The sequence below is a fragment of the Malus domestica genome, chromosome 07, assembly GCF_042453785.1.
Source record: "Malus domestica chromosome 07, GDT2T_hap1".
In the NCBI taxonomy this organism is placed as follows: Eukaryota; Viridiplantae; Streptophyta; class Magnoliopsida; order Rosales; family Rosaceae; genus Malus; species Malus domestica.
The window spans coordinates 21,838,721-21,958,616 of NC_091667.1; the positions used below are offsets into that span (position 1 = coordinate 21,838,721).

The window sequence follows — 119,896 nt, forward strand, 5'->3', positions numbered from 1 at the left end:
AAATCTGGACCATTTACATGGATCTGAGAATCTCAGGAATATTTCAAGCAACCATAAAAAGGAAAGTTCCTCTGGTCGAGATACTCAAAGTGGGGGGATGCATGGCTCCATTAATGTTCCCTCCCAGCATGCTAGTTATTCTTTAGAAAGCACCTCTGGTATCAGTAGTGTATCTACAGTAACTCATTCTCAAACTCAAAGGATTCATGGGAACACAAACCTCACTAGGGCCTCTGATATGACTAGAAAGGAAACGAATTCCGACCTGGGTGCACACATTGATAAAGGTCAAAGAAGTGCTAAACCTGATAACTTGGTGAATGACTTACAAGGGAGGTTTCTTTTTGCAAGGACACACTCTAGTCCTGAGCTTACTGATACATATGGTGAAGTTTCCACTCAAAGTAGGCGCTACAGAGCCCCAGAGAGTGGGAAAGGCCAAACTTCAACAAGGTTGGATAATAGCACGAGGAAAAACCTGGATTCTGATAGTGTGGCAAGCCACAGAAATAGATCTTCAACTGATGATCCTTCATCTGCTAGATCCATCTCATCCCGCCAAAGCCCTGATGCTGCTGTTGATTCAAATAACTACCATGATGAGTCAGGCATGAGTGCCGTTGCTGACGATTATGCTTCTATTTCGGCGGCACAAGGGATGCACCAGGAGGAGCAAGATCTTGTTAACATGATGGCATCTTCTGCAGCTCATGGTTTTAATGGGCAGGTTCATCTTCCACTCAATTTGGGTCCCGGTCACCTACCGCTTCCAATCCCACCTTCCATTCTTGCTTCTATGGGATATGCCCAGAGAAATATGGGTGGAATGGTTCCTACAAATTTCCCCTTGATGGAGACTCCTTGGGGAACAAATATGCAATTTCCGCAAGGTGTTGTGCCACCGTCGCTAGCCCCTTATTTCCCTGGCATGGGGTTGACCTCAAATCCTGAAGATTCAGTGGAACCTGGTAATGAAAATTTTGGATCTGTGGAAATGAACTCAGGCGAAACGGAGCTTGATTTCTGGCATCAGCAAGAGAGGGGATCTACTGGTGGGTTTGATCTGGATAATGGAAGTTATGAAATGCTTCAGGAAGATGACAAGCAACAGTCAACCTCAGCTGGTTATAACTTTCATCCATCATCTCGTGTAGGCACCTCAGGAAATTCTATGCAAGCTCAACCAAAGTCTACCAAAGAAAACCAAGAGTCGATGAGGGGGGAAGAGCGTGTGGATAATTTTCAATACCAAGATAACAGAGGTAATGAGGTTTACTTTGATGATCGAACTGTGAGTTCTAGATCTGCCACATATGCAAGTTCAGTGAGAAGTAAGACCTCCTCTGAGAGTTCTTGGGAAGGATCATCAGCAAGGGTCTCAAAGTCAACAAGGGAAAAACGTGGTAGGCGAAATGCTCATTCAGCAGCGCCATCTGCTGCATATGGGAAAGGTAAGAGTGTGTCCGAACATTCATCTACCCAGGCAGATGATGACAACAGAGATTGGAATTCACCTACAGCTTTAGGTGCCGAAACGGTAGAACAGAGCACAGGACCTCAACCTGTTGCTCCCTTGCATTTTCCAAGGCATCAAATGACCGGTTTTGAACAAACTCAGACAAGTGGATCAGATTCGATGATTCCTTTTGCTCCAGTGTTCTTAGGTCACGGCTCAAGACAGAGAGCTACAAATGATTCTGGAATGCTTACATTTTATCCTACGGGCCCTCCAGTTCCATTTGTTACAATGCTTCCTTATAATTATTTCTCGTCAGAAACAGGAACTTCAGATGTATCAACAAGCCAATTTAGCAGAGAAGAGGGAGCAGATAATAGTGATTCTGGTCAGAATTTTGATTCGTCTGAGGGAGCTGATCAACCTGAGGTGTTAAGTACTTCTAGCTCTATGGGAAGGGTAGCTCCTATTGCGCCGTCAGAGCATAAATCTGACATTCTTCACAGTGACTTCTCTAGCCATTGGCAGAATCTGCAATATGGACGGTTTTGCCAAACTTCACGGCACCCTTCACCTGTCGTTTATCCTTCACCAGTTATGGTGCCCCCTGCTTACTTACAAGGAAGATTTCCGTGGGATGGTCCCGGGAGACCTCTTTCAGCCAACGTCAATCTCTTCACTCAGCTTATGGGTTATGGACCTCGACTGGTCCCTGTTGCTCCTCTCCAGTCTGTTCCTAACAGGCCTGCTGGTGGTTATCAACGTTATGCAGATGAGATTCCAAGATATCGTGCTGGGACTGGGACCTACCTGCCAAATCCTGTAAGATAACATAAACCTGTTCTTTTCTTAATTATTATTTTAGATTTCTTTTTAATTAAGCATGTTGCACCTACCAATCTTGTTTTTTTGGACCTGTTTATGGTTTCTGGAAAGTGAAGTCTTTGGTTAAACATAATATAGAATCAATTTTCCTAGATTTATTATAACTTAGAACCTGCTGCCGGATTATTTCTCTTACCTCCCTTAATTACTTCAGAAGGTTTCTGTACGGGACCGGCCTTCAAATACGAGAAGGGGGAATTACAATTATGATAGAAATGACCACCACGGTGATAGAGAAGGGAACTGGAATACCAATTCAAAGTCACGAGCTTCTGGGCGCAACCACAGTCGCGGTCAAGCTGAGAAGCAAAATTCAAGAGTAGACCGTTTGGCAGCTAGTGAGAGCAGAGCTGAAAGGTCATGGAGTTCAAATAGGCAGGACTCATTACCGTCATATCAATCTCAAAATGGTCCTATCCGTGCAAACACTGCACAGAGTGGTTCGACCAATGTTGCATATGGCATGTATCCGGTACCAGCCATGAACCCTGGTGGGGTATCATCAAATGGCCCTTCCATGCCACCTGTTGTCATGCTGTATCCTTATGATCATAATGCTGGCTACGGGCCACCTACAGATCAACTTGAGTTTGGTTCTCTTGGACCAGTGGGATTCTCGGGTTTGAATGAAGCACAGCTAAATGAAGGGAGCCGGATGAATGGGGTATTTGATGAACAAAGGTTTCATGGTGGCTCTACTCAACGATCTTCACCTGATCAGCCTTCTTCACCCCACCTCCAAAGGTAGTTGGTTCAAGTATACCTTTTTCTGTTTAGGGAGGGAGGAGATCATTCAGGGTACCATGCCAGTGTCTCGTGGCCAATTTTTCTGAAGATTTTATTCGGAGTGATTTCCTTTTCATTTTGTTGTTCACGATCTTTCACATCACTGGGATTGTATTGTGATGCTTTCCATTATCTTAACAGGGGAGTTTGATCATTTTGCCAGATCAGTGGCCCAGGGGAACTATCAGATGATACATGAGGAGTTTCCGCCTCAAACAGCGAGGGGATGATGGTGGAAGAAACTACAATGACTGTCCCTCCCAGCACCGAGCGTTGCTGCTCTTGCCCCATTCTCAAGAGGGGAAGAAATTAGACTTTTTCATTCCATGATTTCTTGGTATCTTCCTGATCACATCATGCCTGCTTGGAGTTCTTATGTACATTAGAAAGTAATTTACTTACTCCATTTTCGTCAAGAACAAGATCGGTGGTAAAATGATGGTGATGTGATGGTGAGGGGGAAGGCGGGACTCGGCGACTTTATTGCCCGTTTTAGGGTTAGGCACTTTGTAACTCGACTGAAGTAGAAAACTTGGGTTTAGGTTCAGAGTTTAGGATTTTACTGTTAGAACACTGTTCGACCAGGAATCGCTTGCACACAATGTATTAGGGTTTTTTCGATCAGAATATGTGTACCATCTCTTTTATGTATTCTTTGTCCAAGATTTTCAACAGTGTAGCAATTAACACCACCATAGATGAAATTGGAACATTTTCGGTTTTACTGACAATCCTTTCGTTCTTTTAATTTTTCTTTTACAGTGGATGCATTATTTTTCTGGAGAAATTTGTTCAGGTTCCCAAAACACCTGTGGGCGGGGAACACGAGCTGGCAATCTTGAGCTGGTATTTCGAGAACCTGGAAAATTTTCTCCATGCTTAGGCATCAAAGCATGATCTCTGATTTTGTTTTCCTTTGCAGAAATGCGAAAGCTTGCTAAGTGCATCTGCAATCTGAAATATATAAACAAAGTAGTTCATCGTTAGTTAAATGACACTGTAGGATGTGGGTTTGGGTTATACATAGACAGGAACCCTAAACCGGTAGGGTCTCAGTTCAAGCGTATGTCCTCAGTCCAGCCACATGTTTTGTTATCTCAATCATCTTATAATAAAATATAAATGACAATATAAGATGAATGAGAAAATAAGATAATAGCAGTGATATGATTGTTTACGTACGATGAGGGATGGGTATGGATGAAATATCTTTGGACTAGGGTTTGTTTAGGACAGCATTATAATTAAGGTTGGTTATATACTTACCCTATGAGTTATTTCCTTTTTTCTTTGGTCAATACTTGCCCTACAAGTTACTCCACTCCTTTATGTGCCTGTTCTGTTCTCTCCCAAATCTATCGCAGTAGAGATGTCGTTTCACAAGTACCAGCAGGCGCTGGAAGCAAGGATGTTCAGGTGTTGGTAACCATGTCGCTTCTCAAGTACCAAGCTGGCGCCGAGGCAAGGATTTTCCCGCTGTAGCTAGTGGCAACGGAGACAGTCACGAGAACTGCTTCTGGCGTTTCAGTTATTACTATATCGGACAGACAGCCCTAAGTCTTTGGAGAAGGACGTCAAGTTTGTATATGAGCACGGTGGCTTGCAGGAGGGGATTTTTACAAGCTTCTATCAACTTGGGTTAGGGTTGAGGACACAACTAGGGAGTATAACGTGGAGAAACCTCGTGTTGAGCATGCACGACTCCTACATTCTCAAATGGAATCCAATGAACGGGCTATCGGCTCTTGTAAGGAGCTTCGTTGCACAATGACCTCTCTAGAGCTGAAGCGGTTGAGAGAGAGATCGCTCTTTTCAGGTCGCGATTTGAGGCGAAACTCAAAGAGATCAAGGAAGGAAAATGTAATGATCTCGATTGTGCGAGTAAGAAGCTGGAAATGTTGGGACGTCGGACTGTTTTAGATCAAGGACTTGGGTAAAGCTGGAGCACAATAGCTGATGGAGCGGAGCAAGTATTAAGGGATAATTTGTTTTAAGTCACAAAATATGCTAGAAAATGAAATCACAATCGACTTCTGTCGAAATATGAAATTATTTATTAACCCAAGTTTAGTTTTCTATTACTTTTCGGCATAGAAATAGAATCATTTTCTGCCGAAAGAGGAATGCTAGCTATATTCTTCCACATTTATTTTTCCTTTCTTATCTTCCCCACTCATTATTTGACACGCAAACTCGCTTGTACAACAAACTAAATACTTACTTAGAGCTTTAGAAATACAAACTTCAACTTTCCACATGTACCCTACAAAAATTTTGAACAACCATAGTTTGTGCTTAAGTCTGTGTTGTCTGTGTCGCATCGCATAGCAGCATACGTTGTTCAACTTCAACTACAAAATCTCTAACATTAAATTTAAGTTTTTCAATTGTTAACTAGTAATCGGGACAACCTAATCAGCTGACTAAGTTGGCTGCTAGCGAAGCTACTTGGAACGCAATCCAGGGACATTCTTAAGCCCCATCTTGCCAAGAACGAGCTTGGGAATGGCCGGAGGGTTGTCCAGCCCCATGCTTCGGCTAAACTCATTAGCAAGCTCCACAAGCCTATGCTTATCGCGCCCCACTTTCTTGTTTGAATTGTAATACCCCAGCCATGCTTGGTACGCTGCTTCTTTGTTCTTCATCTCCACCTTGGACAGTGCTCGTTCCACCTGTTAGATACTATTCCAACATTAATACATAAAACTATATGTTTCAAGGAAAAAAGGGAAGAAACAAGTGAGAAAGAGAGGGAGAAAAACCCACCTTCTTCGTAGTATCTGGATCGACTGACGGTGCAGCAGCCTTGGATATTGGCAAATCCTTAATATTGGACAAGAAGAACTCCTCCCAAGGAGCCAGTAGCAATATCCCTTGCCCCACTTTGCCTTTACGACCAGTTCTTCCAAGTCGATGTATATACTGTTGTCTATCGGCTGGCACGCCCACCTATATTTGCAAAAAAAGGGCAAGGGGTCAATGATAAGGGAACTTAGTTTCAAATCTACAGCAGCTGAAGTTGCAAAATAATGTACTGAAACTGTTTATGATGCTTAAACAAGGTAAAGCAACTTAGCTAAAAGATTTTGAAAGACATGGAACTCAGTTAACTGAAAGCCACAATATAAATATTGCATGCTGAATAAATGGCAAAGGAACTTCTATTTAAATCTTGCATACTACCTGTATGACTAGGGAAACATCTGGATAATCAACCCCACGTGCAGATACATCAGAAGTCACAAGAATAAGACCCTTTGATTTCCGAAATTCATCAGAAACCCTGGTTCTATAACTCTGTGGCTTTCTAGAATGGATCTCTCTGACATTCAAGTTCAGCTCACCAAGAAGGTCTGCAACCAGTCGTGTTACCATAGCGGTAGTGCAGAATACAAGAACCTGCACATAATATGAGAATCACATGTTACATAAGATAGCAATAAAGGTGATGCAGCTCACATATGTTATATAAGATCGCAAAATGGTGGGCAACACAAACCATGCTTCCTAAGAAAAATATCTATGGTATTAAATCAATACTAATGAATACACCTGAAAGTCTGGTGGATGAATTGAACAAGCCAAGGCTTTGGGTAATACAATACCTACCTTATAGTCAACATCATCTGCAATATGCTCTTTAAGAAGACTATATACCAAGGAAAAATGCCTGTCCAATGGAGCGACCAAATGCGTCTGTGCGACCTGAAATCATCCATACAAAAATCAAACATAAATATTAATCACCAAATTGTCAAAATTAAATATCATATCAATACAGACACACACACACATACACGTACATACATGTCAGAAAAAAGCAAACCTGTGCATGTGTCTCTTCACTGCCTTCTTCAACTGTATTGATATATTCGTGATCTCTTTTCAAAGCAATATGACAGATTTGACGGACCTACAATTAGGAAGAAACCAGTGTTCATCTACAATGTATTTAAATGTATGTTTTTTCGCATTTACTGAAAATCCACATTACCACAAAAAATAGTAGTGAAAGAAACCTCTTCCGGAACAGTGGCGGAAAACAAAAGTGTCTGCCGTTGTTTGGGAACAGCTGATATAATCCTTTCAATATCTTTACGGAATCCCATATCCAGTAAATGATCAGCTTCATCAAGTACAAGGACTTTGACACCCATCAGCCTAGTTGCAAAACCTGCGGTATTCTCAATGTGATCTTTGAGCCTTCCAGGTGTAGCGACAAGAATCTGTATGTTTTATAAGTGTTACATTGCATATAAACAGTGCCAATTAAACACAGATCAAACTATGTTGATAGAAATTTTCATCTGTGTCCTTAGTTGGTATCATATCAGTAATAAAAGAGCCAGTATCAAGTAATGGAATCTAATGCGAACCTTCATCTCAATTAAACCTTGTCAACTTTATATAAGCCTATAAACTAACTTGATTCGGTAATTCACCTATTAGACTAGCTCATGAAATTTTAGAGCTATGTCAATGTACAATCAATCATTAGCTCAGTTTATATTTAGCTAGTGAAGTTAATGAAACAGGGTGATGCAGTAAATGACAAAGTTCTCCAGCAATAAAAAACTTACCTGGCAAGGGTTGGCTTGGATACGTTTCTGTTCTAAAGCAAGTCGTGTACCACCAATCACAACTTGGACACCAATAGAGGGATGATATTTCAACAACTTATTGGCTTCAGTAGCAGCTTGACTTGCCAACTCCCTGGTTGGGCATATAACAAGTACAAAAATTGGTGGTCGCTTGTTATCACGGGTAATAGGAGGCGAATTTACAACAACTTCAATTGATGGAAGCTGAAACAAATAAACTCAATGTCAAGTAGGATGAAAAGTCCCCTGCAATTGCATAAATTGATGATACAGATCCAATGCCTCAAATGAACTAAAGTAGCATGGAATTTATCATACATGTTGCATCTTTTTTTAACATGAGAACATTCATTCGCACAGAGAAACAAATGAGATTCCATACCAAGAACGCCACAGTTTTTCCAGTGCCTGTTCTAGCCTTGGCCAGCACATCCTTGCCTACAAAACACAACAAAGTAGAATAAGCAGTTCCATAACATGAACACGCAAAGATATCAATCAAATCTTCGTAAAGAGGACACAGTAGTTACTTGATCTTATTTATATTATAGGCAATCCTGATTAAACAAAGCTTCTGTTTCTTTCAGTATCCTCATGAAGAGGCATTGTTCAAAACAAGATGCCCCCACCCCCCTTTTTTCAATCCTAAAGTCGGTGCACGATTTTGTAAAGAAACAAACCTTTCAATATTACTGGAAGAGTAGCTTCTTGCACTACAGTCATCTTTTCATATCCTGCGTCCTTGATTCCTTTCAAGGACAGTGGAGAGACCGAACATTGATCAAACCTGCAAACATTCAAAATAAGTTAAGACAAGATACTTGTCAGCAATCCATTATGAAAATGTTGATGTTGAACATACCGCGATTCACTCAAATAAGAGTCAGAGCTTCCAGCTGAACTTTTCGGCAGAACCCTTTTGCTCGCTTCATCATCTGAACCACGAAGCAAAGAAGCTGCACTTTTTTCTCTTAATACTCCAAAACCATCTTCATCAGAAGCAGCAGTGTCACTCTCTTCCTCACTAAGAAAACCCCCAATACCACCAAATGGTTTTACCTCCTCCTCTTCAGTATCATCCATTACTCGCAATTCTTTACCCGAATCTCTTCCACCTCTATTCCTGGTAAATGATTCCCCTTTCACCTTTGAACTCGAACTCCCTTTTGAAAACGAATTCGAGGCCCCACGATTGTTTCTATGGGGAAATCTGTCTTCCTTGTCATCATCACTCCGAAATTTGTTATCAAAGCGATTGCTTGTCCCTGCATTTCTCGAAAAGGAATCATTTTGGGCCGGAAATCTTCGCCTACTCAAATCTCCAAAATCGCCATTTGAATTCGGATTCCCACGATTGTTTCTGGGTGGAAATGCTCTCTCTTTCCTATCACCCTCAGATTTATTATCAAATCGCTTACTCATCCCCGAATTTCTCGAAAAAGTCTGATTCGGTGATCGAAATTCTCGCCTTTTAGAATCACCAAAATCTCCAGAATCACCATCTCTCCTGCTCCTCTTCATCGGATAAGACTGCCTATCGGTACCCCTATCTCCAACCGTCCCCCTACGGCCCTCCGATTCGCCACGCGAGTCACTCTTTAACTCGCTGACCCAGTCACTGAGCTCAGCCTCGTCCTCAATCAGACTCTTCGAAGCTCCACCCGCTCTTCTCTCGTAGGCACGTGGCAACTCGGACCCCGACCCGGTCCTGGAGCCCCGGAACGCCCGACTTGAAAATGCTCGCTCAGTCTGCAGAGAGCGACGAAGCCCTAACCCTACGTACCTAAGCCTCAAGGGGAAGACCCGCGACAAAATGGGTACGGCCTGAGAGGACGAAATGGAAGGCGCGAATTTCATGGGCGGGTAACGGGTCGCCGGAACAGAGGTACTGAGGAGTCGGAGTTGGGGTAAGAGTCTGACGGGCATGAAAGTTGCCGAAAGCGACGTCGCTTTCATGGAGGTTTGTGTGGTGCAGAAGTGTGAGGAATCCCCAGAATGGGGATTTAGGTTTAGGGTTTAACGAAATGTGAGCGTTCGTATTTATAGTTTTAGGAGAGAATAGGGCAGAGGCTTCAAAGCAAAACGACACCGTTTCAGGGCAGATATGCAGAGCACCCCGGTGATCTTTATCTTTTGGGCCTAACTGTGTCATGGGCCAGCTGCCATTTTTGAGACACCAAGCATTTCATACTGTCATAAAATTCTAAATTGAACTATTTTTCTCAAAAACATTATAACGACAAACTAGTTTTCAATCTAATGATATTTAGAGATGTGTATGTATATAGAGTTGCCATTGTTTTCCTTGTCGAATAGAGTTGTCATTGTTGGAAAGAGGTACTAATTAAAGACAAAATCTATCTAATCAAGAGCGCTGATACGTGGCGGAACAATCATACCATACTAAGAGCTGGTTTGGTATTACTGTGCTTTGAAAAAAAAACTACTGTGAGAATAAGCGGCTGTGCTGTGAGAATAAGCGGTTGTGAAATAAATCAGCAGAGTGTTTGGTAAACTTTTTTGTAAAAGTGCTTTTGGAAAAGAAAAAAAGCAGTTTGATAGTAGGTCTTTTCATTAAAGGAGCACTGTAACTTCGTGTGCTTTAAAAAAAAACCAGTTTTTCAAAGTTGCAAATAGCAGTTTCAGCTTTTTCCTTTGATTTCAGCTTATTCTCACAGCAGCTTCCAAAATAAGCCTTTTTTTTTCAGTTTACCAAACATCTAAAACCCTCACAGCTTTTTTTCATGGGTATTTTTTTTTAAGCACCTCACTCCCAAACCACCCCTAATAATGACAATTAGTGTTGAGAAATATTAGAAGCAATCATCAATGTCTAATAGTCGTTGATCAAGGCCACTCAATATTACGGTCTGATGGTATTCCTCTTTACCTGAAAGTGAGAGATCTTAGGTTCAAATTTTGTGGATGACGAAAAAAAAAAATAATTCGTTATAACTCAACTTCTTCCCAAACTCATAAGGACTGTGGTTTGCTCCCTTATTTTATAGACTAACACAACCGTTGAGTGGTTAATAAAAATTACCAAGAACATAGACAAAAGTGTGAAGAAGATGAAATATCGAAGTGGTCCTTCCTTCCCTACAATAATTTCTTGATGGTTATGAGCAACCTTGGGACCCCTAATATTGGGTAAAAACACACCAAAACAGTTCATCCACGTTTACGACGTGTACATGTTTTTTCTTCTACTTTCTTTATTTTTGGACTGAAAACGCCTATAAACTTTTTCCATACCCAATAAATTTGCTTATAATTTTCACTGAAAAGAAATTTAGATTTGGACGTCTTGATACAACGGGACATAATTTATCTGCCAACATTTTTACTATTTTAGTACTTTCAACGTGGAAATATGAATCAATCTGATGCTGCCATGTTGTTGCTGATGAAACAGACTTTTGAGCAAGCAAGGCAAAAGACAAAGAAAAGTGTTTCTCTTCTGCTTTCCTTCTCACAATCATTCACGTGTACAGTTTGCGTACGCTTTTCAGTCTCATCTTAAATCGATTCAGAACTCTAAAGAAGGATAAAGTAACGGTCAATGAAATCTAACGATTCGCTAATGGATATTTGCATGCCAACAAAGGCTAACAGTTCATGCAATCGAAACCCGAATTTGAAAAGGTTAACTCGTTGAGAGACAAACAGTAAAATCTAAACCCTAATGTGAAAAAGCTACGAGCGCTGTTGATGTACAAAACCGAAGGGATCTTGGAACAACGTAAATCCGACCGTGAATTTCCAAGAAAGTAAAGAACACAGATGTATCGTGGTTCACCTCAATATTTGGACTACGTCCACACTGATGTTGATATTGTTTCATTTTGAATGATGAATATACAAGAAGGCTAGAGGCAGTGTGCTCTCTAGCCTATTTTCTCTCTTCCCATGGCCTAAGCCTTGACCTCCTTAATGAGGAGAGTGATGAGTCATTTTATAGAATAATGGCTCCTTACTTATTACATATTTGCCCCCTTCATTTATTACATAATTACATTTGAGTCCCCTTAGTATTTATACGAGGTTAAATACGAAGGCCCTAAGTATGGTACAAAAAGTAATCCCCTAAGTCTTTTATCAAGAAAGTCTTTTGGTTGGAAACTTGAAATTCAGTCCATGTGTGGGCCGAAGTAACTAGATGTCGTCTAGAACTAATACTCGATATGAAGCAATGCTCAATGTGAAATGATGCTCAACTAGAAATAGCATATGTTGCGAGGATGCTCAACTAGACACATGCTGCCTTCTTTATACATCAGTATAACTATATAATAATTGCTCCAGTATGCAGAAGACAACTTAATAAAATATTCATCAATGACAATGGGTATGGGTGTGCCATGCTACCCACTTCCTCCTCGGCTTTTCTCCATCTCTAGACATCTTTTCCTTTTTCATTATTTTCCTCCATTTTTCTACTTTTGCTTTCTGCTTTGGCTTTACTGGTGGTCAATGCCCATAGAATATGAGGAGATTGCATTAGATGCTTGCAATGATCTCCCACACTTGCATTGCCAGCTCATTGGCTTTCTACTTTTTCTTTCTCAGAAAAGTGGGTTTCTTCGCAGTTGTGCTGGGGGTGAAGCTGAGCTGGTTGATGATTTTTTTGCTTGTCCTACCTCACATGGTGAAACTGAGTGGAGCTTTGGTTCGAGGAGAGCCCGGGGCCTGAGTGTCGGGAAGGGTTTCGACCTCAATGGTGCCATTGCTCAGGATAAGACAGTTAGGCCTAATCGCTCGTCCATCATGGACGGCATCTGACACAGGTGTTTGCGCGCGTGGTTTGATAAGAAACCCGTCCTAAAGCAAGCACGATGTCTTCATTCTGCCTTGTAAGGGACGTTGCTTACAGACCTTCCGCTGCTGAAAAAAAAAAAAAAGTTGGCAGAGTTCTTTACTCCCTCACTTTCACAACAATGGTAGTCATCACCGCAATATGCATCCATCTCCCCATTTTCAAGTGCATCCGTTGCGGCAGAAACGGCAAGGACAAACTCGAGGGGAATTTCTCAAGACACCCTACTCCCCCTGCACAGGAAAGCCATGGCGAACAGAGATGGTGGTCAGGTCGAGTCCGAACATTGGGGCCTTCATTCTCAACCCTAGGTGGGGAATCCTCTCAGAGAGCTCAAATGCCACCTTGGCATTCATTGTGGGACCCAGGAGCGTCAGGGAGCCCAAATGCCAATTCACAAATTAATCAAAACCCATCTCATTTAGTGATTGGAGAACCGGTGTTGAGCACGCTCTGTCCTCTCACAAGCCCCTCAGTCTCATCCATAACAATGATCATGACCATGTTCTCACCCAAGTGCTGAGCCACTTCGAGCACCAACTAGGTCGAGTTGTCTAGCATCTCAAGCGCGGTCAAGATCGGGGGAAGCCCCTCCTCGAACCTCACATCGACAACGGCAGCCAAGTCCTTGTGCGTCTGCGGCAATAACTTCTTGTACGACTAAATGTAGAGGAACAGAACCAGATCACGCACATCGGTTCTGGCCTCATCAATCCCGTCTGGCTTGGCTTTAATGAGCGGGTCAGACTCCGAGTGCAGAACCGAGGCTAGGGTATCGAGGACGAGCTTTGCCTGATCAATGGAAATTTGAAGCGTCTCGGAGATCGCGGACGAGTCGACCCGATGACTCGACGACTTCTCGATCAGCTTCTGCTTGAGCGGAATTAGGGTTTGGGTCGGGTCGGTGAAGATGGGCTTGGGGATGGGCAGTAGCCCGTGCTCAAACGGTTCGCAGCACGGGTGAATCAGGAGGGCCGGATCCTTAGCCGAAGACGACGTCGTTGCGGGCTCAATTAAGTCGTTCATGGCTTCTTTGCCCATGAAGCAGCAAAACGCAAAGTTTTTGTGTACACACAGATTTGTGAGTTGCAGATCTTCCAAAAATGAAAAGAGAGAAAGAGAAAAAAAAAGGTTTTTGGATGGTTTTTTAAACTGCACAGATTCTGTGAAGGTTTTCTGGAAAAGCTCAAAGAGTGAGGTTTTCTGGGTTTTTTGGTTTCTGCAGATTCACGGTGGTGAGATAAAAAAATGAAAGAGAACCGACATAGTTTTTCTTGTTGTTTCCTACAGACGGTGCCAAATGTTGATGCATAAAACCAGAGGGGTCTTGAAACAACGTAAATCCGGCCGTGAATTTCCAAGAAAGTAAAGAACACAGATGTATCGTGGTTCACCTCAATGTTTTGGGCTACGTCTACACTGATGTTGATATTGTTTCACTCTAAATGGTGAATATACAGGAAGGCTAGAGGTAGTGTGCTCTCTAGCCTATTTTCTCTCTTCCCATGGCCTAAGCCTTGACCTCTTTAATGAGGAGAGTGAGGAGTCCTTTTATAGAATAAGGGATCCTCACTTATTACATATTTGTCCCTTCATTTATTACATAATTACATTTGAGTCCCCCGAGTATTTATATGAGGTCTAAATACGGAGACCCTAAGTATGGTACAAACAAGCGCGTTTACTAATCCGTAATCAAATTGATGAGGAATTGGATTGAGGGGGAATTGAAATGAGGTGGAATCAGAATCAGATTCCTGTTGAAGAAGTTTACTAAACTGTCTGGAATCAGATTGAGAATGATGCAGATTCCATAATAGCTGTTTACTAATTTACCTGAATCGGAATCAAAAGCAAGTTGATTACTAAAATACCCTTGTATATAAACAAAATTTTAATTTTATTCAATTATTTTGTATATATAAAACTAATACAATTATTTACCCTAAAAAATTAAGAAATATTTATTAATTAAACTACTCAAACTTGTGTGCCTCACACCGCATACTATTTACCATAAAAGAAAATGAATATAAATTGTTCTCTAGCAAAACGAATAACATGAGGGCTTTGGGCTTTTGCTTCACATATCTTGCGATTTCTGTGATTTCATCATGAATCTTTGCTTCCTTTTCAATATTTTAGGTATTCTCTCTCAAATTCTATGCGGAATCTGCATCTCATTCATCTTCTCAGGTGCGACCTGAAGTTTTTGCTCCAAATTCATTTCCATCAAACCCTAACTCTGCTTCAATAAACATTGGCAACATGGTGCAGATCAAACTGAAGCGCGAAAATTACCTATCGTGGAAGTCTTGCTAGTCGGAATCTGGTTCGACGACGATCCCGGTCTGTGATGGCAGTGGCGTTGGGGAAGTTTTGCTGGTCCAAGATCAGAAATAGAGGGACTGAAGCAGGTTGAAAGAGGAGAAGATAAGGGTGTTTTGGGTAGAAAAACCTGATTCCGGATGAAGCATTTGTCTCGGAATCCGAATACTAGCTATTGTTCAGTAGTCTGATTCCGGGAATATCAGGAATTGGATTGCTGATTTTGAGTGGACTCCGCATAGATTTTTATTCCCAAATGGATGGTAAACACTGGAATCCTTCCAGTCATGAATGATTCCCTTTCATTTCATTCCAACCCTGGTTGGTAAACACGCTATACATGTTGTATGTGCAATATGAATTGAAACAATACGTTCATATATTTTGCTTAAATATGTAACATCGTCTCAAAACTACTCATACTAAAACACAGATTTCTATCCGAAGACAAGAGAACTAGGGGATCATTTGATAATCATTAATTTCGTTTCTAATTGTTTTAGTTTTCATTATAGTTGTACTAGAGATGGAGGAAAGAGAGAACGTAAGAATGAGAATGATGACCTCGGAATGATGGGGGAAGAAATGTACAGGGAATAATGAAAGCTAAATATTGAAAGCATTTAAAAGTTGTTTTCACTTATCAAGTTTCAAGTTTTACTTTCATATATATAGCGAGTTTCAAGTTTTACTTTCATATATATATATCGTACGTTTAGAAGTGTATTTTAAAATGACTGAAATAGCTTTTGATAAAAATGTATTTTCAAGATTTACTTGCATTTTTACTAAAGAATTGATTCTAAAAACACTTTCATCAAAAACGTTTTTCAGTCATTTTAAAAAACTTCAAACAAGCCCATAATCTTCTTCATTTCTCTCTCATTCGTCCCACCACCTTCCCTTCATCATTTTTACATTCCTAAGTTCTCTTACGAATTTTTTATACCAGCTTTTATGTGGAAGGTCATGTCAATTTTATTCGTCCATAGTTGATCCGATTCTAAATTTATTTATTTCTGACAATTAAAACATTGTCGCATATGGAACTTTACGCCAGTGGCGGAAGACAATCATGCATATGCACTCTGGTATGGGTTCGTCTCTTACCTATCCCCCTTCCTCTCTAACAAATAATTATTTAGCCCACTAACATCATTGCTCTACTAAAAAATAAAAACAATGTGTCATTATGCACTACATTTGGTTGATGTACCTAAAATTTCAAAAATATTTTTGTTTCTCGATCTGTTACAAGAAAATTATTTAAAGTAGTTAATATATGCGTAACACTAAAAGAGAAAAAAATTAAAATTAATTATGGTTCTAATGCGGCCAGAAATGAGGTGGGGGAATATGCATTAGAGTTGTTGCTAAATTTATGTGGTTTTGATTTGGTAGGTAAATGGAGTTCATATCTTTGTTGGTCGGCCATATAGAAATGTTGGCTTTTTGTAAGTTGAGAGGAGCATGATATTGATACATACGCTATTATTGTTGCTTTCTTTGTTGCGATGCGATGTGATGAGACTCGTACGTCTTATGACTCGAGGGAAGACAAAGATCAGACTTTACTGGAGAAAACTGATTCCCAAGTACCAAAACCATCATTCAATCTCACATGGTTTTAGACCAAACTGCCTCCAGACATATCATCCTTTCATTTAAAAGTTTCAAAGTTGACAACCCTAATTAGATAGCTCTACTGTTCTTAACTCACATACGTGTTTAGTTATACAACACTTATTGTGTTCAATCTAACTACTACTCTTTTAGAAAAAGTTTGGCGATTGTCACATTCATATCTGTGGTGTTACGTAATATATATGAGTAAACTAGGAGTTTATATAGTTTAGAGTTTTGTATTTTTAAAGGTTAGTTTGAAAATAATTTTCTAAAAAAACATTTATAGATGCTCATAAATAAGCGCTTTTATTTTATTAGAAACACATAAAATATAATTTAATAATTTTTTTTATAAAGATCTTCCCGGTGCTTTTCTTGCATATATATAAGCACTTTTAACTTTTTTTTAACCGCTATCAGATACGTTTTTTTATTAACTTAAAGCATTTTTTGCTATATTCTAAGTACACTTTCAAATAAAGTATGTGGAATAACACGTGGATTAATAACGTTGTACGATGAGTAGGGTTGGTCTTGAAAATTTGGAGGCACCCAGGCAACGTTAAAAATGTGCCCTAATTTCATATAAGAAAAACTATATGTTTTCACACGTAAGATCTCTATAAAATTATACTTAGAAAAACATTTCAAACTTAATAATTTAGAAACGCAGAAAAACTAATTTACTTTTGTATTGAGAGAATGGAACCAAAAGTGACACACCCTGACCCAAAATATCCACTAGGACTCCGAATCAAGTTGTGCTAGCCGACACCTGGAAAGTCACGAAGCCATAAAGTTGATGATGTGGGAAAAAAATGTGAATAAATTTAAACCTAAGAGTTCCTAAATACCAGAGTGCGCTGGTGAGCAGGAATGAACCCACTTCACACATGGCGTCAAAGCGTAAGTAAAGTACAGTAGAGTGGATTGAAAATCATACCATCGAAGGTAATCTTCAACACTAAATTTGCCACGAATCCTTGTCAATATGAAAGCTCTATTACTAGACCTGGAGGGGTAAAAACACGAGTGAGTGGCCAGAAAATGAAACTTTAGTAGAAACCTTCTAAATGATATAATCCATCACCGTAACGCCCGTTTAGTTTCCAAAAAATCATACTACGGAAAAACGTGAGATCAAAAGTATACTAACATTAAATCCAAAAGTATACCACATCATAGTATCTCATTAGCAATATAAACAATCAATTGCTTAATAACTCATACTAGCACGCCAATCGGAGTCACCAATTGTGACCTGTACGACTACAACCATATTTCATCAATACATGTTAACTCATAAGTCGGAGTCACTTATAGTAACCTGTACGACTCACCCATATCTTATCATATATGCTAGCTCATCACATTTTTCATCACATATGCTAGCTCATCACATATTTCATCATATATGCTAGCTCATCACATTTTTCATCACATAGGCTAGCTCATCACATATTTCATCATATATCCATAGCTCAATAAGTATACATGCACACGAGTCGGAACCACCTAAAGTGGTCTGTACAACAGGACTGGGTGTAAATAAGTACGCTCAAGTGCTACGATCACGTGAAGACTGTGCGAATAATAGTGGGTCTCCTACGAGTCGGAACCACCTAAAGTGGTCTGTATGACAGGCCTATACACCTACCTTGGATCCAAGGTGAGCGTAAGGTGTGGAAGGTGAACATCATGTGAAGGACTATGCCCTGGCCACGGGCATGAGCACTAACACCGTGATGCAGGTTTATGAGCTCTAAATGCATCTCATGTGACATAAACAATTCATAGGCAACTTGTACGACAATGTCGGAGTTGCCTAAAACATAATGTGATCATGCCATAACTCAATCATTTCAACTAATACCATAACTCACATGAACTTACCTATGTGTTCCGCATTCATCTTTGCACTTCAAAGCATTCGTAGTAATTTGGTGCAGGTAGTATACACATGGATATGCCACAATGCAAATCTAAAACTCAATCATATCACAGTATTTTTCTAATATATACATATATATATATATATATATAATGTGGCGTAAAATGCACAATCTATAACGTCCTACTCCCGAATTATTTATTTTAGGAATATATTTATCGAGGATAGGTCCAACTAAACACTAGTTTAATTAACTATCATTACTTACGTTTCCTTATTTCAGTTTCTTGATTTCTTCTACATTGATTTATGACCAACATCCAATCACTAAAAACATAAGGTCAAATATCATATTTTCACCAATTTCCTTCATATTACTCAATTCCCAAACAAGGTTTTTATTTCAATTATTGTATGGCTGCATCTAACGTCTCGTTAAACTGCATACGTACCCTATACAGGGATCAAGTCATTCGTAGTTCACATAAGTACTTCAAAGTATTCATAGTAGTTATATGCAATAATCAATTTATAAACGTTTGTGGAATTGTCAATCATATATATATATATATATATATATATATATTAAAAAGGAAAAGATCCACTCACCTGGAGTCTGTGCTACAATTTCCTAGCACAACCATCGAGGCGTCCAAACGATCAGCACCTAGGACAATTATCAAACCACATCTCAGAATTCTTATCAATAGATCATGTAATTTACGTAAAACACATCCCTAAAACGTTTTAGAGTGATTTAAGCCCCATTGACCAAAAGTCGATCGTCAGTCAACGATCGACGGTAGGGTCCACAACCCTACGTAATTCAATCCAGAAGATCCGTTCCTCAGATTTTCAATCCGTAACTTCCAAAGATACACATTATGATTATAAAACTGTAGACATCGAAATTTAGGAATTTTCCGTGTTCACAAAAACATTATCCTAAAATTTCATTATGATCCATTTCAGGAAGATCCGTAAATCGGATTCCCAATTAGTAAGTTCCTATGGTCCTCAAATATTATGTACTATAACATACTAAAGTTTGGTGACGATCCAACGGTCGGATCGTCGATTCATATCTTTACCAAGTAACGTATCCTAATGAGTTTAGGTCCAAACGATCAACCTACGATATACAATTGCCAAAACTGAACTCAAGACATCTAATTTAGCCTAAGGATAGCATCTACGGTCCCCTGACCATGCGCCGTCGTGGGTGGCGATCGGCCGTCCCGACTCGCCGAAAAATCCAACTATTTCAAAAAATTACCAAAATTTACAGGAATGAAGATCTCAATGAGTAGAGTAACTTTCATACCTATGACCAAGGACAAATAGGCCAGGAAGAGCTTCAATTTCATCAAAACCCGTCAGAAACCCTATACTTAAGTGTGCTCGATTCGACCTCCAAGCTTGCTCTGACGCCTCCACCACTGCCTGGACTTTGTTCATGGGTTCTAAGGGAGTGTTTTGGTGGTGCTAATTGCAGGGATTAGCTTCAGGATTTGAGGATTTATCACACGAACCCGTCGCATCCATCGACGGTTCATCACCAAATTACAACCAAATTTCTCCTAAATTTGGTTGGGAATGAAAAGGGAAGGGTTAGATGATGATTGCAGGTGTTGGAGAGTTATGGTTCACTGGAATTAATGGCGAATATAGTTAGAAATGGCTCGGGGAGGTCCGACCTCTCTCCTCGGGTCAAACGGATCACAGGGATGAAGGGCACAGGTTTGGTGCTTCTCACTTCCCTCCTTTCCCTCTCGGATCTCCCTCTCTGGTTGGTCAATCTCATTCCTTCTTCTCCCCATTCGCCTACCCTCCCTCTCTCATCTTTCTGATTGGGCAGTAGCCCTTTCCTTTTTCTTCTTTCTCTCGTTTTTTTTTTCCCGCTTCTTCTCCTCTTCTTCCCCTTAAAAAAATAACTAAATGATAAAATTATACACATTATAAAAATTAACAAAAATGTAAACTTTGGGACGGTATGTCACAAAAAGACCTCGAACTAATTTATTAATTTTAAACTACAAAAATCATTGCTTCTTATTAAACTTCTAACTTATACTCTTATGAAAAGAAATTCATAAAAACTGGAGAGTAAAAAAACACATATAGCGTTTCAAACCCAGGACCTTCTCATTAGTTTTAAACAACATAAACCACAATTTCTGGTTAAACTTTGTGATCACTTTACTAAATTTTATGACAGTACTTTTATGAAAAGAAATTTGTAAAAGTTGCAAAGTAAATAAACAAACATAATGTTTCGAATTCGAGACCTCCTCACTAATTTTAAACCAAAAAAACCACTAGTTATAGTTGAACTTGTTAGTCCTTTAACCAAAATTTATAAATTTGTACTCTTATACCAACATATATAAATATACCACCCTAATATTTTTGGCGCTCCTAATTTCTTTTTGGCCCCGAACAGTCGCCCAGCCTGCACTAGGCCAGGGCCAGCTCTGATGATGAGTTGCAGTGACACTAGGAGATAGTATTACATAAGAATAATTTATTCTCATTAAACAAAAAAAAAAAGTGATTCCCAACTTTTGCATTTTTCTCATAAAAACTTCTATCTGATTTCCAGTTGCTTTATAATATGCAGAATAAATTGTCATGAATTAGTCTGTATAGTGATTGTGTGATATGTACTCTTCAAGACACTTTAAAAACTCTTCATGGTTTTTGTTTCTTTCTCTTGTACAATTTTGTGAATCAAAACTCCTCATCGTTCTTCTCTCTTTTTGGTACAATGTTAAGCTTGAAGGCTCGAAGTTCTCTGAGCTTGAGCTAACACCTCAACTATGATGTCTCGATCCATAAGAGTGTTAGATTAAATGTAGAATTATGGAGAATAATCCGAATAATGACTTTGAGGTACGACTTGAATCGTTTTCTTAAAGTGTTATTTTCGTTATGGATAACAAATCTGATAACATGGCTTTAAAGATTATCAATCAAGATGTCTATAAGTTAGACAAATTTGATGGATCAAATTTCATCCGATGGAAGGACAAGATGCGTTTCATGCTTACTGTTCTAAATGTCATATATGTGTTGGACCCGAAATTGGAGCCTATTCGTGAACCAAGTGACAAAGACTCGGACAATATAGTTGCCGATCGAAAGAAACGTGAAAAAGATGAATTGGTATGTCGAGGACACATCTTGGGCACATTATCTGATCATTTATATGACCTGTATGCACACATTCAATCTCCAAAGGAAATTTAGGAAGCACTTGAACACAAGTACACAACGGAAAAAAGAGGTACCGATAAATTTTTAATGTTCAAATATTATGAATTCACTATGTTTGATAACAAACCCATCCTAGACCAAGTTCATGAATTATTGGTCTTGGTCTCAAAGCTTCGTGAACTTAAAATAGTTATTTCGGATCCTATGATAGTTGGGGCTATTATGGCAAAATTACCCCAAACATGGAATAGCTATAGAAAGAAACTTCTACACATGGTGGAAGATATTAGTTTAGAGAATTTGCAAAAGGGTATTCAAATTGAAGAGGAAACTCGAAATCGTGATAAGAATTTTGCAAATCAAGATTTCTTTAAAGTTCACATTGTCGAAGGAAACAAATATAAAAAGAACTTCAAAGTCAAAATTGACAAAGGGAAGTTTAAGAAGACCAATTCCAACAACAATCAAAAGAATGCAAATGGTGTATGCTACCATTGTGGAAAGAAAGGTTATTACATTCGTGATTGTAGACACAGAAAAGCAAGTGAGGAATATGCCAATAAGACCAATAGCGCAAATATGGTGGAAAACTCTGGAATTGATAACATTGTTGCAATGGTATCAATGATGCATATTGGCATGATTACCGAACTGAATATGGCAGCGGTAATAAAATCCTCCGATTGGTGGCTCGACTTAGGGGCTACTATACATGTGTGCAATGACAAGGCACAATTCAAGACATATGAAGCATCAACGGACAATCAAGAAGTGTTAATGGGGAATCATAATTCCGCCAAAGTTCTAGGAAAGGGAACCGTTAAACTTCAATTTACTTCTGGGAAGAAATTGACGTTGCTTAATGTTCTCCATGTTCCAGAAATTAGAAAGAATCTTGTGTCTGCAAATTTATTATGTAAGAACGGTATAAAGACTGTTCTAGAGTCCGACAAGTTAATAATGTCGAAAAATGGGATGTTTGTTGGGAAGGGGTATTCTTGTGATGAGATGTTCAAACTAAGTATTAATAATAAAGTGAATTCTTCTGCTTATATTGTTGAGTCTTCCTCTCATTTATGGCATTTACGTTTAGCACATATAAATTTTAGATCTTTAAAATACATGCGCACACTTGGTTTTATTGCTTGCAATGATGATTATAATGATAAATGTGAAACATGTATTCAAGCGAAAATGATTAAGAAACCTTTTCCAACTACCGAAATAAATACAAATTTATTAGACTTAATACATTCTGACATATGTGAATTTAATGGTGTTTTAACAAGAGGAGGAAAAAGATATTTTATCACATTTATAGATGATTGTTCTAAATTTACTTATGTTTATTTATTGTCTAATAAAGATGAAGTTTTTGAGTGCTTTAAGCGCTATAAGGCTGAAGTTGAAAACCAAAAGGGAAGGAAAATTAAATGCCTTCGTAGTGATAGAGGTGGTGAATATTTTTCACATGAATTTGATGTTTTTTGTGAAGAGCATGGTGTTGTAAATCAAAGAATTGCACCATATACACCACAACAAAATGGTTTGGCAGAAAGAAAAAATAAAACACTCACTGAAATGATTAATTCTATGATGATTAATGCTAATACTCCAAAATATTTATGGGGTGAAGCATTGTTTACTGCATGCCATATACACAAATCATTCAGAAATTTGTTGTCTACATAATTTCTTTGCTCTCTTTTCTCTCTTCATCACATTCATACAATTTCTTTCTAGTTATTTATAAGGGAATATAATTCGGTTTTGCTAATCGAATATTCCATACTTTGTTGTATCCTGAAAGTGATTTGCCAAGAACCCTTTAACAAACTCATTCGAGTGGGGGCAAATAACACTTTAAGGAAACGATTCAAGTCGTACCTCAAAGTCATTATTCGGATTATTCTCCATAATTCTACATTTAATCTAACAAAGAGTAAATAAATTCACCATATAAAACCTAATAATATTAATCGAAAGGCTTAACGAGACAACTATAAATGTAAGAAATAAACCAAATGGAGTTTTGCAGTGACTCACGAGTTTTAGTAAGAGTTGGAGATTTCCTCGAGTTGGGATCCAGAATCTACATACGACCAAAATGTCAAAGTCTTCTTCAAACCTCCATAATCCACTACAAAGGTGGTCCTGTCGTCTCATTTGCAGAATAATATCTTGAAACATATATTTACAAATTTACAATGGAGAAATCAGCTAGATGGACTATGAGATTTTTTGCATGGTTGGACCACAGTTTTATAATTGGCACCTCCCTTTTTATTAAATAAAATTACACAAAAAATCCACGTCAGATTTATAAATAATACGTATCAAAACTTATTCTAGGCATAGATCTCGTAAGAAAATTACAAAACCAAATACAAGGATGATTATATTTATGTCCTAAGTTTGCAAAGCGTATGTTATCAAATTTACGTACTTTGGATATCAGACGTTTGTCTTGAACAAAAATAAAAGGCCTAATAGGATAAATGGTCATAAGGTATTCGGAAGATAGCCCATGTGATAAAAAAATTCAGATTTAAACCACTGTGGTCAAAGCCTATTAGCATTTATGCCCGAAATTAGAACTTCTATCATTCATCCGTTAGTAGCTTGCAGGTGGGTCTCATGAGTAAGACTAAGATGGTCATTTCATCATTTCCATTTCATCCCTTCCATTGATCTCGTTTCAGAACGATGAAACGGTCATTCCATTTCATCATTTCCAAACGCGCCATGAAAACAGTTCCATAGACGACGACGGCTAATCGATGTTGCCGGAGGAGATGAGGGGAGGTATAATCAAAGCGTTATTGAAGTATCTAAGTGAGCACAACACTCGCCTTGTTCGCAAAGGAAAAAGGCTCGGTCGAATCGCCAGGAACAAATTCTGGTTCTAGGCTTTTCTCTTTGCAACCTTTTTTTATTTTTTTTATTTACTTGCTGCTCGTCGGCTTCAAAATGCATCCTCCTGGTATGTGCAAATTTATAGCAAAAACTTAACTTTTGTTAATTTGATTACTTAATTTTTAAATTTCATCATCTTGGTATTAATACTATATTAATTACGAATGTGGGTTTTGATCAATGCAACTAAACTAGAAGGTAGTGGGGTAGTGGTAGTGGTATTAGTATTTCGGTTCATCCAGAAATTTTGCCGTCTGGTGCTAGAAAACCACCCAGAAGCAAGCATCGTGCCAAGTGTAAGTGTTGATATATATTGATCCCTTGAATTTTTGTTGTACTTTTTTTTAAAGGGATGAAATGGAATGACCATGTCATCGTTTTTATTGTTCTGAAAGGAGATCAACAATGGAAGGCATGAAATGGAAAGGATGAAACGACCATCTTAGTCTTATCCGTGAGACCCACTTGCAAGCTACTAATGGATGAATGACAGAAGTTCTAATTTCGGGTATAAATCCTAATAGACTTGGACCACAGGGGTTTAAATCTGAATTTTTTTACCACATGAGCTATATTCCGAATACCTTATGACCACGAGAATCATTTATCCTATTAGGCCAAAATAAAAATATAATATGTTAATTAAATAATTATTATGCACCATGCTGTGTAGCGCATGTGTATTCAGAAAAAAAATGAGTGAAACAAACAACAATCAACAACTTGGATTTGCTTGCATGCATTATTACAAGCGCTCTTGTCATTTCCTTATATCTTCTTTAATTATTAAGATGGTCGCTTTTTTCTTTCTTATAGAGATCGGTCCACAAGTCCACACCGCAAATCTCATATTTTTTTGTTCTTTTTCGATACTAGTATATGCCCACAAATAAAATGTAGGAGAACGTGGGAATGGAGAGAAAGGGAGAGATGTTTGTTTTTTATTTTTCTTTTTAAATTAGAGATGATAAAATCACTTATAAGTGAGGTTTAAAAAAAAAACAGCAAAATTTTATTTTATAAAATTATGTTACTGTCCTTAACTTATTTGTTGTGATAAAAAAAAATATATATATATCTTTCATCTTTTTTAGTTAACAAAGAATATTTCATTAATACACAGTTTAAATTATGCATTGCCTTTTGAATACAGTTTTAAATGATGCATGGCCACACTCCCACGATGTCTTTCTACTTTTGTTCGTTTCTTTCGAATGTATTTTCTATTAAGTTGTTTGCTTGATCGGTCTTATATCGGAATGCTTGGGAGAGTAGGATTCTCTTTCCTCCTATTTTTATCTCCTTCTTTTCCCTCCTCTCACATATTATTTTTTATTTTATTATCTCTATACAAAAATCAATATAAAATGTTGAGATGGGCTAAACCATAACCGTTCAAATAGGAGGGGAGAAAAGATGAGAGAGATTAAGATGGAAGAGAATCCTCCTCCTTAAAGTGGGTCTCTGTGTGTGGTTGGATTCAGGTCCTCTCCATGGTTGATGATTCATTAGTTAGCTAAGACTTATCTGATTATTTGACTATTAATCTGATGTCTTTGGCATGTGTGGCTCTTTTTCCTTTTTTCTTGTCCGGAGTTTTTTCGTATAATTTATTCAAAATTTTTTTAGTTACCTTTTGTGCATGCATGCATATGATCATTGTATTTCAGGTTTGATTAATGAAGCTCTTTTTTTATACCTCTTTCTCAGGAAAGAGTATATGAGTTTTACGTGTTATTTGATTACGAGAATAGAATTAGAAGAATGACAACGAGGAACCGTGGACTAGAAATGATTTTTGGTTGAAAGTTGATTAAGTATGAATTCTAGTGATTAGGACCTAGGTTTAGAACTAGGGTTTCTGGGATCTGCTTTGATATTCAAGCTTGAGTTTCACATCTACAAATGCTCGCTCTGGAATTATATGTGTGAACATGCAGATACCCTAAACACACTAAACACTAAACTCTAACATGCAGTAACTTTCGAGAAATGTTAACATGTGTGGGTAGTTGTACAACTTATTCAATAAGACGTTGGATAGGAGGAGCAGATGTGTTTTAGTTGTAAACGTGCCAAATTTTCAATGGATCAATATCACTAGTCTCGATGATGCTACGGTGCTGACTAATAGTTCATCTCGATATTCAGCTTACACAATGATATGTTTACTTACCATAAATATATATACAAAGTATATGTATTATTTTTATTCCTCACACATCACTCGTTTCATACACACAAAAATTAAAATGTAAATAAGCCTCACATTGAATATTTTAGTTTTGTCACACTCAATTTTAACCAAATATCATTGCCAGAAGGTTTGTCAATTCCATTCATAAACACCATTACATTAAAAAATAAAATAAAATAAAAATAAATAAAAACAAGCAGCCAAGAGCACTACATAATTAAATGAGAAACAAAATAACAAAAAGAATATATTGACAAAAAAAAAAAATTCAATTCAATTTCAAAGAAAGAAAAATTAAATTTTAGTAAATAAAAGAAGATATGGGAAAACAAAGGGTGCTCTCGTGAGCCATGACAAGTGCCTGCACCACAGAGGCCTCGTGAGTCGTGAATAGTGACGCATTACCATTTATGTGGCTCCATTTACTCTTTTTATTTACACAACTAAATAAAAGAGATATTTATATTTTTTGTGGAAAATAAATAATAGATAAATAGTTAGTTAGTACAACGATCAAATGTTATTTTTCGAATCCGGATTCTCTTTGTGAGGATCTTGGAAATCTGTGAATCGTGTCCGTTCATTGTATATCATGCGGTTAGAAATCATTTTAAATATTTTTATTTAAAATTAAACATAAACAGTACCTACCAAAAATCACACGATGTACAATAAACAGATACGATTCACGAATCTTCAAGATCCTCACCAAAGAAATCCAAAGAGGATCCTATTGGTTATTTTTCTTTGTTTATAAGTACGACGCATCTTGAATTTCTTGATAACAATTTTAATATTAATTTATTTTCTTCTCTCAATATTGCAAATTTATCGTTGTAAATAATAGAAAATAAAGTCCGTGCAATTGTGAAGAGCCCGTGGCCCAAGCCTATAAACACCTAAATAAATAAAGAAACCTTCTTTGTTTTACATTTTCAGTTATTCTTCTTCTTCAGAAATGTTTCACAATGGTTCGGACTCAGTCTACTTTTTGGTTAACCATTTAAAGATCATATATATAAAAGAATTTGCTAAACTAGAAGTCATTAGATAACCTAAGAGCATCTTTAAATGAAATGTCAAAATCATATGTGGAATGTTATTGTGTATATTTGATATCAAAAGTCTCTCAAACTGAAATGTTATTTGCAAACGGATTTGAAGGCCTTATACTTTGGAGTCAAATTTCTTTTTAATTCATTTTAATAATGGGTCACTTATTCTACTAAAATTTCAACCAATAAAAATTTTGTATCAACTTTTTTTCAATAATTACAAAACTTTAAAGCTCTATTTAAATAATAAAATAACATTTGATAATTTGATTATACAAGTACAAAATTTTAAATAAGACATTAGATTGCCACATCAACCATCAATTGAATTTAACTCTTATAATTTAACATTTTCTTTAGAGATGGTCTGATAAATAGACAAATTATGTTTCTCACATAAAACTAAAATTTTGAAAACATTAATTAAACTAGTAAATAATTTCTTATTTAATTGATTTTCTCTATAACTTATCTTTAAAGGATGATCAAGAAATTAGACAGCTTTTCTTTTCTTAAAAAGGAAAATAACTAGTGGTAAGCCACGATTATCCATATTTTCCGAGGGTCAAAAATACTTACAGAAGTATTTCATCATTCTCCTGATCACAAGATGATACACAAAGGAAATAAAGTAAAACGAGATTTTCCGAGTAAAAAGTTACTAGTGTCTCCCAATAATATTTTACTTAGCTTGATAATTTATATTTTATTCATTTAAACATTTATATTTCAAGAAAATTTCACTTTCTCGCCTAAATTTCGAGGAAAAATAAGTTTGAAAATAGAAAGCCCGATAGTATAAAAGCCAAAACCCAAATATCATCTCAAATCTGGTGTGATTTTTCTTCTTCTCCTTCTTTTTGTTTTTTTTCAATAGTCTCTCTCATGCTACACCTTCCAATAATGCCATAGCTATCTTACCGCAACCTTTCAACTCCCCACTCCTTCTTCCTCCTCCTCTATTTTTTTATTATTTAAATATAATGGAAGTAATCTCGAACTAATACCAGACACGTAGAAGCCATAGTCTGTAATTTGAGCTTCCAAGTCTGTTTCTTTTTGTACTTGCTGAAGCTTTTTCGAGAGAGAGAGAGAGAGAGGTATCTGTTCGATGTTTGTTGACTCTTCAGCTTGAAAAGGGGACTGGGTTTTCTTAATTCGTCGAAATAAAGTGTCTTTGCTGTTTTCTGGGAGATTCTGGAACTGGGTTCCCTTAATTTGTCGAAATAAAGTGTGTCGGTTCTGTTTTCTTGGAGATTTTGTAACTGGGATTTTAAGGTAGTATGGTTTATTTTATGCTAGATCTTCACTTTCTATTTCCTTTTTCTATTGAATCTTTTTGAATTTATTTTATTCTCTGTCTATGTCTTTCTGTCTCTAATTTTTTTAATGGTTTATTAAGTTGAATTATATGATTAAATTGGTTTATTTTAATGGTTAAGCTTGTATGTAATATGTAAAGGTGGCAAATTGGCTAAAAGGTTTGGACTTGACTGAGATCTGATTGAAACTAATTGGTTTTGAAAATCTTGGTTTTCCTGAGATCTTGAAGGATGCACATAATTTCTGTATTTTCAATTATTTATGATTTCTGTAGAGTTTTTTCAGTTACTTAGGGTGTAAAATTCTTGCATAAATATTAAAGATTAGGCATTTTGTGGTGAAAAAAAAAAAAGCTGCATTTCTTTGCTATCTAAAGAGTATGGCAAAAACAGAAAATTCCATGTAAGCTTTTGATTTTTGTTGCTCAAAAGTGAAAACACCAAAGATTTCGAAAGAACTTGTATGAACTGGAAATATATCTATATTAGTTTTCGATGTTTTTAGCGGGACAATAAGTGCCTTATAATGGTAGAATATAGGCACCTTGAGAAATGACTTGTTACATGCACTTGTTGTGTATTTGAAGGATCATACTCGCGGATTTTCCGAACCAAAGTAGATAAAGCACAACACAAGGACTACCAATTTTAGTTAATGCTTTGCTCTGAGTCGTTGGAGGAAGACTTTAAATGCGTGTTTCGAATTTAAAAAATCCATCTTTGCTCGTTTATTCCCGTAGAAACTTATAAACTAAATGCTTAAGTCTGGAATATGTATTAAATTTTGTTGTTGGATTTATGTGTTTTCACCCTGAAATGTTCACTACTTATTGGTCTAGTATTAAGTCGATAAGCTTGTGGTTTTTGTCATTCATCTTTCATTCCAGGTGAAAACAGCCTTAATTATTGGTGTTGTTTATAAGTGTGAAAGTATTGGTATCAGCAAAGACAACCTTTAGCTTGGAGAATACCAGAGCCATACTGAAGACATGTGTTCCACCTGCACTCAGATGAAATGAAGAACTTACAGGTACCACTTCATAATTCTTCACATTGTTAGCGTGTCATACCTGGTTGTTTGCACATCTCTCTTTCGACTAACGAGAAAGTCCTATTTTCGGATTCACAGAGCACGCAAGAAAATCAATCATCAACTCAAGTTTTACATGATTCACAAGGTGACCAAGTGAAAAACCAAAGTAATGAGGCTCCTGCAACAGATTCAGCTTCAGCATCCACTTCAGGCAATGATAACAAGAAAGTATCACGCCAAGATATTGAACTTGTGAGGATATATTACTTTTTTTTGGCAATCTTTTCTTTCCTTTTCTACATTTTCTATTATGTTCCGTACGTCTTACTTTGTTTCCTTTTCTGAATAATGTTTGTGGAGTAGCTTGACTAATCTGTTTCTCATCTGTGCTATGATACATTCTGTTAAATGAATGTTTTAGGTCCAGAATCTAATAGAGCGGTGTTTACAATTATATATGAATAGAGATGAGGTAGTTAAAACGCTCTTGACTCGGGCAAGGATAGATCCTGGATTTACAACTTTGGGTAGGCAACTCGAAACCTATTTTAAGTATTTGTACTGTCGTTACTGCCATTACATTTACTTCAGTATTTATATTGTAAATTTGTTTATTTCTAAAATGAGAATCCTGATATAGTTGTTTTCGGTATCTATTGTTTGTTTCAATTTTTAACTCTTACTGCCTTTGTTTGGGCATAGGGATCCATGACTCCATGAAGGGGAATTGTACATATTATGATTTATAACTAGATATTTTGCTACTGCTATACATAATCGTCTCTTCTCTTATATTGAGGGATCAATGGATTAAATATGTAACCCCGATAAGCTACATGTTTATCTTTTTAGTTGTGATCATGAGTTGGGAGAAGATGCTAACTTTCTTTATTTTGATTTGTTGATACAGTATGGCAGAAGTTGGAAGAAGAAAATGCTGACTTTTTCAGGGCCTATTACATAAGGCTAAAATTGAAAAAACAAATCCTCCTTTTCAATCATTTACTGGAACATCACTATCATCTGTCGAAATATAATCCCATGCCTCCGAAGGTTCCTTTGGCCCCTATACAAAATGGGATCCATCCTATGCCTGGTAAGTTTTCAGCTTGCAGCAACATGGTGGGATTAAGTTAAACGCATGAATTGATTCTGTTAGCTCTACTTTATGTCCATCTCTTTTGGTGGATGCATAGGGATCATAATTTGGTTCCTCAATGCTAACAGAGCTATGCTTCCATTTTTAAGAACTCTGGATGAACTCTCGTTACTTTTAAAGTTTCAATGTTATTCTGTAAGTTATATGGGGTATAAGTATCTATATATGCCTGTCAGTTTGTGGCAATCTGTGGTAAGATATTTTTATGTGATAGTCTTTAGTATTCATTGCCACTTGTTTGCAGTGCAGTTAACAACTTACCTATGGGATACCCCGTCCTTCAGCAACCTCCAATGCCAGCAGCAGGTCAGCCCCATGTCGATTCCATGGGATGTGCAATATCCAACTGTCATGTAGTTAATGGAGTACCTGCACCAAGCAACTTTCATCCCATGCGGATGAATTCTGGGAATGAGTGAGAAATTTTTCTCTTTGATTACTCATTTAATATGACAAATAATTTGTTACCTAAACCTTAGAGACGCTTTTTGTTCCTCTGATACCCCCCCCCCCCCTTCCCATTCTTTTAGGAATTACATTGGTTCAAACAGTTTCTTTTCCTTATGGAACAAGTGTATTGGATGACATTGTCTTGTCTCATGCACCTGTATCCTGTTTCGGTAGATAAAAGTTTTTCTAATGGCCGCTATTTTTTGTTTATCTATTCTTTTTGAAGTATTATGATGGACTGCAGTGGTGCTGATGTGGTTCCTGTCATTCCACCAAACAGTGCCATGTCATCCATATCGGAGATGCCTGTAAGTCCTACATCAGTTGCATCGAGTGGTCACTTCCCATTCTCTGCTTCAGAAATATCTGGAATTGGAGTAGACACAGCACTTGATACACAGTTTACATCTGATGTGGCAAGTTCTGTTGGATTGCAACTTGCACCTGATGGTGGAGCTGGAAATTCTCGGGATTCTCTGAGATCGCTGGACCAAATTCAGTGGAATTTCAGTTTATCAGATCTTACAGCAGATTTGTCAAACTTGGGAGGTAATTTGTAGTGTTGAGCAATTGGCAGATTTACATTATATTTTTGAAATTGAAGGTTATTTGGATCACTTATGGCGGTCATTAAGTGTTAATACTTTTTTCGGCCATAAAGCATTTGAAGTACCTAGCATAGAGTATGATTTTCTGCTATTGTAGAGATCTCTGTATAAAATTTTGATACATTGGTAGAACTGTGTCTATTGTTAGTTGCAATTTCCATCTAGACACGCTAGAGTTATCTCCAAAATATAGCAGAAGCATGCATATTCGAAGTCCCAATATCTGATACAAGCATTTCATATCTTTCTCCGAGAGTATAACAGGAACATAACATTCTGTAGTCATCGGAACATAATTTTTAACATTCCTTTTTCTACTAGCTTTTAAATTACGCAAGGGTTTTCTGAGTAAACATGAAACTGCAGGTTTTGTTGCAGCAAATATTTTGGTACATTTAAAGCTGTTTGAAAGGCTTACACCATTTCAGTCTTACATGTGTAGGCACGTAAAGTAACATGTCGGATCCAAGCATGAATACCGAAATGAAGCTGCTTTTGCATAATGCTTATATCTAACGGTTTAGTTATTTCATTGCCTTGATTTTCTGTACAGATTTAGGAGCCTTAGGGAACTATCCCGGTTCCCCATTTCTACCGTCTGATTCCGAAATCTTACTCGACTCTCCAGAGCCAGAGGATATAGGTAATTGGAGTTGCATCAGTTATTCTACTTTTTATTTTATTTTATATATAGTTTTTACAGCTTTACCTTGCATCAGTGGAGGAGTTCTTTGTTGATTCTGTACCCGGACCGCCATGCTCTCAGTCAGATGAGGAGAAACCCTAGAGAAAGTTGAGGAAAGTCGCCCTTTTCGCTTTAAATTGTTAGGGAAGGACTGAACAGAATATTTCCGGTTAGCTAGTTTGATCTGTATTAGCATACAGATAGGAAATTTGTTATATCACTAGCTAGTCTAGCGTTGTAATTTTCTTTTCCCCGAAAAACTTAATTATCCGAGAACGTTCAGTACTGTAATTTGGGTAAACCGGCATGATTATCGCCATTTTTAGTCATAATCATCTGCCTTTTCCGTAGTTCTGTATATCTTGCTATTTTTCTGTCATGGGAGCTTAATAAGATCCCAAGGAAAGTTGAACAATTCCATTCCTTGTCATGTTAATTGCAGCAAATAAATTGCCACATATTTGAGCAAATTATATTATTTGAGCAAATTATATTCAGCCTTTGTGCATGGCTTTTTACATTCCGGATACGGGATTTAATTTCGAATAATATTCTAATCTAGTCTAAATTACGGAAGGATGTTTCCAACTTGAGGAGGGCTCTAGGCAAAAACTTGGGTGCGCACTTAGGTGTACTTTCAATTTACAAGATTAGAATCTTCTTTTGTTTATATTTTTATATTTAAATGATCACTGCATAATTGGTGCAAATTTGCCTAACTTCCGCCCTGCGACTCCGAAGACTGAAAAATACGATATGTAATTTTTTATTACTTTTGAGAAAATTTTATTCGAATTCATAACTTTTTTTTGCCAAATGTAGATACTCGAACTCCGACTAGCTTAATTTAGACCTATTTTTCCATGCCCCTTGGTTCATCCAAATTTCGATAATACCATATTCTAAAAAGAAGACTGTAGCAATGATTCCTCAACTTTAACCTAATTGGAGTAATGGTCACTCAACTAAAAATTCATAACCGTTTGGTCTCTAACTCATCAAAACGACTATGATCTTTTTCGTCAACTCAGTCAGAATTCCTTCAAAATGAGTCATGTTGGAAGGATCATTGCTACAATTGGGTTAAAGTTGAGGGATCAATGCTCCAATTGGGTTAAAGTTAAGGGACTATTTCTCCAATTAGGTTAAAGTTGAGGGACCATCGCTACAATTTTTCTGATTTTGTTTTCTATATTTACCCATTGATTCAGCCTCACATGTGTGACACGTGACTCATTTTGACAGAAGTTCAAACGGAGTTGACAAAAAGGACCATAGCTGCACGTTCGAAAAATTTAAGGGACAAATGATCATGAATTTTTAGTTGAATGACCGTTACTTTAATTAAATTAAAATTGAGTAACCATGGGTACAATTTCTTCTATTCTAAATCCAACTGAGATTAATACAAGCCTCCTAGTCCTAATTTCACTTATTTGACTATTAGTTAAAGCAAGTGCACAAAGAAGACATTTTCAAATAAAAAAGCAATGAACTCTTTCTACGTATGACGTGCTAAACAAAGTCTTCAACTATTAATTTGGATTCATGCTACGTACTATTTTCGTATCCAAACGAAGGCTCCCTTTTCCCTGTTTTATTGGGTCAATGGTTGGTGGGATTACAATGTTAATCTTACAAGTACATTAGATTATGTCACAAGTTTCTAATCCTTCAATTTTCTCAAGTCATCGATTATCTCTTCATCCTTCAATTTTGATCATTTTATGATGATCGGATATACCATTTGTGGTGGTATTTAACAATATACGAACGTTGTCTTCTCATTCAGCAAATTTCATGACGAATCGAGGAGATCAAAAGTAAAGTTGTAGACGACGTGCGGTGCATTGTATGTAAACCAATCGAACTAACTGCTTTCAACTTGTTTTGGCAACACTTTCTCAATTAAGCTCCCCTAACAGGCAAGATAGTTTAGTCGAGATAGTGAACTCCAAATTATACATCGTGTGATAATAAGTATGGTTGGAAAAACAAAAATCCAGAAAAGCAACAAGTTTCAAAGAAAAAGAGGTGCAAAACGCAATTAAGAGGAGTGATTTTGGTATGGGATTATGTTGATGGGGTTGAGGATGTTTTTCGGTTTGGGTAATGCCATGGAGATTAAATTTGTAAACAAAATTTTGTAAATTAAATGACATGAAAGTTAATGATTAGATTATTATTTAAACGTTGATAAACATGCTCATTCATGTTAATGACACATCATTTAATTTGTAATTTTTATCTATAAATTTAGTATTACCCGTCAAAGAAGTATGTAAGGTGAAATAATTGAGAAGGTTTGGTTCTGGGGTCCCTCCCTTTAAACGAAAGACGAGTCGTTTTTGTCGTCAACTGCCAAAGATCATACACACGTGAAATTGATTAGGGTAGTATATTTACTCAAAATTAAATCTTCTTCCTTAGAATCATCTCGAATATCTACAGTATGTTTGGTATTCAACTTAAACACAAATTTTTTAACTCAAAAATATAATTTGAGTCTCAAGTCAATAATCCTCATTTCGTCAGACTGTTAAAAGTGGACTCAAAACCAACTTGAAAAACTAGTCTACTTGTGGGAAAAACACAAAAAGTCGGTTTTAAATTTTTTTTTACTCATCTCTCTCACTCATATTCTCTTTTTATTTGATCTCTTCCTATTTTGAATATCATACCAAACAAGATTTTAGGTCTTATAAAAAAATGTTCTTAAGAAATATTTTTGAAAATGAATTTTTTTAATTAAGATACCAAACATGCCCTAAATTATCTATTAATAAAAAAAAATTGTTAACAAAAAAAGTTGAAAATATTAAATTAACCCTATTAACGAAACTAAACAAAATAGTCAAAATAAAAATTATGAACAGTATAGTAAATTAAACGCAAAATAATTTTACTATTTTTTTCAAAGCTTCACAACCAAGTATCCATATCAGTTGTCCTCATTTTGTCTTTCAAGTCTTTCTCCCAAATAAAATAAACTTTGAATGACAAAACAATTATCCATAAATAGTTGCTAAATATATGACAACGACGAAAAAATCGTTTCAAGATCGTCACCAAAAAGCTTGAAGGGCCATTTCTTTTTGTAAAATTTATTTTCAAAACTTTAATAAGCACATGCATACAATTGCTGGTATAGTATTGTAAAACGTAATAATTAACATGATAGAAGTAAACGGACGTGGGTTAGGGAAAGGGATCCTCGCCGGATGCTTTTCTCAGGGATCTTAGGTTCCAGCAATCGTGTCCGTTCATCGTACATTATGCGGTCAGTTTTCTTTAGGTACTATTTATATTTGAATTTTAAATTTTAAATTTTAAATAATTTCTAACCGTATAATGTACGATAAACGGATACGATTGCGGGATCCCTAAGAAAAGGATCAGATGAGAATCGTTTTATGTGGGTTAGGACAATTAACTAGAGGTATTTGAAGTCCCAATAAGTTATGAGAGATTTTTCTTACGTAATTACACTTTAGCCTCAATATCATCAACGTCCAATAAACGCTTGCAATGTGTTCAAAACACGTAGTAAACTGATGACCCCGAAAGATATATAAAAGGCATGGTGGTAAGTGGGCCCTAGCCATGTAGCCCAGACAATATATAAAATAGTAAAATCATGGAAAATAGTTTTTACCATCCTCGATCAGTTTCTTGGAGGTTCACTGGGCTTGACTTGGACTCTTCACACGCGTGGACTCTCTCTCTGTCTTGTGTTTTTATTCCCTCCCGCTATTATTTCTCTCTTAAAACTCACTCTGCAAAACTTATTTTGCTTTTTCACAAATGAAATCTCCCTACAAGTTGTAACATATTCTTTTTTTTCCTCGATTTCTTCATCATCAAGTTCTGTGGCCTTTGATTTTTTGTTTGGGGTCCGAGAAAATAAGGTGAGAAAATAAGAGAAAATACTCATAACTTTGAGAATATCAGAAAAGAAGAAGCTTCATCTTTGTTGGGTCTAGGTCTGATGCATGAGTCTTGCTTTTTCTGACATGGGTTTTCATTCTGTGGGAAAATAACGTATACCAATATATATAAGCACAGAAGTGTTGAAAGTTGAAGTTTTCTTTTCTCAGCAACCAAACAGAAGGTTAACTTGTATGAGGGGACAAAGGAGCGTTATATAGTTTGTTCTTTTTGAATGTTTGTTAGGGTTTTCTCTGGTTTAGTGTTCATCGGGTTTAACTATGGATGATTTTCAATTGCCATGTTTTCATCCTGTTTCTACTTTTTTGGTAATATTCTTTCTTTGATTCAGACTTTTGTGTCAATGCCTTTACAATGATTAACTCAGCTTAGAAGAAAATAATCACTGAATAGTTGTTTTGTTTCGAGTGTGAAAACGTGGATTTTCCAGACTGATTATTCTATTGGAAAATTGCTGCTATAAATTTATGATCATGTCTATCACTCTTACTTAAGAGGTTAATGACATTATCAATAATTCTGTTCTTATTAGGTCTGTTATATCGTGCGCCTCTTCGAGTTTTAGCGAAGTAGATTTCAATATCAAAGAGCAGTTAATAAGAGGAATCCAATATCAGAATTATGAACTCCAAGGAGCACAAATTTGTAAGGTTAGTTTGTCCAATGCTGCTGCTATTACTTTCGGTACCTACTATACTTTCGCACAATTGTTTGTGCACTTGTATTATGTTACTAATTCACATGACTAAAGCAAAATATCAAAAGCAATCACCATATTTTGTAGGGGACTGAAATATTGTAAAAACCCTAGTGCAGCAGTCCAGTTACATTTACTTAAATACCACCATTTATATGCAGTTAGAGATGGCCAACGGTTGTGGCGGGCGGGTAACCGCGGTTATTTACCCATAACCGTTTACCCATTGGGTAATTGCCTAAACGGTTAACCATACTCATTTAATCGTAACCGTTTAATATCCGTTTACCTATTTACCGTTTTCAGCCCGTTTATCTTTTCTTTATTTTTTTTTATTTTTTATTTTTACTATTACCCATTTTTCACCCGTCTACATGTTTTTTAACAACTTGAAAATTAAAAAAAAAATTGTCATAATTTTTTTTTAACAATTAAACACTGTTATAAGTACATTCATCATACATTTCTGTATTTTAATTTTTTAAGTCCTTATACCATTCCAATAATTGAAATAATAGTTTACGGACGATATTTTTAACTGTTACCAATTAAGGTAATATAATATTTGCCAAGTATTCTTAGGCTACGAAAACTGTTTAGAAGATAATATTCTTGGGTTATTTAACCCATAATGTAAAGTATTAACATAATATATATATAACGACCCACATTATATTATAATTAACTATATAAACCATGCACTATAGTCAATAGCATTGATCTAAATTTTGTCTGATAGAGAACATGGTTTGTGTTAATTTTACATATATAAAATAAAGGGTAAATGGTTATCCGTTTATAACTGCGGTTAATACCCATAATCACCCATTTAAATTTCATGGGTAAACGGTTATACCCATAACCGTTTATATATCTAAACGATTACCCATAACCGTAACCGTGAAGTTTAAATATTTTGCCCATCCCTAGCAGTAACTAACTCGATTGAGAGAAGATCGGTGCTTGTGATACTAATGTTGAATAAAACACTGAATTCATAATCAGGAACATTTTGGTGCAGTTGATCCTTGATTTAGTTGTCTGCCTTATCTAATTAGTTTCTTCTCTGGTGCTTGCTACGTTTGCTGTTCTATCCAGGTTTGAAGATTGGCATTTGGAGAGACCTCGAAGTTCTGAAAACGAAGCTTCTTCTGATGATGAACGAAATCCAAGAAGAGCGATACCATCTGTGAATGCAGTTTTGTGGAGTATTCGGAGCGGACTGGAGAGAGGTTCTGACAGGTTTAGAAGCTTGAAAAAACCATCAAGTTCCACTTCTGTAGGTCACCGGCTAACAAATGAGTCAGGCTCCAGGAGGAGAATTCTTCACCCTCAGGGGCCATTTCTTCAGAATTGGAATAGGATATTTGTGCTCTCTTGTGTCATAGCTGTGTCCTTGGACCCGCTGTTTTTTTATACCGCGGTGGTTGATGGCAAAAAGAAATGCCTCAATTTGCACAAGACATTGCAGATCATTGTTTGTGTTCTTCGATCATGTACCGACATCTTTCATGTATTTCACATCATCCTTCAGTTCCGCACGGGGTTTATTGCCCCATCTTCTCGCGTATTTGGGAGGGGTGAGCTAATTGATGATCCCGTGGCCATTGCGAAAAGATACTTGTCCTCATACTTCATCATTGACATTCTAGCCATTCTTCCCCTGCCACAGGTACAGTCAGGAGTTTGACAAATTGTTCGATCATATCAATTTCAGAAAACTAAGTTCTTTGTTTAATATCCGAGAGCTACAGGAAGTTTGTACATGCTTTTGTTATTGAAACGGAGTGATCTCCATCGACCATATCTCTGATTGGAACTTATGTCTGTGACTCAAGACTCTGACGTTTTTTTTTTTTGGATTTGCTAAATCTGTTCAGGTTGTAGTTTTTGTTATAATCCCTACAATCTCGGGTCCGGTTCCACTGGTTGCAAAGGACTTGTTGAAGTTTATAATCGTTGCGCAATATGTGCCGAGATTTTGGAGGATCTATCCACTCTACCAAGAAGTAACGAGAACTTCTGGTTTCATGACTGAAACAGCGTGGGCCGGGGCTGCTGTCAATCTTCTGCTCTTCATGCTTGCCAGTCATGTAAGTTTGGTTTGATCTTTTGATAGTTTTCGAGTCCTAAAAAATATCTGAGAAAATCATGTGGCATTTCTGATCCGATAGCAAATGTGTTATACCAGATAGTTGGAGCCTTTTGGTACTTGCTCTCCGTGGAACGTGAGTACAGGTGCTGGCGCGATCAGTGCAATGGGAACGTTGATTGTAAGAAATTCCTGTACTGTGTTCCTAACCATGACAATGATGCAAGCTTTGTTGCAAAGATGAACGCTTCTTGCCCTTTCAGTGACCCGGGCAACATTAAAAATTCATCAGCGTTCAACTTTGGAATATATAATGATGCTCTTGCGTCTGGTGTGACGGAGACCAAAGATTTTCCAAAGAAATTCTTGTTCTGCTTCTGGTGGGGTCTGCGCAACCTTAGGTGCGTAATCGTGATCCTTTAACTCCGTACCTAATAGAATTGTGACGTGTAGCATCTAAAACTCTGAAGTTTTGCAGTTCACTTGGCCAAAACCTCCAAACAAGCACATATGTTTGGGAGATAATATTTGCAGTCGCCATATCAATCTTCGGATTAGTTCTGTTTTCGTTGCTCATTGGAAATATGCAGGTAATAGTCGATTTGGCGATTTTACTCTTGTCCTGGATTGAATGATCAAAAGTCGAAGATACTGACCTTTTTTGTGATGTTGTAGAAGTATCTGCAGTCCACAACTGTGAGGGTTGAAGAAATGAGAGTGAAAAGGCGCGATGCAGAACAGTGGATGTCACACCGAATGCTCCCAGAGAAATTGAGGGAAAGGATTCGACGGTATGATCAGTACAAATGGCAAGAAACAAGAGGTGTTGAGGAAGACAATCTTGTTCGTAACCTTCCTAAAGACCTACGAAAGGACATAAAGCGCCATCTTTGCTTGGCTCTTCTCAAGAGAGTGAGTGTTTTCATTTTTAACTTCTGCATACTTGCTTTATCCAAAATTTAGCAGTTGTGTTAATCAGCTCAATTTGTTGTAGGTGCCAATGTTCGAAAAAATGGATGAACAACTGATGGATGCCATGTGCGATCGCCTCAAGCCAGTTCTGTATACGGACAAGAGCTTCATAACCCGAGAAGGTGATCCAGTAGATGAGATGCTCTTTATTATGCGCGGAAATTTAGCAACTATGACTACGAATGGTGGAAGAACAGGCTTCTTTAACACAGCTGATCTTAAGGCTGGTGACTTCTGTGGAGAAGAGCTTCTTACATGGGCCTTGGTTCCAAACTCCTCCACCAATCTCCCCACCTCAACTAGGACAGTGGAAGCTAAAACTGAGGTTGAAGCGTTTGCGCTCATGGCTGATGATTTGAAGTTTGTCGCCTCCCAGTTTCGGCGCCTGCACAGCAAGCAGCTCCGACATACTTTCAGGCAAGGCTCTAATTATAGTAATTCTGATGACTTGAAGGAAATTTGTGGTATGAAAAAGCAAAGAATTAAACCGATATATGGACTACGGTTAGTAGTCTTGATTGTTTTGGTCTTTGGTATGTAGTTATCTTATGCTGCAAGCTACAATTGTTACTGTTCAGGTTCTACTCCCTGCAGTGGAGAACACGGTCAGCCTGTTTCATACAAGCAGCTTGGCGCCGGCACTGGAAGAGAAAGCTCGAAAAGTCCTTACGCGAAGAAGAAGACAGGCTGCAAGATGCAGGAACCTTACCAAGCCTCCTTGCCGCTGTATATGCATCAAAGTTTGCAGCCAACGCGCTGCGAGGGTTGCGACAAAAGGTTAAGCGCGACACTAGGCCTTCACCGACATTGCTGCCATTGCTGCATCAGAAGCCCGCTGAGCCCGATTTTACTGCAGAACATCACTAGATACATACAATTACACTCAGAGAGATTTATGTGTGCAATTTATTGCTCTCAGTGATTTTCTGATTTCGTTGAGGGTTCCATTTGTTTTACGAGCCATTTACAACCGTCATCACGCTGGATGGTATTCTATGTATAAAAGGGAAGAGGGGAAGATACCAATCTGGATGCTCAATGTGCCTTTTCGTTTCTGTATTAAATAACATGGGCAAATTGTGCAAACTTGACGGCATCCTCTTCGTCACTGTCACCATACATATGAGCTGCTGCAGTTTTACAATAGCATAACCACTCATTCAACAGCAATTAACGCGGTGGTAATGCTCACCACCACTCAAGAGAAAACGCTCTCATATCATTGTCAAGTCATTCAATAATAATAATACGAGTCACCTAAACTTTATTTTTAGGATCATTTGATATAAGTAGACCTCAGAGCTTAAAATCACATTGTAGAAAAATGGGTAACACTATTTGTCTAAGAACATGTTCTCTTGAAAGGGATTCCATTCCTCTGTTACCTGATTTATAGCCTATCTACCAAAAACTTTTTCATCATCCGCTGCACCATAAACTTGTTGCGTTCACATCTTATTTTGTTTCTTTTTTTCCTTGATTTTCTTTTCCAGAATTCTAAGTCTCTGCTTGAGAATTGAAGTCCGCGATATTCTCGTGTCTGTGGCCTTTGTTTGCTCTGAGTATAACGAAGGTTCTGATTCAACGGTAGTATCTTGTTCAATTGCCGAAGACATAAAGGAATGAGGCTTGGATGCAGTAGGAGGAGGTGGCACGGGAATTACTGGAAGGCGAAGGTAACTCTTCACCTCTGGGCGCCTAATTACTGCAGGAAGACAACAAAGTCTGTCAGCGCAAAATATGAGAGAAACCAGTTAAGCTTAAACATGTTCAAGAGGTGAAAAGAATCACCAGATTCTGTTAAAAGGGAACTGGTCCATCTAATGGGTTATATTTTACTATTTTTCTAACATGCTCGAAAAAATGTGATTTTAGTGTTGACAAACTGGGATCGGGAGACCGACGTTAATATGCTGAATCGCATTTTAGCATCTGATTAAAGCAACTTCAATTCAAAGTATAGTTATGAAGCATTTACATACAAATTGCAGTTCATGATTTGCAGGAAGAACTCACCTAATCCATATGCAAGGGAGAACATGTTTGAGGTCAGCCAATAACAGAAGAGCGCCTGGAAAGACATGGGAACAAAGCTCAGTACAGGATCATGCACATACCCTACACCTGATACGCATTCAATTCAGTAAATTCACAAACCTTAGGGAAACTCATCATCACAGGAATTGAAATGGCAGCAAGGATTCTAGAATAGTTTTTCATAGTTTGGGCAATAGGATTCCCTTCCAGACCCTCCTGCATATTGCACTAAAAAAACATATGGAAATCACATATTTGCTCGCCCTTCGAAAGCATTACAGTAATAAAACAAGGCAGAAAGCATCTGATAGAAATATAAAAAACCAAATGCTCATAAAAAATCCAAGTAAACAAAGCCTACCTCTACTGTAATCAGGAATGTCAAAGATGTTAGAACTGGAAGGATGAGAAGACTATCGGGAGTAGCGAGATTAGTAAACCAAAGAGCCCCACCACTTTCAAAAGAAGGAACCTTCTCGGCCATGTTTCTAATCTACATTACAAGAGTAAGAAAATGAAATGTAACTTGAAATTTGGAAAGTCGTGACAACAATCGGATATTAAACAAATAGTTCGATGTCACGACTCGGATATTTAACGAATAGTTCGAACAAAATTCTATAAAACTGAGGGGCTCTGATATCTTACAGCTAAGAAAAAACAGACGAAGATGGGACCTTGAATGAATAGTCCTTTCAATTGAGAAAACGGAGTGACTCCATATCTGCATAAACTCGCGCAAGTTTCCCATAGTTAGAAGCACGCACATGCCAACACAAGAAAGCTGCATGAGAAACAATGATAAAGAAATCGAGAAGTAAAAGGACACACTGTGTATGTACTCCTTTAATCTGAAAATAATGAAAATCTACAGGAAAAATGGTTGTCAAATCCTCATGTGAGAAGGCTACCCCAGGAAAATTCAGGAAGAAGACTTTCTGACTTTATATTTAGGTCTCTTCTAAATAATATTGTAGTTTGTCTTTAATAGTGAATTATCCCCCATTTTTCATTTTGTTGATAAACCAATCAGTATTAAGCACTTGTTGCAATTAGAAGTGGCCCTAAGGTTCTTAACTTTTCAATTGGTTATCTTCAGATAAAAACATTTTTGTATCATAGTGAAAGAAAGACTTGCATGTATTTAAACTCAAAGTTTGAAATAAACACAATATAGAAAACAACATCTATTGAAAGAAAGATTTGCATGTATTTAAACTCAAAGTTCATGTATGACTGACAAGCTAGCATCTATAAAAGGAAAATAGTTAAACATCAGAAGTGATTACATCAGACAGTGACAAATTACTTACTCGTTGAACAATGCCTTCATTCGTCTCTGACCCTCTTGCATAACATTTGGATCTGTTGCCTAACAAATAAAATGTATCAAAACCCTGCAAATGAAGCTTTCTGAAAACTGTATGCCGTGCACAATATCAAATGAGGAAAGTACCAAGGTTAATATGAGATAGACAATATAGGATGTTGTCCAAATTCGCTTCTTATGATGAATTTTGATGAGAATCTCAGCATACTAGATTATCATGATTCCAGTTTGTCTACCGTCCCCCACCCCCCAAAGAAGAAAGAAATGCATACCATATTTTGCATCTGTTGTCTTAACTCCTCTAAGCGCGGCCTCATTAACTGTAACACAGTAGAAAAAAAAATCTCAAATAAACAAATTAAGATACTAACAGAATGTTCTATTGTTCAATAACAAATCTGCACGTGCACACGCACACAGACACACACACAAATCCATTAAGCTTAAGGGAATGAACAACTAACATTAAGTTGTGTAGTGGCCCTGAGTTGATCTATAAGAAGTGGAACTGTAGCCCCTCGAATCAGAATAGTTGTTAAAGCTATTGATGCCCACCTGGAAAATCAATTAATCAATTTCAAGAATTCATAGAAAAGCGCTTGAAGATAAAACTTGTGACTTTAAAATCATACACAATAGGAAACATAAACATCAGAGATAAAAAGTAAGAGAATTCTCTAAAATCAATTCCGTTACCAATTCAATCCGGTAAAAGAATGGATGCCATCGATCAAGTACTGCAGGGCAGCAACTGGGGGGAAGGAATCCGCTGCTGCAACAGCCACTTCACTCACAGCAGGGGCTTGGGAGGTTACTACTTCCAATGTTTTATCCGTAATAACCTCAGCAAAATAGCCAGTGTCATTAATCTTATCAGACCCATCACCAATTACAGAAGACATATACCGACAAGAGAAGGAGCCAAGTCCCATTTTCCAAGCCAGTGATGAGCCTGTCCTCTCTCTACATTGAGAACCAAAACAAAATCGAGTGATTGAGTTGTGTGCACTTGGCAAAATACTCTTGATCACAGATGGAGTTGAACTTGAATTTGGTGAAGTTGGTTTAGTATCTTCATTGTTATCATGAAGAATGTGACTAAATGACGGGTTGAAACGTCGAGCGACAAAGGTCACTGTCGTGGAGACACTTCGTCTACAAGCCATTTATGCCAGCTAACTTCTGCTAAAAAAGAAGCAGATATCTAAACATTACAAGAAAATGAAACAAAAAGGTGAAAAGAAAAGAAAATCTTACATTCCTAAGTTCTGTGTTGTATGAACTCTTACTGGGTTGCACTATATAGAAATATTTGGATCCAAAGATCACATCTTTATACAATACCTCAAATTTATCAATTCAAATAACTACTCAAGAAGCATTGTCATAGGTTCCATATATACATATCAAATGTGAATCAGTATCTAAGCACCCATGAAAAGAACCCAAAACAGACTGCTCATATTATGAATTAAAGTACCCAATATTTTTTGAGGGCTTGAATTTGAGGAACCCAGCTGGGATTTACACGAAAGCTGAAAAGAATGAGAGCGGTGACTGTATTATAGCAAGAGTTGTTAAAATCAACAAAATATAAGATTTTGCGTCGGTGCAGTATATTTTCTCGGGATCCAAACAGAAAATAAGAAAACAGAAAGAGAACTGTTGAAAAGCAATTACCTTTCTGAATCTTCTCAGTTCTCTTCTAGAGGCGAGGAAACAGAAACTCCATTAGCAGCAAAAATGCTTCATTTTTCACGGATTCCCAACACAGTAGGTCTGGAAAGAAAAGAAAAACAAACATGTTGAAACGGCGTGCCGTTGTAATTGAAGTCTTGGTAAGCGCTATGTCGTGCAATTCGCACCATGCCGTATTTTAAACGTCATGTCGTATGTAGACAATTATTGGTTTTGTAGATGATGTTTTTTTTTCTTTTCGTTTTTTCCAAGTAATACGAACTTACAAGGATTTGAGATCAAATCCTATTGGGATTATACTTTTAATTTATACAATCACATTTTTAATTAATAATTATATTCAGAACATTATTTTGAATGTAGTCGCATCATGTCTTTTTGATTAGGAGATGACAGTTGTTGTCAATTCTCAATAGGTACAATAGTTGCTGACACGAGTCTCATAGTAGGGACTAGGGGCAGATGTATATGGACCCAGGTGGCCCCAGAACCACTCGGAAGTTCGAAGAAGCGCTTGCGAGACCTCCAAGAACCACCTAACAGTCTGGACTGGTAGTGGAAGAGAGAAAACCACCATGATTGTGCATATGTTGTGCAACATAAGCTTTAAACCGAGAAGAAATGTCTAATTCAGATGAAGAAGAACGTAGAGAAAACCATTATGGCTCTTGGACTTTGGTTCAACGAAGAATAAAGACTTTCTCTCTCAATTTCCCATGTGAACAAACTCCACATTTTTTAATTAATGTAGAATGAAGTTGTGTCAACTAACATTTTAATTAATAAAAGGTGATGTATTACTTAACAAATACTTTTTATAGCATATGTTGACACCGTTACTTAACAAGTGTGACTCTAAGCTGCGACTTCTGTAATTTAGGGTTTTGGAATCCCTTCATTTGTTCTTTTTCGATATACCCACACTTATTCATCAACATAAAAGAAATGCATATAGCATAGAACAATAATCATAATATACATGGCATAAAATAAATTAAAATTAAACAGACTAGGGCTAATGATTACTTGGATGTTGATGAAGATGGTAAAAAAACTTTTGCGGGGTTTCCTTCATAATCCTCTCTTCTCGTGAGACACGTTGTGCTGATAACGTGCTGTGAAACTAATTTTAAAAGTGGGAGGGAGAGAGAGGACAAAGACAAAAGGGCTCAAGTGTATGAGAATTGTGTCCTCAGCTCGTGGCCTTGTACTTTTATTTATGCTAATCATGATGAATTTTCTCATCTTACAAGTAATATTAACTCATGAAGATTTGATCTCCAAATCCTATTGAGATTCTATTTAAGTTTACACAATGACATTCTTAATTAATAATTCTATTCACAACAAAATGATGAAAAGAAAAAAAAAATCTTAATCAAATTTAAGGATTCTAGGCGTGTTATAATATATGTGTTCCATAATGTTGAGGGACTTGAGTGACTCATCCTAATCAAAAAGCGGGAGAGGAGGAAGAAACTCGATTGGTTACTAGAGACAAGAACGGGCTAGGGACGCACTAGACGATTTCTGTAATTCAATATACCCTTCATTAGATATTTCTTTTGAAGGTAATATTTATTGATATGACATTGTTGTTTGCTTTTAATCACTTTAACAATTGAAATTTGTAAAATCCTCATTTCAACAATTTAAAAACAATAATAATGAAAAACAGATTAAGGACAGAATATATCGGTAATTTATAATTTATAGCTTGTTCTCATACAAGTGGCATTATTAGTAATGCTCAGATAGTACATTCATGTGGTACAATTTATTTATAAGATCACTTTGCATGATAAAACATTCAGCCCTGCATGAAAAAATAATGAAGATAAATCAGTAACTCAAATGAAGAAACTTAATTAGAAAGATAAGTGTTAATGTAATATTTCAAGTCTAGAATAATCGTATTTCCTGACCGCATTAGTTGTTATGATGTGACAATAAATTAACCGTTAATCATAATATATAACTAACGTAGCAAGTACACATCAATGTCACATGATGAGCTAAAGTGATCAGAAATGTGATACCTTTAGCGATTTGAAGTGTATGAATTACTTTGTGCAGTCGGTGTCTTTGTCAATTGCAGGGAGGTCGAGGGAGATGCCACACTTCTTGGGAAGCGCAGAGATTTGAGAGGGATTATAGGTTCCAATGGTAGACAACGCTTGCTTGAGGCACAAGCAAACTGCTTCCTTGTCTGCCTTGTTAGCGGCATTCACGCTCAGGTTCTTGACACCTTTGCAACACTCCCCCGATGGCTTTGCGTCGGCTCCACCTTTCACGAAAGTGACGCACGGGGCCACCTCCTGTTTCACCGTAGGGCATGAAGGCGCCGAGTGTGCAGTGATCGAAAGGAGCAGGAGAACGGCTAAGAATCCGATTAGGCGAGACATGGCTGCTGCTAACTCTTAAGATGATCGCTTAGCTAGTTCTCAAGTTTTAATTGTAGCTGAGAGATGTCTTTGCAACACACCAAGGTATTCTATTTATACGTGCAAGCTTGAGTGTGAGTTTTCAAGTTTTCAAGTTCTTCAGCTGTTTTTATGATCATGCAAGATTCATGTCAGTGATGATTTTTGAAGAGAGTTGAGATTCCTTCATAAAATCAATCGGTAATATGGAAAGTTGTCCAACCTCCGAAAGCCCTTACATGGTTTAGTCCCTCACCGATGCGGGACTTGTTCTCACATTCTCACACACCCCCTCACGTGTGGCAAATTTTCAAGTCTAACACATGGACAACACCAACGGGGTGATGTGGAGCACATGTCAGTTAGGCTTCGCATGTGAGCCAACCTACTCTGATATGACCTAGAAAGTTGAGGTTTCACCATAAAATCAATTGGCAATATGTGGAGTAGCTCAACTTCTTATAAGCCTTTGCATGGTTTGGTTCCTCACTAATGTCCATTGGTTGGTCCCTCATTGATGTGAAACTTTGTCCTCACATTCTTACAGTTTTATTTCTATAACAAATAAACTAGTGACGTTTCATGCGTTCGTTTTCATTCAAGCAATATTCAATTCAAACTTCAATGCAAAAAAAAAAAAAAAAATGCACATTACTCTAGCCAGCTTGGTTACACTATGTGTGAGATATTCAAATCCAAACTTCGATGCAATTTAGGAGAACATATTACTCTAGTTATGCAAAGACTAGTCATGTTAAATAGCCATGCAAGGAATCAGCAAAAATTGAGGAAACGTCCCTTCTCGTGTGTTCGCAAATTGATGCCATGCATTCCATATGCTTGTTGAGACAAAATGATACGTTTATCCAACTCCTGTGTCCCTGTCTTAATGATTTTAAAAGATGGGCAAAATAGTCACGGTCATTCGCTCATATAAATTTGGTGGATACGGCTATGGGTATCCGTTTATTAAAATAAGTTTCGTAAGCTTTTTTTTCTTTTTTAAGAATCTGAAATTCAACAAGTATTGCAGAAAATAAAACATCAATCCTTTGCTCTAGTACTATGAATACTTCAGTAGAGTATCACAATACACTAAAAATTATGCTTTTAACTGCACAAGACTAAACTATGGTGTTCCTATATACATGTCGGTGTATGATGCGTATTCGATATCTATGTCATGGAAGCGATGAGTTTTGGAACTCAGACTTGGAGTCGGTACTGCGTCTCGAGTACAAAGAGCCTACACCTGAGACTTCAGCATGTGAAGACGACACTACTGCGGAAAGGGGCTGGAAGTTTGTGTTCCCAACAAACCAATACAGAGCCCATTTCAAATTGCAGAGGGTGTACTTGAGAGCTTTGGTCCAATTCTCCTGCTTATTGAAGCTTTGAGTGATCGAATAGGTTTCCACTTTGTCATTCTCAATCCTGCACATCAATAAGTCCAAGACGGATAATGGAATCACGACCGAAGTCTATCCTCTTTCCTAATAGAAAAGAATAATTATACACAGTAATAAGTATGTGGATAACAATGCAGATGAAAAACTCGTCAGACCATTTACAACTTATGCCAGTGTTGTATACGTCATATGCTTTAAAATGGTTGAAGGGGTAAACAAGATAAAAGTTATGGTCATAGATGCAAAAATTGCATCATTTATGAAAAATGAAATATGAAGGAGAGACGAAAAAAGCTTGTACATGATATAACATATTACCGATACATATTGCATAACTTACTTGTAGGGCAATTTAAAGCGTTTTTCAGGTGGTATGTTGTTTTCTTGGTCCTTGGAATTCGCAAATTCAGCAAAGTCCTTGAGGCATGTCAAGAACAATGTCATTGCTTTGTCATATCGAGTGCTCCAGAACAAGTTCACCGGACCAAACCTAATAAATACTCAAGTTAAACAAAACATCCAACAAAATGGAGAGCGTATCTTGATAGTCTAAATTTCAGTACATATGTACTTACAGAGATTCTTCCCCCGACTAGACATCTACATTTCTACATTAGAAACAGATACAAACATTGGCTATGCATTTATGATCACCTAACCAAGCGACTCGACATTTGGGTGATTCCAATTAAATAGTACATTGAAATCTCTACTTCATGCACCATATACTGCTATACCAGGGGGATCTAATAAGTTTGTTTATTACAATACTGAGATTAGATGAAATTAAAATAAGGCAGCGTTCCAAAAAAGTCATCAACCTCGGAGCACTTTTATCCCTTGTATTTTTATCTGTTTGGAATGCAGGATCACTTTTTGGAGTGCTAATAACAGTTCCTTAAAATAAGAAGACAATAAAATAGTGAAAAAATTTATAGGCACAGTCTATACTTACAGCTCATAAGTATTGTTATTGTTGTCCATAATCCGAGGGTAGCTGCCCATAGGAAGTATTTTTATTCGATACTGAAACTTTGGCCGGAAATACTGACACATTGTATGGAGAAGAAGGCAGGCTTGACCCCATGCAGCATTTATCTCATCCCACTCAACCTAGATGTTTTCACAACATGGTAAACATCAATATCAGAGCCTATTTTCTGTCTCAAGGGTGGAAGTGAAAATTCAATTAACTGGTCCTAAGACAAACTCAAAAGAGAAGGAAATGCATGTTTGGCTTTCTAACCGGAATTTTAGGAAGTCGTCCAAGTCGAAAATTGTTAATGGTACCAAATTCTCCATCATGCCAAATAGGAAAGGCATCATTGAGCACATTAGTTCGTTTCAACAACTCCAAGTGTGCTTGTGAAACTTCTATCTTGGCCAAAATTGCATCTCTTTCTTCCTGTTAACCAAAAATAAATTTCATAGACACAAACGACAATATATCCACAGGGCACCAAGGGAACAATGTTTTCTTCCAACTTGCTTACACTTTATCCCAAGAAAATTATGAAAAGAGGTATCATCAATCCATATAAAGTGGGGAAAAAGATGACTCATAAATGATATATCCGATTAGGGGTTCACCACATTAAATTTAAATGATTCCAGAGCATGATTGTTTTACTTCTACGAACATATCTATTCACAAGTTAGATATCAAGCAGAATACATGTGCACTATGTATGCAACTCTTTTCTTTTATAAGTAAGACAAAAACTAATGGCGATGAACCTATATAGAATTAACATAAGCTACATTACGAAGAGTTGAAGACAAACAACAGCCAGACATATCGACACAAAGTCAGAAATACAGAGCAAATGTACTTCCTAAAAGTTTGTAATGCAAAAGCTGGAGAAGCAGAGGAAGTAATTGAGAAGAAGTCGCACACCTGATTTGAAATTAATTGAAACTGAAAATTATTGAACTCGTGCCAGTACCTGACACATGTTAAGAATAAGCAATCAGCATTTCCCAGGTTTACATATAGAAGGTGAGTATAATAGATAAAATCTGATACGCACTGATGCACACTTGATATTTTATCAGGAAGTATACCAACAAAATCAACAAACAGCATGAGGATAAGAAATTTACCGCTCCTCCAACTCCTTAAATCTGCTAGATTTTAACTCAAGTTCCTTCAGTTCATTATTTACTTCTGCATTCTGTTTCTCCATCTCTTCAATTGCCGCTTCAAGTTTTCTCTCTTCTTCCTCAATCTTAAATAGCATAAAAAGATGATCAGTGAGCATTAGACTTCACTTTGGACAATTATGATACAAAATAAGCTGATATGAAACCAAACATATTTTTGAAGGTTTTTTTTTTTTTTTTTTTTTTTTTTTTAATAAAAAAAGAAAGTTTTGATATCGGTCAATTGCTGCAGGATTGTAGGCAAGCTAATATCCTGGCCTTAAATTAAACATAAATAAATAAAAACCTTCACAAATATGTAAAGTTCCAATTAGTATAAACCATTGCAAGCCTAAGATTGTTCCAGCTTAAAGGCTAGTCCTATATATTTGTGCCATTTTTTGATCAAACTGCATACTCTAAACAGCAAAGTAAATATCCTATCAGCAAGATATAACCACCTTTCCCCACTCATCCAACAACAACAACAAAGCCTTTTCCCACTAAGTGGGGTCGGCTATATGAATCCTAGAACGCCATTGCGCTCGGTTTTGTGTCATGTCCTCCGTTAGATCCAAGTACTCTAAGTCTTTTCTTAGAGTCTCTTCCAAAGTTTTCCTAGGTCTTCCTCTACCCCTTCGGCCCTGAACCTCTGTCCCGTAGTCACATCTTCGAACCGGAGCGTCAGTCGGCCTTCTTTGCCCATGTCCAAATCACCGAAACCGATTTTCTCTCATCTTTCCTTCAATTTCGGCTACTCCTACTTTACCTCGGATATCCTCATGCCCAATCTTATCCTTTCTCGTGTGCCCACACATCCCACGAAGCATCCTCATCTCCGCTACACCCATTTTGTGTACGTGTTGATGCTTCACCGTCCAACATTCTGTGCCATACAACATCATTGGCCTTATTGTCGTCCTATGAAATTTTCCCTTGAGCTTCAGTGGCCTACGACGGTCACATAACACGCCGGATGCACTCTTACACTTCATCCATCCAGCTCGTATTCTATGGTTGAGATCTCCATCTAATTCTCCGTTCTCTTGCAAGATAGATCCTAGGCAGCAAAAACGGTCGCTTTTTGTGATCTTCGCTAGATTGCTCCGGTCATTAGTGTGGATAAGTATATAAATGAATAGAGATAGGAAAGCAAACACAAGATGTACGTGGTTCACCCAGATTGGCTACGTCCACGGAATAGAAGAGTTCTCATTAATTGTGAAGAGTTTACACAAATACATAGGTTCAAGCTCTCCTTTAGTGAGTACAAGTGAATGATTTAGTACAAATGACATTAGGAAATATTGTGAGAGAATGATCTCGTAATCACGAAACTTCTAAGTATCGGAGTGTGGTATCGTCTTGACTTGCCTTATCTGTCTCATAGGTAGATGTGGCATCTTCTCTGGAAGTACTCTTCCTCCATCCAGGGGTGGTATCTTTAACTGGTGGAGATGCACAAGGTAATGTATCAATTTCACTTGAAGCTTACTTGTAGTTTCAGGCTTGGTCAAGCGCAATACAAACCATGTAGTAGGAGTCCCCTAAGTCGCCGAGCTAGGGGATCTGCTGAAAGAGGTGACAGACAAGGTAAGCAATCAGAGCTCCGGCTGATTGTTCACCTTCTCCCCATCTTGCAGCAGCATGAAGGATAAAGATAAGAAAAATGAGAAGAGATGATATGGGATACTTTTGCTTTTGAAGAAGTAACTTTCCACAGGCTTATTCTTGAACTGAGCTGGAGGGTTTTCTGGTTTCCTCCAGAGCCGACTGAAGAATTTGAGGGTCAAAACAAGTCCATCAAATCTAGAGTACGTTCGACCCTGCTGATATGGGATACTTTTGCTTTTGACAGAGTAATGGATGTATCGGCACGTGTGCTGTTACGCTTGTCTCCACATGCTTCCTTGTATCCTTCGCACTTGCCCTATCTGTTCCTCAAGCAGATGCGGTATCTTCCCTGGAAACATAAGATGTTGAAGATGAGTACTCGAGAGCAATGCCAGGTAAGTAATCAGGTAAGGGGTTCCAGGCAGTCAGTTCCTGGCTGGAAGCTTGATGCCAAGTGCTGACTGATTGCTCTCTTTCTCCTTGTCTTGCAGGTAAAAACAAGGCCAAAGGAAAAGACAGGGAAAAAGCATGATATGGGATACTCTTGCTTTTAACCCTGATGATATGAGATATTCTTGCTCTAGTATAGCTTGTTTGCAGAGGTATTATCGGGGGGAAAGAAAGCTGAATATTTCGAAAGGCTTCGTGGGGAGTGCCCTCTCAGATATGAGGAAGGGTTGAGCATTTTTGCAGGTCTGCCTGTCCGTTGGGGATGAAGGTCGACATATATAGGAGTCTCCCTAACAAGTAGTAATGCTATTCCTTTACCCTGCTTGGTCATAGCACAGTAGTGGGAGCTGCCAGCTTCACATGTTTTAACACTGTCAGAGCACTTTGAAAAAGTGGTCTGTGGTATCTGGCTCTCGAGAAGTCTTCGACAGAATGCCCATAATTTCCGCAAAGCTGAGTGTGCGTGTGACAGGTGCTGACAAGGCTAGAAAAGTAGGTGCCTCTTCGATTTCTGAGATCGGCCCTCGTGGTCTCTAAACAGCCCAGCTTTTGAGAAAGCGAGCGTCTCTTCGATTGATTCGGAGAACGATGCATCTTCGATTTTTAAGAAAGCAATCATGCTGGGGGTCTGGCTCTCGAGATTCGGGGAGCAGTGTCACTTCGATTTTTGAGAAAGTAATCATGTTGGGAGTCTGGCTCTCGAGATTCGGAGGGCGGTGCCTCTTCGATTTTGGAGCAAGCAATCTTGTTGGGAGTGTTTTCTCGAATGTGAGTAAAGGTTGGGCATGTTTGCTAGTCTACCTTGCCACGAAGCACAGAGGTTGACACACAGAGATTTTCCAATTATCCAGCAATGGTACTGTTCCTTTACCCTCTCTTCGATTTTTGAGAAAGTAGTCATGTTGGGAGTCTAGCTCTCGAGATTCGGAGGACGGTGCCTCTTCGATTTTGGAGCAAGCAATCTTATTGGTAGTGTTTTCTCGAGTGTGAGTAAAGGTTGGGCATGTTTGCTAGTCTACCTTGCCACGAAGCACAGAGGTTGACACACAGGGACTTTCCAATTATCCAGCAGTGGTACTGTTCCTTTACCCTTGTGGGTAATAATATGGTAGCTAGACCTTCAAAATTTATGGGTCTAAACTTTGTTAGTGCTGTTTCTTTGCTATTCTTTTACCTTTCTTGGTCAGAGCGATGTAGTGGGAGCTGCAAGCTTTACGTGCTCAATTTTGGCAGAGAACTTTGGCAAAGTTATCTGTGATACCCATGAGCTATTGTTGCGTGTGGGAAGTGGGTGATTGAACAGTAAGATTCATGTGTTTTCTACTTCCTCAGAAGTCTTCGACAGAATGCCCATAATTTCCGCAAAGCTGAGTGTGCGTGTGACAGGTGCTGACAAGGCTGGAAAAGTAGGTGCCTCTTCGATTTCTGAGATCGGCCCTCGTGGTCTCTGAGGAGCCCAGCTTTTGAGAAAGCGAGCGCCTCTTCGATTTCTGAGATTGACCTTCGTGGTCTTTGAGCAACCTAACTTTTGAGAAAGCAAACGCCTCTTCGATTTCTGAGATCAACCTTCGTGGTCTCTAAGCAGCCCAGCTTTTGAGAAAGCAAACGCCTCTTCGATTTCTGAGCAGGTGCCTCTTCGATTTCTGAAGCTCCGTCGAGTGCAGATTTTTATAGGGGCTGGCATTAAGTTCCGAAGCACACTTGAATCTCCACCAGTAGAAGCTCCATTCTTGCCCTTCTAAGATCTTGATTTGTCCAACCTCTTCTCTCTTCAACACCTTTGAAAATGTCTGGCCCCTCCGACCGTCGTTTTGACTTGAACCTTGTTGAAGAGGCAGCCCCGCCTTCTCCAGACAACATATGGCGCCCATCCTTCGTCTCCCCTACTGGTCCTCTTACCGTTGGGGATTCCGTGATGAAGAATGATATGACTGCTGCGGTGGTGGCCAGGAACCTTCTCACGCCCAAAGATAACAGACTACTTTCCAAACGGTCTGATGAGTTAGTTGTTAAGGATTCGCTGGCTCTCAGTGTTCAGTGTGCAGGTTCTGTGTCTAATATGGCCCAACGCCTATTTGCTCGAACCCGCCAAGTTGAATCATTGGCGGCTGAGGTGATGAGTCTCAAACAGGAGATTAGAGGGCTCAAGCATGAGAATAAACAGTTGCACCGGCTCGCACATGACTATGCTACAAACATGAAGAGGAAGCTTGACCAAATGAAGGAAACTGATGGTCAGGTTTTACTTGATCATCAGAGATTTGTGAGTTTGTTCCAAAGGCATTTATTGCCTTCGTCTTCTGGGGCTGTACCGCGTAATGAAGCTCCAAATGATCAACCTCTGATGCCTCCTCCTTCTAGGGTTCTGTCCAGTACTGAGGCTCCGAAAGATCCCCCTCCGGTGCCTTTTCTTTCTGGGGCTCTACCGACTGCTGAGACTTCTCCTAAGCAACCCTTGTGAAGGCTCCCTCTTGTTTGTTTATTACTCATGTATATGTACATATTTGTAGTTTATCGAGGATATCAATAAATAAGTTTTCCTTCATTTCAATGTATTGTGTTAAATTACACCAAAACCTTCTTCGCTAAGTTCTTTGAATTTTCTTTTGTTGAAGCTTGTATGTTGAAGCTTTCTGAGTGGAGCATGTAGGTTGGGGTAGTGTTCCCTTAATTTCCCGAGTGAGGAAAACTTCTCGGTTGGAGACTTGGAAAATCCAAGTCACTGAGTGGGATCGGCTATATGAATCTTAAAACGCCATTGTGCTCGGTCCTGTGTCATGTCCTTCGTTAGATCCAAGTACTCTAAGTCTTTTCTTAGAGTCTCTTCCAAAGTTTTCCTAGGTCTTCCTCTACCCCTTCGGCCCTGAACCTCTGTCCCATAGTCGCATCTTCTAATCGGAGCGTCAGTAGGCCTTCGTTGCACATGTCCAAACCACCGTAACCGATTTTCTCTCATCTTGCCTTCAATTTCGGCTACTCCTACTTTACCCCGGATATCCTCATTCTTAATCTTATCCTTTCTCGTGTGCCCACACATCCAACGAAGCATCCTCATCTCCGCTACACCCATTTTGTGTATGTGTTGATGCTTCACCGCCCAACATTCTGTGCCATACAGCATCGCTGGCCTTATTACCGTCCTATAAAATTTTCCCTTGAGCTTCAGTGGCATACGGTGGTCACACAACACGCCGGATGCACTCTTCCACTTCATCCATCCAGCTTGTATTCTATGGTTGAGATCTCCATCTAATTCTCCGTTCTTTTGCAAGATAGATCATAGGTAACGAAAACGGTCGCTCTTTGGTATTTCTTGATCTCCGATCCTCATCCCTAACTCGTTTTGGCCTCCATTTGCACTGAACTTGCACTCCATATATTCTGTCTTTGATCGGCTTAGGCGAAGACCTTTAGATTCCAGCACTTCTCTCCAAAGGTTAAGCTTTGCATTTACCCCTTCCTGAGTTTCATCTATCAACACTATATCGTCTGCGAAAAGCATACACCAAGGAATATCATCTTGAATATGTCCTGTTAACTCATCCATTACCAACGCAAAAAGGTAAGGGCTTAAGGATGAGCCTTGATGTAATCCTACAGTTATGGGAAAGCTTTCGGTTTGTCCTTCATGAGTTCTTACGGCAGTCTTTGCTCCTTCATACATATCCTTTATAGCTTGGATATATGCTACTCGTACTCCTTTCTTCTCTAAAATCCTCCAAAGAATGTCTCTTGGGACCCTATCATACGCTTTTTCCAAATCTATAAAGACCATGTGTAAATCCTTTTTCCCATCTCTATATCTTTCCATCAATCTTCGTAAGAGATAGATTGCCTCCATGGTTGAGCGCCCTGGCATGAACCCGAATTGGTTGTCCGAAACCCGTGTCTCTTGCCTCAATCTATGCTCAATGACTCTCTCCCAGAGCTTCATTGTATGACTCATTAGCTTAATACCCCTATAGTTCATGCAATTTTGTACGTCGCCCTTATTCTTGTAGATAGGCACCAAAGTGCTCGTTCGCCACTCATTTGGCATCTTCTTCGTTTTCAAAATCCTATTGAAAAGGTCAGTGAGCCATGTTATACCTGTCTCTCCCAAAACTTTCCACACTTCGATTGGTATATCGTCTGGGCCTACTGCTTTTCTATGCTTCATCTTCTTCAAAGCTACAACCACTTCTTCCTTCCGGATTCTACGATAAAAAGAGTAGTTTCTACACTCTTCTGAGTTACTCAACTCCCCTAAAGAAGCACTCCTTTCATGTCCTTCATTGAAAAGATTATGAAAATAACCTTTCCATCTGTCTTTAACCGCGTTCTCTGTAGCAAGAACCTTTCCATCCTCATCCTTGATGCACCTCACTTGGTTTAGGTCCTTTGTCTTCTTTTCCCTTGCTCTAGCTAATTTATAGATATCCAACTCTCCTTCTTTGGTATCTAGTCGCTTATACATATCGTCATAAGCCGCTAACTTAGCTTCTCTCACAGCTTTCTTCGCTTCTTGCTTCGCTTTTCTATACCTTTCACCATTTTCATCGGTCCTATCCTTGTATAAGGCTTTACAACATTCCTTCTTAGCCTTCACCTTTGTTTGTACCTCCTCATTCCACCACCAAGATTCCTTTTGGTGTGGGGCAAAACCTTTGGACTCTCCTAATACCTCTTTTGCTACTTTTCGAATACAACTAGCCATGGAATCCCACATTTGGCTAGCTTCCCTCTCTCTATCCCACACACTGGGTGATTACTTTCTCTTTGAAAATGGCTTGTTTTTCTTCTTTTAGATTCCACCATCTAGTCCTTGGGCACTTCCAAGTCTTGTTCTTTTGTCTCACTCTTTTGATATGTACATCCATCACCAACAAGCGATGTTGATTAGCCACGCTCTCTCCTGGTATAACTTTGCAATCCTTACAAGTTATACGATCCCCTTTCCTCATTAGGAGAAAATCTATTTGTGTTTTTGACGACCCACTCTTGTAGGTGATCACATGTTCTTCTCTCTTCTTAAAGAAGGTGTTGGCTAAGAAGAGATCGTATGCCATTGCAAAATCCAAGATAGCTTCCCCATCCTCGTTTCTCTCCCCAAAACCATGGCCACCATGGAAACCTCCATAGTTGCATGTCTCCCTGCCCACGTGTCCATTTAAATCTCCTCCTATAAATAACTTCTCCGTCTGAGCAATTCCTTGCACCAAGTCTCCAAGGTCTTCCCAAAATTTCTCCTTCGAACTCGCATCCAACCCTACTTGAGGTGCGTACGCACTAATCACATTGATAAGTTCTTGTCCTATTACAATCTTGATTGCCATGATTCTATCTCCTACCCTCTTGACATCTACAACATCTTGTGTCAATGTCTTGTCCACGATGATGCCAACACCGTTTCTCGTTCTATTTGTGCCCGAATACCAAAGTTTAAACCCTGAGTTTTCTAGATCCTTTGCCTTACTACCAACCCACTTAGTTTCTTGTAGGCACATAATATTTATCCTTCTCCTCACCATAACTCCGCCTATGTATCTTACATTGCCGGTCCCAAGCCCGGATAAAGGAGGAGGGGGAGGGCGTCAGGTAGTCGACAACCGGCACTCCATGATCACGTCGAATCCTTATGAAAATGAATCCAGAACAAAATCGCGCTAAAGCTAGGGCGTCACCCGTAAGTGGCGCGCTGTGTGGCCCGAGCACAGTGATAAATGAGCAAGGGTCGCTGTATCTCCATCGGCACCCGGATGCAGTGTTAAATGAGCAAGGGGGCCATAGAAACTTCTTTTCGAGCGACTCCACTCAAAGTTGTTTGGGGGTAATCAATAAGGGGTAATCAGAGCGATTCATGGAATACTTCCCACAAAAAGGGGTAATCAATAAGGATAAGAGGTTCAGTTATGACCAACAAAACAAAGAAAAAGAACATAACACTTGAATGTAGGATGAGAGCTCAAATGTATTTATATTAATGCAGTGCATCCTACTGGCCACGCAATCTCCAAAAGTGCCACCTAAACGGAGGTAGGCAATTGATGTGTGACATTTGGGGTTGACATTTGCGACATTGCTCGGAATGAAGGCATAATGGCAATAAAACAACCTTTTTTTTCACTATCCATAGACAGATCACATAGATATTATTGCATTAGACAATATTTGAAATAGGCACCTTTAGTTTTTCCTTGAGAAAATCAGTCTCGCTAAGCACTTCCCTTGTCTCACCCTCCAAGCGTTTAAGACAGGCTTCATATGCTTTAATGTCCCTATTGACATCTTCTACCTCCTTGTCAAGTTTATCAGACAATACCCTCATGCATTCAACGCATAAAGGTTGCTCGACCTGGACATGTTAGCAGAAGCCTATAGATCATAACCTACTTAAAAAACAATAACCAGCACCAACATACCATAAAACGTCAACTTCTTTTGCATTCTGATGCATACCTGTGTTTGGGTGCTCGCAATTTCAAATGCCCGTTTCAGGAGAGATATAGTAGAGTGAAAGCCAGAATTGTTAGGCTGCAAAGGACCATTGGGTCCTCCATCAGGTGACGGCAAATGAGCCCCACCACCATCCGCTGAGGACTCAGATTTATTAACAACCACAAAGGACTCATCCATTGCGTTTCCAGAATGGCCTGTATTGACTGCTCCACCACGGGGACGTGGAGGGACTCCTTGTGCTCTTTGCTGCGGTAATACAACAAAAGAATTGTCCATCCGCATTGATGATAACACACTGGTCGCCCCATGCATTGAAGAGCCCTGCATACCTGCATGTGTTCATCACCAAAACACTCACTGATTACAAACAACGAACCATTTCCAGCACACATCACTGCACCGGGCCATAAAAAAACCCTTAACTCCATGTAAATCACAAACTCAAATGTGCACAAAATATACAACTCAGGAAATCTTATATTTTAGTCAGCACTATGCGATTCTAGTCAGATATACGCTTATTTCGATCGATTAGTCCAACATGGCTCTCATTCTAGCAAAGGTTCCACAAAGAAAGAGTTCCAACTTAGCTCTTCACAACAAGGGGCACCCAGCAACAAGTCCCAAATCTATCTCAAACTATTTGCTCAACAAATTAACACTCCATGGCAAAATTTAACGCCTAAACCAGCATAATTGAAGTTTTCGAGCAGCAATTGAAATTCAAAAAGTTCAAAAAGAACAAAACTTTAGCTTTACTAAATCAAACCCCTACCCATTTTAAAATTTTAATTATAAATTTGCCCATCCATGAAAACCATTTCGCAATCTCACCCATGTGAAACTTCAATTGAAAGCCCCCAGAGAGTAATTGGGATTCTATAATCCGATTCGCAGAACACAAATTTGGGCGATTACATGCACACATAATACGGATTAAGCAAAATTAATACAAGGATTAAAGAAAACGAACCGGAGCGAGAGAAATCGTGGAAGAACTTTTCGGCGTAGGAATCGGCGCCGACGACGCAGAGAGAGTTGCGGCAGTTCTGGCAGACATATCTGGGGACGTTCGGATCCACCGTGAAGCTCCGACCCCTTTCGCCCATTAAATCCTTATGGGAGTGGAAGGCTCTTGGATTCGTATGAGAGGAGACAAAGTTTATTTCTCTTTGTTTCTTGGCTGAAGAGAGATCATAACAGTCGTGGTCTGGTTTGTTTGTTTCTTTGTGATTTTGATTCATTTTTATCCTTTTTTTATATACGAAAATGTTTCTTTACAAAAATTACTCATTTTTAATAAATTTTCTACTAAACATGTTATGAGATTGTATTCAATTGAGAATTTGAAGGATTTTAATTATTTTAATGAATTTATGGATATTCAATCATAATTTTAAATGATTCTTTGAAATTAAAATGTGTATTTAATCGGGATTTTAAGATAGTTAATAAATCCGAGGGTATTCAATTATGATTTCAAAGAAATTTATAACATTTTAGATGTATTTATTAGAAATTTCTTTTAAATAATATTAAAAAGTTGAGGAATTTGAGGAAAATTGAGTGATTTCGTAGTGCAATTTAAACATTCACAAATCTCACATCTCCTCCTAAGTTTTCGAGGGATCGAATAAAATTTTTACATGAAATGTCTACTAATCAATTAAACTTCCTTAAAATCCATTAGAATCTCTTAAATTCTCAATTCTATTTATAAATCCATTATAAATTCCCCACAAAATTGACTTTTTTTCCTTTCATTTTCTTTTGAAAACTCGATGGTATATTACATGCAAGGTCTAAAATATCGATATTATCCTGATATTTTCATCGAAATTTCCGTGTTTTTGGACTACCGATATTTCCGATATCATCGATATTTTAGACCTTGATAGGAACTCTATGTGGTACTAAGTCATTCATATATCTTACTATGCAATGTATAAAGTGTAAAATATTGTACTAATTCATTATATATAAATGATTATGGTGTGTTTAAACTTCTTTCATTAATTACTACATATTTTCTACACTCACAATGTTTGCCAGCTCTCTATATAATCAACTTAAATCAGTTAAATTTATCATGCAATACATTTCCTTTTTTTTTTGTGATAAACTAATAGATAATTGACTAAATAAACATCCTGCAAAGTTTCAATAAAAATTTCCAAGTTTTTCTTACAATTTCCGTGGTTTTTATTCAATTTTTATGGATATCGATAATATCCCGAAATTTTCATGTTTTTGGACTACCGATATTTCTGATATCATCAATATTTTATACCTTGGTTACATGATGTATTTAATTGAGATTTTGAGGAATCTTAAAAGGTATTTAATTGGAATTTTAAGATAAAGTATTAATATCCTTAGAAATCCGAGAGTATTTAATTTGGAATTTGAAAAAGTTTATAACATTACAAATGTATTCAATTCTAAATTGATTTTAAAGAATTTGAAAAAGTTGAGAAATTAGATGAAATTGGAGAGATTTCGTACTGTATCCACAAATCTCACATCTTCCCATAAGATTTTGAAGAAATTAAATTAAAAATGCATATGAAATCTCTATAAATTAATTAACTCTATAAAAATCCATTACAACCCAAGTATTAAATCAGGCTTTTATCTTTCAGTTTTCTTCTATATTTTGGGCTTATGTATTTAGGAGTTGCGAATTTTATTGCTTATGTCCTTATTATTAGTTATTCTATTCATAATACTTTTATTAATTAGAGGATTAAACTGGTAATTTCAAAGGATTTTGATTAACAGTAAGTGTGTTATTAATTAATAGAGAGTATTTTATTTTTTAAAATTATTTTTTAGAAAGTACAAAATCATCTTAGCCGAAAAGGAAATAAAGACCCGACCCGGGATGTGATCCCGGATTGGTTACTGGTAAACACGGAAACTCGCGAACCGCATAAATATCCAATCCCCAGAACAAACCACCTTTCCCTTTTCTCCTTCGACTCGATCGCCATCAATCTTTCGTCCTTCGAAACCCTAACTTCTCCCCTCAATTTTCATCAATGGCGGAATCCACCGTCACCAAATCCAGCACCTACAACTTATTCGTGAAACTTTTGGAGGGCAAAACCCTAACCCTAAAATTCACAACCCCGAAGATCCCCGCCACTTCCATCAAGCACCTCTTATACAAAATCACCAAAATACCCCTCCATCACCAGCGCCTCGTCACCGGGACTCGCCAACTCAAGGATGATTCCGTCATCTCGTGTTCCTCCTCCGACGCGCCGTACTTCCCAACGGTGCATCTTCTGCTCCGGCTCGTCGGTGGAAAGGGCGGGTTCGGGTCGCTGCTGCGTGGGGCTGCGACGAAGGCCGGGCAGAAGAAGACGAGTAATTTCGACGCGTGTCGTGATATGAGTGGTCGGAGGCTGCGGCATGTTAATGCGGAGAAGAAGCTTGAGGAGTGGAGGGCTGAGGAAGAAGAGAGGATGCTCGAAAAGATGGCGGAGGATTATTTGAAGCGTATTGCGAAGAAGGGGAAAGTGGGAACTGGAGACGATAAGGCTGAGAAGTATGTGGCCAAGTATAGGGAGCAATCGGAACGCTGTGTTTCGGAGGTTTTGGATTCGGTTAAGGAGGCTGTTAAGGGAAAGCGTAGGGGGGCGGCCAAGGAACCAGTGGCAGATTCGAAAAGGCTGAAAATTTGGTAAGGATTTGTGTTGGGTTTTAATGGGTTCTGTTTATTTATGTTTGCTATGTTGATTTTGTGCTTGGAAATTGGAAATGATGAATTCGGAGGAATGCTTTTAGGAGAATGAAATAAAGTAATGCAATGGGGAAGTGATATGGTGGTTTGAGATAAATGGTTTATTTCTTTTATGAGTTGAAATGAATATTAGAATTTGGACGTGTTAGTTATTGGTATAGAGGTTAGTATGAAAATTGAAGTCGAAAACTCACACGATATACATAATTTGGTTAACAAAGCCATGTTCTTTGCTTTTGATTTACGGGGGTCAATCGGATGATAGAGTGAAGGAAGGGAACCCATTAAGTTCATTTAGGATAGACAAGGTTTAGCCAGAAGGTTGCTTAGAGCAATGTCTGGTTTTTTATATATATTTTTTCATTTTATAATCTTGATTTCTGGCGAAACCTTGTTTCGGAAATCCTACATTTTTTTATTTCAGAAAGTTTTTGCAGAAACACTGTATCTTCCTGCCATTTCTCTTTAATATTGTTGTATAAGATGATTGTCATTGGTATTGATGTCTGATTTGTTGTTTTTGTAAGGATGGGCAAGAGGAAAATGGGCGAAAGTGATTCAGAGGATGACGACAGTGATAATGAAGATAAAAATGAGAAATCCATTGTATTAAATAATGGGAATAACTCAGATTCAAGTAAAGAAACTGAGAGAAGTTTGGATTCTGTGACTGGTAGGAAACAAGATGGTGAGATCTCAGGTGGGGGCTCAAGTGAGAGTGGCTCGGAGGAAGAGAAAGAGATGGTTGTGCAGGGAGCACAACCTTTTGGTGGAGGCCCTGGTCAAGAATCTCTTGATAACGAGAAGAATGAGATGGTTGAACCAGTGATTCCTGAAGAGAAGATGGTTAGTAGTGCAAGTGTTACTTGTTCAGAGCTTGATACGGTTTCGGGAGTTGAAGCAGATCAAGATGGAAAGATAGGTTGCAGTGGACCTGAGATGGGAAATCTGAATGAAGTAGTTGGTCAATCCCAGAAGGTTCCTAGTTCAGGGCATGGGCAAGAAATTGAAAGTGCATCAGTCATTGCTGAAGCCAATGATTCAGGAGTTCAGGAGGAAACAGTTGCGAGTGGAAACACTCTAGAGATAGAGAAGCCACTGAATTTTGATGAGTACGGTTCAGCAGCTGAAATGGAGGTATGCTTCTAAGTTTTTAATCATATTAATAATCTTTTTATTTAAATTTATGTTACTGCTAAAGCGATTTAGGGTTTTTGCGGCCTCCATTACTCTTCCAATTAAATGTTTTAGGGCGTTGGTTAAGTTCTTGAAGCTGAATTTTTCGCTTTCCCCTGTTTGTTGATTATGTATAATACAGTCCGCCTTGTGAACATGACTAGGCATGTCCACGTTGAAAGCTAAATTAATGCCCATATTAATTATTACATCCCTGCCTCGTTGCTTTTGTCTCACACCTTGCACCTTCATCTTGCCCACCATGGTCATTTTAGTTGGGGAGGGCTCTGACTTCAAATCGTTAGTAAGCAGAATCAACATGACTTTCCACCTTTCTATTGTAGGTTCTTGGCCGGGAAAGGTTAAAGTCTGAACTGCAAACTCGTGGGCTAAAGTGCGGGGGTACTCTGCAGGAGCAAGCTGCGAGGCTTTTCATGCTAAAAGCTACCCCGATCGAGAAGATTCCAAAGAAGCTCCTTGCAAAGAAATGACAACATTATGTACTTCATTTAACTTTATACTTTCTAGAAGAAGAAAAAATCTCATCAATGTATGAATATCGGGGTTTCGATGTGTATATTTCTATCTCTGCCCGTTTGTCGGACTAATTTTGTACTTGTGTACCATGATGCTTTGACTGATGCAATAATATATGTGCAACTTTCGTTTTGTGAAATTCACTGTCGTCCCATAATTTAGTCTTGTTTTTCCACAAAACTACATGTTCTATTGTCGGCATCCACAAAATGTGAGCATGTACAATGAAAAACACAAAAAGGAGAGAAATTTCAGACATTGTTTGAGTCAACGTGAGCCGGAGACGTTGAGTTGACGTGAGCCGGGGACGTTGAGTTGACATGAGCCGGGGACGGGTTGTTCCGGCAAACTGGGCATGAACTGTTCAGTTTCAGCCACTCATCAATACAATCAGCATGGAAGCAGTGTTTGCATTCTGGTATGCATCTCACCGTCTCTTTGGTGAGATACTCCGACAAGCATATAGCGCAGGTGGTATCGTTGTGTCCCGGAAGGCGCTTACTCTCCCCAAGAACTAGCATCTGGTAGGATTCAATGGTTGTCTGATCCAAACCAACTGTTACAACGGCGGGGGGTTGTGGTGGCGATTCTGCATTAACCGCGGTGGACCTTCGCTGTGCAGCATTACCCCTGCCACTGATACAAGCAAAGCAGCCAATCACAACTGCGCATGCGGTGGCTGGTACCGTGATGGACAAGCAAATGATCCTGAAAACATATAAACCATAGCTTGATCCTCCTAGAATTTGAAGCCATTTGTTAGTGCTGGAAAACGAGCTCTTGACCTGTCGTTGTTTGAATCTGAAATGCAGTAGGCTAAAGAAAATGGCCCTATCTATCCACCACTTAATTTTTTTAATTTTTTTTTATATCCTAGTGATGTTTTTATATTACAAAGAATTACTATTATTAATTTTTTTCCCTTAATAATATTATCTATTCTCCTCCATTTCTTATTCTTTAAAAAAAAATAAAAAAACAGATTGGAATTTGACTTTTGGCCCCGGCCCCTGCAAGATAACGTGTTGAACCTTTTTAAATCGATAAGAAGGCGTACCGTGTGCCATATTACAAGGGCAAGATGAACTTTTCTTCGTTGCTGATTCTTTATTTAGTAGACATTTTATGCTTTTAAAAACATATTTGAAATTGCTTTTATTAATAATACTTCTAATAATAATCTAGTGTAAACAAATACTGTAATGCGTAATGAAATAACTTCTAACATTGAGAAAAGAAGTATCGCTCTAAAATAATAGATGGTCGGTCAAATTGTGTAAGTTTTAGTTTCTACTCTTCCTCTTAAGTTTTATCATGATTAACTACAAAACTACAACTTGCAAAGGTAAGTGACTTTCAACCCCATCTTACTTATCTTGAATAAATCAAAAGAGAATTGAGGAACGAAAACAAGACCAAAAACGGTGCAAAAGAAGAAAACGAGAGTATGAAACCCTTTATGAACTTTCAATGGAAAATTGCAATCATGCAAATATGTGAATTAGAAAAGGAGAAATTAGGTTCTCATCCTTACTTTTGCTACTTCATTGATTAAAACCTTATTCTTTTTCAATTTTTGATCATGGTCCTTGGTATTAATAACATCATTAGTTATTTCAATAATAAAATATTTTTTATTTCTAAATATATTCATTTAATGTTAAAAATGTTACCATTAGTATATTTTTATCATATATTTTTATTTTTAGTTTGTACCCATTTTTAATTTGTACCAATTTTCTTTTTAGTTTTAATTTGTACCCATATATTAATTTCTTTTTATGCCCATATTTTTTAAAGTTTTATTTGTATTTGTACCCATATTTTTTTATTTATTTGTACCCATTTTTATTTTTGCTAAATGTACCCATGCTAATTATATGTACCCATTCATGTAATTTTTTCAAATTTTTAATCTTAAAATGTACTCATTCTTAAATATACCAATTTGTTATATGTAAAATGTACCACTTTTTTATATATAAAATCTATTCAATTTTTTTCTAATCCATTTTTAAACATATATGGGTACATTCTTTTTTCTTTGATTTGAGAATGTATCCATGTTAAGTTTAATCGAAAAAATTTACTAATATTATTAAGCCTAATATCTCTTTCTTTCTTTTTTTGTGATTTTGAAGAATGTACTCATGTTTTGATACAATAATTTTTTAGTTAATTTTGATGAATGTACCCATGTTTATATACACACACACAATAGTATATTTATATTTTAATATTTTTAATCCCACAAATTATGGTTTTTTTATTTAAAATCTCATTAATATAAACAAATATAAATATAAATTTTTAATTTAAAAAATATTGTAACGTACATAGAAATAAATTATCATATTAATTTCAGGAACTTTGATAAAAAATTGAAAACCAATAAGGTTTTAGTCGAAAAATATTCATAGTTAGGGACCGCAACCAAATCTCCCATTAGAAAATTACCTGCTGTTGAATTGAAGGTGCAACCGAGTTCTTGGGTGGTGTTGCTGATAAATCCACAAATGCCACCTTCCACCTCACAACTACTGCAAGAAGGCTCATACCAAGTCAAACTAAGATCCCAGTCAAGGTTGGTTGAGAATCCGTCCTCCGTCTGAACCTGCCCGCAAACCGGAACCTCCAATGTGTCAACAATCTGGCACGTGGCGGACATCGAATTCGCCAGGGTGGCGGAAGGGGTGGCCAGAACCGAGGTGGTGGAGTTGCTGAGGCAGTCAATGGGAGTGAACCTCGACTTGGTGAACGAAGCCGGGCAGCTGAGGAAGGTGTAGTTCTGGTACGTGGGAGTAACAAAAGGAGAGCCCGAGAGATTGAGGGTTAGAAGCCTTCGAGGGAGGCATTTTTCGGGGTCGAAAAGTTGGATTTCTTGTGTGGCATAGCTGATTCGTCTGACGAAAAAGTCGCCGGAGTTTGGAAGTTTTAGAGTTGTTTGACCGTGGCTGTTGCAGGCCAGGTTGAAGCCCGGGAAACCGCAGTTTTTGGGTTGTTTGGGTACTAACCGGAAAGGGAATCGGATTGGGAAGCTGTCGTCACCGCCACAATCGGAAGCCGGGCAATCATTGAGTGCAGAGATGTGGGTGAAGAGGAGGAAGAGAAGGGGAAAGAGGAGGTGTGAGATGTCCATGTTATCTCAGAAGGACTAAAACATGAATGACAAAGCTTCGTTAACAACCCGAAAGTCGAAGTTCGACTTGAGTTTAAATATTTCTCCTCGTAATTTAGATAAATTTTATATAAAATTGGTTATATTTATATAAAAATCCAAAAGTCAAAAGCTTATAAAGTAATTATCACTAAGTGCTCATTGCTTATCACAATCATTTCTTAGTAAGCTTTTACAAATTAAAATATGTTTTTGTAATCATATTTTATAATTTCAAATTCTAGGTCAGAGATGAATCCTTTGGTCATCCATTAAGCATAAGAATGATCATTAGAGATTAATTAATGTTTAAGTAATTAATTTCAAAGATTTCATCTGAGCCGTTCATTGATTTCATTCACAAGTATGTGTGTGAGTGTGAGCATGTAAACATGTATATGTAGCAGCACATCATGTGCCCATTTGTTCTACAAGAACGACCAAATCTATCTCTAACAGGAAATTAAGCTATTAACTGAAATATTTTCTTAGTATCTGATTATTTGAAAGGCGTTTTAAGTTCCCTTTCGGAGACTAGCAACTGGCAATAACCTGTGGAGTTCCGGGAATCTGTTTCGTGTAGCTTGGCAAGCAAGTTTTGAGGCGTGGGACTTTACAGGAGCTGCTGTGAGATTCTGATGGATGCTACTTCTCCTTGAAGTCCAGCTCTCATGACATGGCATTTCACTTGAAGTCCTGGTATATAGAATATCGATGAAATATCGAAGTTAGAAATGGATTTTGTCACTTAGATTCTCGATTAAGCTGAGTTCGGTTATGTTTATGGAAAATCGACTAACTAGTACCTTCGTTCTTCTGCAAATTTGTGTTGACTGCAACTGCATGTAGAGTAATGACAGCCTTTGGTTGCCAGTCTGTTGGTTTGCCCACCCATGGCTTGAGATTAAACACTGCTGCTGTTTAATTTGACATTAAACCAGATCAATTTATACGATCAACAAACGCTAGTGGTTGAAATTATGGTTAAAATGTGTGTTTGGGAAAAATGCCATGCGGGAATTTGTTGCTACATGTAACAAGAAGTTGCTGAAACAGCAAATACCAGTGTCACATATACTAAACCAATCCGTGGTATGGCCAAGTGACTAATGAGTATCTGAAGTTACATATACAGGGAAAAGAGTATCTGAAGTTACTGTTAGGAATGTCGGTACTACAAGATAGAGAATGCACAAGGTAAAGTAGAAAATGGACGCCAAGAATTTATGTGGTTCGGCAATTTATGCCTACGTCCACCAAACAAGGAATCTTCACTATATGAAAAAAGATGAATACAACAAGAGTAGTCTTACCAAGCCAAAGACAAGGCTTGATGGATACAAGAAAGTATAACACACACTTTCTATCACTCTAAACTTCACTCACACAATGTGTAGTGGAACACTCTCACTCTCACTCTTGGAGTGGAACTCTAGCTTTGGACTTGATCCTTTGCTACTCACTCTTAGTTCTCTATTGGTTACATCACACCCATATTTATAGGTGAGGGCTTGGCATTCTACTAGTTTCTAGTTCCTTCTTCAAACCTCTAGTATAGAAAAATCTAGACTAGCCACATACTTGTAGCTTCTAGATCTTTCCATTTGCAACCAAGGAAGCTAGTACTCTCTAGCTTCTTCCATCAACTTAATAACATGCTAGAATTGTCTAGCAAGCTCCAGCCTCATCTCTTGCTTACTAGAATAATCTAGAACATTGATCATGGGCTGGACCATATACCAACAATCTCCCCCTCCAGTCCATGAGGGAGGAATTCCGATCATGACTCCAAGTTACCTGGAGTTCATCCCAGCAGCTTTAATGCAGAATTCCAACTTTGATTTTGTGACTACCTTTGTCAACATGTCTGAAGAATTATTATCGGTATGAATCTTCTTCAGCTGCAGCAACTTGTTCTCGATAGCGTCTCTAATCCAGTGATAACGAATATCAATGTGCTTAGTGCGTGAATGATATGTAGTGTTCTTGCTCAAGTCCAGAGCACTCTGACTATCACAATAAATGCCATAATCACTTTGCTTCAAACCCAACTCTTGGAGAAACTGCTTCAGCCACAACAACTCCTTGCATGCTTCTGTAGCGGCTATGTATTCAGCCTCGGTTGTGGACAAAGCAACACACTTTTGCAACTTGGATTGCCAAGACACGGCTCCCCCGGCAAAAGTGAACAAGTACCCAGATGTAGATTTTCTACCATCCAGGTCACCTCCCATGTCAGCATCTGTAAATCCTTCCAAGATTGGTTTGGAACCGCCAAAGCACAAGCACATCTTAGAAGTCCCCTTCAAATATCTGAGAATCCACTTAACGGCTTCCCAGTGGTCCTTCCCTGGATTAGAGAGAAACCTGCTCACCACACCTACTGCATGAGCAATATCTGGTCGTGTGCACACCATTGCATACATGATACTTCCTACTGCTGAAGAGTAGGGAACAACTGCCATTTTCTCCTTTTCTTCATATGTTTTTGGACACGACTCTTTGCTCAACTTGATATGATTGGCTAAAGGTGAGCTTACCGGTTTGGCTGCTTTCATGTTGAACCTTTCAAGCACCCGTTCAACATACTTTTCTTGTGACAGCCACAACTTCTTGGATTTTCTGTCACGAATTATCTCCATGCCCAAAATCTGCTTGGCTGGCCCTAAGTCCTTCATGTCAAAGGACTTAGATAACTCTTCTTTGAGCTTTTTAATCATAGAAGCATCTTGTCCGACAATCAACATGTCATCAACATAAAGCAATAAGATGATGAATGTACCTCCAGAAAATTGTTTGATATAGACACAAGAGTCAGCATGAGTTCTCTTGTACCCATTACTCACCGTGAATGAGTTGAACTTCTTATTCCACTGTCTCGGAGCCTGCTTAAGACCATATAAACTTTTCTTGAGCTTGCACACCAAATTTTCTTTACCTTTGACTTCAAAGCCTTTGGGTTGCTCCATGTATATCTCCTCTTCTAAATTGCCGTGGAGAAATGCAGTTTTAACATCTAACTGCTCGAGCTCAAGATCCATGCTTGCTGCCATACCAAGGATAACTCGAATGGAAGTCATCTTCACCACCGGTGAGAAAATCTCATCAAAGTCAACTCCTTTCTTTTGACCAAAACCTTTGACAACCAAACGAGCCTTGTACCTTGTCATGTTGTCGTCTCTTTTCAATTTGAACACCCACCTGTTTTTCAATGCTTTCCTGCCCTTTGGAAGCTCCACCAGCTCATAGGTATCATTCTTTGATAAGGAATCCATCTCCGACTCCATTGCCTTCATCCATTTGTCACTGTCGTTATGAGCTCTGGCCTCCTCATATGTTTCGGGCTCTCCATAATTAGTCAACATGATATACTCTGATGAAGAATACTTGGTAGACGGTCTTCGACTTCTGATGGATCTTCTGACCTGATCTTCATTCTCTTGTAGGGCTGGAGGCTCCCCCTGATTGGGTTCTCCTTGAATATGCTCTTCTTGACTAGGCTCCCCCTGATCAGCAATCTCATGGTTTGGCACATCTTGATCAGGCTCCTCTTGATTAGCATTATCTGATTCTGCAGGCACTTCATTGGCAGTTGCTTCAGGGATGTCATCGTGACTTTCTTCATCTGAAGCTAATGGATCAACTCCTCTGACTGCGCCATCTGGTTGTGCCTCTTTATCCGAATCCCCAATTGTTTGTTCTTCATAAAAGACCACGTCTCTACTTCGGATAAACTTCTTCTGGTATGGGTCCCATAATCTGTAACCAAAATCTTCACCGCCATAACCAAGAAAGATGCACGGTGTAGCTTTGTAGTCTAACTTCGATCTCTGCTCTTTGGGCACATGCACAAAAGCTTTGCAACCAAACACCTTCAGATGAGAGTAAGACACATCATTACCAGTCCATACTCTCTCTGGAACATCAAGACCTAATGGTACTGATGGAGATCGGTTGATCAAATAGCAGGCTGTCCTTACAGCTTCACCCCAGAACTGCTTAGATAACTTTGCAGTCCTCAACATACACCTGACTTTCTCCATGATGGTTCGGTTCATTCTTTCAGCAACACCGTTATGTTGTGGAGTTCCAGGAACTGTCTTCTCATGACGTATGCCATGTTTTACACAATACTCTCTAAACTGGTGAGATGTGTACTCGCCGCCGTTGTCGCTACGAAGGCACTTGAGAGGTTTCCCAGTTTCCCTCTCCACCATGGCATGGAACTCCTGGAATGTCTGAAACACCTGGTCTTTGGATTTCAACAAATACACCCACACCCTTCGTGAAGCATCATCAATATAAGTAACAAAATATTTATTTCTTCCAAGTGACTCGACTTCCATGGGACCACACACATCTGAATAAACAAGATCTAACAAGTTTCCTTTCTTTGTAGATGGAACAGAAAAACTAACTCTTCTTTGTTTTCCGAATAAACAATGCTCACAAGAGTTTAACGACGTACCTTCGGTAAAGGGAATGTGAGACTTATTTGCCAAAACTTGTAGGCCTTTCTCGCTTATGTGGCCTAGCCTCTTATGCCATAAGTCTAGAGATGAGTCCTCCACAGCATTCAACTCACCTTTCAAAACCTTGGCATTTGACCGGTACAACGTACAACAAAGTCGTGCTCTTGCTACCACCATTAAGCCTTTAGTAAGCTTCAATTTTCCTTCGCCAATATGGTGATAATATCCTTGTCGATCAAGGGTACCGATGGATATCAGATTGAGACGTATATCAGGAATATGTCTCACATCTTTCAACATCAATTGGCAGCCGAGATTAGTTCTTAGACATATATCACCAATTCCAAGAATTTTGGAATAGCTTTCATTCCCCATCTTCACTATGCCAAAGTCACCTTCTTTGTATGTACTGAAGAACTCCCGTTTGGACGTAGCATGGAAGGAAGCTCCATTGTCAAAGATCCATTCAATGTCTCTGTCAGAGTTGCCCATATGCAGACATTCACCAACAGACAATATTTCTGGTACATCACCACATATGACAGCAGTGGTATTGCCAGTATCATCTTTCTTCTGATTGTTTCCTTCCCTTTGCTCTCTCTTCCAAACTCGACAATTTTTCTTCATATGGCCTTCTTTGCCACAGTGGTGGCATGCACCCCTGAACTTTGACTTGGATCGGCTAGGACTCCTGCCATGACCTCTAGGCCCTCTACTTTTGCTTCTTCCGCGGTTCTCTGTGACAAATACTTGGCTGCTATCTGTGCCAGAAGTCTTTCTCCTTGTTTCTTCATTGAGCATGCTATTTTTAACATTATCAAGAGTAAGAACACCATTAGAAGCAGAGTTACTTATACTCACCACAAAGGTCTCCCAACTGTCTGGCAAGGATCCAAGTAACAAGAGCGCTTGTAGCTCGTCCTCGATCGTCATTTTCATAGTAGCCAACTGGTTGATGATATTCTGGAAATTGTTCAAGTGTTCTGCTACACTTAAACCATCCTTGTACTTCACATTGATGAGCTCTTTGATCAAGAAGGCTTTCTTGGCTGGGGTCTTCTTCTCGAACAAGGACTCAAGCTTCGTCCAAAACTCGCGAACATTGGTTTCATTAGACACATGGTGAAAAACACTATCATCCACCCATTGTCTAATTGTGCCAATAGCCTTGCGATTCATCTTCCACTCGGCATCGGACATGCTCTCGGGCTTAGCGGCATCTCCTTCAATTGGCTCATGCAAATCCTTGCAATAGAGAATGTCCTCCATCCTTGGCTTCCATGTTACCCAATTGGAGTTGGTGAGTTTGATCATAGTGCCACTTCCTTCCATCTCGTAGTACGAGCCAACCGGGCTCTGATACCACTTGTTAGGAATGTCGGTACTACAAGATAGAGAATGCACAAGGTAAAGTAGAAAATGGACGCCAAGAATTTATGTGGTTCGGCAATTTATGCCTACGTCCACCAAACAAGGAATCTTCACTATATGAAAAAAGATGAATACAACAAGAGTAGTCTTACCAAGCCAAAGACAAGGCTTGATGGATACAAGAAAGTATAACACACACTTTCTATCACTCTAAACTTCACTCACACAATGTGTAGTGGAACACTCTCACTCTCACTCTTGGAGTGGAACTCTAGCTTTGGACTTGATCCTTTGCTACTCACTCTTAGTTCTCTATTGGTTACATCACACCCATATTTATAGGTGAGGGCTTGGCATTCTACTAGTTTCTAGTTCCTTCTTCAAACCTCTAGTATAGAAAAATCTAGACTAGCCACATACTTGTAGCTTCTAGATCTTTCCATTTGCAACCAAGGAAGCTAGTACTCTCTAGCTTCTTCCATCAACTTAATAACATGCTAGAATTGTCTAGCAAGCTCCAGCCTCATCTCTTGCTTACTAGAATAATCTAGAACATTGATCATAGGCTGGACCATATACCAACAGTTACCAGTGTCACATATACAGGGAAAAGAGTATCTGAAGTTACCAGATGTTGAAGAGTCCTTGAGGTGTTTCATATCAAAAATTGCCCCACAAGCACCATTGGCATGCTCGTTGACATGGTGACCGATGAGCTTGTAATCCCAACTTCCATTCTTGTACCCCTCGCTCAAGAACAGTTCTATATGCCTTGCATCCAATGTCTGCATCGTTCCTGCATATATATGCAAACATGCACAATTACGCTATTAACAAATATAACAAGGAAACGTAAACAGATTGCGAAAATAAGTGTCGTTTTTGAAGAGTAAGATAATGTGACTGTGGATTTATCACATTACTCTGCACTCTGCAGCATTTTGGCAAACATGCCTTCTGCTTCTCTCCAGAACTAGAAAGAAAGCAAGATTAAAGTTTCTAATCAAAATTTAAAAAATACATTTTAACACATTAATCTAGATTTACAAAGGCATTTTAACAAACGGCAAGTGATCACATCCATCAAGCACACATATTGAGCAGTGATGGGTTATTCTGCCTTACCATCACAAGTATTGAGCTCGCAGACGGGGCATCGAGCAAGTTGGAGATCTGTGGAACACCATTACAGTTGAAAACACAAGTTAACTAAATTGAAGTGAAAAAATTTAAACTTTAGCACTATTTAATCTTCATTCTTTTCCCTAAAATAATTACCAGGATGATTGAGTGCAGCTCAAGTAATTACCAGCAATCCATATCCCAGTTTTAACTTTATCCAACACACAACAGCCGCAGGACTCCAACATTTTCTGTATGCTCTATCCTTCTGGGAGCCTTGATGGTTTGATCAGCTTTTCTGTTAGGAATGCTTCTGAAGGTTCAACGGAAAATGCACCGATCCGCGTCCAGTCTGAGATGCATCCAAAATTCAATGAAAAACCCATTAGTACGATAGCCAAATGTTTCACTGTACTCTGAATTATGCAATTAGACACGTGCGAGCAAGTAAACCAGCTGAATTAAACAGATGCAAAATTGGCAGGGCTAGTGACTGGAGTAAAGTCGTAATAAGGTAGCCGTACTGGAAGGTGTGTGGCTGGATCACCTCTTTTTCAGAGGAGCTAATGCTTGTTAGGTATTTTGATTTGACACTACTTCACATCCAAAAAGAAGGAGTTACGTCTGAGTTAAACTTGGAGATGGAAGTTTTCTTTCGTTTATCGATTGTGAAGTAAGAATAAGCTCATGAGGTCAAAATAAGTTGATAGGATCCCCTTTTTTACATCCCCATGCCCTTCCTGTGTGGCGAGGTTTCAGAAGACACTAACTTTTTCCAAAGTAAAAAATAATAAAATGTATACATATAAAAAGTTTTGTTAATCACTGGGTGACCAAGAGAATGAGACTTTATAAGTTGCCTATGTAAATTTCTTACACATAAAATGTAAAATGATTGATATAAATTTCCTTTAAATCTTCCAAACATTAAAAACAGAACCATATAAACTTCATGAGCATAATTACATGAAAGCAGTTGAAAATTCTCACCACAAAAACAATCCAAAGGGGGGGGGGGGGGAATTGGGCACTCACCGATATGCTTCTTCCGATGGCGGAACATGTAAGAGTGACTCCCATCTGCAAAACCGCAAAGCCCACTTAATCAGACAATTACGATAATAATACGTCTTAAAACTAATCTAATTCATACATTATTATGCTAATTGACATCTGGAGGCTCTCAGATTCTTACCAAAGTTAAGCATGTTTAAACTAGCGTTCCGTGATAACGTGGACAAAAGTTAAGCATGTTTAAACTATCAAGACATCAATGAAGATTTGAATCTCCTAATTCATGTCATTTAGCTAACGAATTTATGATTTAAATTGTCTAAAATTGGTCAATTTGAAGGAATAGAACTCTAAAGACGTCGGTTAGTGAAAGTCAATTTTAGTATTTGTCCATCTCATCATTGCCAATAGAAATGGCCTCCTTGAACCAAACTAGTTCATTGCCAATAGAAAAGGCAAACTAAGCTATTCTATGGGCTATACCATTAACAAAAAACACTTTCATTATTGATTCTTTATTTTACACAGTTCTTTTCTTTTGGTGTGAAGGAGGGCCAAAAGCTCAACACATTTCTCAAATAAAATCTGAGCCATTGAAGGGAATTTACATTTTTATTCTAAACTGGTATGGTTACAATATGAATTGCAGTAAAGAAACCGAAAATTACAAGTGCAGGTGAAAAAAAAAAGTTATTCTTAGAGCAACTCCATCCCAAGCAAATTGCCGAATTAATTGTTAGGAGATGGGTTCAAGCTCTGCAGACATGAATTGGGAGCAAAGAATTGTATGAACTGTGATTTAATTCATAAATTTTCTACAATTGGGTGCTTTAAATTTCCCTTTCATTTAGTTTAGATTGACCTGTATTCAGTTCAAAAAGGGTAACGTTTCCCGCATACAGTTAAAAAAGACGATTATAGGAGAAACGTTAGTTTGCTGAACTGAATATAGGTCAATCTAAACTAAATGAAAGGAAAATTTAAAGCAAATAAGAGAGTGGAGGATTTTATGTTAGTTCTTCACAGGGGGTCACACTAGTCTGAGTTAGGTATATTGAATGAATAAAATCCAATGGGAAAACAAATTCAGTTTAGATTGATTTGTATTTAGTTCAGAAAAGTAACGTTTCCTGCATAATCGTCTTTTTAACAAGAACTTTCTACGGTTAAAAAAACGATTATGCAAGAAACGTTATTTTTTTTGAACTGAATATAGGTCAATCTAAACTAAATGAAAAGAAAATTTAAAGCAAAGTAAGAGAGTGGAGGATTTTACGTTAGGTCTTCACTAGCGATCACACTAGTCTAAGTTAGGTATATTTAATGAATAAAATCCAACGGCAAAACACATTCCATAAATTGGTATACAAAAAATAAAAAAAATGAATCTGGGCCAAATAAAAGCAAAGCACACGAAAACATTAATACATACAATGTATTTCAAAATCAAACAAAATAACATACACAATGTATATTTTTCACTTAAACAATAATGATCATAAGAAAATAATTCAACAAACAACTGAACGCATTGAGCCAAAAGAAAACAAATTTACAAGCCCATTATACAAAATTAAGGTGAACAAAAAGACTGTCACATCCTGGTTCGGGTCCCCATCACATTCCAGGCTTGATTTCGTCATAACACGATATTGTCCGTTTTGGGCCCCGACCACGCCCTCACGGTTTTGTTTCTGGGAACTCACATGAGAACTTCCCGGTGGGTCACCCATCATGGCATAGCTCTCGCGCGAACTCGCTTAACTTCGGAGTTCCGATGGAATCCGAAGCCAGTGAGTTCCCAAAAGGCCTCCCGCTAGGTAGAGATGAGAATATATACATATAAGGTTTACATGATCCACTTCCCTGGGCGATGTGGGATGTTACAATCCATCCCCCTTAGGGGCCCGATGTCATCGTCAACACACTTCCGGCCAGGGTTGGCTTTGATACCAAATTGTTACATCCGGCTCGGGCCCCCACCACATCCCGGGTTCGACTCCGTTATAGCACGATATTGTCCGCTTTGGGCCCCGACCACGCCCTCACAATTTTGTTTCTAGGAACTCACATGAGAACTTCCCAGTGGATCACCCATCATGGGATTGCTCTCGCGCGAACTCGCTTAACTTCGGAGTTTCGATGGAACCCGAAACCAGTGAGTTCCCAAAATGCCTCACGCTAGGTAAATATGAGAATCTACATATAAGGCTTACAAGATCCACTCCTCTGGGCGATGTGGGATGTTACAAAGACTCTCAAACTCTTACAAGTGAAGGAAAATATGTATAAAAATCTTGTATTGATTTATTTTAGATAACAACATGCTACATAATACAGATGATGCTTCATCCAGTGGTGAAAAACAATAAAACCTATGCACCCTGGTGTGGGTTCATTTCTCATCGTTCTCCCTCCCCTACCACTTAACAATTTAGCGCACTGACGTATTGTTTGCCAAAAAAAAAAATGCTACATAATTAATGACGACAATGGAATCAATTAAAATTTAAGCATGAGTAATCCTAAGGTTTAATGATTGATGTGCATCTATAAATAAATCAACTTTAGATTTAAGACCATCTCCAACCGAATGGTCCAGAGAATCAGAGGGCGAAAATAGCTCGAAATCGTCTCCAACTAAGGACTAGGCCAAATGGCTAGTGGGCCTCACTAGACAAAAAAGGGCCAACCGGTTGGCCCAACTTAGCCAGCAAGCCCCGGGCTGGCTGGAATTTTCATGATTCATGTCGGTTATATCTGATAGCATATTCCTATCAGTTATAGCCGACATGAATGGTAGGCCCTTTTTTTTTTTACAAAATTTTTAAGTTCTATTTTTTCCCTATAACTTCCTATACAACATTAAATTAAATTATGTAACATGAAATAACATTAAATTTAAATAATAAATTATGTTTGGCCTTATGGCCATTTGGCCCTCAGTTGAAGACGATTTTTTGTGACAGGGAGTCCTATGGCTCTTTGGCTCTCGGTTGGAGATGGAGGCAAATATGGCACTGTATTATTCATTAAAATATTAATATCTTGGAAGGTTAGAAGGCTAAAATGAGCCATCTGGCCCTCATTCGGTTGGAGATGGCCTAAGAGGAATTGAGATAGACAAAATTGCTTTTATAATCACGTGTGTGAATTTCCCACAAAATCCTTCCCATATGTGATCATATAGTATTGGTGGCCTATTTGGCAGTCTTTTGATTTAAGTTACCATAGAACTTAAACCACAAGCTTAATATGTTCGAGCCAATGTGCCGAAAGTTCGAAATTATTTTCTAGTGTATGTAGTATAACAATACAGAAATCCAACCTAATCAATTTTACATGGTAGTTAATATTATTTTTAACATTCATGACAAAGTTTACCAATGTTGAACAAAAATTGTATACAATATGTAAACAAATAATTCACTCAACACAATTTCACCCTCGTTCATTTTTTCAAAGAGGGTTTTATTAATTCGAGTTCGACCTATTCTAGGCTACGCGCCTATTAATTACAACCATTCCTTTGGGAAAGGAATACCCTTTGATTCTAATATGAATAAATCGTAACTTGGGGATTTGGGTGTTTATTTGATTTTGTGACTGCGTCTAGATAGAGCCCTAGATTACCTACATACCCTCGTTGAGGGATCAAGTCACTCGTAGTTCCTTATGTGTTTTGTTGGGGTTTGATGCCTTGTGCAGTTTCAACTCGTGCAGGCAAGGAGCAATTGATGCTTTATGCAGTTTTAGCTCATGCAAACGAGGACTTTAAGCCGTTGGAGCGTTTAATGCCTTGTGTAGTTTTAGCTCATGCAGACAAGGACTTTAAGCCATTGGAGAGGTTGATGACTTTAAGCCGTTGGAGCGGTTGATGCCTTGTGTAGTTTTAGCTTGTGTGAGCGATGACTTTGAGCCATTGGAGCATTAATGCCTTATGCAGTTTTAGCTCATGTGGGCGAGGACTTTAAGCCATTGGAGCAATTGGTGCCTTATGCAATTTTAGCTCGTGCAGGCAAGGTCTTTGAGCCATTGGAGCCTTTAATGCCTTGATATGGCTTCGTGCCATTTGAATTTTGATACAGCTTCACGCCAATTGATATTTGGCATGGCTTCGTGCCCATTTGAATTTTTGACACAACTTTGCGCTACCGTAAATTTGATATGGCCTGGTGCCATTTGAAATTTGATACGGCTTTGTGCCTTTCAATACTTGATATGGCTTCGAGCCATTTGAGATTTTGTCGCGGCTTCGTGCCATTTGTGTCTTGTAAATTTTAATGGGAATATTTGTGATGAACCCACTTTTACTTTGGTATTTGATTTTGTCTTCCTTTTCATTTATTTTGTCTTGGAACCCATTTTATTTTGCCTACAAGCCCATCACTCTATTGTTGCCTTTTATCAACACAAATCCTTTCAAACACGTGGCCTTCAAACTTTAGTCATAATTATGACTAGTCATTCTTTTACCTGCTGCAGAACAACTCTCCAAATTAAATGGGAAAGACCACTTGAAGATCAATGGAGCTATGAGATTTTATGTGGTCACAAAGGACAATTTCTTTATGGTGATTTAACTTATGCTGCTTCCAATTGGATCTCATCCTCCTCAAACCACCAAGGGGATATATGGCAAGGACAACAAATCAAAGTAGAAAAAAAGGGAGACACACGGCAAGGACAAAAGCAAGTCAAAGCCAAAAATAGAGAAAGAAGAAAAGCAAGGGACTTAAGCCTGAAAAGGCATTGGTAAAAGAAAAAGGAGCCCTGACACTTGCTTTTATATTTTCCATATGAAAGCAAGGATTTTTTTGTGATACAATGCAAATGATTATGCTGCAAGTTTTGTTGACTTGATCTAATTTAATGGGTGCTCAAGTCTACAAAGTCCATCTTGGTAAAAATGGTGGGCCCACGGACTTCAGCTTGCATTAGCTTTTTGAAAAGCTTCCCTCATATTTTAATCCCAAGTAAATTAGGACTATATTTGTATGATTTTTCCACACGGTTTAAAGTATTTTCCTTCTTTTTGGTTGATTCTTTGAGAGCGTAGCAGCAACAATATTTCCTTCCTTTGTAGTGCTTTAACCAATAAAGTTTGAGAAGGATTAGAATCCCATGGCTTTTCCCTTTTGATTTTCACGAGAGTGCTTTTTCAAAGGAAGTTGACAACAAGCTTATTCTCTCCTTTTTTGTGAATTTGAATTCTTCTAAGTCCAGTAGGACTTCACAAGGGATAAAGCCACCCTTTCTTTTTATTTTTCTTCTTCCTGCCGCAACTTTTCTTTGGTGGGGTTCAAATCCTATATCAATTCTTCTTTGGCAAATTTTTGTTCTGTAGCAAACTTGTCCCTCTTTCTAGAGAAACACCTGCATGGCCTCCCAAATTGTTTTGCTTTTCATCACGTGAAAGGATCAGGGGGCCTCGACTTCCCCCAAGCACACTTGCCCATATTTTTGTCTTGTTTCTTTGTAGAGCCAATAGCCTCATTATTTTAAGTGTACTTTTGCTGGGACTTTTCTAATTGTAGGAAAACATCTTTTTCTTCTTGACTTCACCATTGAAGCTTGCTGACATCCATGTGATGAACATTACGTTTTCTTTTCCCTTTCTATTTTTTTTTCTGATACAAAAGACTTTGGGTGGAACTATTGAACAATATGTTCTCTTCTTTTCCCTTTTGTCTTGTAGTATCTGTCAATTTTACTCACTTTTTCTCTGCAAACCTTCTTGTCCATTTTTTTCTTATCTTTCGAATTCTCGACATAGAAAACTTTGGGTGGAACTCTTGAACAATACGTTCTCTTCTTTTCCCTTTTGTCTTGTAGTATCTGTCAATTTTACTCACTTTTCCTTTGCAAACCTTTCTTGAATCTGAGCAGCCCCTTTTTTTATTTTTTTTTCTTTTGAACTTTTGATCCCACTTAATATGGGACTTTTAAAACCATTTGTCCCAAGCTTATCTCCACCTTTGTCAGCAAGCCTTTTTTCCTTCCCCTTTTTGAAGACTTTGATCTTTCCTAGTCTTGAATAGTACTGCACGATCGTCGGGTATAGGTGTAGGAACTTCACAGAAAGCTTTTGAGCTTCTGCAATCTGTTTTAAAGAGCAACTTTAGAGCTGTTTGCTGCAATGCAATGATCACTTAGACTTGGTTGGAACTTCACGAGGTGGTTTAGACCCACCCGAAGAAATTCATGGGGAGGTTAACATTGGTGGTAGTGATTGCTACAATAGCAGTGCTCTCAAATTGGGAAACGACTCCAGGAACGGTGTAGGAGGATGTGAACGAGGAAAGGGGAGAGCTCCATAGTGGAGGATCCGAGAGAGAAGTGGTGTGATCTTGGAAATTCAAGGTGGAAGGAGGAAGGTTTATCCTTTTGATGGGCTGCGATGGTGGAACTTTCACCTTTTTCTTTGCTTTGGTGAAAATAAGAAGAGCCAAGTCTTCTTTCTTTTGTTTTGAAAAAAAAAAACTGAACCAACACTAAGACAAAGAACAAATTATAAACGATAAATTTATAACTTGAACTTTTGCTCCCTTTGCCGTGTCTTCCTTGCTTTCCTTTTTTTCCTTTGTTCTTCTCCATGTGCTTCAACTTCTGCAGCATTTTATTGTCACTCCCCTTTGTTGCTATCTTTTCTCTCAATTTCTCTCACAATTTCTGCAGAGTCTTTCCTCTCTTTTTTTTGTTCCCTCTTCTTACTGCAACTGATGCCTATTTATAGACATTTTAGGAGGGTTCTACAGCTCTTACGTGGGGTAGATAGAGGCCTTTTTCGCCACTTTCTCTTAACCCCCCTTATTGACTCCATGTTTCTTTTTGTTGCAGAAAATGGAGGAGCACCTGTTTTTGCACGTTTCTTCCCCCCTTTTGTAGGAAGAAATGCATATTTTATTTATATTTATTTATTTATGGATGTTGATTTGTATGTAAAGCCCATCCTTATCTTTTGAGCTGGATTACATCTTTTGTTTTATCTTGTAGTTTGACCTAATTTGTATGGACTCTATTTTTTATATGTTATATATTTTTGTTGTTCAACAACCAAGAAAAACGCTTTATACCATATTTAATGGTAAATTTTCCTCCTTTAAATATTATCACATATTAATACTACGGTCTAGTAGTATTCTCTTCATTTGCTAGTATTCTCTTCATTTGCAAGTGAGATGTCGAAAATGACGAGTTCGCAACTAATTTATTCCCTACTCCTTAATGTAGACGTATTTCATTGTGTAAAGAAAATCTCAGGACCGGTAGTGACTTTTCTGTCTTTAAGAACCTTGAACATATTTTACTTTTGGTACTAGGCCTTTGAAAACCAAGGTTTGCAAGAGTTGATGGGCCTTATTCTTCGCATTAACTGGGCTGGGCTTCAGGGTCAGACCTAGGTAAGAGAATAGACCCAACGACATCGTCCCAAAAACGTGCCGCCCTATATAACAATAACAGTATCTGCCGCTCCCTTCGCAGCTACCAGCTCGTGCCTCGTAGTGTTACTCTGCTCACTGCGGCGGGGGTGGTTGAGCATCACCCTCAAGCTCTTCGCCATTGCCCAGGTATTTAGTCTCCCCCTTAACCTTCTGTTTGGATGCCGAGAAAATTACAGAAAAGAAGCAAAATTGTCAAAATTGAGATGGATATGATGGTGAAATAGTAAAAGGTTTGAGCAGGGATTTTGTGACGGCAGAAAATGCTGGGAAAAAAAATCTGAAGAGGGTCCCAAGTCCTTGCTAAAGATTTTGCACTGTGACTTTTGTAACCTCTTGGAAATTAAAATTAAAAACTAGGGTTTGATCTGGTATCAGCCTCAGTGGATGGGTCGCATGAAAAGGCGTGGGGTTACGTTTGAATATTGAATGCCAGCCTAGACTGCTCCCAACATTTTAATAGTTGCTAGTACGCTAGTTGCTATCTGCCGTCACGAAGTTCCTGCATTGATCAAAGATCTTTCTGCTGATCCATCTCTGTGAATGTGATATGATTGCGCCGGATTGCTGTTGTTTGTTTTGGTCTAGATTTGGAGTTTTGATTATTTGTTGTGGTTGAAATGTTGGGAACAAAGTTTGGGATTTATGAGTTATGGAAAATGCTTTAAAACCCAGTTTTTATCATTGAAATTTGACGATATGGGGTGGAGCCAGCGTATCTTTATTTGATTGTATGAGATTTCACTTGTTGTTTGTATGATTGAATCTCTAGGTTGTGTTTTCTTGTTTTCAGATTGCAGGTAACTCTAGTATTTCCAATGGTAGTGTTGATATTGTGCAATTAAAACAAATCTTTGGTGTGTATAATCCTTTTATAAGTGAATGGTGCATGGTTTTTATGTGATGGGTTGCTAAGTTTCTGCGGTTTTGGTCGTTTGGTAGTGGCATTCGGTGTTAATAGTGTTTTAAATACTAAGTATATTGTTTATGGATGCCGGCATTTCCTTTCTATGAGAGGTTTTATGATGTTTGGCATTAATTTTTGCCTTGAGTTTAGTTAGCTTGTTCCCATCTTGGTTAGCTGTTCTGTTATTCATATGCGTGGCTGCGTGTTCTCTACTGATAGCAAGAGTCCATGTAATCCCTCTGCAGTTAATTTCCCCGTCTTCCATTTTGATTGTTGAAGAGAGTCTCTGACACGCCCCGATTCCGATATCCTCGGGACATCGGGATGGTCATGTGCTGGCCGACACCCGAGGGTGACGAAAGCCATTTATTGAGTGCAATTGCTGAAAATAAAGGATAGATAAAACTTATAAATGTAAAATAATAAGGAATATGCATTTAAGGAACGTGTTCAGAGCATACGACTAACTAGAATACTAAAAGAAATAATATAAAATTGAATGAATAAAATAATGGGTCCCACACCAAGAGGACTCGAAGATGCTGATGCGGAAGTGCCTTGATGCCGGAATTGTATGCCTCGATTCTAAGTCCTGAAGGGGGCGCAAAACAAACATGAGTAGACCAAGTTGATATATATATATATATATATATATATATAATAAAACAGTTATTAACGTACTAACCCCCAGGTTTTATGAAAACACATAGATAATGTTAAACATAGGTTTTCCGAAACCTAGCATGTCGTGCAATGTCTCAAATCATAACTCATATATAATAATCACTAGTGAATTGTCCGATAACCCCCAGGCCCCATGCCGGCTCCCCGTCTCTGAGCAGACAGTCAGAGGAAAATACATTTCAGGCCCCATGCCGGCTCCCTGTTCCTGTGCTAAATAGCCAGAGGAAACACACTCCAGGCCCTATGCCAACACCAAACCGTCGCCTGGGACGGACCGGAATCTATCCCTACATCCCGTAGCGGAAAGGACCACTAGGTAAGTACAAAACCATTGAACATATATATATTGAAAAACAACTTTATAGTATAAAGTCATCCATCATCTATACTATAAAGAGGTGTTCGAAACATGTTCTAAATATCATATCGTCATCCATCAGATATTCTATAAGAACACGGGTTATAGGAAAAATAGTAATAATTCAAAGTAGCCTCAGTAAGCATGTTATCTCACAAAACGTTTCATAAAACGTAATCATCAAATCATGCTTTTCATGTATGCATTTCTACTATAAAACATGCATTTTAGAAGGTGTCCACTCACAGTACTTAGCCGCCGAAGAGCCACGCAAACTAACGAACAAGAAAACGTCACCAATAATTGCCCCTAAGCACGTAAAGGGTCCAATTAATAAAACTCTATTTTAACAATTGAATTTGGGAAAACAGACGTTGGAAACAGATTCAGAACGTCAAATTACCCTAAGAAGGCTCCCGAATAAATTATGTAAAAGTCAATAGAATATTCCTAGAATATTCCCTGACGGAATATTCCCTAACGAAATATTCCCCAAAAAGGGTTTGAACCGGTTAAGGTTTAGGTTTAGGTTAAAGGGTTAATGGGTTTAGGCTAATGGGTTAGGGAATTAGGTTGATAAAAAGCCTAGGATAAATATTTGGGTTTAAGGTTTTTAAACTAAAAGGGTTTTTGGCTTTAGGGAATTGGGATTAGGATTTTAAGGAAATGGGCTTAAAGCCCGGCCCCAAGGCCAAGGGCCTAAGGCCATCTCTAACCGAGGGCTGGCCAGAGGGCTCGTTTTAGCCCTCTGGCCCTCCAAGATTCTCCAAGATATTAATATTTTAATGAACAGTACATGATCATATTTGCCTCCGTCTCCAACCGAGGGCCAAAGGGCCAGAGGGCTCGTTTTAGCCCTGTCACAAAAAACCGTCTCCAACCGAGGGCCAAAGGGCCATAGGGCCAAACATAATTTATTATTTAAAAACTACAACTAAAATGTTGTTTAAGTTTCATGTTGTATAATTTTTATGTTGGTTAATGTTATTTAATGTTGTTTCATATTGTTTAATGTTGTTTCATGTTACTTAATTTAATTTAATGTTGTATAATGGCTTAGGAAGTTATAGGAAAAAAATAGAATTTAAAATAAATATGAAACAAATTTTGTCAAATAGAAGTTATAGGAAAAAAAATGGAATTTAAAAAAAAAAATATGAAACAAATTTTGTGAAATAGAAGTTATAGGAAAAAAATGGAATTTAAAAAAAAATATGAACCAAATTTTGTGAAATAGAAGTTATAGGAAAAAATAGAAGTTAAATGAAAAATTTTGTAAATAAAAAATAATAATAATAGTGTAAAAAAAAAAATCAAATCAAATGCAACGGCTAGTAGCCGTTTCATTTGAATTTAAAAAAAAAATCCTGTCGGTTATAACCGACAGGAATACACTATTATTTAGTATATTAAATAATAACATGTATTCCTGTCGATTATAACCGACAGGAATAACAAAACTATAAAAAAAAATAGCCAGCCCGGGGCTGGCTGGCTGGCCGGAAGCAGCCAACCCTTTGGCCCTTTGAAATTCCGTGGGGCCCTCCCAGATTCTCGAGCCCTCTGGCCTAACCCTCGGTTGGAGACGGTTTTAGAGCTATTTTCGGCCCTCTGGCACTCTGGACCATTCGGTTGGAGATGGCCTAAGGGAGAGAGAGACAGCATGAAGGCTTTAAGCCTTTAAAGGCTTAGGTCTTTGGGGCTTCAACACAAACGGCCCAAAGGGCCATTAACTTAAAACAATTTAATAAAACCAAAAAAATAAGAAAACAGAAATGGGTTTGGGTTGGGCTCCGCAGGAAAGGCCCAAAGAGCCTGGGTTTGGTGGGTCGCCGGACCCAATGGGAGAGAGAGCCAGAAATCGGCCGGAAAATGCACAACCTTTAAACGGCCATAACTTTATCACTACTCAACGAAATTAAGCGAGACAAAAACGAAAGTTGTAGCCCTTGAAGAGACGAAGAGAATGGTACCTCACACGACATCTAAATCGCCGTGGTTTTGCCGGAAAATACCTCGAAAGCCTCGGAGGTCGCCGGAAACTGGGTAAGATTCAAATGAGTATAACGTCTTCAATACTCAACGAAATTGAGTGAAACAAAAAGGAAAATTATAGTACTCGATGAGACGAAGAGATTGATACCTTGAACGCCGGCCAACTAGCAGTGGTTTGGCTGAAATTATCTCGAAAGTGACGGTGCTCGCCGGAAAATTTGGAAAAGCTTTCCCGAGCTATTTTCTGTAATTCAAACGTATACACAACTTAAAACAAGCTTCAATCTAACCCTAAAACACATCCCAAGGGTTTTTAGAAGCTTACCAACGTTGAAAAATCCAGAAACTCATCGGGGAAGACGATGAACAGTACTGGCCAAATGGAAGAGAAGGGTTTGGGGTGTTCTTTCTTCAATTCTAAGCTCACTAGGGTGCTAATGGAGATGTTGATGTTGTTGTGGTGTTGTTTGTTGGTAAGAAAAGCTCTTAGAGGAGCTGAGATAGAGAGAGCCGAGAGAGAGAGAGTGATGAGGGAGAGTGAGGGAGAAGAGAGAAAGAGGAAGACTTTCAGAAAAATAAAAGAAAAAGCAAAGGGCACCGGGGGACAAAACAGGGGGTGGGCCCCTTGGGCACACCATTTAAGACCCAAAAACCATTTTAAAAGCAAGATAGTTTCAAACTTAGTGAAAATACAATTTAAATTAGGGGTGGGTGTAACAGTCTCTGCTGGAGTATCTGTTGCTACAGCTACCAAGATTCTATTTGTCTCCTCCTGCACAGTTAATCGCCACCTTTTCCACCTCGAAAGCCATTTGCTGCGTTCAGATTTGATTCCCACGTCAATTGTTCACAAACATGTCACTTGAAAGTATAGGCATTATTGTTTGGTTCAATATGGCCTTCTCACCGTGTTCTAAAGGTCGATGTGATTACTTGTTCATATGAGTATTTGAATTGACCATATTTTCGAGTTAACTATATCAAAAGTATTGCATGTTGTGGCTTGTTTAGGAGGAAGTTTAGCCAGAATCAGCCCGTATGTCTACTAATTCAGTTTATGACTGAGGTATTCAAGTTCTGGACAAGAAGAGAACACAATAGTGTGAGATGAAGTTTTAGCATTCCAAGCTCTGGCAACGTCCTTTGACATGCTCTGAATTGTGTAAAATAAGTAAAGAATGATATGTAGGACCTAGAGTGACATGTAGTGCTTAATAAAAACAAAAAGGCCAATTTTGTATTGATATTTGAAATAATCAAGAGATATGACACTGCATTTGCTTATTATTTTCTTAAAATGACAATGTATCAAAACACCACACACACTCTCTCTCTCATCAATGGAACGTAGTAATGAGGAATACGGAAAATAAATGGATGAGATTGAAAATACAGTTCTGCAAATCAACTCTAAAGGTTAAAACACGAGTCATTGAATGCTATGTAGTATTGAAGCCGAACTTCAAATGCATAGGTTTTTAGCAAGTGATTTGAAAAAGGAAGGGGTTCTTTCTTTATGGAAATTATCATTGGCCACTCCAAAAAATTTATTGTGCACCCTTTGTAAGTGTATTTTTAAATCTAAATATAAAAAGTTTGGACATTTAAACTTTTGAAGTGCTAATAACAATTCATTTTCTTATTTGAGTAGTGTTGATCATGTCAATTTTATCCTTTGCATTCAACTTTTCCATTGTAAGTAAAAATGAGTGTTGAATTTAATGGAGCTTCCTACATTGGGAAAGTGACGCTGAACATAGACGAGGGACATACACAGATACACTCCCAAAAAAGTACACTAAAGAATGAGTATATGGTTCCAAACAGGATCATGAAATACCACTCCCACCTCTTTTGCATTCATGACTTTTTGATTTGTTTAAAATTAATTTACGTGTTATAACATAAATATACGACAAATTTAGGAGATCATTTAAGGCTAAAAGTCACAAGTGGTTCATGTGGTTTGCGTTTAAGTGTTGCCTTTAAGTTGTGGCCTCAATTTCGTCACTTATACCATTGAGGTTTACTTCTGATACCAATTTTGGTCTATTCTATTGATCAATTTTCGTCAACTAGTGTAACAAGATGTTCATGTTGGCTTCACGTGTAGGAGTATTATACTTTTCTTGTATTCAATTTCACTTAATCGTTGAAAGGTGCAAGCTCAAGTTTTAGAACACGATATTTTGAGTAAGATTAGGCACTTGCAACCAAGTTTTTTCAAGTGTATTTTGAGCGAAATTAGCATTTACTCCAATTGGTTAAGTGAGATTGTACACCAAAAAGATTATGCATGGGCAATACTTGGTATGCCAAGTTAAATTAATGTTACAAGTAATCGCATGTTTGGTTGCTTCTCTAAAAACACTTGGGTTCATAACCATTTTTTCATGAAGCATGGGCTTCTATGAGTCATAAGCGCTTCTAAGTTTTTATACCAAATTGTTTGGACCCGATTTTACACCATTGGCCCGAGTAATCGAGGCCGTTGAGTGAGCATGGTTCTCAACCGTCGGATGGAAAAATGAAGATATTTTTGCTAAAGGATAATATTATGGATTTTATCATAATAATTATTTTCTTGGCATCTTCTTAAACCAGATAACTAGGATGCGATTTATATCTCAAATAGGAGGTAGATTCTCTGCCCTCCCACTTCCCGTGCCTTCCTGTTTTGTGTGGTCACGGTTAAGCCACGTCAACATTTTATATTATTTTTTTTATAGAGATAATAAGACAAAAAGGAATAGTAATATAAAATGTTGACGTAGCTTAACCGTGACCACACAAACAGGAGGGCACTGGAATGCAGAGAATCTGCCTCCTCTCAAATAAAGCAATATAGTTTGAATTGATTTGGGATGTCTGACGGCACTTGGAAGCTTAAAATGAATTTGAAATTCATTTGATCAGAATGCATGCACGACAATAAAGATGATGGCTTTTGGTGATGATGTGAGGATGAGATGAGAAACCTAGGTAGGCTAGGTTTTTAATGCATGGTGATGGTGTTGTCAGATTGAGTACAAGGCCATAAGAATTGATGATGGGATTGGGCCATATAGTCTGCATGCCGTGTGGACTGGGCTAACTATATATATATATAATAATTGGTGGCTATTTATTTGTTCATCTCCAAGCATGCGGATTATTTGGGGATTTGATGTGATAACTGATAAGACTAAACACAAGGATCAGATTTGGTTGTATTTTTGGCTAAGTTCAGAGTCTTGGGGGGAGTAAGGCTTATTCGAGGCTCAAATCAGTGGAAGAGTTCTAATAACATGGTAGTCTTTACTAGCTTATCAACCAGCGCATACTCATCCCTATAAATACAAGGCTACAAACAACGGAAAAGTCCTCTCCAAATCAACACACAAACTGCCCTACACAAACTCTAGCTCTACGCGAAACCTCTCAATAACCTTGAGATTTTTATTTTCTTTTTCGCCGACACATCTTCAGTATAGATAAACAGCACTGTGAAGGCTGTTGGGTTTTTTCCAGCCCATGATTAATTGTCCTAAGTCCATTGGGAATTAATAGTCTTAGAGGATTAAATTGTTTTCCCAATTGGAGTTGTTTTCCCAATTGGAGTTAGTTTCTCAATTGGAGTAGGATTCATAACTAGATTCCAATTAGGATTAATAATCCTTATTGAAGAAGACCTTTATTATGTCTATATAAGGGGGCTATTGTACTAGTTTTGAGGGGGGAGCAAAACAATAAATTGTATACCACTCAAGGGATTAGAGTGAGATAATATTGTAAAGTGTGTGCGAGAGAAAAGAAAAGAGATATTGTATTTCTTGTTCTTGTTCTTTCAGGTTTTTCGTCAAGTCCTAGTTCTAGAGATTTGGCAAGATTATTGGTTGTACTCATTATTGATATAGTAAAAGATTGTTGCTGCTGTCCCATGGACGTAGGCACATATTGCCGAACCACGTAAGTTCTTGGTGTTATTTATCTTGGTTATTTGTTTTTCGATTTCCGGAGTTTGTTCTTGTTTTTCCCATTCTTAAACGCAATATTCTCAACAAGTGGTATCAGAGCATGGTTTGTCTGATATCTGTTTAGAATGGAGGGTGCAACCCGCTTTAATTGGGTTACATGGAAATCAAGAGGAGGACATGCTTTACTGAAGGTGTTAAGAGCAAGCCAACAAGTATGTTTGATGCTAATTGGACCAAGATGAAGATAAGCGATGTTTTCTGGCAAAGAAGTCTATAATTTCCTTTGCCAATGACGATGGTAGTTTTTATTAGGGGGAGCCTTGGTCAAGAGAAGTCTAATCAAGAGGGTCTTGGTTAATGAGTAGTTCGATCAGGGGGAGCTTGGTTATGGGTAATTCGATCAAGGGGAGTCTGGTCATGAAAAGTTCGATCAATGGGAGTTTGGTCAAGATGAGCAATCCTATTATGGTATACCTTCCTCATGGTCTGGAGGGGGAGATTGTTGGATTTTTTCCAGCCCATGATTAGTTGTCCTAAGTCTATTGGGAATTAATAGTCTTAGAGGATTAAATTGTTTTCCCAATTGGAGTTGTTTACCCAATTAGAGTTAGTTTCTCAATTGAAGTAGGATTCATAACTAGATTCCAATTAAGATTAATAATCCTTAGTGAAGAAGACCTTTATTATGTCTATATAAAAGGGCTATTGTACTAGTTTTGAGGGGGAGCAAAACAATAAATTGTATACCACTCAAGGGATTAGAGTGAGAGAATATTGTAAAGTGTGTGCGAGAGAAAAGAAAAGAGATATTGTATTTCTTGTTCTTGTTCTTTCAGGTTTTTCGTCAAGTCCTAGTTCTAGAGATTTGGCAAGATTATTGGTTGTACTCATTATTGATATAGTGAAAGATTGTTGTTGCTGTCCCGTGGACGTAGGCACATATTGCCGAACCACGTAAGTTCTTGGTGTTATTTATCTTGGTTATTTGTTTTTCGATTTCCGGAGTTTGTTCTTGCTTTTCCCATTCTTAAACGCGATATTCTCAACAAAGGCAACCGACGAACACCTTCAATTTGGATAAATAGCACTGTTGCCGTATAATCAACCGACCACGGAGCACCTTTAGTTTGGATAAACAACATTGCGTCGAGGCCGACTGGTTATCTATCCAAGTCTCGGTCAAGAAGGGTTTTCAAATCCTTATTGGCAGAGATCATCTCACTAGCCTTCTCGGCGAGGTGAGGTGTTACAAGTTACTGGGCTCGGCACATTGAACGTCAAGTTGTTTTATGATTGGATATTTGCAAGTGAGTTTTAGAGTTCGGCATTTTGACTGTCGAACCACATTCACCATCAAGACATACATCTCTTTTGAGTACTTGTGTCCGTATACTCTGGTGTCGATTCGGCGTGCTTGTACTCTTACGAATATAATCACTGTGACCGAATCCGGTGCCAATGATTTGTGAACTTCGTAGAAATAGTAGCCTTGTCTTAAGGCTCTAGAACCTAAAGGCCAAGACGTGTTCCTTCCTCGGCCGCAGTCGCAAGATCGAGCAGCTCGCCCAATGCCGCATCCACACATTTTACTCACCGGCCGAGCTCGACCGTCGAGTTGGCACGCCCCGCACATAACCAAATGATGTAGTTAGCTTATTAGTTACTCGGCCTACGCGCCACGCAGACTTGGTAGTTTTTAGGATCAACACAAACACAATCAGAAAACATTTTTATCCCTTCCAACGATAATCTCAAAAAAAATCATATCGCGACAATTTGAATAAAGCACATGTTATAATATGGAATTATGGATAGGTCTAAAGATCATGCCCATATCGAAAAATTCTCATTTATTTGGCATTTGAAAAATTACAATATTATATACTACCGCCCAATGATATAGCTTATTTTGTTGTGTTAACCACTGATTAATAAACAAATGGTTGACAAATCTTCTCATAAAGAAGTTATAATTTAATCTGAAAGACGTGTTCTTTTTTCCAATTTTTCCAAAAAAAGCACAATCAAATGACCGCCCCACTCAATTTGTTTAAGTGGCTAAGATAAGAGTGTTCTCGAAACCTACTGAGGAGTGGCACTGGTTGACCTAGCGATATAATTTGGGTTTTAGTGTTGCAAACTGCATCATCTTTTCCACTGTGTTTCAATATATAATTTCCAAAATTAAATAAATAAAAAGAATACAAGTAAATTCCATAACATCTACATCTACATATAATTATATTTCGTATTTATATTATAATCTGCATGTGTAATATAATAGAGGGAATCAATGTCGTGGGAGAAGGGCAAGCAACTGAAAAAGCTTGAGATGAAAATAGTTTACATTCTTCATTTTATTAATTTGTTATTAAATTATCATTTGAAAATTACATCTTAAGACTTAAGTTGTACTGAAAAATGTTAGGCTTATGTCAACTAGGGTATAATAGTTCCGTCACTATCGACTAAACCGTCTGAGAAGTGACTAAGGGGAGGGAGGTTGGGTTAAGCCACACAATAGGCAACCTAATTTGGTATCGAATTCGTCATCTATGAGATTCGAACTTAATACCTTTCACTTACAAGTGAAGAGGATTACCACCAGATTGTAATTTAGGGTACTTGAATTAAGTAAATCAAAAGACAGAGAAAAGTTTGCAACAGAAAAAAAGAAGCATGTGAAAATCACTTAAAACGGTTTCACTTGAATAATTATAGCATAGACTTGCAGATTTCATTTTGTCTACTTCGGATTGTTTTGAGCGATTTGAGGTGCATATGATTTTATTCAAACACCCTAACTTGTTAAGAATTTTTGTTAATTAATCGGAATTTGGTTGTTCGTCTTTTTATTGTATCTTGCTTAATGATTATTAATAAAGTTTTTCTCTTATGCCGTGGATCTCTAAAAACAATTATAAGTAATATATCTGTTGAACAAATTAGCTTGTCAAATACTGTACTAACTTTCCTAAACATTGTTAGAAAAAAGACGTCCAAATCTTGTGGAAAATGATTCGTAGGCATAAGGACAGTAAAACAGGTGGTTCATTTACAAATTTCGTCATAACAACAAATAATGCTGGAAAATTATGAACCATACAAACAATGAAGAGAATTAGGCCAACACAACAATGGAAGCGTGTCATGCAGTGCAACAAGCAGCAACAATTCCAAATCTTTTTCATTCGTGTGGGTCACCAAACTTTGTTGTTTTGCTTCATCTGCAGATGAACTGTCAACTATAGGGAGTTTCTGATTTAGGAGCAATGAACGGTGACAATTATGGGAAAAATATACTACAAAAAATAATCTACTTATACGCAATTTGTCAATTAGATTAATGATTTTGCTTGATTATTTTTCCCTTGAAGTTTAATATTAAAAGCCTTGATTTAATACTTTGTTGTTTCAAAATGTTGAATTTAAATCTCAAACCTTAGTGGCTAAATATGATGACTTAATTGTGAATTTTCTACACTATCACATGATGTTATTAATCTCATAATACTATATTATATGTGTGTTTAATTATTATACCATAGTTTAAGTCCATCAAATCTTGATCACGTTGCTCAATAATTTTATATACCATGTAAAAAAAAAAAAAATCCAAATGTAACGATCAAACAATTCAAAGGTCTAGTGGAAACAAAATTCCCAAGGTCAATGGTGGTGGAGTGGTGGCTAATCCATCCACATGGTACACGAATACACGTAAAAATGAGCATTAGAGTCTTGTAGATTGAATTTGCCAATATGGCTTTGTTTTTACATGAGTTATGGAAAACAATACGACACAGATGGATGGTTTGAAACCTAATAATTTGAAATTCAAGGATCACGATGCAGACCAAATTACTGGATGAGGATCCCATCCGGATCCAAATGGTGGGGATCCTAGGGATCCTCACATCCTAGTCGTTCATCATATATCGTGCTGTCAGAAATCATTTGAATTTTATTATTTAAAATTAAACATAAATAGTACCTGATGAAAACTAACCGCACGATATACGATGAACGGCTAGGATGTAAGGATCCCTAAGATCCCCACCATTTGGATTCGGATGGGATCCTCATCCCAAATTATAGTGTTGGTCGTGCATGAATTCATCGGCCTGAAATGTATAGAAGTTAAGGAAAACTAATGAAAATGAATAAATGGTAAAATGAATAGTATCATGATTGACTTTTTAATGTAAAAATATAATTTTTCATTAAAATGTACTAAGAGTTTTTCATTAAAATTCCTTGGAAATTACATATTAATTTGATTTTGACTGTCACCAACAAAAAGCAGACATTCATTCATATATGCATGTCGGCTTCAATGCATGAGATTCTCGGCTATGCATTATTCTATACTTTTATAAATTTGGTTATGTGTGAACTATTTTGGTATTTTTTATTGGAAAGGGATCCTTTCCGAATCCATTCCACATAATCCACCAAGATCACAAATTCGGACTCTTGAAATTTGATCCAACGGCTAAAGTTATTATAACTTTTTATGGGCTGTTGGATCAAATTTCAATTGTCTGGATTTGTGGACTTGTAGGATTAGATGGAAGGGATCCGAGATCCCTTTCCCTTTTTCTTTAACCTAGAGACGTATAAATGATTTGATCATTTATTTTGAAGAAGTGGACGTTCCACCATAAAATGAATTGGCTATAGAGAGTACCCGAACCTCAAGCCTTTGCAAGATTTCTCATTTCACCGATATGAGACTTTTTTACTTTTACATCCTCACACACCTCCTCATGTGTGGCGAATGTTCAAGCCAAACACATGAATAACACAAACTGAATGACGTGGAGCATGTGTGGCCGTTGTGCTTCACACTTGGGCCAATTTAGCTCTGTTACTACGAAGAAAGTTGAGATTTCACTATAAAACGAATTGGCTATGTGGAGTAGCCCAACCTCAAGCCCTTGCAAGATTTCTCCTTTTCACTGATGTGTGAATTTTTTACCTTCACATTCTCACATGTTTTTCTTTTATCATGTCATTACTTTTTTTTTTCTTAATCTCCATCCCTAAAACATTTTTAGGGTTGGTTTGATAGTACCATTTTCTAAATATTTTTTTTTGTTATAAAAGAAGGGAATGAAAAAGTACACAAAAAGTAAATAAATAAATAAATGAAAAATAAAAAATTGAATGTCCGTTTGATACCAAGTTCGCTTTTAATTTTAGTTTTTGTGAGAGAGATACAGAAAAAGTAAATGGGAGAAAATGAGAATGAAAAACGTTTTTGTTTTTGGGTCAAGAGAATGAATAACGGTTAGGGAATGATGATAAAAAAAATGTGTATGAATTGATTCACAAAATAAAAACTAAAAACCAAGCAAGCTTGTCTTAACTTTCAAATATTAGTATTCACATAATCTCTTCTTAAATCTCCCTCCTCCCTCCCGCCACCTCTCTTTGCCCTTTTCAATTCCTTAAGTTCTCCCATATATACATGTTGACCCTAGAAACTACCAAGCCTACGTGGCGCGCAGGCCGAGTAATCTATAAGCTAACTACGTCCTTCGGTGAATGCGGGGCGTGCCAACTCGTCGGCCGAGCTTGGCCGAGGAGTAAATTTTGTTGATGTTGCGTTGGGTGCGCGGCTGACTTCTGCGTCTTGCGATTGCGGCCGAGAAAGGAACACGTCTCGGCCTCTTGGGCTCTCGAACCTGAAGACAAGGTTACTATTCTTACGAAGTTCAATATCAAATTCGGCTCTCAATGTGCCGAATGTAATAACTGTAACACCTCACTTTGCCGAGAAGGCTGATGAGATGACCTCGACCAAAAAGGATTCAGAAATCCTTCTCGACCGAGCCTTGGATAGGTAATCAACCGTCCTCGCCGTAGTGCTGTTGATGCCAACGGAAGATGCTGCGAGATCGGCTGACTCTACGGTGACAGAGCTATCTATGCTGACTTAAGATATCACCGGTTGCTTTCACAGTGCTGTTGATGCCAACGGAAGATGTGTCAGCGAAAAGAGAAAATAAAAATCTCAGTTGTTGAGAGAGTTTGCGCAGGGCAGTTGTGTGTTGAATTAGAGGTCTTTTGAACGTTGCCGGCGACTCTGTATTTATAGTGACGAATACGCACTGGTTGATAAGCTGAAAAAGACTCCCAAACAATTAAAACTCATCTTATCGAATCCAAGATAATCTGCAAGCTTGGGTAACGTCCATCTAATCAACCACCCAATATATATATATATATGGCTGATAGCTTTTGACACGGCATACATGCCATGTCCATCATCAATTTACTTCATCCAACAACACCCCTTAGGTCTCCTACCTCATCCTCACCTCATCCACAATAGCCATCATCATTCTGATCAAACGAATTTTAAATTCATCTTACTTCCCAGTGTTGACAGACATCCCAAATCAATTCGAATTGTACTGCTTATTCGGGATATGAATCGCATTCTATTTATCTGGTTTAAGAAGATACCGAGATAATTCATATTAAAAGATAATTATAATATTATCCTTTAATAATCAAATTATCTCTACTTTCTCATCTAGCGGTCGAGAATCATGCCCACTCAACGGCCTCGATCGCTTGGGCCGATGATGTAAAATCGGGTCCAAACAATACCTGATTATTATCCATTATTTCTCTTATATGTAATGGTTTCAAAAGGGCTTGAACTCTTTTAGGGTTTGTTTGATATGATTTCATTTTTAGTTTTCTTTTGATAGAGATAAAGATAATGCATATGAAAGAACGAAGATCGAAGAAGAATAGATGAAGGAAATGAAGGATAATGTAGGAAACAAAACCTAATAAAATTTGTTTTAGTTTTCGGTTGGTGTAATCTTTCATGTACATTTCTTTTACTTCCTTCCAACCATTGCTCATGCATTTTTTTTCTCCCATCAAATTTACTCTCTATTATCAATAAAATAGTAAAAGCTATAAACTCAAAACGAAAGGATTACCCGACGGCGTTCTGGCATTCTCCCTGTCAATTTTATAATACAAGCGATAAGGAAAAATACTCTCACCCACTAATATTACAACTCCATAGGGGACAAAATTTTAATTATTTACTTCCTCAAATCTAACTTTGACGGATTTAATTTGATCATTTTACCAATCTGTCCATCAATTTGCAATAAACAAAAAGGTCGTGTAACCCCTCTGGACGGTTCAAAGTACTTAACCCATCAAGGGACACATTGCGAAGTACTTAAACATTCTCGTTCCTCAGTCCAAGAAAACCATTCCAATTTCATGATGAGTAGGTCTCTATAAATTTTTGATCAAATTATTTTTCAACGGCTCTGATTTTCTGATTTACTTACTTGGTATCCAACTCTGAGTGGACCCATCATGGCACTGGGCCCCGGATTTTGCCCTACATTACAAAGTGCAGCATAAACATCCAAATAGTTGCCAACCCCTTCTCATTAGACCAAATCCAACTCTGGGCTAAATGCTATTTTTTAGGTTTTATTTCCCCTCCCCAAACCCAACCCAATCCATGTTAAATGTGTGGACTAAAATTTAAAAGCCAAATTTCCTCTAGGATTTAGCCCAGAAAATGGTGTGGGCACCACCAGCGGGACCCCACCCACTTGGGCATGTCTCACATGATTTATTGAATCCAACGACTGAAATCGAATATAAACAAATCTAACGGTAAAAAAAAGATCTAACGGCCCAAATTAAATCCAACTGCTAAAATAATTAAAAACATTATTTAACTCAAAATTCACCCAAATTTAGTGATTTTTCAATATTTATTGGAATTCAAATATTTTTAGATTAAAATGCTCATAAAATAAAATTATGATAGTGTACATATATTTTTTTAATTACTTTAAAATAAAAAATTAGCCTAAATTTATTCTTTAATAATCTCAGACTAAAACATTTAGGTCAGAAGGTTGGAGCAGAAAAACTGTTTCTAGGCTAAAAATTTTAGGTTTTAGCCCAAGGGTTGAAGATGGTCTTATAGATATAACTTAATATAATGATAACAGTAATAATTTACACCTTATTAAAACTAAATTGGTAAGAAAAAAAAAAGTTTTCTTTTGCAAGTAGCTCTTTACCATAATGGTGAAAATGTGTTCAGCTCTTGCATGATGGCATATGTTTGTTCCCGTTGATAGCTAATTTAACATTTAATCTATTGTTTGACAAAAAAAAAAGTTAGTAAAATTAGTTGAATTAAAAAGAAAACGAAAATGCAAATCCGCTTGGGTGACGAGTTTATACCTAATTATTATGAAATATAAATGGCTTATTGTTCGTGTTTAGTTAAATTTCTATGCTTCGAACATCATCATATCAAATGAAAAGAATGAAACACAGGCTGCCATGTGATCAAGTTAGTCAAGAATCCTCTTTTACACTGTAGTTCGAATTCTCCGTCCTCGCCTTATTATTGACCCTAAATTAAAATATCGCTTCGATAGAAAAGAAAAACCGAAAATAAAAATACATATCCCACAAAATGAAATGATACAAATTGATAATTGTTTCTGTATAAGCCAGAAAACTGTGGTAAAAAGCCAAATACATTCTTCTGACTGTTAAATCTCCGCCCTTCCTTCCTTATCACACCCATCTCTCTCCATATCTTCTATTGTTCCTTCTCCGCCTTTTTTTTCCTCCTTCATTCCCCCATTATCTTCCATTGTTCTTCTTCTTCTCCTCGTTATCCAAAACTCTCAACCTCCAAACTTAGAGAGAGAAACTGATATATAGAGAGAGAAAGAAAGAGCAAGCTTTCCTCCATATCTTCTTCTGCATAATTATGGTTTTCTACATGCATGGTTATTAATTGGTGCAACAAGCTACTCGTTTTCAACACATAAAAAAAAAAAAAAAAAAAAAGACTTCCTCTTTCTTTCCAAATACTTGGTAAATGTTCAAAGTCCTACAAACGTTCAAAGTTTTCAGTGTTTTCTTTAATTACATATTTTTTACTTAATCTTCACTTTAGCTATATATTTTTGTGCTAACTTTATAAGTTTATGGATTACTAATTTGTGGTTAGTATTGCCTTATGCTTTAAACTTTATCCTAGTTTTTTACAATCTTATTAACAAAGGTTTAATGAACTAAATTTCTTCATATATACGTTTAGGAGGGTAATTAAGCAAATTCAAGTGCTTAAGCTCATTCATTCAAGAACAAGCTGCAAAAATGGGGCCCAGAAACAGCCGTGGAAAGGGAAAAGGAGACAAGAAGAAGAAAGAAGAGAAGGGTATTTATCATTATTTTATATTTCTTATTCAAATTGCTAAATTCGGTTACTTAAGCACCAATTGAGATAACTAATAAATCTCTTGTGTCTTTTTTTCTTGCTCTGCAGTTCTTCCTGTTGTTATGGACATCACTGTGAAACTTCCTGATGAAAGCAGTGTCATTTTGAAGGTTGTTGGATTATAATTTTTTTTTAATTTAGAAAAAAACTGGATAAACGCCTAAATCTTTCTCTCTTTCTTGTTACTTGTAATCTTTGGAAGACAACCACGTTTTGTTTGTGTTGCTTCTAATTCACATGGGAATTTTGAAGGTTTCTTGCCGTAGTTGAATTATCCTAGTTTAAGTTTGAGCAGTGATATTGGTTGCCATCGGCGGAAAGTAAGAAATTTTTTAATGGGTTAGGTACCTCAACTCGTCAAAATTAGAGAAAAATTTCTCAAAAAAGATTCAAAAGTTTGAAATGTGCTGGGACCATTTGCAATGGGTTCTAGCAAATTGTCTGTGGTGAAAAATATCATTGATGTTCATTGAATTTTCTTATATCTCACCGATAAAGGATGAAGTTTTCATTTCATCATCCTTTCCATATTGATAATTGATTTTTCAGATATTGACGAAAATATAGACAATTTCGCTGATATCTTAATACTGAGTGTAAGACCATATGTTTGGATTCGAATATGTACCAACTACTAAGTCTCCAAACTAAATACTTTCACCCACTTTCCCAGGATTGAAGTTAGTTTTTGAGGTCCAGAATGTAATGTGTTCAAGGATAAAAGTTATATTACTTTCTATGGATTGATGCAGCATGTATTATATTTACTGATTACATATTTTATACAAAAGTTGATTTACTTATGCATTAGGATATTACCTATGTAAAATAACAATATGATTTTGAGCAGGGAATATCGACGGATATGATTATTGATGTTCGTCAGCTATTATCAGTAAATACAGACACTTGTAGTATTACTAATTTTTCACTATCTCATGAGGTAATTTCCATTACCCACATTATTTCTTCTTCTTTTTCTCATTTTTATTATTTCAAAATTTTGATTTTCCCTTTTGTTTGACAAGGAAAATAAACGACCATAATGCTATTGTCGTTCATGACAGGTAAGAGGGCATCGATTAAAGGACGCGGTGGACGTCTCCGCACTCAAGCCATGCGTCCTGACGTTGGTCGAAGGTATTAGTCAAAAAGCATCCGACGTCGTTTGTATTACTTTTTATGATCCATCTTTATGGGCCGTATGAACTGGACCGTTGAGGGCCCATTGGGCCAGAGTGTCTGAACGTCGTCGTATTATGCTTCTTCTTCTTCCTCAGTCAAATTTCTCACTGTGCTCTGTTTTTCTCAGAGGACTACGATGAACAGCGCGCCACGGCGCACGTTAGACGAGTGCTCGACATCGTTGCATGCACGACGAGCTTCGAAGCGTCGTCTTTGCCGGCGAAGGACCAAAGCCCTAAGCTCGATGCTTCTTCAACTGGCTCTGGTAAAAATGCGCCGGGTGTGCAGGATAAGAGCTTCAAGAAATCCAACGCCACGGCCGCCGCAGCCAAGGCCACCAAGTCTCAAGTTTCTACCGGAACCGATAAGCGAGACGTGGCGGTGGACTCCGAGACCGAGATGAGCAACTCCTGCCTCAAGCTTGGTTCTTTCTACGACTTCTTCTCTCTCTCCCACCTCACACCCCCTTTGCAATGTACTCTCTCTCCTCCCTCTCTTTCTCTCTACGTATATACATATTTGTGTATAATTGACGTATTTATTTGTGTATTTAGAGGCAGAAATTTTGAATTTTTGCAAAAATTGTGTGTAAATGGTATTAATTTTGCAGTTGTTCGAAGGGCGGCGAAACGGCAAGTCGATGAGATTGAGGCGGATGATCACCTTTTTTCTCTTGAAGTAAGACCTTCTTCTGCACAGTCCACACGCACACAATGACAATTTATTTATTTTTGGGTCTGATCATCGAAATACATTGTTATATTGGCAATTTTTCAGGTGAAGCTTTGCAATGGGAAGGTGGTTCTCGTTGAAGCTTGCCGAAAGGGGTTTTATAGCTTAGGGAAGCGGCGGATTCTGTGTCACAACCTCGTCGATTTGCTACGGCAGCTTAGCAGAGCCTTTGACAATGTTAGAAAAGCTTTTGAGTTTCTGTAGTGATTTTAATTTATTTTAGCTTTTTATTTGTGTACTGATTATGTGTATGTTTAATTTCTCATATTTCAGGCTTATGATGAGCTCTTGAAAGCATTTTCGGAACGGAATAAGGTATAGGATCATTCATTATGCTTTCTTGTATGAGTTTGTGTTACCATTTCTGTATTTGATAATTTGTTTTCTTTGATATTTTTCAGTTTGGGAATCTTCCTTATGGGTTTAGAGCAAACACGTGGCTCGTACCGCCTGTTTCAGCTCAGTCGCCTTCAGTTTTCCCTGCTCTCCCCGTGGAGGATGAAACTTGGGGCGGAAATGGAGGTGGTCTAGGAAGAGATGGGAAATTTGATCTAATCCCCTGGGCTAATGAGTTTTGGCATATTGCATCCATGCCTTGCAAGACAGCTGAGGAGAGGCAGATTCGTGATAGGAAGGCATTCCTTCTTCACAGCCTATTCGTCGATGTTTCCATTTGTAGAGCCATTAATGCTGTGCAGCGTGTAATGGGAAAACCGGAATTGACTTGTTCAATTCCAAACAGTGAGATTCTTTACTCCGAGGTTGTAGGGGACTTGAATGTCACAGTTATGAAAGATGTTACTAATGCAAGCTTTAAGGTAGATACTAAAATTGATGGAATTCAAGCAACTGGAGTGGATAAAACGAATCTAGCACAACGAAACCTTCTGAAAGGGATCACTGCAGATGAAAATACTGCTGCCCACGTAAGTTATTTCTGAAATAGTATTGTTGATCCATAATCTTTGTCTCTACCTTATGCAATTTATTTCGTAACTTTGGCGCAGTTGTGGTGATTCTTGTTAAATTATGTGTGCAGGATGTCAACACTCTAGGTGTTGTCAATGTCAGATATTGTGGTTACATTGCAGTTGTCAAAGTTGAGGGTAAAGAAAATAAGAAAGTCGGTTCTCCATCTCAGAGCATTGTATTTGTTGATCAACCCGAAGGTGGTGCCAATGCCGTTAATATCAACAGGTACGCAATAATGCCTCAGTGAGTATTATGTAAAGCTACCAACCTTTTGTCATGGAGTTTGCAGTATACGAGCCTAACTAGTGCCTTGTTCTTTGCAGTTTAAGATTACTACTTCACAAGACAATACCTTCAGAGCAGAATAAACCGGCATCACATATACAAACTCTGGAACACGAAGATCTTTCAGCCTCGTGTGTTTTTGTTGAGGGGGTGTTAGAAGAAAGTCTTGCTAAGCTTGAGAAAGAGGAGCTAGATTCTGATAATTTTGTGAGATGGGAACTAGGAGCTTGCTGGATACAACACTTGCAAGACCAAAAAAATGCAGACAAAGATAAGAAACCGTCAAACGAGAAGGGAAAAAATGATATGAAGGTGGAGGGACTTGGGACGCCTCTTAAATCCCTTAAGAACAGCAAGAAAAAATCAGATGGAGGCAATACCAAGCTGCAATCTGAAAGCTCAAAATCCCATGCAGATGGTGGTGTTGCGGAAGCTGAAAATACTATATCCCCTTCTGTGGAATCAAAGCTTGAGACTAATGCCAAAGAAAATGAGCATGTTCTGACAGAGATATTGTCTGATGCTGCCTTTGCTCGACTAAAAGATTCAGAAACTGGACTACACTGCAAGGTAATACATTATAGGTGTCACTAGAGACTTTAGATTTACTTATTTGTACTTCACATTGTGTACTAATGTATTGTGTGCTTGACAGTCTCTGCAAGAACTAATCAACTTGTCTCAGAAGTACTACTCTGAAGTTGCTCTTCCCAAACTGGTAAACATTTTTATTCTTAAAGCTTGTTACCTTTTCTCATGGAAGTATTGTTATGGTGATTCTTGTTTCTATAAATTTTTCGTTTAATGCAGGTAGCAGATTTTGGTTCCTTGGAACTTTCACCAGTTGATGGTCGGACCTTGACTGATTTCATGCATACTAGAGGTCTTCGGATGCGCTCTCTGGGGCATGTTGTAAGTTTGCTTCTAACTTTCATTTTTAACACGTGACACGTCTCATATTATTCATCTACCTAAGAACCAATTACTTTTGTGTCCTCAACTTTGCTGGGTATTTATGTGGAGGAATTTGTTAATGTGGCTTTGAAGTATGTAATAGAAGGAACAAAAAAGAACCAAGATCATGGCAATTTTCAGAAGATCTCGAGTTATCACTCTGTTTATTATGCATTGATGACTGTTAGACAGTGTTAACCTGTTACCATTATTTATAGGGCATCAAAGCTCTATCTTCTTTTATCACTTCACTTTTAGAAAATATTAACTTGCACTGCCTCTAATCTCCAAACTGAAACTCTCAGAATATTTTGTAATGCTGTGTAGATGATGTGCGGAATTCAGCTTAAACAGGTTATCATATTGAACGAAATGCCTTTTCTTTCTTTACAGGTCAAGCTTTCGGAGAAGCTATCTCATGTGCAGTCCCTTTGCATTCATGAGATGATAGTGCGAGCTTTTAAGCACATACTTCAGGCAGTGATTGCCGCCGTTGGTAGCACTGAGAAGATGGCTGTATCAATTGCTGCTGCATTGAATCTTATGCTGGGCGTTTTGGATAATGAAGAATTAAATAGGTCTTGCAGTGTTCATTCTCTTGTGCGGAAGTGGCTGGAGGTATTCTTGCGAAAAAGATACGGATGGGATCTTAACAGCTTCAACTATGAAGATGTGAGGAGATTTGCAATTCTGCGTGGATTATGTCACAAGGTATATATCATGACAATGCATATTAGATTCTGGAGATGGCCCACATTCTTGAATACCGTCTTCGTAAGTTTACACTGTAACTTTTATTATATACCATAATTTTAAATTTGTGCTGACATTTTGCTTTCTCTTCCCCCTACCCTCAACTCCACCCCCCAATTAGGTGGGTGTTGAGATGGTTCCAAGGGATTTTGATATGGATTCTCCAAATCCGTTCCAAAGTTCAGATATCGTCAGCCTAGTCCCAGTGCATAAGGTGACGTATGGCATTAGAAGCATCTGTTTTCCTTTCCTTCGATTTTTAGAAGTGGTAAGAGTGATGACATCTTTTGTAATTTAACCTTTTCTTCTGATATTTTCAGCAAGCTGCTTGCTCTTCAGCAGATGGTAGGCAACTCCTAGAATCATCAAAAACAGCTTTAGATAAGGGAAAACTTGAAGATGCAGTTGCATTTGGCACTAAGGTATGCAGACTGTTGCTAGAAGGTTTTCTTTCACCTTTTTATATTGGTATTGTAGTTGGTTACAGGCTGAACTTTGACATTTGCAGGCGCTTGCAAAGCTGGTAGCAGTTTGTGGTCCATACCATCGAATGACAGCCGGAGCTTACAGCCTCCTTGCTGTAGTTTTATATCACACTGGAGACTTTAATCAGGTCTGCTGCCATCCCCTTTGTTTTGGCGTTTCTGGGACATATCTGACGTCATATAACTGTTACTTTCTGGATCAACATAGATTTTAAATTGAGGGATTGGCTACATCTGGTTTCATATTTCAATTGTTAAAGGTGGACCGGAATGTGCAAAAGTGGGCAAAATATTGAAAGTTAGTCTTTCTTTGGTAAAGGTTTTATGTCGCGGATGACCAATGATGTGCTCCCATTACAGGCTACAATTTATCAGCAAAAGGCCTTGGATATCAACGAGAGAGAATTAGGGCTTGACCATCCAGACACCATGAAGAGTTATGGGGATCTTGCTGTGTTCTATTACAGACTTCAACATACGGAGCTGGCTCTCAAGTATGCTTTTTCCTTGTTCAAAGGGATCTCTATGCATATAACATCACAGTTTATGTGTTTAGGGGAATATTTTTCAAAGTGATGACGTGAATGTGTTGCTCTAACGATCTTATGGACACAAGCTGTTTGCCGTTTTTGTTTCATGGATCCAACGTATGGAGCTAGTTACTGGAGCAGATAACCTGCTTTGTCCCTTTTCTTGTTCGTTCTTGATGTTTTTTCCATTTAAAGGCAAAGAAAACAGGGAGATAAATTAGTCATGAATCATTGCTGCATACTCTGTTGATTCATTAGTATACGTGTTTTGTATAAGCTCACAATTTCTGCTGTTCAGGTATGTAAAGCGTGCTTTGTATCTTTTGCATCTCACATGTGGACCATCTCATCCAAACACTGCTGCAACATATATCAATGTGGCTATGATGGAGGAAGGCCTGGGCAATGTGCATGTTGCCCTCAGATATCTGCACAAAGCTTTGAAGTGTAATCAAAGGTTACTCGGCCCGGACCATATTCAGGTTGTATATTCGTTCACTTATTTGTTGTTTAATTTATTTGTCCTAAAGCTTCTAAGCTTTCACAATATGTGAGGTCAGATGCTAAGGATTAAACAGTTAGAGGAAAAAATGAGGACTCAATTTGTAACAAGTAGACAACCAATGAAACTTCACATGTCGTAACACGTTCAATGATATACCGCTGAAAATTTGATTTAATATAGTAAAGTTTAAATTATTTATTTTTGTATATTTGAGAATTTAACCATTTTAATGTTAAATCTCTCCAGACAGCAGCAAGTTACCACGCTATTGCAATTGCTCTCTCTTTGATGGAAGCTTACCCTTTAAGTGTTCAGCATGAGCAGACAACTTTGCAAATTCTGCGATCAAAGCTTGGCCCAGATGACTTACGAACACAAGTATATCCTCATCTTGTTTTAGCCCACCCTTTCTCATAAACTCTTTACCTCCTCTGAGGATTAACCAATCTAACATGTTTTAACAAACACTGCAGGATGCTGCTGCTTGGCTTGAGTACTTTGAGTCCAAGGCTTTCGAACAGCAAGAAGCTGCAAGAAATGGGACTCGAAAGCCTGATGCATCTATTGCCAGCAAAGGCCACTTAAGGTTTGATAACATTGTTAATGTTAATATAGATCACTGAAGTTATGATATACGCCCTGCTTTTCTGTTTTTATGCCTGATGACACGGCTGTAATTTCCATTTGCATATGCACTTATTTGGAATTTAAAAATGAGAATTTCATGGTAAGAGGTGACCCTTTTCCATGCTTATGTGCCACTCCGAGAAACTTGCATTGATATAGAATTCCTTGTGAATTTCTGGTCGTGAGACAATTACTCTGTCTAATCTAGTGGATCCTGTACATGCATTGCCACTACTGACCATGATTTTGTATGTGTGATTTAAGCTTGGTTAAATCCTTTCTAATACCATGTTGTTTTAAACTTGGCAGTGTATCAGATTTGCTGGACTACATTAGTCCCACCAAAGGGAGAGAGGTTGCAGGAAAGAGGAAAAGCTACTTAACAAAGGTATGTTTGGAGTTCGGACCCATTTTCATGTGTGGTTTATTTGCCATTTCTTTATGCCTCTTCAAATTTTTTTATTTTCTTTCCTTTAAAAAAAAATAGAGTTTTCTTCGTGGTTATGTGTTCAACCCATCCTTGTTCATATGAAATCTGGGGTATTAACAAATGTAAGTAGAAATATCAAAATTGCTGAAGTAGGAAAATTGGTTACTTTTGGAACAGATAGAAGCCTTTATTAAAAAGGAAAACTAATGAAAAGGGCTTGAAAACTTTGAGTTTAAATGATAAGAACAAAATAAAGGGTAAAGTGAATAGTACCAGAATTGACTTTTTAGTGTAAAAATGTGGTTTTTCGTTAAAGTGAACAGTACCGGGAGCTTTTTGTTAAAGTTCCCTTATTAAATGGATAAACCCCAACAAAACCTGCTTTAGTGCAAGGTCTTCATCATTGATAACAAGCTGAAGCACACCTACTGGAAAAAAATATTAATTCAACTTTGAACTGAATAGAAATTATCCCGCCCCCATTTTGACCATTTTGCGTGAAATTTCAAAGAACATTTCTAGTGTACATACTACATATAGAGACACACATGCCCTGCTAGAAGACACACTTTCTTTGAACTCTCTATTCTTACTGTCATGCACATGAGCAAGCTATTTCAATTTTTTGTGCAGTTGAAGGAAAAATCCATCCAAACTGTCAGCTCAGCTAGTTCCGATGAGTCTTCAAAAGAAACCACAAAAGAGGGTTCTGATGATGAGGGTCAGGAGACAAATGCACTTGAACCAAGTGATAGAACAGATGTAATCCAGGAGAACAGCTCTGCTCTGGTTGAACCTCAGCATGCCGTGGAAGAGATTGCAGAGGAAAATTCAAATGTTTTTGATCAGATATCTGCTGAAACATATATCGAAGGTGGTGATGATGGCTGGCAATCAGTTCACAGACCTAGATCAGCTGGCTCATATGGGCGGCATCTAAGGCAGCGGCGGGCAACTATTGGGAAAGTCTATAATTACCAGAAGAAATATGGTGAAAGTGACATGGACTGTTCTTCAGTGAAGAATACAAATCAAAACAGTAGGTATTATCTTGTAAAGAAAAGGCCAACATCTCATGGAAGTTATGCAGATAATCACACTGCAACCCCCTCCCAAGGTACTAAGTTTGGACGGAGAATAGTTAAAGGTGTAACATACAGAGTCAAGCCTATGCCTTCGTCTACCAAAGTAGATACCGAAGAGCCCTCTAATGGTAGCACAAGTTTGAGTTCTCCATCAGAACTCAGTCAAAATGTTTCACCGCATGTTGTTGGCCCAGTGAAAAATTCCAGAGTCAGTCTTGGGAAGTCTCCTTCTTACAAGGAAGTAGCATTGGCTCCACCAGGTACTATTGGGAAATTTCAAACCCAAAATAACATTCCAGATAATCAGGAACATGGTGTCCGAGCACAAGAAGAAGAAACAATTGAAGTCAAAGGAGATTCCAAACCAAACACAACTGAGTTAGAAAATATACTTGAAGAAAAGAACTCTGTGTTGGTTACGACGGACCACTTACCAGAGGAAACTGGAGCTGCTGAGAAGAAAGGAGAAGTTATTTCAAACGATGCAAAGGAAGATAAATCTTCACTGATGGTATTTGAAAGTTTGGATGGACATGGATCCAGCGGTAATAAGGTTGATGAAGCGGTAGAAGATAACTTATTGACAGACGGAGTGCCAAAATCTTTGGGTTCTCCCAAGAAGGGATTCTGTGAGACGGATCCATCTGGCACTTGTGAACTCCGCGACTCCAACTCTACCACGCAAGGTGTAGCCGATGCTGTGAGTTCGGTTGATACGGATCCATTGCCCAGTAAGAAGCTGTCTGCCTCAGCAGCTCCATTCAATCCCTCACCATCTGTTGCACGTGCTGCTCCGGTTTCCATGAACATTGCAATACCTTCGGGTGCAGGTAATGTCCCAATTGTTGCACCTTGGCCTGTAAACATGAATCTTCATCCAGGGCCTGGTACTGTCTTACCCACGGTCAATCCAATGTGCTCCTCCCCTCACCACCCATACCATTCTCCTCCTGCGACCCCGAACATCATACAACCATTGCCTTTTGTGTACCCTCCTTACAGTCAACCCCAAGTAATCCGAACCAGTTCCTTTCCTGTTACTAGTAGCGGGTTTCATCCAAATCATTTCACATGGCATAACATGAACCCCAAAGCACCTGAGTTTGTTCATTGTACAGTTTGGCCTGGCTGTCATCCGATGGATTTCTCTGCCCCTACACCTGTTGCTGAGACAATTTCTGAATTGACATCGGAGCCAAAATTTCACAGTGATGATTCTGCTCCAGTTCTGCCAGCGGACATTGAGAATGTGGAGGAAACTAAGCAAGAAGTGAACCTTCTGACATCAGAGGCAATCAGCAATGCAGTTGAAAGTGTAGAGGAAAATGGTCCTTCAAACCTTTGCGGGGTTGAACATGCTCAGAGTGAACCAAGTGAGAACCCAAATGGAAATGCTGCAAGTAGCGGTGAACTGACAAACGATGGAGAGAAAACCTTCAGCATTTTGATAAGGGGTAGGAGAAACCGAAAGGCGACTCTGCGAATGCCAATCAGTTTGCTCAGTCGACCGTATGGCTCACAGTCCTTCAAAGTCACATGTAACAGAGTAGTCAGAGGGAATGATGCTACCAAAGCCACCAGTTTTTCATCAAGTGAAAGTTGCACAGCTACTGCTACTTAACGCCAACTTGTTTTTAGCACCGATCAGGTGCAGCCAGATTTTCTAGAAAAAAGCTGGATTCTTAACAAGAATCACTTGATCTCTTGTGGCTCTTTTGTTAACAAGCATGTCAGTTTCTGCTAACACATGCCTCAAATATGAATTCAGGTTAGTGGTCTGGCTAAAGACATTCTTCTAACAATTTATAGTTCTTTCTTTGTGAATATGCACACATAGATACTATAGATACGACCTTTGAATAAAAAATAGAACTTGGGGAACACTAAATGGTCGATATGCCGTATATATAACACGGTTTAGTACCTCTTTATTGTCTATTGAGTGCACTTCCAGTTCTATTTTTTATTAAAAGTTCATAACCTGCTCCATTTGTTCGTATTTCCCTTTCGTCTTCTGTCTTGTTAGTATTTTTTTTACACGGTAAGCTTGTCTTTCCACTGAACGTTTATATGTTTGTGAAACTGTGGATGTGCAGGTTTACAGTAGGAAGCTTATTGTTTGAGACTTGTATGGGACTGGTTTTTATGGGGTGACGATTTTGGTTCATCACATATAAGAAATTTTGTTTTTTTTGGATTATCGGACCACAATAATAAATGGGATTTTGATTTTTAATTTTGATCATTTGCATATGACCTAATTATTATTATTATTATTATTTTCTTCATTTCTTTTATCTAATTCTAGATGAGTATTAACTTTGTTAACATGGGATGTATTGATATTGTTGTTTTTACCATTATGTAGTGAAACCACCGTCCAAGTTCAGATTTTTAATTTTATTTTATTTTTGTCTAAATTGTAACAACTGTTCCTAATCTATACCACGAGTTTAGTTTTTGTTCATAAACTCTGTTGACAGTTTCTCCCGTCCTCGAATTATGTCATTTGTTGCACTAGTAGTTCTTTTTGTTAACTCCATCAACTTTTACGTTAAGTTGAAGGATAAAACAGAAATTTCATCCAAACAATAAGAAACAGTGGCGGAGCCACATGGAGACCAAGATGGGCACGGGCCTATCCTGAAATATTAGTTTATATACTTTATCTGTTGGTTTGGTAACTAAAGAATATGCGGCTCAGTGGTAACTAAAGAATATTAGTTTATTAAGAAAATGAATTTTTTAAAGTGAAAAACTTAGCTGCTTAAGGATTGAGGAGGAACTCCTCAAAATACCTCTTGACCCATTCAAGAAACTTCATGCTTATGATCGAAACTCTTTAATGATTGAGTAAACGATCTTATTTTTAATTAATTTATTTGTAGAGATGATCTTTGCTTACTGGTTTATAAGTATGAAAAGACCACTATACCCTTAAATTTGAAGGAAAAGAAGACGGATTTGATGGAAGTATCACTAATGCAACACAAAGTTAAGAAAAAACTAATAGAAGAGTTTAGAAACGAAAACTAAGCATAGAGATTGAGGGACCTTTGTTACCATGCCCCCTTTATTTTTTAAATTTTAGTTTTTAACCATACCTTGTTTGATTCTGTTCATTATTTAGGCAACACATCTTTTTTTTGGAAAGTGATTTTTTGCGTCATGTTTTCACGCTTAATAAAGCGTTTCTTCTAACCAAAATAAAATAAATAAATAAGACTGCAAAAATTCTATCATCCTTGGAGTATCATACTCTCTAAGGTTTTTTACTATTAGATCTTAATTATTGTATCTTTGATTAAAAATTTAATGGCTAAAACTCTAAATTATAAGATACTTTTAGCATACTAGAAAATTTCTAGCTCGAGTTGATATCCTAAAAAACTGTGGCAAAATGAAACTTCTCCATAACTTTGGGTGCAGTCTTAGTTCAAACTAACTTTGTTTAATTTACCAATAAAAAAAACTAACTTTGTTTAATAAGAATCGTAATTTAAAAAAGATGTTTCTATTCAGTTAAATAAATGATTGGCAAAATTAAACTTTTTTATTCTTAGAGGAGTGATGACCTATTAATGGATCTAAACTATGCACGAGAGGATTTGACATAAGTGTAGAGGGCAAAATTTTTCAATGTGTTAAGAACACGGTTCGGTACATCAAGTGTCATGATACAAGTTGTTGGACACTTGAAAAAACAAATTGACAACCACTAATATTATGATAGTTGGTGTACCCGACTATGTTTCTGGCATGCTGAAATTCTTGTGTAGAGGAAAGTTTCCAGTGCAAATGCAGATGGACTCAAATGCTAAGAAAAGAATGAAACCAAACGAACTCAAATAAAGTAAGGAAAACTAATGAAAAGAGTTTGAAAACTTTGGGTTTTAATGATAATGACAAAATAAAGGGTAACGTGAATAGTATCAGGATTGACTTTTTAGTGTAAAAATGTGGTTTTTCGTTAAAATGAACAGTATCGAGAGCTTTTCGTTAAAGTTCCATTTTTTATATTGGGGTTTGAGTTTTTTTTCCCTTGACATAACACCAAATTATCGTTTTTATATTTTACAAAAAGTGCAAAATCTCTTTAATTCAGGTTTAAACACAAGCAAATTAAATACTCGTATTTTCGATCTTGGAAATCGATTCTCTTTGAAAATTAAAAAGTGTTTAAGAAAAATTTGTTGGTTTATGATGCTTTTCACTGACTCGTGGTTCTATCAGTTTGATGTTGGATTTATCCAATACAAATCAACTTTTAAGTGGTCTACTACATCTAATAAGAAAGTAATATTGGAGAATAATGTTGATTATGATTTGATCTCTTAAAGATATCAATCATATATAAGGTGTCTTATATTGAAAATATGATTGATGGAATTCTTAATCGAATATGATTATAATACTTACCTTGGAGGCTAAGAAAGTAAGTTTAGTTTACCTTTATGGATAGAAACCCTAGCTTTTAGCCTATATATAAAAACAGTGGTCGCTATAAGCCCCAGAACACACAACATAATGCTTTCCATAGGGTAGTTGTATCCGGCTAGGTGTTTGTTGAAGATCTTGGTGTTGCTGTGCCTTTCTCCTTCCTTGCTCAAGTACCATGATTATCATGTTTGCCACTTCTTTGTTTGTGTTTTAATTGTATAATCATTTAAGGCTAACATTTGAGACTTCCTTTAAAGTGAGCCTATCAAAAAGCTCATTTCTTAAGTAATCACTTTTGAATCAAACATAGCCTTATACATCACATTTTTGATTGAAAGAAAAATTTTGTCCTAATTAAGAACATCTGGGAATATTTGAGCACACAAGCATACATAATAACTCTTAAAGTAAGCAAGTGCTCAAAGCAATTCTATAACCCATGACTTTCAAAGCATAGTAAATGGTGAACCGTAAGACTCTTTAAAGATTATAAAAAAAGGTGAAGCAATAAAGGACAAAAGAATAAAGGAGTGAGATAGGGAATGTGAAAGACAAAAGATTAAGAGCATGTTTGGATGTGTTTTTAAAATGATTGAAAACGTTTTTGGTAAAAATGTTTTTAGAACCAATCCTTAGTAAAAATACAAGTAAATCCTAAAAAAACATTTAAAGTGCTTCCTGGAAGAAGCACATAATTGGTGCTTCTTGCAGAAAGCATTTTAAGTGCTTTTGAAATCCAAAAACATTTTCTCTAAAATCGCTTTCAGTTATTTTAAAAGCACATCCAAACGAGCTTTAAATGTATATAAAACGTGAAGGAAGAAACATGAAAGAAGTTAGACAAGAAAAGTGGGAAACAAAGGGGATCAAAAGCAGTGGCGGAGCCAAAATTTCATGTGAGGAGGGGCCTCAAACAAGTATAGAAGAAGAAAAAACGAATAGTGATTATAAAATTACTAATGCAAAACATCATAATATTTATCCAAATAATTAAGTAAGTCAAAATTAACATATGCATAGATAATTTTATCTATCCATAGTAATCAAAATTATTCTTGACGAATTGCAATGAAACAGTTGCATAATGTCATCTATAGTATTTAAATAATTATTAAACTGAATAGAGATAAGTACGAAAATCTTTGCAAACCCTAAAACTCAAGTAAGAGGTGGGATAGAATAGAAACAAATGTTTTATAGTGAATAATAGAGTATTACAAACCTTTTTGTTCTTTATTCAATAAATTTGGGATTTAGAATGGCTAAATATATGAAATTCAATAAGAAAAGGTAAAAACTCTCCCCGTGCATAAGTGAAAGATGATTTTATTTTAATTAAAAGTGAATGATGGGTTTTAATTTAATGTTATTGATTTGTGAGAGGGTTGTGCTATCCATACACCTCTTTTTGCTTTCCATACACCTTCTCAATTTACGATCGTCTGATTGAATGAATTGAATATCGAATGACATAAATTAACAAGTGATGCGAAATATATAAGCACACAAATTAAACCCTCTTTTTGACAATTGTAGTATAGATGTAAGTAGGGTATCGTTCTAGGCCGGGGATTAGGAGGGATTGCTAATCTATTAAATTAACTTAAAAATATTAAATAAGACTCAAGGACACAAAACTAGGCTAAAAACTCTAATAACTCGAAACACACTTAAAATGACTCAAAATAATGAAAACAATTAAATTAAACACTAGGAACTGAAATGGACGGAAATTAAATTAAAAGACTAACAATAAAGAAAACTAAATAAATAATATAATTTAATAATGGATGGGTGTTTGGTTTTGATGAAAAGTAAATTAAACTTAATTAAATTACAGAATTGACAAAAACATGAAATTAAGGTGAAAGGATAAATGACGGACTAGCTAGAGGGTTCTTCTCCACACATGACACATATGCAACCTAAATTGATTTTCAGTTGTTCTTTCAATAAATTGTGAATCTCAATACTCCAGATTAACCGTGAACAGCACTTTTTTAATCTTCAAGTTTTCCTTAAGTTATTGAATTGGACGGAAAAACGCATACAACAATTCAAAACATTCTTCAAAAGTCCCCTACGTGAAAAGCACAATAGCGATACAATCAAAGATCATTAAACTTTGTGAAAACTATAAGCATTGACGAGGCATTCGTAACTATGAAAAGCATGATACTCTTGCCAAGAATTTACTTAACGTGATTGTGACTAGCAACCTTTACTACTTGTGAAAATAAGTTCATAACGATTAGGTGAAATTCACTTATATTCTAGCATCAAATTCATGCATGTAAATTAAGCGTGCACTCTCAACCAACATACACAAATCAGTTTTTATACGAACGGATAAGTAAATTGAAATCACAACTTATGAAATCACAACCGAAGGTAATCAATTCATATTACAAATATATTCATGGTTTCGAATTAACCTCTAGCCAAAATAAAATTAATTACACATTATTAAAATAAAAATAAAATAGGAGTTTGGAAAGATTAAACCGAAAGAAAGGATCTGCTGCTTGGACTCTGAACTGCATGGACTCTGAACTGCATTTTCATGCTGACCTCCTGTCCTCCTCGCCACTGACTTCCCTTCCTCAAGCTGCCCAATGGCAGCACTCTCCTCTCGGTCCTCTTCCTGCGTCTCTGCGAGCTGCCCAAAGGGCAGCTCCCTTCTCTCGCTCCCCAGACCGCCTTATCTTTCCGTCTCCCCCCCTCTCTCCTGGCTTTTCTTTCCTTTTATTTCCCACTTCTCACTCGTATTTTATTCCCTCCGTCCATCAAGGCTGCCAGACAGCCTTCCTTTTATTTTTCTATTCTATTCTTAGCGCTGCCCAAAGGCAGCTGCCTTTTTCCGCGCCCATTTCCTCTCTTTTTTATTTACTTCATCAGTCCTGCACGTTTTTCTCTCTTGGATTCCCTTATTTTATTTTCCTTTTTCTCCTGGCTGCCTCGCTGCCCTCAATTCTGTCGGTCTTCACAGCTTTCCACCTGCAAGGGCCCGCATCAATCCCTTCTATCTCTCCTCTTGTTCCAAAATTATTCCCCCAGCTGTCTCCCTATTTTTCTTTTCTGACCTTTTACTTTTCTTCCGCTGGCAGCCTACCTTCTTGGATTCTCCTTTCACAATATAATACAAAATTGATTTGTATCATAAACTCTAAATTAGTAGCAGTTTGGGAATTAAGAACAAATTCAAGTAACAAATCCAAAACCAATATTCTATGAAACAATCAATTCAATGCATATAAAATAAACCAAAATAAAACCCAATCCAAAAATAAAATCAATATTCTTTCTGTTTATTATTTAAAACTCATTTATGCTATTTTTATTTTCTTTGCATAACAAATCCTATAAACACAAAAATAACATAAATAGCTCAAAAATATAAGGAACTAACTAAGAAAAGACGAGTGAATTCGAAGTAAAAATATATATAAATATGATCCGATCAACAAGAGTGTGTTAAAGGTAAAAAAATGTATGCAGATAGCACTACTCTTTGTGATAAATGACCATTTAAAATATATACTTATTTTTGGGATGGTATCTATGAGATGAAAAATAGATAATTATTGAATTGTTTTAGTTGTTGAGAATGGCTGCAAAGCAATAGAAATAGGTGTAGTAGACTAATCTTATTTTTTAAGTGAGAGTAGGCATAGGACTACTGTAGTCCTTAACTGCCTCCGCCACTGATCAAAAGGATGGACGGCGGACCGGGAAGAAAGACCTAAAAATGGATGGGTGGACGAGAGGAACTTGTATCTGTATGGGACATGAAGAGAAGAAGAAAATCCTAAAAATGGAAGGGTGGACGAGAGGAACTTGTACCTGTATGGGACATGAAGAGAAGAAGAAAATCCTAGGACAGAAGAGAGAAACTTAATCGAGTGATATCATATAGAATTATTACATCCTTTTATTGACGTGGAACATATTACACAAAATATATGGATATATTAATCCCTATTTAGGTAATAATCCTACACTAATTATAATCACAAATTATATTCAGATATTAGATGCTACAATCACGGAGAGTCGGAGTTGCTCGCAAGTTTTGTTGCATTTGATTGGGGAGAGATAGTTGGGCAGCAAACCATTCAAGGTCAGTGTCAATTTCCATGTTTTTGTAGAGAAGTAGAGTTATCTACAAATATCTAAATTTGATATTTTAGATACTTTTTCAGACCTATTGCCGATACTAAGTACTAGCCAAAATTTTGTATCCATTTTGTATCCAACTATATCCTATGCACTTAAATTAGTTTACTCCACCACCTCAAATCAAAATATAATAAAACTATAAGCTATGATAGGAAACATCATACTTCGAAGCAAAATATCAAGCCATTTCATACCTTTTTTTTGTTTTAGGAAAGATTGAGAGCTGAGTGTTGTGACTTCTTTCTCATGTAAGTCACATGAGAGATATTTTTATGTGGAAATAAGAACTGGTAATTCTAACTAATTACACTAACACCACATGAGGTTGTCATGTTTTCACAAAATTCTCATGTTTGAGAAATTACCATAACATTCATTGAAGTTTTACGGGGTACATTCAATTAAAATTTTGAGGGATTTGAATTCTTTTAATGAATCTAGGAGTATTCAATCAGAATTTTAAGTGATTCTCTGAAATTTAAAATGTATTCAATTAGGATTGTAAGATACTTTATTAAAATTCTTAAAAATTCGAGTATATTCAATTAGGATTTTAAACAAGTTTATACCATTCCTGGTGTATTCAATTAGAATTTGATTTTAAAGAATTTGAAAAAGCTGAGGAATTTGAGGAAATTAAAGAGATTTCGTAGTTTATTTTAAGCATTCACAAATTCCACCTCTCCCTAGAGATTTCGAGGGAATTGAACCAAAATTTTTTATGGAATCTCTTTAAAGACAAATTTATGCTTATAATAAAAATTACTTAAAGAAATAAAAACCTTTATAAATAAATACAAAAATATCAAACTTAGGAAATGTAACGTATCCAATTCCCAAGCCTAGTTCCCACACATTGCGTCTTAGTTTAGACCTTCCACTTATAAGTGACAATAATTACACCAATTTAATCGCTTTATATTATGGTTTAGACTTTAGAGTTTAGGTAGAAACGCCCAATATTGCCTTTCTAATGTTGATGTTTTCTCATGCATACCAATGTGAATCAGGCCATAACACTATTTAGATGTGATAAAAAAAAGACCATATGGCAAAATAATACCAATGTGAAAATAAGATCTCACATAGGTCATATAACAAAATAATATATAATTATAATATGAGAATTTTCACCGCTAATATTATTGAAACTTTTTATCATAAAGCTCAACACCTAATAATATGTGGTTAAGTTGAGACAATATTGATGA

At 37.6% G+C, this 119,896-nt stretch overlaps 10 protein-coding genes and 2 long non-coding RNA genes across 22 annotated transcripts in view; 5 read left to right on the plus strand and 7 right to left on the minus strand.

Moving 5' to 3' along the window:
* The window catches only part of LOC103439336 (uncharacterized), a 7,639-nt gene extending 3,781 nt beyond the window's left edge, over positions 1-3,858 (plus strand). The window contains exons 7-9 of one of the 2 annotated variants that reach the window (XM_008377887.4): positions 1-2,278; positions 2,496-3,085; positions 3,269-3,858. The exon at positions 1-2,278 is cut by the window's left edge and continues 184 nt beyond it. In XM_008377887.4, coding sequence (XP_008376109.3) covers positions 1-2,278; positions 2,496-3,085; positions 3,269-3,278 — 2,878 coding nt within the window. In that variant the 3' untranslated portion in view covers positions 3,279-3,858. The remainder of the gene's footprint in view (positions 2,279-2,495; positions 3,086-3,268) is intronic. The other variant, XM_008377888.4, reaches the window with a different exon arrangement.
* A 1,466-nt stretch (positions 3,859-5,324) lies between these two features.
* Positions 5,325-9,784, minus strand: LOC103439335 (DEAD-box ATP-dependent RNA helicase 31-like). The gene is made up of 10 exons (XM_008377886.4): positions 8,591-9,784; positions 8,409-8,515; positions 8,111-8,166; positions 7,708-7,932; positions 7,147-7,353; positions 6,954-7,040; positions 6,737-6,832; positions 6,311-6,526; positions 5,894-6,076; positions 5,325-5,799 (listed from the first exon to the last, which is right to left on the minus strand). The coding sequence occupies exons 1-10, from the start codon at positions 9,682-9,684 to the stop codon at positions 5,572-5,574; spliced, it is 2,499 nt and encodes an 832-aa protein (XP_008376108.4). The 5' UTR covers positions 9,685-9,784; the 3' UTR covers positions 5,325-5,571.
* An 18,750-nt stretch (positions 9,785-28,534) lies between these two features.
* On the plus strand, positions 28,535-33,503 carry LOC103439334 (uncharacterized). Of its 3 annotated transcripts, none has more exons than XM_008377884.4 (9): positions 28,535-29,051; positions 29,983-30,125; positions 30,225-30,380; positions 30,550-30,655; positions 31,039-31,224; positions 31,537-31,702; positions 31,964-32,286; positions 32,899-32,988; positions 33,065-33,503. In XM_008377884.4, the coding sequence occupies exons 2-9, from the start codon at positions 30,111-30,113 to the stop codon at positions 33,130-33,132; spliced, it is 1,110 nt and encodes a 369-aa protein (XP_008376106.3). In that variant the 5' UTR covers positions 28,535-29,051; positions 29,983-30,110; the 3' UTR covers positions 33,133-33,503. The 3 variants fall into 3 exon arrangements, with proteins under 3 accessions (XP_008376106.3, XP_070681345.1, XP_070681344.1); XM_070825244.1 differs by having other exon boundaries at positions 28,572-29,051; positions 32,018-32,286; XM_070825243.1 differs by having other exon boundaries at positions 28,600-29,051; positions 31,982-32,286.
* Positions 33,504-38,675: 5,172 nt separating this feature from the next.
* LOC103439360 (cyclic nucleotide-gated ion channel 1-like) lies at positions 38,676-41,825 on the plus strand. The gene is made up of 7 exons (XM_029105744.2): positions 38,676-39,347; positions 39,556-39,768; positions 39,867-40,168; positions 40,246-40,357; positions 40,443-40,679; positions 40,762-41,156; positions 41,318-41,825. Exons 2-7 carry the CDS (start codon positions 39,706-39,708, stop codon positions 41,604-41,606), a joined length of 1,398 nt encoding a protein of 465 aa, XP_028961577.2. The 5' UTR covers positions 38,676-39,347; positions 39,556-39,705; the 3' UTR covers positions 41,607-41,825.
* A 133-nt stretch (positions 41,826-41,958) lies between these two features.
* Positions 41,959-45,919, minus strand: LOC103439333 (mitochondrial inner membrane protein OXA1-like). Of its 6 annotated transcripts, none has more exons than XM_017333465.3 (11): positions 45,787-45,903; positions 45,587-45,641; positions 44,803-45,291; positions 44,571-44,661; positions 44,379-44,426; positions 44,090-44,148; positions 43,425-43,500; positions 43,138-43,269; positions 42,897-43,004; positions 42,756-42,810; positions 41,959-42,444 (listed from the first exon to the last, which is right to left on the minus strand). In XM_017333465.3, exons 3-11 carry the CDS (start codon positions 45,270-45,272, stop codon positions 42,188-42,190), a joined length of 1,296 nt encoding a protein of 431 aa, XP_017188954.1. In that variant the 5' UTR covers positions 45,273-45,291; positions 45,587-45,641; positions 45,787-45,903; the 3' UTR covers positions 41,959-42,187. The 6 variants fall into 6 exon arrangements, with proteins under 6 accessions (XP_017188954.1, XP_008376102.1, XP_070680885.1 ...); XM_008377880.4 differs by having other exon boundaries at positions 44,803-45,288; positions 45,787-45,887; XM_070824784.1 differs by having other exon boundaries at positions 44,803-45,069; positions 45,787-45,869.
* A 1,564-nt stretch (positions 45,920-47,483) lies between these two features.
* Positions 47,484-48,257, minus strand: LOC103439359 (uncharacterized). Its single transcript, XR_011583278.1, has 2 exons — positions 47,844-48,257; positions 47,484-47,620 (listed from the first exon to the last, which is right to left on the minus strand). It is a non-coding gene; the product is annotated as an uncharacterized lncRNA (long non-coding RNA).
* An 894-nt stretch (positions 48,258-49,151) lies between these two features.
* On the minus strand, positions 49,152-61,512 carry LOC103439331 (beclin-1-like protein). The gene is made up of 9 exons (XM_017333498.3): positions 61,254-61,512; positions 60,281-60,609; positions 60,006-60,176; positions 51,740-51,864; positions 51,534-51,582; positions 50,883-51,041; positions 50,592-50,749; positions 49,977-50,126; positions 49,152-49,661 (listed from the first exon to the last, which is right to left on the minus strand). Exons 1-9 carry the CDS (start codon positions 61,387-61,389, stop codon positions 49,409-49,411), a joined length of 1,530 nt encoding a protein of 509 aa, XP_017188987.2. The 5' UTR covers positions 61,390-61,512; the 3' UTR covers positions 49,152-49,408.
* Positions 61,513-63,172: 1,660 nt separating this feature from the next.
* Positions 63,173-65,880, plus strand: LOC103439330 (uncharacterized). The gene is made up of 3 exons (XM_008377877.4): positions 63,173-63,968; positions 64,556-65,165; positions 65,549-65,880. The coding sequence occupies exons 1-3, from the start codon at positions 63,322-63,324 to the stop codon at positions 65,693-65,695; spliced, it is 1,404 nt and encodes a 467-aa protein (XP_008376099.1). The 5' UTR covers positions 63,173-63,321; the 3' UTR covers positions 65,696-65,880.
* LOC103420696 (putative RING-H2 finger protein ATL21A) lies at positions 65,843-68,962 on the minus strand. The gene is made up of 2 exons (XM_029105745.2): positions 68,199-68,962; positions 65,843-66,480 (listed from the first exon to the last, which is right to left on the minus strand). The coding sequence occupies exons 1-2, from the start codon at positions 68,878-68,880 to the stop codon at positions 65,993-65,995; spliced, it is 1,170 nt and encodes a 389-aa protein (XP_028961578.1). The 5' UTR covers positions 68,881-68,962; the 3' UTR covers positions 65,843-65,992.
* Positions 68,963-69,189: 227 nt separating this feature from the next.
* LOC103410208 (probable F-box protein At3g61730) lies at positions 69,190-77,035 on the minus strand. Its single transcript, XM_029105746.2, has 6 exons — positions 76,899-77,035; positions 76,051-76,215; positions 75,867-75,914; positions 75,370-75,537; positions 69,705-69,815; positions 69,190-69,594 (listed from the first exon to the last, which is right to left on the minus strand). Exons 2-6 carry the CDS (start codon positions 76,109-76,111, stop codon positions 69,512-69,514), a joined length of 471 nt encoding a protein of 156 aa, XP_028961579.1. The 5' UTR covers positions 76,112-76,215; positions 76,899-77,035; the 3' UTR covers positions 69,190-69,511.
* Positions 77,036-85,639: 8,604 nt separating this feature from the next.
* LOC108173749 (uncharacterized) lies at positions 85,640-88,816 on the minus strand. 2 transcript variants are annotated; one of them, XR_001790454.3, is made up of 5 exons: positions 88,589-88,816; positions 88,412-88,507; positions 88,242-88,310; positions 86,515-86,577; positions 85,640-85,818 (listed from the first exon to the last, which is right to left on the minus strand). It is a non-coding gene; the product is annotated as an uncharacterized lncRNA (long non-coding RNA). The 2 variants fall into 2 exon arrangements; XR_011583036.1 differs by lacking the exon at positions 86,515-86,577.
* An 11,930-nt stretch (positions 88,817-100,746) lies between these two features.
* Positions 100,747-112,302, plus strand: LOC103439328 (protein REDUCED CHLOROPLAST COVERAGE 1-like). Of its 2 annotated transcripts, none has more exons than XM_029105747.2 (25): positions 100,747-101,117; positions 101,344-101,463; positions 101,572-101,633; positions 102,374-102,466; positions 102,591-102,663; positions 102,836-103,183; positions 103,319-103,386; positions 103,486-103,617; positions 103,714-103,755; positions 103,842-104,366; positions 104,480-104,637; positions 104,736-105,267; positions 105,353-105,415; positions 105,508-105,609; positions 106,045-106,362; positions 106,526-106,618; positions 106,725-106,826; positions 106,913-107,017; positions 107,250-107,383; positions 107,718-107,901; positions 108,171-108,302; positions 108,398-108,510; positions 108,861-108,939; positions 109,615-111,834; positions 112,163-112,302. In XM_029105747.2, the coding sequence occupies exons 2-24, from the start codon at positions 101,403-101,405 to the stop codon at positions 111,685-111,687; spliced, it is 5,592 nt and encodes a 1,863-aa protein (XP_028961580.2). In that variant the 5' UTR covers positions 100,747-101,117; positions 101,344-101,402; the 3' UTR covers positions 111,688-111,834; positions 112,163-112,302. The 2 variants fall into 2 exon arrangements, with proteins under 2 accessions (XP_028961580.2, XP_070681346.1); XM_070825245.1 differs by having other exon boundaries at positions 100,900-101,248.
* Positions 112,303-119,896: the final 7,594 nt, after the last annotated feature.

Coding starts and splice junctions, on each gene's coding strand:
- LOC103439335 (XM_008377886.4), bottom strand. CDS start 9,684: ATGAAAGCGACGTCGCTTTCGGCAACTTTCATGCCCGTCAGACTCTTA. Junction 7,354..7,707: donor TCCAAGCCAACCCTTGCCAG/GTAAGTTTTTTA, acceptor TAAAACATACAG/ATTCTTGTCGCTACACCTGG. Junction 6,833..6,953: donor GTGAAGAGACACATGCACAG/GTTTGCTTTTTT, acceptor GGATGATTTCAG/GTCGCACAGACGCATTTGGT.
- LOC103439334 (XM_008377884.4), top strand. Junction 31,703..31,963: donor CGGATGAATTCTGGGAATGA/GTGAGAAATTTT, acceptor TTCTTTTTGAAG/TATTATGATGGACTGCAGTG. Junction 32,989..33,064: donor TCCAGAGCCAGAGGATATAG/GTAATTGGAGTT, acceptor ACCTTGCATCAG/TGGAGGAGTTCTTTGTTGAT.
- LOC103439360 (XM_029105744.2), top strand. CDS start 39,706: ATGACTGAAACAGCGTGGGCCGGGGCTGCTGTCAATCTTCTGCTCTTC. Junction 40,358..40,442: donor TGCTCATTGGAAATATGCAG/GTAATAGTCGAT, acceptor GTGATGTTGTAG/AAGTATCTGCAGTCCACAAC. Junction 40,680..40,761: donor GCTTGGCTCTTCTCAAGAGA/GTGAGTGTTTTC, acceptor AATTTGTTGTAG/GTGCCAATGTTCGAAAAAAT.
- LOC103439333 (XM_008377879.4), bottom strand. CDS start 45,272: ATGGCTTGTAGACGAAGTGTCTCCACGACAGTGACCTTTGTCGCTCGA. Junction 43,501..44,089: donor ATGAAGGCATTGTTCAACGA/GTAAGTAATTTG, acceptor GAGTTTATGCAG/ATATGGAGTCACTCCGTTTT. Junction 43,270..43,424: donor TCGTCTGTTTTTTCTTAGCT/GTAAGATATCAG, acceptor CTTGTAATGTAG/ATTAGAAACATGGCCGAGAA.
- LOC103439331 (XM_017333498.3), bottom strand. CDS start 61,389: ATGGGCGAAAGGGGTCGGAGCTTCACGGTGGATCCGAACGTCCCCAGA. Junction 60,610..61,253: donor CCACGATTTCTCTCGCTCCG/GTTCGTTTTCTT, acceptor GAACACATGCAG/GTATGCAGGGCTCTTCAATG. Junction 50,127..50,591: donor AATAACAATACTTATGAGCT/GTAAGTATAGAC, acceptor AGTATTTATTAG/GTTTGGTCCGGTGAACTTGT.
- LOC103439330 (XM_008377877.4), top strand. CDS start 63,322: ATGGCGGAATCCACCGTCACCAAATCCAGCACCTACAACTTATTCGTG. Junction 63,969..64,555: donor TCGAAAAGGCTGAAAATTTG/GTAAGGATTTGT, acceptor TGTTTTTGTAAG/GATGGGCAAGAGGAAAATGG. Junction 65,166..65,548: donor GTTCAGCAGCTGAAATGGAG/GTATGCTTCTAA, acceptor TTTCTATTGTAG/GTTCTTGGCCGGGAAAGGTT.
- LOC103420696 (XM_029105745.2), bottom strand. CDS start 68,880: ATGGACATCTCACACCTCCTCTTTCCCCTTCTCTTCCTCCTCTTCACC. Junction 66,481..68,198: donor CACCTTCAATTCAACAGCAG/GTAATTTTCTAA, acceptor TTCAAATTCTAG/GAGGATCAAGCTATGGTTTA.
- LOC103410208 (XM_029105746.2), bottom strand. CDS start 76,111: ATGTTGGAGTCCTGCGGCTGTTGTGTGTTGGATAAAGTTAAAACTGGG. Junction 75,538..75,866: donor CGAGCTCAATACTTGTGATG/GTAAGGCAGAAT, acceptor ATATATATGCAG/GAACGATGCAGACATTGGAT. Junction 69,816..75,369: donor CAAGGACTCTTCAACATCTG/GTAACTTCAGAT, acceptor CAAATTAAACAG/CAGCAGTGTTTAATCTCAAG.
- LOC103439328 (XM_029105747.2), top strand. CDS start 101,403: ATGGGGCCCAGAAACAGCCGTGGAAAGGGAAAAGGAGACAAGAAGAAG. Junction 106,619..106,724: donor GCCTAGTCCCAGTGCATAAG/GTGACGTATGGC, acceptor TGATATTTTCAG/CAAGCTGCTTGCTCTTCAGC. Junction 107,384..107,717: donor CATACGGAGCTGGCTCTCAA/GTATGCTTTTTC, acceptor TCTGCTGTTCAG/GTATGTAAAGCGTGCTTTGT.